We start from the raw sequence: 134,806 nt of genomic DNA on the forward strand, positions 1-134,806 counted from the left end.
GATACACTATCAACCTCAGAAGGAGGGATATGCCTGAAATAAAGGGAATTTGGAGTAAGATCCTCTTTGTCTAGATGTCTTTGTAGTTCTTCTAGATTAATGTGCTGCTGTCTGGAAGTAAAGAAACTGGGAGTGTAAACCATGTGGAAAACTCTTGTTATCTTCACCCCAGATTCTTCTCTTTTAGAAATGAATGCTGTATGCAAAATTTATCATTCTTACTTTTCTAGTTGCGGCTGTTCCTGATTGGTTAAGACACTGAGCTGCATGGACAGAACAGGAATTTGTCATGTTCAAATCTGGGCAAACTTAGAATCTTTAAAATGATTTAGACTCTTAAGGCAAAGCTTCAAGGAACTAGAGTCCAAAAAAGTAACTTTGTTGCACCACATGGAGTAAACGGTGATTTAAGTAGTTATATTTATAAAAATAAAATACTTAAACTATTTGTGTGTAGACAGAGTAGAACTAAAGATGCTTTTATATAAGAATGTTCAGAAGGACCATGTTAGTATATTTAAGCTTTGCAAATCTGCTTTTTCAGAAATGTCCACTAAGCAACTTTGGATATATAATTTTTTTCCAATTAAGTGTTTGAGATCTAAGTGTCTGTAATAGCCTACAACCCTTTTTTATTTATATATATATATATATATATATATATATATATATATATATATATATATATATATATATATATATATATATATATATATATATATATATATATATATATATATATATATATATATATATATATATATATATATATATATATATATATATATATATATATATATATATATATGTATGTGTATATATAAAATTTAGAATAGGAGGTCAACAGGTCATGTGTCGATTTTCTTTGGCTCTGTTAACATCTTGTGTGGAGCAATCCTCCAAACACAAATCCTTTCATTGACTGCAATGACCACTAGAGGTCAGCACTTGCACTGTGCTTGAGCAATGCTCCACCATGGTACAATAAGTACTTTTCATCTGGTCAATGAGCCCTACTCATGACATCCAGAACTGTGGCCAAACACACTCATACGAGCCTGCATTTAACCTTTTAGGTTAATACTTGCAAATGTTTGTAACTTTTGTTTTCCAATGAGGAAGATCTGGAGGATTTCATAAAGGGCCTGGTTGTTTTTGCCGATGTCAGACCGGAGCCACCAAGAAACCACAAATCAGAGAACAACTCTTATTGTTGTTGACAAGGTATGCCTTGTGACTACTGAACTGATGATGATAATTGAAAAGGTTTGGATTGATAATCATATAATGGTTAGTTGGAACTCTTACGTCTTGTGTACATATTTCATGTTTCTGCCATGCTTTAGAAGCTATTTGGAGATCATGTGTTTTAATGTGTTGTAGATCGACTCAGCTGAATAAAGTTGCATAGATTGCTCATTATCTGAATAGCCTTTAGCAGTGTCATGCTAATAGGCCTGAGGGTATCTGTATTATTTGTGCCTTGAATACAATTTTAATAGATCACAACAGAGATGATACAGCTTTTCTTTGAAAGGAACTTTCTATAAACAGGACTTTATTTTTCTCCATAACCTCCAGCCCAAATATCCACAAAGATCTTTTCACTGTGTAGACTTTGGTTTATGTTATTGTTTGCTGCCTTTGGCAAACATTTCCTTCCTTTTGTAGGAATTAATCTTGATCAGAATTATAGCAGATTTGGCAGGAAAGCTGTTGGCAAAAACAGCACTGTGCTACGAGTAAAGAGTAATGTTTTAATTCAGTGTCAAGCAAGCAGGCTCAGATCAAAACCACAAACATTTATAAGTCCCCCTTGAGCAATATCAGGTGGCATTAGGGGGCCCGCGGAGACAAAAAGCTGATGAATTGAATTAATCTCCCCTCCTGTGATGGATGGGCCTGTTCACAGGGGGCTGGAAAATGGGAGCATTGTTCATCTGTCACTCAGATTGCCATGTCCCTCTATGATTTGTGCCCGGGTTGTGAAGGCCACAAGTAGCCAAAAGACCTCCCTCTCACTTGTCTCTCTGCTGTTTTTTTTCAGGAGTTCCCAGCCTTTCAATTGTCCCCTCCACCCCCACAACTCACTGATATCCATACAGCCAGGAGCAGAAAAACAAGCCTTTACACAGGACAAGCTAACATAAATATCTCTCAATCCTGCTGCATTTTATAGACGGTGTGTTTGTTTGTAATGTGTGCAGCTCAGATAGAATTCAAATATATTATAATACAGAGCATCGTGTTGATTTCAACTTCCAGATATTTTTTCAGACATGATAAAATTGGATTGTGATTTTTTAATTAGGAACCACACGACTTGATTAAGTGTATTGAGGTCAAACAAAACAATTAAAAGTGCAATAAAAGAAAAAATCTGGATATTTTATCAAGTCAAAAATAGATAACATGCTCCAAAACTGACCTTCATTTTTCATCCTTGTATTCCAAAAAGTTACCCTGTAATATTTTTGTCTTGGGATTTGTTTTCTGGTTTAATTTGCATTATTCTGTTAATGTTAAAATATGTCTTAAACACAGAAATAGCAATATAATTGGTTTCATTGCTTCTCTAAATGTCTGTTGTAATCCTCTCTCTCTTGCTTTACCTACACGGTCTATATTAATGCAAAGTGAATGACCTTCTAACTAGAGCTCTCATGTGAGGTGCCTTGTTCGGGTTTCCACACTCAAAAAGAAATAAATATTTTGACCCCAGCTAATATTATGTTTCAGTGACCCACTGAGTTCAGATTGGTGGATTTACATCTAAAGCTGTCAGCTCCTTGACATTTTACCAAAACAATGACATGAAATCCTGTAATGGCAACATCAACAACAGTGCACTTTGAAGACTTGCATACGCGTGTGTGTTTTGTGAGATTTTTGGCTCTGAGTCTTTAGTCCCTTGTCTTTCAAGCACCTGCCCCTTCAAGGGCACCTGAGCCGCTGAAGGAACAGGTGCTAAGAGGAGATTCAGTAGAGATAGAGAGCTCTGATTTCTGCATTGCCTTTGTGCGATGTGTGGATTACAAATTGAGATCAGATAATATCTGCAGCCTGAGAGTGCAGGGTACTGAAGAGGAGGACTATGCAGAAGCAGCGTCGGGTGAACACTGGGTAAAGTGGAAGCTTTGGTAAATAAATACTGTGACTAAGTCCTGCCACTGTAGACCCATGTGGCACAGGGTAGTAGTCTCAGCAAAGCCTCCAATGGCCTCTCCCGTCATGGTCACAGGGGGCTGAACAGACTGAACCCTGTACAGGAAAGAAGAAACGACATTATACTCGCCACTGGATTCTGACTGGCTGCAGGGTGTTAGTAAATCCCTGACAACCGGACACCTATAAAGATGTTCAGATTAAAGCTCCATATCAATGCGCTGGGCTTGTTGCATCCTGTATCAGAGTATCTTATATTGCAGTATATATAACTCGCCCAGCCAGCATTTATTAACTACAAAACATGAACTTATTTATTTATTTTGACATATTTGTAGAATATGACAACTTCATGAAAGATTTGCAGCTGAAAAATGAGAGAAAGTTAAGATTGCCTCTGCAACCTACAAAGTAGCAGGGTTGTGTCCAGACTTCTAGACTGGGGTGGCTCAACCGGGGAACGGACTCCTGCAGGGGGGGCATGGAGTATGTGCACACACACATACACACACACCCACACCCACAGATAGATAAGCATAAATTTACGTTCCATTGTCCTCTCATCCCCAGTTCCCTTGTTTACTTATTCTTTTGTTCTTTAGTCCACGTGTTCTTAATTCCCATCTTCCCTAGTTCACTATCTGTAGTTCCCTATCTGTGGGCACAAAGGAGTGCTTGAAGCGTTCAGTCTTGCACCGTGGTGGAATGATGCGCTGACTGAACGAGCTCCCCATCAGCCACAGCTTATCATGGAGAGGGTGAGAGGGGTTGTCCAGGATGGCTCGCAGTTTGTCCATCAACCTCCTCTCAGCCACTGACTCCAGACTGTCCAGTTCTAGGCCAACCACAGAGCGAGCCTTCTTTACCAGCTTGTTGAGCTTGCTGGCCTCACCCGTCTTGATACCTCCACCAGATCACTCGTTCCCTAGTTTATTTGAACACTCTTTCATCTCCTCATAACCCTCAGTCACTTTGTTCTACAGTTCACTCTTTTATCCACTTGCTCCCTTGTTCCTTTATTAACTTTTTATTTCCTCATTCACTAGTTTCCTAACCATCATCCTTGTTCTCTTTGGATCCCCTTGTTCACATATTCTTTCTTTCTTTTGTTACCTCATTCCCTCCTTGGTTTACTTTTTCCCTTGTTCACTCATTTACAGGTTTCCCCCTTTCCTCCTTCACTCATTCACTGCTTAGTTATTTTAATCTATTTTTTAATCACGTTCCCTCTTTCCCTTAAACATCCCCACTGCATTAGACTGTGAAAGCATGAAGACAAAACGTAATGCTCTGTGTTTTTGTGAGTGACTGTGGTGTTAGTGGGATAATGCCCTTGTACCATCTGTGGTGCTAGCATCCATGTCTAATTCATGAAATAGCACACCTTTAAGACAGTATTGCTTTGTGTGGTTTCTGGAGATCACCAAAGCACTTAAACAGAAAGTAAAGAAGAGTGTGTGGATATTCAATGGATGCTTAAAGCTAAAAGCTGTTCTTTGCATGCTCACAGGCTGATAACAACTTCACTAACTTCATGATTTTTATCACATTCATCCAGAAATGTAATCTTGTAAGCAGGCTAAAGTTTCCTACAGTGTAGGCTGACTGAAATGTAAGAAGTGTTGCAGATAGTTTGAAGGTACATAGTAGACTGTAAGGTCATTAGAAGGCAACACGTTTAATAGATGAGGAAATACTTGACTCAAGAGTACATGCCAGCTAGAGGCTAGAGTTAGGGTAAAAGGATTACAAAAAGTTGTTTCAATAGGATTCATCCTCTGGGAATGAAAAATGATCGATGTACCAATCCATGCTGTGGATGTTGAGATATCACAGGATGCATGAAAACTTTTAACTTCTGGTGGAGGAAAAGTTGACATCTTCTTGGCACCATGTCAGTGCAATTTCATGGCGTTTATCCAATGGTTGTTGAGATATTTCAGTCAGGACCAAAGTGTCTACTGACCAAAAGACTCACATTACCATCCCCAGAGCCACTAGCATGGGTAAAATCATTACAAGCAAACATCCAAGTATCAGCAGCCAGATATGATTTAATTTGACCTTTAACCTTTTGACTTTGTTCCTTCATTTGATACCCACATTCAGAACAGGCTGAACAGGATTCTTCCCTTTAAAGTCACAGAAATGAAAATGATCAGACAATGATTTGCGATGGGCAATGGGCCATCATTTTATTACAGTACAATAGTTGTTACTATATGCCCCTGCTACTCTCTCTCTTCCCCTCTCTCTCACTCTGTCACACACACACTGCTCTCATTGCCCCCCTTTAGTGAAGAACTGTTTGTGGAAAGGCCACTTTAAGGGCACTAACTGAAATGTTTGACGCTCACTGGTCGATTTATTGAGGTCAGCAGAAGGCTACGTTTTGAGAAACAGAGGAGCGGGCTATGTTAGGATTGATTTTCATGAATGATTTTATGCTGTGAGCAAAAGAGAAACAAAAGACAATCAGGGCACATCAAATCACGCCACAAAAGAAATGAGGGAAGGCAATGTAAAAAATGAAGGGCAAGGCCAGAGCCGTGTCACTGAGCATTACACTCATAAATATCAGTTTCTGTCTCTGAATCATGCAGACAAAAAGCATGGACAGCGCTGCCGGATTAAGCTTTTATGAGGGCGTTTTTAACTCTTGGAGTGGGCAAAAGTAACTGAAGTAACAACCTCTCTTAAAAAATGTAGCCAATTCAGAACAGCAAAGAATTGCAGTTCATCCTCCGGTGTCCGACTGGACTCAAAAAGCCAAGAAAACCCTGCTAGAACTCTTACAGCAGAATTGGTGTTGGTCTCAATTATAATGTCTTTAGTTATAATATATATATTTATATATATATATATATATATATAAAACTCATCCTTAAGCCCTCCTTAACTCCACCTCTTTGATGGTTTTTTAGATTAGCCAGAATTTCCAATATGGCGACCACCATCTTTCAGCTTCATAACGCCTCTTCAGAAACCCATGGATGACTTCCTATGTTTTAAACAGTCCACTGTATCACCACATGTTAAAGTGCTAATTACCAAAAACAAACAACAAAATGTGTTTCAGTTAAATGCAATAAAAGCTTAAAACAGTCTCTTGGTACACAGCCCAGTAAATTACTTTGAACTTTAGCGCCTTCTCAGATAGATAATCAGTAATATGCAGTATAACTGGACTGCCTGTCAGAAGTCATTGCAGGGTCCAGGCCAACCCCTGGACACATCCCTGGAAATCAGGGCCTTTATTTCAACAAAATTCTATCAGCCTTAACCCCGAGGATCATTTGTTTTTAAAATGATTTGGCAAAATAAGGGTCCCTCATGATTTAAGCCAAATAAAAACCAATATGGCAGCACATTTATTCTCAACAAAGAAACTGTTTGTGTTGAAGTGTTGGTTCCAGATTCGAGGATTGCAACACTCTCTGTGTGCTCTGTATGCTGGCAGAGCTCTCTCTCTTTGTGAAGTGAATTAGGAGAACATGAAAACTGAGCAGACCTTCAGCGATACATTATGTATGAGGAGCTCGAAGGCTCCCACTGAATTCTGTTCAGGTGGCATCAGAGGGTGCAGCCAAGTGGAAATGCTGGCTGGTCACTTAGAGCATAGTATCTGTGGTAATATTTCTACATGAAAGCGCAGCATGCAGCCTGGCTGTATTCTTCTTCTTGCAGGTTGAAATATGCAACACAACCAGGTTTCTATAATGGCCTCAGTTGAGGTTTACTGGGGCAACAGAGGATTAAAGGCCTTGCTCTAACCTTCAGGCTATCTCCCACCCTGCATAACTTTCAGCTATTTGCAATTTAAATTAAAATCTATATTTTGTCCTGACTTGCGCTTGATTTACTACTTACTGTATATCCCCTGTTATCATGCTTGTCTGCAGAAGAAAACTGTGGCACAATGTCATCTGTGAATTAGAGAGTTTGACAGCTTGACAACACTTCAAAATCAGATAACACCCCATATGATTCCTCATCTTCTGCTGTTATGAGATAACATCTAATTTCCCATCTCTTGAGTAATCTCACAAAGACATCGTCTGCTCGTCGTGAAATCAATATGCTGCGGAAACACCATTACAACAGTCTTCACAGAGCTTGACTGAATTGCTTGAGACCACAGATAAAAATGCACACATAATCACACGCACGCACACACACACACACACACCCCACACACACCCACACACACACACACACACACACACACACACACACACACCACACACACACATATACAGGAGCAGGTACACCGTGTGTGTCTCCTCCAGTGTGTCCTTTGATACAACAGGAGTAATTTAAAAGCCCTGAGAGCAAAAGAGTGCTAATTTAATTTTGTGACAGCCCGCAGAGACAAATCTTTAGTATGGTGAGAAATGTGCATAAAATCATGCAGAGCCAAAACCAGTATCAGGGTCAAGATCAGGATGAATTACAGATGTAACGGACTCACGGGAGAGAGAGGATCATGGCCGGTGGAGTGCATCATTTGCTTACTGACAGACAGAGCAAGTACAGTCGTTAGAGGCCAAGTAGAGGGGTCAGGAACATTAACATCATATAGCATAAGAGGCAAAAAACTGTAAACTGAATTATGTGATTTGTACAAAGCCCCCTGAGGGTCACGGTGGGATTTTTTTTTGAGGAAGACTTTTGCGTTCCCTCGCAATACTTTTGCGTTCCCTCGCAATAGTTTTCCCCCTTTCATTCCTCGTGAGCACCTATGTTTACTTTCACTGGAGTCGATTAGCACTGCCCATTGAGGTGCCCTGGCCTGAAGTCACGCACGTAAACTGTTGCCTACCGGCCCGTTTAAGGTACAGTTGTGCGTACCAGAAAAAACTATTACAAGGGAACACAAAACTATTGCGAAGGAACACAAAAGTCTTCCTAAAGAAAAATCTCCCCATGACCCTAAATATTATTTTAGCCGTGACCCTTACCCTTAGGGAGCTTCCTTTTATGAAAAAAATTTATATAATGTATTTTTGAGAATTAACTAATTTCATAGAAGTAAATGTTCTCTCATTTAAACTTACTATGTTAGTGTGTCTTTAAGGATTGAGGCATAGCATGGCTTTGAGCTAAATGCTGTCATTTGATATCTGATGTTTATGTGCGAACAGGAAGTGTGTACAATGATGAGCATGCACAACATCTTAGTTTAGAATGTAAGCATGCTAACAGCTAATAATTAGCACATAGCAGACAGTGCGGCGAAGACTGCCTCACATGCTTTGAGTTAAACAGGTAGATTATCTTGGTATTATTTTTTTTTAAGTTATATTGTTGGGCTTTTTGCCTTTATTTGTTAGGACAGCTGAAGAGAGGCAGGAAATATGGGGAGTAGAGAGTGGGGGAAGACATGCAGGAAATGGTCGACCGGTTGGGAACCAAACCGGCGACCCCTGCGACGAGGACTGTAGCCTCTGTACGTGGGGCGCTTAGACCGCTAGGCCACCAGCGCCCCTATCTTGGTATTATTGTATAAAGCTAAATTTGGATGATGTATGGTGGAACTTGAAAGGTCCAGAGATCAGACTCCTTACACCTCATCCTCAGGGGACATGGACTCTACTAAATGTAATGGCAATACATCCAATACTTGTCAAAATGTTTAACAGCAAGAAAAATGTAAACTTTATGATAACTGGGAAAGTGAAGGCGTCACCTAACTGGGTAAGAGTCCTCCTCAGGGAACCATGAATGCGTGAACAATACTATCATATCCCATCAAGTAATTTTCAAGACATTCCATTCAAAATAAATCGTCAGCTTGCTGTTGGCACTGTGGCACTGGAGGAGAAGGTCACAGGGTCACTTAAGTCAACAGGATTCATCCTCTGGGGACCATGCATGTCTCAAAAACTTCTAACGGCAATCCATGTAAGATTTAGTGTGGCGTTTTAGTCATATCCTACATGGTCGACCAGCTCGCTGACTGATGTACAGACATTGTGATCCAGTGAAACATGCTACTTTTATAGAGTTACAGTGGCTTTACAGTAAACTGACAGAGATACAAACAGTTTATTTTTTAAGAGGAAAACCAGGAGTGGACTGAGCAGTTAAAAACAACACCAAAGAACTGATGACAGTCTAAGAAGAGTTAGGCCAACTGTGATTTAAAGTCTCTTGCTCTCTCTCTTTCTTTCTCTGTCTCTCTCTGGCACTGCTATAATTTTCCTGGGTAGAATGATGGATGAGGCGGTGTCAGCCCATGTTCATTATAATGCACACCATCTATTCTTCTCAGCCAGACTCTCCGCGCTCCAGGAAATGCCAGAGAGGTAGTGGAGCCGCAAAGAGAGGAGAAACTCTCATCTGATTTTATGGAGAGAATTTGCTGCTAGGTGTGTGTTAACTTAGTGCATGGTGATCCATCAATCACTAATGAAGACACCGCGAGGCTACTGCTTGTTCTTAAAAAGAAACACGTTCCTCCCTGGGTATGGATGATAAACAGCCTTCGATGTCCATGCAAGCATTATCCCTTGCAATATGCTCGTTCTAAATTTATAATGAACCCTCCAACAGTTAGCTGTATGCAAAACATTAAGAAACATGCAGAGGCAGAGTTTATCACCATGGCCTATTTGTGAAGCTAACAGGCCCTGAAAACCAGTGACTGACTATGAAGTCGATTGTGTTCATGCACAAATCAGGACTGAGCCGCATTCAAATCAAAAAGCTAACCTTGATCTTCTATGTGTGTTAGCTTTTGGCGATTGTTAGCACGTCAAAAAATTTAGGATTCAGCCTACAAAAATAATTTTACAGGGGTGGATTTAAGACATGTTCTCTGCTTTTTAGAAGGCCAAACAGATACATGTGGTAGATGGCAAACATCTGTAGTTCTGTCAAATCAAGACAAACCACTATGTAAACAGATTCACAAACACAACGTAAATCACCTAAAATAACAGTTTAAGGAGTCCTATCAGTATACTATTTAACCTAGCCACCAGATCCTTGTAAATAAAGTTTTGATTTAGTTAGTGGTGAGTTTATAACTCTAAGCAACATTATATTTTTAGGTACTACTTGAATCTTCTCAGTTTACCTCCAAAGTACACAGATATCAGTCTAGAGTTGCCACCCGTCCCTTTTTCCCCAGAATTGTTCTCTTTTTCACCAGCAGTCCTGGGAAAATAAAAATCTCCCCAGACACTACTTGTCTCGTTTTGGGGGGAAATGAAAAAACAATATACTAGTTACAATCCTGACTGGGCAACACTGTCAAGTTTAATGGGTACGGCTGACCAAGGGAGAGAATTTTTCCACCACATGCATTTTGTGTCTGGTGAAAATCTCTGTAAAATATTAAGAGAAAAACGCATTGGAATCCACGCAAAACCAAAAAATCATCAAGCTGTGGTATCAAACAAACAAAAACAGGCAACCATTGCAACTTTTATGACCAAAAAAGGTTTGAGCGGCAGAGCTACCAGTGTCCTATGTCCGAATTTTATGTTCATTTGTTCGGTCTGTGTCAGGCCTGGTGTTTCTTTTGCTCTTGTCTCCTGGTTAGCCAACATTAGCATTGTCCGTTAGCTGAGCGTTAGTGGAGCCGCAAACATGGCTGCACCAGCACAGTATGTCAACAACACATATGAAGGCTGTAGGTAACACATTAAAATAATGGTACACATTTCTTTTTAGCAAATGAATGCTTACTGCATTGTATCGTTGAAGTAATGCATGACTCATAATAATTTCTGTTTGAATTGATAAAGGATGAACCATTAGCTCCTGTTACTCATCATAAACTAATAATCAAGTTCCTATAACTTCAGGTGATGACTTCGTGTTTAAGATCATGACTAAGTTTAAACACTTAGCATTACCTGAAGTCATAGTAACTTGTTTAAGTGTTACCAAGGCAGTATTTGGCTTCTTATCTCACAAATGGCAGACATTAAGACATGTCCATTCTGAATAGTCAATGATTTAATCTGTTCAAAATGAGTTTGTGTTTTGCGTACACTGGAACATTAAATACAAGAGAGAAGAATTAAAATAACTTTTATTGAAATAAAAAAATAAAAGATGAACATGTAGGAGACCAGTGTCAGGCGATAATACTTTGGTGAAAATACAGTATTCGTGACACCATATGTATTCATAACTGTACATTGTAAAGTTATATGGCTGGAAAATGATGACAGATCCTTTCATACTTCAACAGAGCCAAACAAACACACCAGAGCCTTTCACTCCACCGAGGAGAAGTCTAAACACATTGTCTAGACAACACATTATCTTTAATCAGAGCAGTAATGCATCTTTTCTCCTCACACACAGTTCAAGTCAGTGGGGGCCTGATGAGAGGAAATGTGTGCATATTGAAATAGATTTATTCAAACTGATAGCATCTCATCCATCAACTCCCCAGCACGTGTGCCGAAGTGTGTGTGAGAGTCTTTTGAAGCCTTTTAAAGGATGTATTGAACAAAGGGTGAAAAAAAACAAGTCTCCAAATGAGTTCTGGATCAGGCCAGGAGCAAAGGGATCAATAACCGCCAGGCTAAGCCCTCGCTCATCCATCTGATTCTATCTTTCCCCTCCTGCTTTCAGCTAGAAGAGGAATCACTGGACTAAAGGCTCATCTCTGTGGCAGTATGTACCAGCTGCAAGTGTTTCCTCAAGTACATAAAGCTGTACGTTTTTGATTAATGTCACAAGTGTGCTATATCATAATGGATGGAAATGTCAGTATATGGTGATGTTTGCTAGAGTTGTGAGGCAGGAAAAGAAAGACACGATTGTCTATAAATACCTCTGTTAGATTTACACTTAGAGGTAACATCTAGTTCATGGAGCAGCTCAGGCCTGGAACAGCCTATAAATTATAAAAGAGGAATCAAACAGCTGTCACTGTTCATCCGTTTATACAGTTAACATGATGGCTGCTTGATAGCTGGATGTCTCCGTGAAATAGGTGATCTCCAAATGTTGCAACAAGATAATGAGCTTATGTCATGTATTTATTTGATGACAGTGACTCTAAATCAGACGTATTTAACATGAAAAATATGGCTTTTTATTCACACTTTCACAAGATACTTATTTGGTTGAAAAAGTTTGAGTTCAGCAGGGCTGTGTAGGAGTAGGAATGAATAAGAGAAACGCTAAAAGTTAACCAAGCAATCTGACTGGACAAGAGGCATTCAAGAGTGCTGATATGTGTATAACATCACTGAACTTTTTATTGTGTTTATCACTCCACTGCAGGTGTTCTGCATATATTAAATGAAGTTACAGTAGTCAGTTTTTCTAGATTGATCACTGATCTCATAATCACATCAGCCATCGAAGCAACAGCGATTTATTCCTCTGTTAATTCAAACAACCTGTTTGCAGAAATGTGTAAATATACAATGTGAGTGTACAGGAGAGTATTTGGGTGCCCTAGAACAGTTTAAGTTACATTTGTGTTTCAGAGCTTGTTCTGTTGATGGAAATGAACACTGATATTTCACGCCCTTTGATGCCCTTATCTAAGACGCCTTTATCTTACTTCCGGTTAAAGATGCAACATTTAAGCTCCTGTAACGTCTTGTCCTCAGGATGAATGAAGAGGGGCAAGGCATCATTTTGGGACCAAATCGTCCCACCACTGTGCCGGCATTGGAAGCAGTAACAGAGGCATCACAAGAGCGAGGCAGGGCTGTGTGTGTGCATGTCTGAATGTGTGTGTATGTGAAGATCCCTCTGTGTGTTTATCTCTCAACCTCTACAATGGCAAAAGGCTATGTGAAATCACTCACTGGGATGCCAATGATACGCCATTGCGAGATCAATATGGCAGCACAAAGGCGTGATGATGGCGTAGCTTTCTTACAGCACTGTTGCAGACTCATATTACGAAAAGTGTTAAAGCAAAAACACCAAATCTGATGCTGCCTCTTTTTTTTAACAATTGTATCTCAATTTGAAACAGTATAAGCAATATTTCTCTTGAGGTTGTGGGGATGTACTGTAGAATATAGGTACGGCTGTTATCATCTGACCAAATCACAACTGTGCTTATATCAAGAATAACCGCACTCCCTACCGTACAATATTGCTTGTTTAAAAAAAAACGTAGAAAAAGCATTGTTGTTGTTGATACAAATTTTCCTAGCTTTACTGATCAGACAAACCTCTTTGCACTTCAGTAATTTTCAGAATTAGGCTCATAGAGTAGACCTGGTTTCATAAGGCTAACACATTTAGCAGGTATTTTTATAGAAGGTCAGAAGTACATCAGTCAGCTGAGAAATTAAACCAACAACATTATTAAAATAAAAGTCAAGAACAGTTTTTACTTCACGTCTTTTCTCTCCTGACTTAACTTTAGCGTCTTCCTCAGATTACACAGGTGCTCTGACACACTGGTGACACTTATCTCTGCTGCTGACGCTGCTGCTGCTTTAAAGACCTCATCTCACTCCGGGAGATAACCGTTATTATTTGTGCAGATTGTGATTGAGCTCAGTGGAAAACCTGGCAGGGAGAAGAAACCTCTCTTGTCACCGTCTGTAACTAATTCAATCTTGAACAGTGTCTCTGCTGAAACCTCATGCAGTCACACTGACGTTCAAAATAAATCCCTGGAAAGAATGCCTGATAAAGGGATAAAGGGTGCAGTAATTTGTAAAGGGGACGGGCATTTACAAAAAGCAAGTGCACATTTATGAGTCCAAATAAAAAAAAGCTCATTCAATTGGATGTGATACATTTTATTTTTCTGTGAGGGACACTCTGAGTGAGGGACAAAAAGTGTATTGACTGAATAAACTGACTATTGAACGTCTTTTGAAGACCTTGAGGAGTGCCCATGTTCAAAGGTCTGCAGTTCTGCTTTCCTCTCAGGGCTAAAACTAAATTCAACAAAGAGCAGACCACACTGCAGTATTGTTGTTTGAGAGATGTGCCCAGGTTTACTTTTGCTTTATTATATATGAAAGAGAATGAAGAACTAAAAGTAGGTAAATGTGTGGTCTGTTATACAGGAACCAACAAATTCTATCACCTTCCTCATCCCAGTGTAAAAAAATGTCCATGCGTATGTAGTGCATATATATAGCATATATAGCCTATAGATTATTCATAATGACACAAATATTTCATGCACTGGCTCCTTGATGGCCTCCAACATCTACCTCAGGAAACTGTGGATGTTTTAATAATCTTTTGTTCTTCATCCTCAAAGGGCACCACCTGCTATCTCAGAGAACAGAGACAAACAACTGGAACAGCCTTTTATAGGGAGCATAAACAAAACCTCCAACAATATGTCCATGTAAAGTAAACATGCACTACACATGGTCGGAGAGCGTCCATCAGGCTATCAAAATATGTTGATAAAGACTTTTGGAGTTCAACACTGAAACATGTTTCTGGGAATACTTTCAGGTAAATGCTTCATGATTCACTCATAAATTCCCAGAATTAATTTAAGTTCAATTGGTGAGGTTGTTACTATGGTAACATAAATTAACTTTAGAATGGGTACAATATTTTTAGTTCGTTTTTTTTTTTTTCTATTGATATTGTTGATTTAGATACGAATTAAAAGATAGACTTAAAATAAGAGGTGCACACAGCATTTTGGTGAGCCCAGTGCTGAAATGCCTTAACAAATTAGTTTATTGTTTAAATGGCTAGTTCTAGTTCTTCTTTAATACAGTATGATGTTTGTTTTATATAAAAGTGTACACTTTAAAATATAGCAGGGTATGCTACAGGCCATGGCTACCTGTGATCGACAAGTCACTACAACAAGGACTCGTCAATCCTGACGGCTATGTTTTCCAAACCTAAAAAAAACAAACAGATTAAGGCAGACTTGATGCTTTTCAGCTAGAGTTCTCAAAGCAATTGTAGCATGGTGAGTTTGTTGGCTTACAGTCTTGGTGACTTGCAATACAGATCCAGAGCATTAGCATCCATTTAAAGTTGTGTCTGTATCCACCTAACAGCCTCTGCACAATATTCACCCTCCTTTTGGCTCTGTTTGGTCTCCACCAACAGTAAAAAGTGTCCCTTTAGCTGTTAAATGCACTATACATGTTTACCAGCCAGTTTGCTAAATGTGTGTGCCTGCTGTTGTTGCTAGAAAGTTACCCCGAAAGTCCACAGGATGCGTGTGCACTGCGTTACGTCTGCGACATGGCTTTACTCTGTCCGAGGGCTTGCGCCCTGGTCCACAGGACGCGTGTTGGGAGAGTAGTGCCAGCTCACAGCAGGCGGGATCAGCTGGGTCCAGCTTAGAGAGAACCACATACAAACAACAGGTTACAGAGCCTTTCTGTGGTTAAATTTCTGTTCATTTGGATAGTAGTCCATTACTTTTGTGCTTTAATCATCACTGAGTCTGTTGCATACCTGTAAACTTTTGTTTTTGCAGGTTTAGATGAGTTTCATAATAATAATTTGGCTCTATTTTGTTTTCCTGTTATCTTCTGACACAGTTATCATCTTAAAGTCCTGTTGTAGTCTACCTGGATCACTGATATGTGGCTCTTTGTAGTAGCTTACATCCATAATCGGTGAGTTTTCTGATGTAAACGATCTTTAATCGGTTGGGAGTCCGTATATGATGTTTTTTTCAAATTGGCAGATGTTGCATGCGATCCTCGTGCCTGACTTCCCTGTGGACCCTAGAGCATTGACTAGAATGGGAACGTAACGGCTGCGCCGCTCAACGCCACACATCCTGTGGACCCTAGGCTTTAGTGTTGAGAAGGACTTCAGAGCTTGTTCTCTGAAAACAGTGGCCTCCAGTGGAGGAAAATTTAATAAATAAACAATTGCCCAAACCAGAAAAGTGAAATGTTACAAAGTTGGGTTATAATAATCACAATACATGTTTGTCCTCATTGAACAAAGTCTCCAGCTGCTGTTACAAAAATATTAATGAGAGAAACTCCAAAATCTGAAGTCTGTATCTCGGGGGACTTTCCCCCTCATAACCCTCAGTGATCTGAAAGCGTTTGCTACGGCCCTGGATATCAGCAGTTTCAATTCAACTGGAAACACTCGTGGATTAATATATGACTTAAAATTCTATAAGTCTATACAAGTCTATATTCTTTTCAATATACCACCAACTGTTCTAATGCTATGATGTCTTATATTTGGGGAGTGTAAGACTAATACGTAGACGCCTCTTATGAAACACAGTATGAGCTCAGTAAGTCATTCTGACCTCTATTCTGTCACATCCTCTGTTGTGGGAACAGTTACATTATGTAACAAATGCATCGCAGACTGAGACCACACAGCGACGAAAATAAAACTCATCATTTAAATGATTTTTCTTCAATCTTTATAACAGACAACTGAGAGGACACAACAAAGCCAAATTTAACAACAAAGACTGTCACACTAAAAAAGAAACACATATGGCAGCTGACTGTCAGCGCACGACAGGCACAGCGTCTCCAGCGTCGCATGCAGCCTCATATCAAAGATACTAAACAGTACTGTAATCCCAGACTTTGATCACGTGAGCACAAACTTGGCCAAATGGGAAGGCGAGTCTCTGTAGTACGCTTCCGACCGCCATTACATTACAATGCGTGGTGGGCTGGACGATCGTGCGCGAGAAAAAAAATGTTACAGCGGCGCGTCGCGTCAAGCAAACACACACAAGAGGGTGAGAATGACACACTCGGGCTTCACGCGCACTTATTTACCAATATAATAACACGCTGCGAGGGATAACCACAACGAGGAAGGAAGGGAGGAAGGAAGGAGTCTCTGCTGAGGAAACCATGCACATGTTTGAGGATTTAATTCAATGATCAAATCATCATTTTCTCGAGGAAGGAGGAGGAGGAGGAATCGCTTTTAAATGTCGTAAAGGAAAAATCTGCAGCAGGCAACATATTCTTTATGTCAGCGATTGGCGCCACGCGAGGGCTGTCACTTTTGCGTAAAGTGTGCATTTAAAACACAATAAACCCTGTTTTTGTGCTACATTGTGGCTGCTGTGGACGCGAGAGGACGTTTCGTAATGATATCAAACTGAAAGGAAGGAAGGATTTTTTCAAACCTCCGTCTACAGAAGCCTGCTCGCCGTTTTCCTGCTGCTGCTGCTGCTGCTGGTGGAGTGTAAGAATAGTTGTTCTTGTCTGATCGCTTTGACTCATGATTCGGGGTTATACTGGGAACCCGCCGCCCTGCCTCTGCCACACAGAGGAGCACTGGTGGGGGCTTTTTCTTTCTCTTTTCCTCAGCGACCCCTCTCTCTTTTCGTCTGCGGTCCGTTTAATACAAGAGCAACAGAGGGATTAAACATTCCTGCTCGCAGCGCCTGTTTGCGCGAGGCAGACTAGGTTACATTGTGAGAGGAACGGGTTGTGGTAAGAAAGGAGGCTATAAATAGCTCATGCAATTCTCGAAAACTATCACAAGTGGTGCATCAGCTTGTGGAGCAGACGGAATCAGATATCCTGCGTGTAATGTCTCGCTTTTAAGTTGATTGTTCTGCAAAGCGTTGGACGGGTGGTGTTTTTTGGAAGAAGTTTTGACTCATATTTTGGCATTTTTTGGGCTGTGTTTCGGCACGGAAGATAAGCTTTCCCCATGGATTATTGCTCATTTAATGATGAAACTATCAGCGGACAGACTGATATGGAAACAGGCTGATCTTCTGTGCGTTTGGATCGAAATGGATACATTTTTGTGCTCTCCGCCTTTGACAATGATCACATTTGGAACCGCCTGACCTGGATTGTAACAATGTTTTGATCCCCGGATTTACATTACAACATTATATCCGCTTGGGGCTTCATGGATGCGTTCTGCACTTCTTTCTGAAAACGCCCAATTCTTCGTCTATTATCCGGACGTCTCGTGAGGTTTTAATCCGGCTTGTTTTAAGGAAATAGATTTGTCAGCCCTACTCGGTGTTTGGTACCGATGTAGGATTTCGACATGCCCAGCGCTGACGACCCCAACGGCGGACGATTATGACTACAACAGCGAACTGGGTGGCTAACGGGGCAAGCCTTGAGGACTGCCACTCCAACCTCTTCTCTCTGGTACAGTATCATATATAAATCACGCACGTCACACTGACACGCGAGCCAGCTGTGATCGACAAGTCATGAGACCGTGGGAGGCACGCGTAAATGTGTGTCTGCTGTACAAAGGTGAACCAATTGCTGGTGTTGTTATTGGGTAATCATTAGCACGGGTTAAAAAAAGCACAATACTCACCACTGAGCCTGTTATAATAAGACATCTCAGCATATAGGTTCAAATAAACCTGATTTAAAGGAAACACTCTATTTACATATTTAATGGGAAACCGAAACATCATTACAGAATTGAAACCACAATTTTAAACGTTTCTTAAAAAAGAAAGTGACACCTTGTTTTGGCACCCTTTGCACTTCTTAGCACACAAAAAGAAACTATAAGTCTGTCTGGAAATGCAGTTTGCAACTAAAGCAGCTGTACACTCAGTTTGGTATGTTTTTGCACTTTTATCACACACACAGAAGGTGATACCCTAACATGCTCCAAAATCAAGTTTGAAATGTCACCTAAAGAACTCACCACTTATTGGGTTAATTCATAAACACATGGCATCAAGCTGAAAATACCATATTCAAATCCTAATAAAGGAAGGGTCACTCATTTTGGCATGTTTTTGCACCTTTTGTTACACTATAATGCCTTAAATTTAAATACCACATCATACCAAAAAACAATCCACCACTAATATGACACTTGAATATACCATAGACTATTGTGCTTAAGTTCAAATACAGTTTTTAAATCCTAGCAAAAAAATCTGGCTACTTATTTCAGCCAGTTTTTGCACTGTCTAGTTCACAGACAGTCACTAACATATTTAACACTCATATAATTTTCTTCAAATAATAATTTATAACCTGACCAGCTTTCTTGGCATGTTCTTGCACTTTCTAGTACATAGACAGTTCAAAAACATATCCCAAAACTCTTGAGAAACAATACGGAATAAACTGCTCTCTTATTTAAACAAGGTTTGCTTATTCCATCACTCAAACAGGACATAAACACTCATTTTACCCAGCATTCTCCTCCTCCCCTTTGAACAGTGATTTCTCAGGAAATGTTGCTGGAACTCTGTTGCATTGCCAGGCAACTAAGTTTGAAAAAAACAAAAAACAAACCTCCACTGTTTAGTATTTAAAGCCACAAATCAAAGCTTTGGCAGCTCGGCATGTTGGTCTACTTATACAAGGCTCACCTGCTATGCATTGAACGATTAAGGAAATGTTGTGAGGCAGGTTAATAAGAATTTGACTGGCAGCACACAGCAGAAACAGGCACTTTCAAAGTCTTTATCTGAAGAAAGGGGGTTTTTTGGCTCCGCAGGCAGCATCATTTCTGCAGAAGTGACTGGTTTTAAGGGTGCAGGAGACTGAGCAGTGTGTTTTCACAGTTTTCATCCTGCAATCAGCGAGTTAACTGTCCTACTACAGAAGGCAGCCGAGTGGAAAGGCATGCAGTATAGACTGAGCCCAGAACGCTGAGAAGCACACAAACATAGGGGTCCTGAGGGCTTTGTAGGTGAGCGTGCAGGTCTGTTATACACTTCAACGTATCATGTCAAACACTAAAGAAACTGATGTCTTATGGCACATATTTTCTGTGCCTCTTTGTGGATCACTGGGAAGAGAAACAAACTTTAGAGGGTCACACATGCAGCTTATCCAAATCTCTAGAAATGTCAAACAAAGCACTTGCAGCTCTTCTTCTTCTCCTCTGTGTCAGAGGAAAGGAGGACTGAAAATAATATCTTAAGCTCTTCAGAAGCATCTTGTTTAAAATTCCTGTGCACAGACGCTGAAATCCAAAGCATCACACGTCTTAAATTCACTCAGTCTGACACGTTACAGCGATTACGTCTCTGTCAGCCCTTCAGTCGAGGTTATTCCCTCGTGGAAAAAAGCTTTCATTCACTCGCCGTGGCGTTTGTTGGCCGTCGTGCTGGCCCCTGTGTGAACATCCCTTTCAAAGCGAGGGAGAGAGAGACCATCCATCAGCTGGCTTGTTGAGAATATTTATGACTGGATGGTGAACAGCGGTGGCTCTCTGGCAGGACTCCTACAGGGAAGTCTTAGACAGAAAATATAACAATAATGACACTAAGAGGGTCCTGGTTAGAGGGTATGAATGAGACAAAGAGACAGACAGCCGGATGCAGATTGCATTCTAATGTGGAGAATTAGACACTTGTGCTTTTATGCTGAAAGAGTATTGATCCAGCAAAGGAACACTTGAAAACTATCCTGCATGTACATAAACCACTCCTCACTTGGTTTGCTATTTAAACAGATAGATAGATATTGGTTTCATTTTTTTTCATACAGCATACATTTTGATAATATTACAGTTGGAGGTGTTTTTAGGAACATTAAGTGGTTCTGGTTGTCAGATTTGAGGATTTTCTTCTTCTTTGTAGTTTATGTCTGCGTTTAGCTTGTACACTATGGTATCCTGTTGTGGCTGTGGTTCTGAGGTATCATGGTTATTGACTTTCATGTAAATGCCATGATGTGGAGGAAAGGGTTTAGAATTTTACCGTGTTAGAGTTTTTTTTTTTCATCCTTATCTAAACAATCAGTGACAGAAGTTTATGTATTTTTTTAAATTACTTACTCAAGTGTCCTGGTAGTAGAGCTGACACCTTAAATATACAAATAAGCATTGAGTGTTTATATTCTTGTTGAAACCCAAAGTGTTTGAGCATGGTATTGATCTCATTTATAAAATGGTTATTGCATTTAACCTGAGACACTTTGATATTGACATCCATGAATGCATGAGTAAGACAGTACCGAGGTGCAGATTAAGACCAAATCCTGGTTTACCTGAATCTAGCTTGTCACCTAGGAGTTGCTGAACTTGCCATACAAAGGACCCACATATAGCATTAGCCTGTGATATGGACCACTCTGCACAATTTCTAGAATACCTGAAACATACCGATGGTAAATTAAAAAAATTAAACATTCAACATCTTATTTTTTCTCTCAGCTGTAGTTCATTCATTACATTTAATGACTGTCTGCTGTTATAAACAGTCTTTTTAATTCCTTCAGGAAAATATTTAACAGCAGTAGTAACAGTGAACCACTCACTCTTCACTTTTTGGGGGGGTTACATTTTCTCCCCTCTGTCCTCAAAGTTTTCACCACCCCCATAGTGCCCCCGATGACCTCCTGGGAGGTCAGGACCCCCTCTGTAAAAAAAAAAAAAAACCCAGAGCACTCAGATAGAAATTTAAAAAAGGTACCATACAAACACATGATCCAGATTTTGCTGTTTCAAATAAAGACAGTTTGTTTAGAAATCAAATCACGACTGCATACAGATATTTAAAAACCTGTGGTAGTTTTTGCAGGAAATTTTATAACGAGGCTTCACATGTTACAAGTAAAACCACATCCTTGTAAGACCCAGAACCCACAGTTTGAAATGTGAACTGACTTTTTTCCCCCTGTAATCTAAAGCTACTGTAAGAAATATTAAGTTTGTGTTTATTTTGGTGCCTCCTGTGGACAAAGCGATACCTCGCCTCTCTTTGCTGAAATTTCTTGTCAATGTTTTAGTTATTTTAGTTATTTTTCATTTTATTTTTACTGTGCCTTTTCTTAACAGTCAAATGTATGACTCAGTGGAAATCTTTTCAACTGAAAAAAAAATAAGGCTTTGTAGGCAGCATAAGTTTCATCACCTAGAATTGCATCTACCCCCTAACAGCAGTTTCAGACATATAAAATAACTACATAGAAATAGTCAGTCCTCCTAATGCTGATGTGTTTGATTCCTTTTAGAGATTATAAAGAACGCCACAGTATTAATTTCAATCTGTTTTATAACCAGCTAAAAACTCATCACAGGAGCTTTTATGAAGATGCTTTAATTCCACAAAACTTGGTAAATTAAGAATTAAAGACACTGAGTTTTCTAACCCTTTCCCTCATGCAAGCATACATAAAGGATCTGTACCTAACCTGTGGCAGCCTGTCAAACAGCATTCCAGCTTGTGCGAACCTCATCCTTAACACTGATTTACTGGCTGTTATTGCAACCTGCATCAATAAAAAAAGTACCTTTAGAAAGTAAAAGTGGCCATAGCGGGGGACTTGACGGGGGCAGGAGCAGATTACTGTCATGCTCTCTTTCTTTCTCTGCGAGGCCGGTGTCACATACTTGGGATCCCTGCAATCGCACAAACCCACAAAACAACTGTCTGGTGTGCTGGTGATCATCCATCTGTGACTGAAAGCAAACGAGACCCCTCGTATGTGGGGAGGGAAAAAAAGATTGTAGCAAAGAGGAGGGAAGGGAAAGGGTGGAGGAAGGAGAGAAGGAGAGGAGAAACAGAGGAATGTTTTCAGCTGCAGCAGAATCTGTTTTCATTTTAGGAAAGTATTATGACTGATGTGCATTTCCTGACTGCTAGCCTCAGCCTTAGTGTGTGAGAGAGAGAAACTGAGAGTGAGACAGAGCAGGGGAGAAAATTAAAGAGGGAGGAACATAATGAGAGAGAGAGAGAGAGGAGAGAGAGAAAACAGTCATCTTTTCTGTGGACTGGGCAGGTTTTTTTCTCTTCTGACACTGACTCGAGCCAGAGCCTGAATATGAAATGCGAGGAGGAGACAGTTAAGAGCTCGCCTCACGACACAGGAAGCCTCAGTGTGTGTGTGTGTGTGTGTGTGTGTGTGTGTGTCTGCCTGTATGTGTGTTTGTGTGCTGTAAACACTGTAAACCATCTCCACTCGGGAGACAAACTTCAAACACCCATCATATTATACACACAGACACAGATGCATTCACAAACACCACGGAGAAAAGGAAAAAAAAAAACACCCACATGCTCGTACAAACATATGTAGCAGAAATGCAACACACACTTAAATCTTCCACCCACACACATAAACGCGGACCATATATCCTATATCCTAAGGATGCATGCTTGTACAAACATAGGTGGTATGCATGCAGAGGCCTTAATTAGAGGACTTCCTGTGTCCCCTCGATGGTAATTAAGTGTCCTCAAGTGCAGGTCTAATGTGATCAACTAAGAGGTGCTCATTAGCCCAACTGTATTCCAATAGAGATCCTGCATGTATAATAATAATGATGGTAGTGTCTGGTGTTGAAATAAAGCACTAAGAGATGAGGCAGAGGGAGAACCATTAACAGCACAGTCCTGATTTATGGCAGGTGAGTGGCCGTGCCGTGTAAGAAGAAGGAGGTAATCAGGGATGGAGGCTTTTTAATATAGACTGTTTGCATTCCCTGGTTATTAATGATGGGAGTGTAGCAAGATGCTTAAGGATGAGGAGAGGCAGTGGTTGGATGAAGTGAGTGTCAGGATCTGCTAGGTCGGGTAATCGGTCTAATTGGAGTTCATGTAAGGACAGGTAGAGTGTGAAAACTAGTGCAGGTACGACACTTAAGTGTTGGTACTAATGACACCATAATGTCAGGTTCTAATATCAAGGGAGTTAAGTCAAGTGAGTTGATTTATGTTGGATTTTTGAGAACCCAAAAAAGGTTGACCAAAGTGCCTCAGAAAAGATAAGGAATGACCATATTTGGGAAGATTTGGAGGGAATTGTTATAAAAATATTCCATCTGACCACAACTCCTCTGTCCATTCACTTAAAACTTTTTAAATTGTGATTTATTAACTGTTTGCTATCTAAACTCTGTTTGTTTTTAATGTTGTAAGGTGACCTTGAGTGCCAAGAAAGGCGCCTATAAATAAAATGCATTATTGTTATTATTATTAAAAACAAGTCACAGCACGAACAGTGTCGCATTTATTAAACAGACTAAAATACAGTTGAATTAAAGCTAAAGCATGACAAACAACTCTTTGGGATGACAAATAAAAGGTTAAAAAAAGGGTTTTAGAAAAGTCATCAAGATGTAAATTGAGTTGGAAGATGATATCATAGGTAAACTGTTCCAACAACTGAAATAACCAATTTCCATTAATTGAAAGAAGTCAAAGATCGCAAATTTTAACATTATCTGATGTTGAAATCAGTTGTAATCTTCCAGCAAAGAAATTAACATATTACGTATTTTTTTGTTATAATACAACGTATGGGTACAAGACACTATTTCATTGAAATGTGTGGTATAATATACATTTTATATTTTTATATAATTTTTTTCAGAGACACAAGCTAACTTGACCCTGCAAGATTTTTTTGTCCTACCACAAAATATTACAATTTAAATAATAATAAAATAATATTAAAGAAGATTCTTTATTGTCAATATTCTGGCTGCATTTTTTTTTTTTTAAAAAGCCGTTTTATATGATTGGAATTTCTGATATTGAAACTAACGTCAGCAGGACTAAGTGTAGGACCCTCGGGGTAATTTGTTGTGAAAATAGGTTACCATATGAAACATTTGTATGTGTTGATCTTGTGTGTGGTGGAAGGACTCAAAATGAACAACAAAACCTGCTTGTTTCATTGTTTGAACATGTTTCTCAGGTCAATATTATGGCTCATTGATGAGTTTTTAATAGTTTCTGGTCAACAATTGAGGTCATAGACCCAGAGGAATAAGCTACACATACAGTAAGCAGTAGAAGGATCAATTTCATATTTTTTTGTTCTTAACACGGGCTTCATAGACACTAAGATAAATATATATAGATAACATTGGAATTTTCCTTAGAGCAGGAAGTCCTGATAAGAAGATCTGATAAGCTGAAATCTGACCAGGCTTTTGTTACTAGCTGCTGGTAGTAGACCCTTTTAGAGACTGTTAAAGAGTGTAAAAACTCTGAAAGTGTCGTTTATATTGAGACATTTTAGTTTGACATTGAAGCCATGGCAGCGTCCTACTCAAGAAGAGGATCAGTCCAGGTTTCTAAGGCTTCAGTCTTGTGCCCTATGGAGCCGCTCCATCTGGCTGCTTCTCACTGAACAGTCCACCCCCCCTACGCCCCAACCTGCACTTTTGGCTCCACTTGCTCACTATTTTGACAGCTAGCTCTGGCTTCACCTTGAGTCTGTGTGTGTGGAGCCTCCCACAAATCTGCCCCTGTCACTGCTGTGGGAATCCCTTGTCATCTCAGTATGACTCAAGCCGGCAGTAGCCCACCTGTGTGAACACGGCTCTCTGTATGTCACACAAAGACATAAATGTTCCTCAGATAGTTCACTGCTGTGACAAACTAGTGTGTGAAGAAGTGCTGTTACTGGATGAAAACTTACAGGAAAGGGCAGAGTCAAGTACATATTCATTCATTTCCCTTTAGATTAGGATCACAATATCAGATTTTATCCTCATAATCAAAATTCAAAATAATGATATCTCTAAATAATTATTTATATTATAGCTTATTATAGGTTAGCTAGGTTTGCAGTATTTAAAGACACAAACGGTTTAAACAGACTTCACTTTGTGAAATCAACATACATTATAACTAATTATTTTCTTCACAATAAAGAGATAATTTTAGACACCAGCCACAACAGCTAACAATATTAGACTAAGGGGCTCAAAACTAAGACCGGCTGCTGTCTAAAGGTAGTCCTTCTCGATTTTTACAATCCATTAAGTTACTTTTCTAATCAGGAAAGGGTGATGGTTTGTCTAATATTATTATATTACTCTTTTAAAACTGAACCCTGGTGACGTCAGAGGAAAATGGCTGCTGTGGAAATCTGTTGAATTGATTGGATACAGGAGGACACTTATGATTCCTTTCTACATCTCTTTACTTTAAATCCTCCTAAGTGTAGTCATGAATCTTATCTGAGCTGTATCCATGTCAGGGCTCTGTCACTGATATGAAAAGAGGGAGAGAGGGGAGAGAGAGGGAGAGAGGGAGGAGAGGGAGGGAGAGAGGGAGAGAGAGGGAGAGGAGAGAGAGAGAGAGAGAACCACCGCTGGTCCTGGAGCTGGAAATGGGCCGGGATGGTCAGGAGGAGTATTTCTGAGCACGGTGGCTTGAGTGTGAAATATGTAAGCCCTGCAGTGCCAGCTGTGTGCTATTCTCAGAGCCTGCTGGGTTTCTGTGTGTGTGCAGAGCAACACAAGGCTGAGTGGGAACAGAGGATTGGTAGGAATGAGCAATAGCTAAAGCCACCAAGTTCTTGAGTAGTTGGAAAGTAAGCTAGTTATCTGGCACACAGACAGACTGATCGATGAACTGAGGAACCGTTAGAAACAGTCTCAATACAAAAATTATATTAAAATGACAATATAATGGGACTACTTAAAAGTGATTTACAGCTTTACTATGAAAGCTTTATATCTTTATATTTAATGTTCACTGCTAATTTACAGCTCGGTCTAGATTTGTGATTTTAGTCTTTGTAATCATGGCGAATCACTGGATTTCATTAGATCATCAGGTTTTGTTGTTCTGCGGACTTGTGAGATACAGTTGCCCGCTGACATCACTCTGATAAGCTTCACCTGATATGCTCAGCTCGTGGGTGGTAGCTCTAACTTGAAGCACTTGGGGGATATTTTAATTCAGTTTGACACAAACTGCATATTACTTTTGACTTTTCAACTGAGCAGTCTGGGAGGTCTTTTTTAAAGTGAGATGTCCCATTCAAAAGCGCAGTGGTGTCGTTATTTTCCATCACAGCTGCAGCTGGAAGCAGAAAGACGCTGCAGTGACTAAACTGTATGCCAGAATGAACAAAATAACACCCAGTGAAATTGTTACGTTTTAATTTCAGACCTAAATTACATGATGATTAAGGCATTAATGCTGACAGCTCTTGTTTTTACACACCACTGTATGAGATGTGGAATGAATAGATTTTAATGACATCTGCAACCATTCATTTCTATCCCCCATACATCAAACAGGAAACGTTTTTTGTCATTCTGACACATTTTGGATAGAAATATATATTTTTGAATTTAAGAGTTGCACAAGTAGGATGATTGCAATATTGGAGACTAAGACCTTGGTACAGTTTTGAAAGACTGAATCTTAACTTAGAATATAAGAATAAGTACCTCTGAATTTTGCTTGATCATAAAACTTGCTGACTGATGTCTTATGTAGCAGAAACAGTTTGTGTGTCTCTGTTTTCCCACCAGGCTTCGACACATTTCCTCTACGAACACTCTTTGTACTCTATGGATTAACACCACTTTCCTCTCATCTATTACATTCTGGATGTGTTGCTACATCGTCGCTGGTTTGGACCCCAGTTCGTGGGCCTGCTGCCTGATTGGTCGATAAATTCCAGAAACAGATATAAATCTGTGTCCAATGATTATTCTGTGCCAACATGAGACCTTGAGCTAATTTGTTGGGTGAAAAAAAAATCACTTCACAATCTCCTCACCTGACTGCAGACCACATCACAAAGAGAATTTCTTTAAAGTGAGACGCTGCCCTGCTTGTAGCGGGGTAAATATTTTCTAGCAAGCCCGACAGCTTTGCCAATATCATGCTTGGCTGGGATTCAATTGCAGTTAGAGCACACTTAGGTTAATAGGGTGTCTTTTAGGGTGAGAGAGAGAAAACATAAACGTTGGCTGCCATCGCTGTTGCAAATCCTATTATCATGTTCCATTGAGAGATTATCTGCGACCAATCAAACGGGTGCTTGATGAGAAACAAACACATTATGTGCAGACTGTTGATTCACAGCCATTTGTGGTGCATTGATTGCTGCGCACTGCCAAACGGCGCTCTCTCTCATCCTGAATTAGACAGACACCCATGATTTTCAAATTCTAATGGAAATTTGCACAGCTCCATTTCAGACCTGGATGCCTTCATATAGATTAAGATGGACTTTTTAGAATGAAAGTCAGACAGATGGGGTTCTACATTGAAAAGATATAAACCTGCCATGTTGCTTTTGTATTTGTTGTAAAGAGTGAATGGGAAGGAAAGGAGAGGGATTATGTACGACTGTGTGTAAGCATAGGGACTTCTGGTGTATAAAATCTGATTGGCTGCCACTCCCACTCAGTAAGCAAGCAGCAAATCACAGACAGCAGACAGGTGAGTTGCAAGTTGAGACCTTTTCTGAATCTGTTGTGACCACAGTGAAATAAAGCCTTCCCTGTCCTGCACACACACACACACACACACACACACACACACCCACAACCATGCACACACAGAAACAGAAATATTTGTTTGTCTGCTTGTGTAATGGATCAAGAAAAGTCCTGCTGCGCTGTCATTTATCACAATTGGACATCCCGGTGGAAAAAAATCATGCCGGAAATTACAAGCCCTAAATGAGATATTTTTTCATACCTCTCATGCTCCATTTGCCCAATTTCAGGAACAATCACACTATTAACTACTTGTAGGCATTTCAGAAAACCTCCATGCTGTGCTAATTGTACAATTAGCGTGCCGTCAATTTTTCACTGCACTGTTGCTTGTAATCTCAGGACTTTCCTGACCCATGTATGACGTGATAGATTATATCCTCTGCTGATTTATTCCAGCTGTATGGGAACACATAGAGAGGCTTCATGCAGACCAAACACTGCAGATTGATTTCTCTGTGACATTCACAGTAAATAAGCTCCACAGAAGTGCTTGCGATGTTTTATATTTCCACCAGTAACCCTGGAGACAGAAATATCAAAAAATTGAAAATCATTGCTGAATTCCTATAAGATGTTGTAGTGTTGCCTAGGCAACTGTTTTACTTTTCTCTCTGTCCTCTAGTTTCTCTCTTGGATTCTCAGTTTTGCTGTCTTTTGTGTGTCATTTCTTTCTCCCTGTTTATGGCTTGTCACGGTTAATTACGTTACCCCAGAGACGCTCGTAAAGCAGAGCCTGGTTTATTTATTTGCACGTTAATAATTTAGGCCAAGGCAGGGCGGACCCGCTTTAGCCACGTCCCTCTTTACGCTTTTAAAAGCCATCCTGACGCTTGCAGCTTTCTGTTTGTTTTTTTATTTGCCACAACGGGCTGGGATCTTTCAGCCCTTTTAAGGACGCAGTGCATACACACTGTTCCGCTGTCACTATTGCATCCTGCCTTCCTTGTGTGTCAGGTGAGAAGTCTCACGGTTTTTGGGAGGCGTTTCTGCCGTTGTGATTGGCAGGTCTATCCGTCACTCAACCCCAGGGACTCTCGCTGCTCTAATTAGGTCGCTTGGCTTGCTCACCTCCCAGGGCTGGATGCTGCAGCAGAACACAGATCAAATGACGGTCCCTTGTTTTGCGCGGACTTGTAAAGGTGGAGGCGGAAGGCAGAGGAAAAGCATCTGTTTAGTGGCTGCAGCCCCAGAGGCCTGTTTTCCTACACCTGTTTGGTGCTTTTGTGTTGCCCTCGTTGCCTCACAAGTGCAGTAATGTGCATCGCTCTTCATTTGTGGTGTAAAGCGCCAGAGGGGGAGCGCTACTCCTTGTGGGTTAATTTGATTTCAGTGGGTTAATTGATGAAGGAGGAGTCCGTTGCCTGTTCTGATTTCTGCCACTTGTTCTTCTAACGGGTGACTTCTCACTGCTGACTGAGCAGCACAAACACCAAACCTGCAGTGTCTTTGTCTGCATTTGATTTTTCATTAAGACGTGTCTCTGTGCCAGCTCTGTTACATTAAAAAAAATGTTAGCCATTAAAGTCACATACTTAAACGACACAAGCTCGTTTAGTTTTACAATGTATTAACAGTTGATCTAACCAGATTACATGCCCAAAGACAGCGAGTTACTGTAGACTGTATAAAAAACATGACCACAGTGATGTCAGCCATTGCTTTTTTTATGAAGCCCAATGATGGCAGTCCGTCACATTGCAAAGGCTGACCCAAACTAATTTCTGACTAACGTGGAAACCTAAAGCAGTGAAGTTTAGGACCACTGCTTTACCTAACATCTTCAATGCACTCATCTGTTAGTCAAATCAGCCACGCCCCTGATTGAGCCTTATCAGAACTCACAGCTTCAAATTAAAAAAAAAAGAAGTCATCTGGGGGGGGGAGCAAGGCTGTAAACATGTTTAATTCTGCAAACAAAAATTAGCAGTTTAATATGCAACTTAATGGAGATTCCTAGGCTTTTGCAGCCAGTGTCAATTGGACACTTGAGAAACCTTGACATGGCTTAATTTTTCAACACCTGAGGCTGCTGACACAGTAACCAACCACAGCGACTGTAACATACAACATGTGGATGCAAATCTGAACAATCAGCCTTGTCTAGTGGTCTGTAAACCCTGGAACATTCAAATTAAACCTGGATTAAATATAGGTCATGACAAAGGTAAAGTGCAGTCAAAATGACCAAGGGCTGTATTTACTTTTAGCTTATTGGACTTTTCAAGTACTACATTTATACTGGTGTATGAAATTTGTGTTTTATATCAGCAGTTATATGTGGTGTGCTTTTTATATATATTTATATATATATATAACTCCTCTGTGTAAAGGCCCAACTAAAGCAAGAGCTGGAAATTTAGCAAAGGCTACAAACTCTGTGCAAGAAATTAGCTTTACCCTCTGTGTTGGAAAACGAAGAAAGGCATCATTCAAATAAAAGTAAATCAAATTAAGTCATATTCAACTGAACAACGCAAGATTTCAGTCAGTTGGTTTAGTTATGCCGGGATTGTAAAATGTAAATGTTTCACACCTGTATTGTACGGGAGGTAGAGCCTTCAGTTATTAGGCCCTCCTCCTTTTAAAAATTCTACCAGTCAGTGTCCGAGAGGCACTAAAACCCCCTCTTTAGTTTTAAGATTATGCTTAAACTGTCCTGTTTGATAAAGCTTATAGTTAGGGCTGGCACAAGCTTAGACCAGTTCGTAGTTATGCTGCTATAGGCTTACCCAGCTATAGGCTTAGACTCTGAGCTAATAGAACAAAGGGTACTGTATCGAACTGTATCTTTGAGGAGTGTCTTGGATTAACATTTGCAATAAATTGGAGCTACATAAATATTAATTGATTGATTGATTGATTGATCGATTGATTCCTGCGAGTGGAATGGCACTTGAGCATAAGAATGTCAGACTATTGAAATAAATACATTTCAAATCAAAGAAACTAAATATATAATTGAGAAAATAAAAAGTGTAAAAAAAGTTGGTTTCAATAAAATATTTGAACCTGTAATTTACAAGAATGTGTCTGCTACAACTTCAAATATGTTTATTTAGTCAATCCTCTCACAGTGTCTGTTTTCCCCTTCTTCTTTGACATTGAATAAAAGAGAGACAGATAGTGTTGTGTCTGATGAAGACACAATGCAGTCTTATCTTAAGACTCGCAGGCATCACAAGCGATCCGAACGCACCCCAAATATTGGCAGCTTGTCAAGCGTCTAAACAGATTTGACGGTGATGAGAAAGCGATGCCACTCTGACAGAATAAGTGTTCCACTTGTGCCAGAGTAGGTAAAACTGCTGATACAGGCTGTCTCTCAATTGCCTAAAGTGGCTCCTTTGTCAGACTATCAGACTGCACAGCTCTTACACTGTTGTGAGATTCCTAAAGAAGTGGCATCTCTCTTAGATGCTCTCTGTCAGCTTTGATAGAGCACTACGCACTACTCCACTTACATGTTCACATCAGCTGCAGCTCTGATAGTAAAGTGTCCTTAATAAACTCAAGCAGCTGCATACTACTAAAGTAAATGTTGTCTTTTTCCTTACTTCCTCTGTAACCACATGCATTTTTAATGACTGCTCTTGTAGAAAAGTATTAAAAGTAAAGAAATCATAAGAAGTAGAAAATACACCTTATTTAACTCTGCTATCTGTGCATGCTGCTGAAAAACTTTGAGTGGAAGAAGTTTGTAATACGTTTGAAAATCTGTGCAGCTTTCCTATAATGAGGTATCAGAGAAACACTCATGGTTACACATGCAATATCTCTATTTACTGGATGGAATTTTATTTTAGACTTAGTCTAATTACCTTATCTGTACCATTAAGGATGAAAAACTCAAATTACTCTGGTTTCTAAGGAACAACAAATAACCTTTAGAGATGCAACCTTGATACAAATGAGGTTGGAGTCTTATGAAAGCAAAGAGAATCAATAAATATATTAAATTTAGTCTTAAAGCTTCATTGAGGAGTTTTTAAGTGGTTATGAAACAGGCAGAAATAAATACTGGTGCTTCTTAATGAACTCTGAAATCAAACCAGACCGTCAGGAATAAGATCGTTTATTTCTTTCTTATCATTTGTAGTGCTTTTAACTGTGAAACTGCAGACAGCCTTTGTTGACATTTTCTACTTTGAGGATTCCCCATGAGGAGGAAATGAGAGGTACCACTGGGAACACCGAAATCAAAAATGAAAGTTCAGTACAGGAGCTTGTGCCAGAAGTGAAATAATATTAAGTTCTCACAAAAGAACATTAATGGTTATCATAACATTATCTTCTTATCTAGGTATTGAAGAAAGCTTTAAAGGAAGTTTCTAGCTTCAAAGACACTCTGAGGAACTTCTAGTTTGAGTTGATTTTGGCACCCCCTGTGAGCAAAGATGTGCATATTGTGATCTTGTTTCGTACATATCCAGGTAGTTTTTTGTAACAAAATCCCATCCTGCTGTCTTTTTGTGAATACTTGCTGTTGGAAATGTGAAGAGAGACTGTTTCTTTAAGGTGCTATCCATCATCTGGTTTGACACCTACCCCCTGGCAGCCGTTTCAGTCATCAAAAATTACAAAACAGAGGTCGTCAATCCTGCTGCTGATGGTCTTATTTGCTTTTGTAGGTCAAAGAGGCATCAATGTTAATTTTAGTGTGTTTCGTAACTGGATAAAAACTCCTTGCTGGAGCTTTAAAGAGGTATAAAACACCTGTGTTGACTCAAAAAGAAATTACCCATTAAACTCTGATTTAAAGTTAGTTAGATAAATCATTTGAGTACAATCTGCTTAGATTTGAGTTAATCTGACTGGAACAGTTAAGTCAAGTCAGCAAGATTAACGTTTACTTGAAAATTTAAGGCAACCTGGACACAAACATTTTCATGTCCAGGTTTTGGACAAGTTCATTTTTTTAAGTGCAACTTCATGAAGGGGAGTTCAAGAGCCCCAATCAAAAAGTCCCCTAGATTTTTTTAGAGAGAAAAAGAGGAGCCAAATATTTCTAGTCTGCAGAAACATTCCTGTGAAGAAGTCAAGTTTTCTCAGACTATGGTCTCTATACATTATAAAGCTCCTGTGCTTTAACAATATGCAGTATAAACTGAATGTATGTGTATGTTTAGACCACAGCATGAAAACCGCTGGAAAAGGGATCCTCTCTTCCGTTAAAATCACATGGTTTAGAGTTCATCTGGTACTTTCTTCCTGAGCAATGAATGCTGAAGATTAAAGTCCTGACTTCCATATTTTCTTTTGATTACAAGCACATGTCCGCTGCACTGAAGTTGACCTCTGGTTGGGATACAGATTATGTTTTCCGAGCCTGGGCTTAGTTCACCTTTTATACAGGAAATTATTTTTAACTCTACTTTTTAAGGTCAGGATGCTGTTTGGAAGAAATGTTCAGAAATAGAAAGAATCGAGAACACCGCAAGAATGTGTAATACAGGATTTTAATAGAATACTTCCAACTCCGAATGTATTCTGGAAACGGTTAGCTGTTATCTTCTCTGTGTTTACCAGACATAAAGAGAGGAATAACAAAAAGACAAGAGCGTGAGATCCTCCTGGTTGTATTCAATAGGCATCCATGACAGAGAGAAAGGGAGAGAGGGTGCTGAGAGATGAGAGGGAGAGCGCAGACGAGAAAGATAATAGAGGTGAGAGTGAGGTCAAAGCTTTGGTCCGTCTTTGCAATGGAAGGAAAGCTCTTGTTTTTTCGGTCCCACACTCAATCAGAAGCTGCAGCAGCTAACCTGCAGAATGTGGGGATCGGAGGAGCGCTGGCTTTATTGACAGAGAAACAAAATCCACAGTCGTTTGCACTGACCTTTTTCGGCCTGGTTACCCCTGTGGTCGTTCTTTAAAGAGACGGAGACTGCTGGCTAAAATAATCGTTGATTTGCTCTTATGCACTCTGAAGGGTGGAGAGGAAGTTGCTGAATTGGATGCATGTTTGGCCTGCTCCCTTTCCTGACCTGAAAATCATACACAAATGTCCCCAGCACCAACAATTATGTCTATAGAAAATTACACTGTATCATTATGATTCTATCAATTGTTTTTTTTAAATGTATGTGCATATTTTTACACCATCCCAAATACACACTGTGTGAAATAAAAGCAAAATTAAAGAATAACCATATTTTAAAACTACAGCTGATTAAATTTTCCACACAGTTTATAATGAAATGAAAGTCTTCCTCTTTTGACCGCTTCCTCTATGCCTTTATATATTCTGTATGCATTTCTATCATAGACTGTATAAAACGTGGACGCAGTATCCGTGACATCACCCATCTGTTTCTGAAGCGCTGTTTTGAGGCCATTCGTCGTCAGCAGCCATATTGCTGCTGTCGAGCGATTGTAACGTAAAGAGGCAGGCATTTTTTTGTGTTGATACCAATAACTAATAAAAACTGGATCCTGATAACCGATGAGATGACAGATTTTTTTGTGTATTTTAAAAAGCGTAGTTTATGCACTGAAAACAAAGAATAGTGTGGACTCTTCATTTGTCATTAATTTACATATTTTTTTAGTGAGAACCAGAGCAATCCTGCTTGCAGTAAAGTCTTTTTCACGTTAAGTAAAGTCTTCATCAAGCCACTGGGCTGTCAAACTCAACACACTCACTAGACCAACATCAGAAGTTCTTATGTCTGTGGTTAAAAGTATGTTACTGTCATTGTTGTCGATCAGACTGTGACTGTGTGTAGCAATCACATCATGCACAGCTGTTGGGGATAAGTCTACAAAGTAACAGCGACTCAGGATCCTGTTCCAAAATCCTTGGTACCTACCACCAGAAAAGATGGATTAAGCACCATGAATTGTTGTCCATTGCTTTAGCTTTGTGCTCTCTGATACAGTTTCTGCAGCTCTCTTGTTGAACTGACACTACGACACTACAACACTTGCCACTGTATTCATATTTCAGCGCGTCTTCAATGTAACAATGACTTTCGCTCGACCTAACAAATCTGTTGTATTAAAAGTTGAGAACTTCTTTCCTCTTCTCAGAATACTTAAGGCACATGTTTTGTGGGCTGCAAACGTTTCATTCTCTTATGGAACAGTGATAAACATCCAAACTTGTCACAAAAATGTTACTCTCTCGTTAACTTGCGCTTGCTCTTAGAATTTGGAGGCTTGTTAATAAGTAAATGATTGCAACTATTATCAGTAGTTTTATCAGACCAAATTGTATAATCGGAATAATAAACAACAATAATGTATTGCCTTTATCTGGCTGATAACATATCTGCTGGATATAAACTGTGCATCCCCAGTGAAGATGGATTCCCAATATTAAATGATAGTGCTTATTTTACCCCCAACAAATGCTAACAATGGTAGATACTTTCTCTTCTTCTCTTAATCTAATTCTGCACCTCAGCAACTTTTACCCAGAATTGCCTCATGACTAACAATGAAAGAATTAAAGCTAAGATGATTAAAGGTTGTTTTTATTTGCATGACAGGATTTTTCTCACAACACTGATGTGTCGCCAAAGTTGCAAAGATAATATCTCGACACGTTTGACAGGTTTTTCTCTGCTTCTATTATGCCGTACAAGTGATAATTTATTCATACAAATACAAGAATTTGCTGCTTGTGGGCTGATTTAAAGAAGGCAGAGCATGCCGAGACATTGAAGAAGCACACATACAAGCAGTTGCATGTGTGCAACTTCAAGACTGACACACCCACTTCTAAACACATATACACACATATAGGCAGCTCTTAGCTGTCAGCACTGAGAAATAACTGGACATCAGCCGGAAAATATGTCTGCCTCCTCATGCATGTCAGTGTTTTTGAGCACTTCTGGTCTGCACATCATCACAGCTGCTCTGTGTGATGTTTGTGTGTGTGTGCAGGCATGTGTTTGGATCTGCCTGGGAGCATGTGACTGGAGCTCTGTTCCTCTTCCTGCAACTGTGCCACAGCTAATCCTCCACAGGAGTTCAGCAGGGTGTTGGGTTAGTGCGTTACACACGGCCAGCACTTACACAGCTCCTGTGTTTGTGCTGCAGGAAGACACCGCGCAGCCTCCGGCCCTTTAATAATATTTCACCTGGAAATACCTGCTACCTAAAGCCATAAATTTGCACTAAAAAGTGAATGTGTCCTGCCCTTAAAGTCAGGCAGCAACAATAACACTCCACTCAGAAATTGTGTGTGGTTTTTGTTGCTGCTTTTGAAAGTTTGACCTTCACTCTGCAGGATGATTTATCTGCAGCTTGACACTACAAGGCAGAGGGTGTAGAGTCCCACAGTGCTCACCTTAAATCTCAGTTAAAGGTGAATGTATATTTTGTAACATCAAAACTAGTTTGGAAGATGATCATGGTGTGCAACTGTGGGGTCATGCGGAAGTTAAAAGCTTCAAGTGCATGCACACACTATGAAACTATTTTTTGTTAAAGTGCTTTTGAGCAAAAAAGAGAAATCTGGTGACTTCACCTGGTCAATATTTCAGTTTTGTACAAAACATTTGATTAATATTGAACACACAATTATTAGCCTCAGCTGTACTCTATGTTTAGTGCTTTTTATGACTTCAAGATGCTAGCATCATAATTCTTAGCTTGTCAGCAACAGCCTGATTAGAGCCTCAGAGAGCTGCTAGCAAAGCTGAAGACCTGCTAACGCTGTGGTTAAAAAAAGCTGAGCATATTAAAACAATCATCTCAAACAGACCATTGATCATCGATTATCCATTTTGACACAGAGTATGCGCTGCCCTTAAAAAATCACTGCTCTGTTTTCATTGCGAACACATTTTCTGACATTTTCACTCATCCCTCTCTGCTTCCTGATCCGGTCGCTGCAGACAGCAGCCGTGTCAAACAGCGTAGCAACTTTTGACATTGACTGGGAGTGACGAGGCAGCGCGAGCAGATGTCTTCTTCCTCTTTTGCTTTGGGAGAAACAGCATCCTTGACCTTGTCACGGCTAATTTTAGGGCTCGGCTTATCACAGCGCCAATGTTTATGTCTCCCATTACACACACACTGTCATTACAGGAGGGACATGCTTGTAATTATGGGTGCATTCTGCTGCTGCAGGATGTTCCTGGGGGTCGTGTGCATACCTTGGTGCACACTTGATTAGAAGATGCTTCTGTGGGTGTAGAGGATGTCGTCATAAAAGCATGGTTTTGGCTAGATTTTGCTTTAGATTTGGACACAGTGGATGAAAAAAACTCAAAATCCTTGGCCCTGCACTCAAAGCTCTAGAGCCTCCTTTTCTTCATCCACTCAAAGACACTGCAGCAGGCTTTAATTTTCTTTGAGCTGCTCCTTTCCACCTGTCTCTGTGTTAAAATGGGTCAGTATTTTTTTTCCTCCCTCAGCTGGTCTTGGACGTCTTGGTCCCCGAGCCAGCGTGTGCCAAACATGATCCTTACAGCTGGTTGAACACAAGAGAGGAGGGCAGTGAGATTTTCGCCCCCGCCTGCCAAATCTCCATCCTGTTCAACAATGCCTTTTGTGCGCCCGACTCATTCATGCGCAAATACAAACACAAGGACACACACAGACGTAAAATAAGTCTCCGAAGCGCACATGAGCATCACACCGCTACTGATGTTTTCATTAAGAAAATTAAAAACAAAAATAATGTCTTCGTGGCTCTAAAGGAGGTAAAACTTTGCATCTCTCACCGGCTCATCACTGAATTTATCTGAGTGCATCCACGCCCAGGTCTGCAACATAAACACCTATCATCCCATTACATTAAGTAGAGAAGATGTCAGCTGCGGGTCCGGGCTCCAACCCTCGACCCCGCCAGCGTTTCCCCCCTCTCATGTCTTTGTAGCTCGCTCTATATTTCAGTGCTGTCTCTCCTGTAGTAGTTCATTCAATGCATTTCACTCAAGGTCATCCTTTATGTCTCACTGCCGCTCTCCGCCTCCTCCTCTACTCGATCAACAGTATTTACACACACTTTATTGTATCTTTACAGCGAGCGGGCGAAGGTATCTGTTAAATAAGGTTATAACAACACAACAAGGGGGTGTAAAATGAATACTGCTTACACACTGACACTCAGGCATAGCTGTGTTAACAGGAAGTCAGTGAAGGTAACGTTTTCAAATGGAATCAATGCAGTTATTAATTTAATCAGCATGGTACTATTCATGCTCTGATATGAATGAAATCTGTGTGGCACAGAAAGTCTCAGTATACGTTACACTGATGTTATCAGGCTGCTTTGACATTTTAGATTTATGAACTGCTTGTTGTATTTCATTTTACTCATGTTAAAAAAGGTAAAGGATACAACAAAAACACTCAAACACTAATAATTCAAATGCTATTAGAATAACAAGAATTGATTTAAATCTAATTACGTATAACATAATGGTTGACACTTAAGATTATTTTCTCATTAAATATTCAGTGTGATTATTTTCTTCACTAATAAAAAATATTTCATGGCTTTAAAATTTCACAAAGTGGATCCTCAACACGGTTTTCCTGGGACCCAGATGATGCCTACACTGTCACATCAACAGTTCATGACATGAAGATGCAAATTATAAAGCAAAAAAGCAAAAGCAGTATAATTATTAAAGCTCATGTTTGTTGTAAATTAGACTGATGATTGAATTATTCTCATCTCTCTCTCTTCCCTTTCAGGCCGAGTTAACGGGCATTAAATGGCGCTGCTACAGTTTCCGCAGCGGGGGAGAGTACGGCCCGGTGATCTCGGCTCCGGCCCAGGACGATCCAGTCCTGCGCAGCTTCATGCACTGCGTTCAGGCCAATCTGCTGTGCGTGTGGAGACGCAAGATCAAGCCTGACGCCAAGGAGCTGTGGATCTTCTGGTGGGGTGAAGAGCCCAACCTGTCCGACGTCATTCATCAAGAGCTGGAAGGTGAGAGAAGAGAGTGAGAGGGATGAAGGATGAGGAGTGTCTGTTTCGTCTTTATTGTTTTTTCGGGCTATCTGTCTTTCTTCAGCTTTTGTTGTTGCTCTACAAATGTGGTCACAGACTTGTCAACTTGTCAGACAGTGTTACTTTTTAGCTACTTGGTTGAAAATGCTTTGATAGTACTTTTACAGATTTACTGCACTTTTTGGTGCAATTTTTGAATTATATTTGCAGATTTCTTTCATAGCTTTGCAGATTTCAATCAGAATTGACCAGCTTTGATTTGTGATTTTTTTGCATTTAATCTTTATTTTTCATTATCTTTATTATTCATTACTTTTGCACACAATTATCTTATTTTTTAAAAACGTTCTATCAGACTTTGTCATTATTTTTTGATGATTTTAAAAAACACACCATGTTTTATATTGTTTTTTACAGTTTCACTGTTCATTGTGAAATTTCACAATAGTTTTGCAGATTTAATCATGTTTCTGCAATTTTATCTTTTTTTTTGGAAAGTGTCTTCACTCCTTTTGAACATGTTCATGCTTCAGCAGCTTTTTAATCATATTTTGTAGCTATGTACTTTTTTGTACAAAATTGAAATTCTTATTTTTGATTTCACAATAGTTTAGCAGATTTAATCATGTTTCTGCAGAGTTTTTTGAAAATGTCTTCACTCCTTTTGAATTTTTTTTATGCTTCAGCAGTTTTTTCAATCATATTTTGTAGCTATGTACTTTTTTGTACAAACTTGAAATTCTTAGATTTGAATTAAAGACACATTTGCTGTTGTGTATTCTCTTAAACATTCAAAAAAGATAGATTTGAAGATGTGGCATTATGCGTGTATATGTTCTACATTAGCTGTATTGTCTGATGTAGAGTGGGGTTCAGTGTTATGCAGATTGGAGCTGTTTATTCTGCTGCAGATTCACGCTGTGTGCTGTTTGTTTAAGACGTGAAGGGCGCATTGATCTGCTATGTGTGGAGAAGTCCTATATTTGAGCCTCATATAGAACATTTCTAATGTGTGTGTTTGCTTTGAATCTCAAGTGTTTATATGCTGCTTCAGGACTATCACTATGATGAAGCACACAGCAGCCGGAGGAGATTTTTCTGCCTGTATTTACAGCCTGCGTGTGCGTGTGGTTGTGTTGCTGAAAATTACACTGAGATAACTCACTGGAGAGAGTGCTTCTGTCAGCAGTATTGTCCCTATTTATAGAAACATTTTCATTATCTCACCGCGCACGTGTGTGGAAGTCTAACATATCGACTAAGCCCGGGGAAGACGGGCAGAGCAGGAAACAGGAGAGGGATTATATTGGGTTTGGTTTAGCAGAACAACAGTCAGGAGGGGGAAAAAAACAGGAATATCGAATGAAGAGGTTGAAGCGATTGTGAGAATTTCAGTCTTCAGTTACCTTTTAAAGCTCACTTGATGTGAAAAGGCCTTTCAGGCACTGCAGCAGATATCTGACAGATGTTGTTACAGCTGCTGGAAGAGCCCTTTACTCCAACTCTGAAAGCATCTATAGACGCTGCACATCAGTCGAGCTGTCTTTGCAACAATAGCTGCGATACATTATTTGATTATTCCAAACCATGTCTTGAATCATCTGTAAGATCACCTTTTTAGATTGTAGATTCTTGAATTCCTTTTAGTCGTTTATATTCTGATAGAGTGGATACATTGAGGACAATAGTGACGAGTCAGTGGTGAAAAAAAACGGCAGGAATAAGTCATCAGGAGAAAATTGTAACACCTGAAGCAATATGACAGGTATGTAACAGTGTGAAAATTAACATCTCCCACCTATTTGCAAGTTATTAATATAACAGCCTAATAAACTGCCTGAAATGACTCTCTCTATTCCCACTGAGATGTAATAAAGTTAATAGCACTCACTTTTTTTTAGTCAAAGCTATTGATCACTTAAAATCGAGGCTGTCACAGAGATTGAAATATTTGTTATTTATTTATAGATTTAGACCTTCTGAGAATTAATACAATACTCAGCCGTTTCTGGAGGGTGGGAGGTTGGATTAAAAATGTCGACCATTTTGGACTAGCTCTATTGTTGATTTTATAGATGTGGAATATGCAATATTATTTGTATTTGAATCAGTTAATGCGATGTTAGAGATCAGTGAAAAATGCCAGGTGATTCAACAGATACCAACAGCACAAAACATGGAATGCACAATATATGTGTAGATATTGGTCCGCCAATAATGGGAATATTTGATTGTACTTAATTATTCCAATCACACCATTTTATCCGATTTAAGAAAAAAATGCTATAATTTCCAATAATTTACTTCTTATTAAGGCTACACATCCAGACACTGTGTGTGGTATTATGCGAGCCGCCATTGCATACATAGAAGAAGAACAAACACAGTCACTAGAAGCTAATAAGATAGTAAAAATGGAGACACCTATGTGGATGTTTGTCACTGTTCCAGTGGAGGATAACTTGATTACAGCTAGCCAAGCATGCTGCTGAAAGGAGTTTTCTGAAAGGAGAAAATTTCCTCATGTTTTAACAGAACAAACCTTTATCATCACCTGGAAAGTCGGCATAGCAATGAAGATTGATTCAAGAAATATGAAGCAGAGGTAGCTGCAACTAGCATTAGTGCAAGAGAGACATTGGTGTTGATGTGTCCATCAGAGTCCAGGAAACATCTGATCAAAATTCCTGTCCTCAAATGAGTCGTTTCTTAAACTTCACTGATTTTTAAATGAGGTTCTGTTGATCCTTGAAGCTCTCATTAGTGCAAAGTTTAACCAGAGAAAACACACTGGCTGAGAAAGATCAGTCATGCATCCTTAACCCCCAAACTATACCGTTTATAATATCAAGACAAAAAATCAGCGAATGCTCATGTTGAGAAAGTAGCACCACCAAATGTTGAAATTTTTCTTTAACCCAAAAAATGTAAATTCATTAGATGACTGGTGGGCGTTTCAGGCTGTTATATGTTGTGCATCTTTTTGGCATCAGTGTTAGAACTAATTTAACATCTCACTATCTGCCAGCTATGAACAGCCTGTGATAGTCTAAAGGGACTCTGGATTAGTGTATATGACAAGATATCTATTCACCCACACAACACACTTACGCCACGCATATATTTATGATAATAAGACTGAAGGACTCATTTTAAAATAAAGTATTACTATATTAACATGTTCTTAAATAGCTTTCTGTTCGCTGTGTTTGATGTCTTAAAGTTTTGACCCTACTGCTGTTTCTCTTTCTCTCCTCACCTGTGTCAGTCTCTTACTGATGTGATTCCTCCCACAGTTACTTGTCTTCAGTCTGCTCCCTTCTGGTTCTCTATCCGACCCTGTTGTCACATGAAAGAAAAATCTGTTGATGAAGTTTGTTTTTTGCAACACATCCAGAACAAAACTCAGATACTGAATACAAAAGCAACATGCAGGAAACTCAAACCTTTAGTTTAACCGCAGCATCAGTATAATGAGAAAATGTTACCTTATTTCACATATTTGTTCAATTACTGCTTGGCTAACTCAGGTGGTGATGTAATATTTAGATGAAGGTGTTTGCTAAGTGTTAATGTTTTCATTTGAATAATTTATTGTTCTTTCATTTATCATCCATTCAGAAACTGTGATTTACAGACATCTGACGCTGCCTGTCAGGCTTATTTACTGTGAGTAATCAACAAGTCAGTTATGTTTCAGCATCAGTAATATAGTATTCAATGTAGTGAATTTCTATCTGCTGGCAGCCACTGTACTGTTATTTTAGCAAGGCATTATTTGTGCAAAGTGAGGAGTGTTTGCACAGTTCTACAGGAGAGGAAGATAAGTGTCTCACCTCTTTATATTTGCAGTAACTGCTGCTGGCCTGTTCATCCTTACAGAGCCAGGACCCTGCTCCTGCTTTGCTGCCCTGCTAACTGCCCACTTTTCAGAGGCATCGTGCTGCACATCTGATCTAAGGTGACAGGGTGGATTTGGCTGACTCCCCAGAGTTAATTTTTTTCTTTGTTGGTCTTGCTGCAAGTGGAGGAACTAGAATATTCTTTCTCTAATTCAAATATCTTACATCTGCTGTGTCTATTATTGTTTGTTGTTATTGTTTATTTGGTAGTGACAGATACAGTATACACAGCCATCTGCTGCAAGTACCATAATGTTTAGTTCAGTCAGGACTACTCTGGTCAAAGGAATTTATTATTTGCATGCAGTAAGTTATATGTGGCAGTAAGGTTCTGTTCTGGGAGCTCCCTGTCCTTCCATGTGCCCACGTGGAATGCCACAAGGTGGGGAGAGCACACCTCCCCTCTCTTACATGTGCATCCCAAGGTAGGGAGAGCAGCAGCAAAGACCCCTACTGTACAGAACAGAGCATAGCAGGCAACATTGACAATACACATGACTGATAAAATCAGAAAACAACATAAAGGAGGAGCCGGGGTGGAGGTGGGTTGCAAGGCAGTTTCCAGGGGAAGCAACAAGAGTAGTTTAAATCAAACACCCATTTTGGCTGGCATACTGTGAGTAGCTGGTGTACTCTGGACCGATCTTGACTTCATGGCCTGCCTGAACTAACTCAATCGTATGCTAATTTGTATCATTTGAGACATGTGTTTGAATCCTGCAGTGTGACTGAAGAATAGAGGACTGTTAGGAAGCCAACACCGAAAGGCTGTATATCAGAAGACGGTGATAGATTGGTGATTCAGTTTGTTTGTTTAAACTTTGTGGCCGTTCGAGGGTTAACTTCTGCTTCTCTTTATCAGGACTCCAGAACTCTCTGATAATTTCCTATGGTTTAGTTACAGCCAACATGTGTTACATGTGACTGGCATTTTAAAAGTCAAATGTTATTTCCCTGTGTGTGGGTGTGTGTGTGTGTGAAATGGAAGCAAGACTACTGTTATCTCAAGATACATTTTTCTAAACCCACACAAAGGAAAACTCACCTTTAGAAGAATCACTAGATTTAGAGGAAGTCGATCAAATTGAAGCTCCTGTGGGGAACTTTTTGTTTGTGTCGATTTTGGTACGTCCTACTTTCTTTGAATAGTCATAAATATGTGAACATCTGCCATGGAACAGTGTTTCAGGGGTTAAAAAATAACTTTATAAAAAAAGTCAGTAAAAACACTGATTGTCTTTTATCTTTTGTAGCACATAAAGAGACAGCAGTATTCATTTCAGTCTGTTCCATAGCTGGCCTAACACTCCTCACAGGAGCTTTGAGTGATGCAAATTAAAACGATAACAAGAGAGTTACAAAACGACACACTCTTTGTTCACCTTTCACTTCTACTTGCATGGAGATGGATTGCATAGGATACAAGTGGGAACAACGCAGGATAGTTACAAAGTACTGAATGAGTCATAAAGACACATGCACACAAACAGAATGGTTACAGTGTGACTGAGTATAAGATCTAAAACATTGTGATTACCCAGTAGAAGCAGATTTGCATACAGAGACACACAAAGGGGTTTGTAGTACACAGCATCACTCACACAAATGCGTTTCTATTCTCTGTTGTGTGTGCTGAAGTGACGAAAAAGATGAATCACTGTGGCTGGGAACGTCATCACATCTGTGAACTGTTGAATCATGGATATGATCAATTACTTGAGGATTTGACTGAGAAATGTGATTACATTGTGACCACCCAACTCACAGCACAGACAACTTTTTATGGAAAGCATTACATTCTGCATGCTCAGGTGAAGTTACATGAAGGTTTTTAAATGAGACATTTAGCAGTAAAATATATGCAGTAAACACATCTTCTGGATGCATGCATAATTCCTCTACTGTCAGCGGTAGCACACAGCATCTGTGTCTTTATACACGCTAACATGACAGCTGCTTTGTTCAGTAGAATCATGCATTCATACTATTGACATTATCAGCAGTATTGACTCCAAAATGTTTGAATGAAAGTGTCATTCATCAGGATCCCAATACGAATGTCATATAAGAAAAGGTGCATTATTTATGAGCTTGTTAAATGAGTTGTGTAGGCCTTCACTGAATGGAGTGCATGTTACACCGCAGCTCTGGCGCTGACGCACACAAGTGGAATGCAGCCATAATTAATGTTATTCTCAACACGTGTATTTCCCGCCATGACATGTCAGAACACCTGCCAGGAAAAAAGAAATGATTAAAATGGTGTAAAGATCTATCCAATAGGTTTAAGCTGACGCATTCAAACATGGAATAAAACAATGAAACAGCTGCTTTAGGTCAGCGTGGTGTGTGTTGATGAGGTTGATGAAGCATGAACCTGAATGGAGCTCATGCAGTAGAAAGCAGTGTTTATTAAAATTAAAGGGTTTCTGGTCTGAGAGCTTAATGACTAAAAAATGTGGCTGAGTCGTGTCCGGTGTGAACAAGCTTTAGTCACAGCTGTCTGCATTACAGACACATACACACACACCAGACACATCACACCGCCCACTGACATGTACAATGAGGAAAATGATAGCCATGACAGCGGTGTTGGTGTGAGTTCACAAGGAAAAAATTTGCTACCTTAAAGGTCAGTTCACACAGATTAAAGTGAACTACTTCATGATCATGGTTCATTCTTTTACGTTTTGTATTGTTTGAAAGTTAATGTGTATTACCTCTAAATGATCATTTTCAGAAGAGCCTCTGATGCTTCAATCCCCAGCCCTCAAACATTCACTCAACTAAATAAATTACTGTAATCCACTGTAGCATCATAGACGGATATTTAGTTTAAAAGCGAAGAAAATCCCAACTAAACAGGAAAAAATCTGCAGCTTTGAAAACTTAGAAACACACATCTAACTATAATTTGTTGGCTGAATGTTTGGCTAAAGGCTCTGACTCTAACACCCAAACACAGAGGGAAAATGTGCTTCATAAAAGACGATGTGGGTGAGACGGTTTCCTCCTAAAATAAAACAAACACAAAAAGTGAATTATTCTCCATTCTCAAAAAGCTACAACTCTCTGCCATAAAACACAGTCCTCATTAATTCTCCACAGCTCTTGATACCTCTCAGATCCTCCTAGAACGTGAGCGGTCCATGATGGAGCTGTTCAGTTCACCATTCACCCAAATATGAGCATGTTCAATGAATTTTGCATTTAGCATGTTCACATGCAACACATGATCATTTATGATCATAAATTATTGATTCTGAACCTGTTGTACTAAGGATGAGCTGATTTCTAGGGTCTAAAATGTTCAGTTTTAATCTAAACTTAAAGCTCCTGTGAGGACCTTTGAATTAATCATTTGTATATATTATTCTCTCTGCTGATCTTGTGCTGTACATGTGTAAGTAGCAGTTTGTGATTAAAGAGCTCATGCAGTCAATAAAATATCATTTATCATATGAAAGCTGTACACTTACTTACTCATATACTTACTTGCTTACTTACTCACGTACGTACGTACTTACTTACTAACTTACTCACATACTTACTTACGCACTTACTTACTTACTTACCTACTTACTTACTACTTACTCATTTACTTACTTACTTACTTACTTACTTACTTGCACTTCTTCACTGGCTGGTTCTATTTATCTTCCTCACTTCCTCACTTGCTTTCTTTCTTTACTTTCTAATTTACTTATTTATTTACTCACCAACTTGATAGTTTATAAACTTGGTCTTACTTACTTGCTTACTTTCATACTTGCTAACATACTTGCTAACATGCTTACTTACTAACTCGCATCCTTACTTGAGTGCTTGATTACTTACTTGCTTACTAACTTACAAGGTTAAAAATGTATTTTTTATTTGTATAAGACAAATTAGTAAAATATGTTATAAATGGGACCACCTGTAATAGCATTTAAATAAAAGCAATTTATTTAAAAAATACATAAATAACAAAGTGGTAGGAAAAAAATTGCTTCCTGCTGAAGTTGTGTTTTCCTCATTACCTCCTGTTCTTCCTCTCCTTTGTTGTCGGAGCATCTGTTAAGTTCAGAATCATTTAGACTTGGAAGACTGCAGACAAGAGCTCTTCTGTTTTTAGTGCTCATCTCATCCACTGGAGTTCCCCAGGGCTCACCTCTGGGCCTCTTTTCTTTTCTCTCCACACTCTGGTCCTTGGCTCTTGCTTTACATCACACATCTTCTCCGGCTGCTCTGTCTTCAGCAACACTCTACCTTTACTGTCAGCTCTCTGACAGCTGGGGATATGACACATGGAGACCAGAGAAGTTTCATCTCCAGTTGAATACTTGTCCACCACCTTTAGGTCAACCTTGACAGGCTGCTGTTCCTCCTCGGCGAGAACCTGTGCAAGACCTCCCTGTCAATACTGTCAACACTGGAGTGACTTAGATAACACTGCTGTGTGAGCTCATAATCTGAGCCGACTACATCTCCCAAGTCTGACTATCGACAACCGCATCACTGCCCCTGTTCTCGCGCAAACTCTCGTGAAATTTTGAGACTTTCCTTCTATTACATCCATGAAACTGTAGCCTGAATTGTCCTTCTCAGTCACATTGCACATACACTGTGAGTATGGCTGCATATCTTGGAAACAACACTCATACTGTCAGGTCGTGATCGAGACTCCTCTCCATGCTCTTTGTTCTGGTTCACTTGTCAAAGTATTCATTCCTCTCCCTGCAGTAGTTTGAATTTTCTTTTTTGCCCCTGTGGAGGAATGACTTTCCCACCTGAGTTAGACGACCATGAGTCATTACCTCTTCTCATCACAAATTCATCTGAGTCATATCTCAATTTTTTTCATCTCCTTGTTTCCAAAATGGTCCATTTTGTTAAAAAGCTTTCACCTTACATATTCACCTTGCCCAGACGTTCTTTTTGAGGAATTGCAGATTCATATATTATGGAAATTGATAGGACACAGTGAAATGTGCTGTTATTATGTGTGGATGCTCGATAATTCTTCTGCCAGTGCTGTTATGTCATATGGAGGTATTTTTCAGTTCATTTGATGTGTGCCTTTGAATTTTTTTCCATTACTAAAATCTAATTTCTAAAAAAAGTATTTTTAACAACAAAAAAGCTCTTTTTTTTACACAAAGCTTTTATCAAGGAGGGTTTTTCAAGATCTTGACAAATCCTTCATGCCAAACTGTGCAGGAGTTTGTTTGAAGGTCTGAGTGAGAATAGTTGTCTGGAGTGTTTTCTAAGAAGAGAGTGTGTCAGAGTTTTTGGTCCTGAATTATGACTTTATAGTCACATCCAAAGACCACCTCAAACACTCCTTTCTTTGCATTTTTGAAAGCCACTTTTCACTTTGCAAATGCCCACCATCATATGAAACGACACTGTAACAAGTGTTACATGTGCTGTCCAGGCGCTGAACCCTGCAGCCTGTACACTGGGTTGGCGACTTATGAATTTCAAATTGTTCCGCTGTTGCACTCACCACAAATTACTCTGAATAAAAGCATCAGGGAAGATCACTAAAATGGAAATGTCAGTTTGGTTTGTCAGCCTACAAGTATGCTTGGTTCAGAATGAGACAAGAGTCCTGTAATGGGATTGATTATGGATGTGCTGAGGAGTGTGTGGGCGCAATGTTATCTAGTTAGGAGTTTCTACAGTGGAAAAAACTAAAGGCTGATGACTTTGATAACACCATAGGCGGTGCTCCTGTGTGCCACCAGAACAGCATGTGGTCAAGGTGAATGCAGGAGGAAGAGATAGAAGGCCGTTCAATTTAACACGGTCTAGCAGGTGTTAGCATATTTATCTATGCTGTATGATCAGAATAATTTCATCAGAGGTTGCTGAAATATTTATTCTCTGCATCTTAGTCGATCGATGTTACATTACATTTTTCTTCCCAGGGAATGTAGGATAGATGTTTTTCCTCACCTATGGACAAATCTTTCTATATATATATATATTTATACCCAGATAGTCAGCCTTCCACCCGCCTGAATTTTCCTTTTTCTTTCTTGAAACTGTACTAAAGCTGAGAGGAATACAAAGTAGGGGAAATCCAGCAGAAAAAGATTCTGACTGGAATCAATCCTAGCTGGGGGTGAATGTTGTTCCAGAGAAGGAAAGTCTTCACCACACAGTCTCCGAGAAATTATGTGCATACTTAATTCAAAAATGATCTCAAAACGACAAACTAAAAAGCCAAGCTTACAAGACGCTAGAGAGATAATTAAACATTATATCTTTGACATAATTTCTGCAGAACTGGCTAACAAACCACCTTTTAAAAGCATTTGGTCATTATCTTCCTTTTAAAATGACTTTATTTCTGCTGCTGACACAGTTGCAAGTCAAACGGAGAGCACAAGAGATAGGATAGAATTAAAAACCTGGGTCGTGCACATCCATTATCAGCCCAGCGGTTGGCTGCAGCAACAAAGATATGTGACCAACAAGTGGATTAGAGCAGCAATGCTTATGAGAAAATAATCAGAGATAATGGAATTAACAGAACAGAGAGAGGGAGTGAATTGGACATGACTTCAGGCACTGGTTGAAACAAGAAAAAAAAACTGTCTGCCAAATGTGTAGCGTCTCAGTGTGTGTGTGTGTGTGTGTGTGTTAGAAAGCTGCAGTCGGGTGCTGATGTGCCCTTCATACACAGAGCTGGCTGCCATATTTTGTGGAGCTGGAGGGGATGTGGAGTGTGCACATGTATGTACACATCATGAGAGAATTTCATATTTGTGTGTGTGTGTGTGTGTGTGTGTGTGTGTGTGTGTGTGTGTGTGTGTGTGTGTGTGTGTGTGTGTGTGTGTGTGTGTGTGGCCAGACTCTGACTGTTATCATTCCTTGCGTGTGTGTCTGTAATTGGGCAAGTGTGTACATGTGTGTGTGTGTGTGTGTTTGTGTGTGTAGGGTGTGTATGTGTGAGCGAGGGTTGGCAGAGGTCGCGAGGTAATTGTCCTGTGAAAAACTGGTTGCCAAATGTGTGTGTGTAGCAGTGCGCAGGAGGGAGGGCTAACCTCTGCCTCCATCTGTCCACGTCTGGCTGTGAACTCATAATCTGGCCTGTGGAGACGAAGCTTCTTCACCAGCAGCCACCTGCTTCAGAAATACAGGTTAGATTGAGGTTATTACTGATATGCATCTGCTGGCCAGGATGCTCATTTATTAATGAGCCGGACATGATTCTTTCTTTTTTTTTTTTTATCAAAATTTTTTTCTGTTAAAAATCCTGTAAGGAGTTTTTAACTGACAGTGATGCCTCTTTATGCCCAACAAAAGCAAACAAGACCATCAACAACGACACTGACATTTTTCAAATTATAATTTTTAACGCCTGTGTCCACTGCAAGGGGGTGTCAGACAGGACGATTTACAGCGCGATGAAGGAAAACCCTGTTACAATTTTTCCACAGCTAACATTAACAGCGAGTGATACATCTGAAAGAGTAGACTGCTAAAATAAATCAGAATAAGATTTTTTTGTCAGAAAATACGACTACTACATTAAGAGGGATAGGTCAGCAAAGGGATATAACTTTGTCCACAGGGGGCGCCAGAATCAGCAGAAATGAAAAGTTGCTCATTGAAGCTTTAACTGCATTTTATACTTGATCATAGCTTAAAACCACAATAAAGCCATGTGACGTGTTTTGAAATCGCTAATACTGATTATAAGATATTAAATCTCATTCTCAAATATCCAGGTGATAATAACTAAGCAGTATCACCATCATTGAAACATTCTCTTTTATTAAAAACTAGTACTGTTGTTCTGAATATCATGACCATATGAATGTAAATACAGCGGATATGATGTGCTGTCTCTTAATCGTACATTTCTAGTCCAGTTTTTGAGAGCAGATGTGCAGTTCAAGGACCCACACCTCTTCACCTAAAAGCACTGCCACCTCTCATAAAGCACTGCCACAATCCTCCACTTACTGCTCAGAATGATTAAGTGTTTTTCAGAAGAGCATCTCATAAACAGTTGTTTACTGAAAGGAGGCAGGTGTCCATTTCACCTCCATGATTCTGCAGCCAGGATTCAAATTTTAAGATCTGGCATGTAGGTGGGTGTTAAAGTGTGTTATGTAATCCCTCCTTCTCCTCGTTCCTCCTCTTCATGTCTTTTTGTTGATTTTCCCCTTATATTAATTTTTTTTTCTTCTCTTAACATAAAAAAGCGAGCTGGTGTAAATTTAAGAAGAGAAGTAGAGAATCCTGTGAGTTGTCATGTGATATCAGAAAAGCTGTATAGCATTTCTCTCCCCACTCAGCAGTGTGCCAGTGCTGATCCCTGCGTGCGCAGTAGAAATGATGAGCAAACACATTGAGCCGAATCCTCCCAGGATGCAACACTGTCTGAGAGAACAGGTGCCAACGAACAGAAAGGAAAAGTGTGTTTCTGACTTGATAATGCGGGGTGAAAGAGGTAGTTTCTCCCCGCACAGGTTTTGTCAGGAAACCTTTTTACGGTTATGACTTGTGGTCATAAAACGGTAAAGAGGAGTTGGATGAGAGGCGTTAAAGATTAACAAGTGGAGGAACACTGCGGGTCAATTAAGGTGAAATAAAGCTGGCAGGAAGTGGATAAAAGAGAGTGAATGAAAGCGAGAGGAAGCATGTGAGTGTGTGGTAGTTTTTATGTTCTCGCCTCAGAGGAAAAAAAAAAAACATTTTTAAGAACAGCAACCTCCTTTCAACATTTCTTTTACTACCAATTAATCAACACGCATTGTTTTTCAAAAGAACATACCTGGTCTGAATTTTTCCTCCTTATTTATCAAATTTCTGCCCTTTCTCTTAAAAAAGTTTTTTTTAGAAAGTAATAAAACCCTGTTGAAATCAATAAGATTATTTTTCAAGTCCAAACTTTGCATCAAACTATTGATTTATTCAGTAAGTATCTGTATTATGAATGTGATAATTTACAGTGAGCTGGTTGTTAAAGCAGATTATTTCACAACTTGGTTGAATATTTGAATCTGATTGGTCAGTTACAGCATTCTGAGGTTTGTTACATCTTCATATCAGACCAATGCCATGACAAACAAACCATTTGGGAAGGCAGCTCTAATGGGAGACTTAAGCCTGATTTATATATCTGTGTTGACTTTACGTCATAGTGGCATAAGATGTCATGAGCGCTACACGTGTGCATTGGAGTGTCCCCGTTATTCTGCAATACTCTGCTTAAACGCTGGCTGGCAGTGTGATTTCTACGCTAGTCATCTTGCTATTGACTAGCGTAGAAATCAAGCAGCTGTTAATGATGCCGTCATTATTGCACACTTGAAAAGAGAGGAGACATCAGAGGAGAGGGAATGTACGGTATGACTGCTGAATCAGTGTAAGCAGAGGATGATGGCGACAGTACTGGAATTGTTGTAATTGCAGAAGTACCAAGGGGACCAATCACATGACTGCATCCTGAGTTGTTTCGATGCATGTTAAATTTTTGTGGAAGTGCATGTCACGCTAAATGCCTAGGCTTCTGTGGGGGTACAGGGTTACACAAACCTAGATCTGATGCAGAAGTATTAATCAGGCATCAGAAGTACTAACTCTTATCTTAGACATTTCCAGAAACAAGATTTGTAAACTTGCTGTCGGTCCATTCATTTAAAAAACAGACAAAAGATGATGAAAAAGAAAAAAAGAAGTAAGAGAGATTGTAAGACACAGAAACCACAAGATGTGACAAACTTGAAGGGGGGAACATTGTTTGCAAAGACATTGTATCATCACTTAAATAACTTTTGAATCAAATTCTGTCACATTAACACAAATAAAACCTCTGTTGTTGTTCCATTCTGCTGTAACAGCATGCACACTGAACATTACCCCTCACTTGTTGTACAGTGTGTCACACTTTTTGTATTTCTTCAGAGTTTAAAGTGAATTAAAAGAAGAAATAACAGATTTTTACTATTTCATTGTTCAGCTGAACCCTGATGAAGACTTGTAATAGAGCTGTTCTCATAAACTGAATCAAAAAAAAGATCAAGAATCCAGAATGACTCCCAAACCCTTCTCTATGTCAACAAGTTTTCCTTGGCATCCATTCTTTCCTCTGACGCTCGCCTCTTCCAGCCCTCTCTCTCTCCCCACCCCCCTCCTCCTTCTTCTCCTGCCTGCTACTCCTCCTCCTTTCAGGCTTTGTTGTGCTTTAGTTTCTCTCTCCTCCCTTGTTTTTGGGGTTTGCTCTCTGTGATGTTAGGGGTGGCGCATGTCTGTTAGTGAGCACGCTCAGTTCCTTGGCAAATAAGAAAGGTTGGGGGTGTACGGTTGCCAATCAAGGCCTACTCCTTCTCTTTATTCCTCCAGGGTTTGTCTTATAGGAGCAGCTCTCAGAAGCAAAAACTCAAACAGAGGGAATGAATAATTAGCCTTCAATTTTTTTTTTGAATCAGGAACTAGGTCGCCGTCTGACACATGCCTCAAAAGAGAGGAAGAAAACCTATGGAGGTTATAAGAAGGAATGTTGCTTCACCTACTGAGAGGTGGAGAGAAGACGCAAACATTTGACTCTTTTATACTTTCCCGTCTGGCTTTGGCTGGTGAAAAAGTGAGTCACATGTGGAAAGGGGCGATTCCATGATAGCAAAAAAAAAAAAAGAAAACATGAGCTAGAAAAAAAAGGGGGAGGAGGAGGAGGGGCGGGAAGAAGAAGATGGAGGGCGGGAGGGGTAGGACAAGGGAGAGATACATGTAGGGGGGGTAGAAAAAGGGAGGGGAGGAGTGTGTGTGTATGACGGGAATTCATGCTTCAAAGAGAAGAAAAGAAAGTGGTTTGTTTGGAGGAAGAGGAGAACATCTGCGATTTCTCTTTGGGCAGTTAGATATGTTGTACGTTTGTCGTCCCGTGCATGTTCCTCCTTTTTTGGGTTTCTTTTTTGCCTTCCTGCCAGTGAAGAAAAAAAAACACTTATTTTGTAAAATTGGTCACTTCACACCTCCTGTTCACATCTTTCTCATCTCTAAAATCTGCGAGAAAGGATCAGTCTGTTCTTTTTCGCTCTGACAGGACGGACAGACGTACAGTAAGCTGTCGCAGACTTACTTGCAAATTCATTCTGCAAAGAAGGAAAAAAAAAGTGTTTGTAGAGGGGAAACTTTTTCGTCTGGCTTTTCCTTGACAGAAGAGGGAGAAGAATAAACACATATAGAGGAGGTGAAGTGGGTTAGGAAACAAGGAATGAAGGAAGGAGGCTGAGAAACGGAGGGAAAAAATTGCCCCAGTCATGTTTACTTGTCTGTAAATTTGTGGGGAAGGATGGGAGATTCTCTGATTTCCTTCCCGCCTCCTCCTCCTCCTCTTCTTCTTCTTCTACTCTCCACCCCTTGTGGGTTGTCAGGGCGTGGCCTGTGACCTCCTGACCCTGCAGTGTTTGTGTGTGTGTGTGTGTGTGTGTGTGTGTGTGTGTGTGTGTGTGTGTGTGTGTGTGTGTGTGTGTGTGTGTGTGTGTGTGTGTGTGTGTGTGTGTGTGTGTGTGTGTGTGTGTGTGCGCGTGCGTGAGAAAAAGAGAGAAAGACATGAGATGGCAAAGGGTGAAGTTTCCCAGCTGCACGGAGCAGGGGTGGGGGTGCATGTTTTTTTTTTTCCTTCAAATGCTTTCAGTTTTGAAAGGAAAGCCACAAAGTGAAAGAATGAGAGCTTTGTGTGTCGTAGAAAGAGAGGAGAGACGCAGAAAAAGATGGAGGAACTAGAAGTGCAGAATAAATAGAGGGAAGAGAGGGAAATGGGGAAGGAGGGAATGTAAGGGTGCAGAAGTTAGAAGTAGGAAACAGAGTGGGTGGGTGGGACACTGTGAGATGGAAGGTGGAGGGTGGGCAGGGTAAAGGAGGGAGAGTATGACATTTCTGCTTTGCTTTCAAGAGCAACAAACTAGTGCCAATATACAAAATGTGAATATGTGAACCCCTGAAAACAATCCTCTTTCTGTAGTTTTGTCAATCCGGAACAATAACGGTCATTAAAGGGATCTTCTGAAATAAAAAGAAGCAGACATGAGACACTCAACTTCTTCGGTTAGTCATGCATTAAAAATGAAATTTTAGAGCTGTTGAGGTGGAGACTCTGTGTCAACATTAATGTAGCCTGAGGTCATGCACATATACATCCCATGTTTACATTCAAAGTGCAAGTACGTTTGATTTATTAATCCAAAACTCTGTCAGCAAAATCTTCAATGCAATAAAACATGTAAGAGCATGTGATAGCTGTGAGTTCAGACAGGGTCACAGTCTCCTGATAACTGGATTAGGGAAGTGCAGTTCAATAAATAATCAAACTTCATGACCAGATTTACTAATTTGTGAATGGAATATTCAGATTTGTATTGTATTGGGCCCAGATTAACGGCCATACATTGTGTTAAAGCTTTAGTGTAGCCACCCACCACTAACCGGGACTGCAGCTCTGGGGCTTCAGTCATAAAGCCTCAGAGTACAAAAAGTTGCTCTTTGTGACAGAATTCAAAGAAAATTCTCAGAATCGGGACGTTTTCATGGAATTTTCCCTCAAAGTCAAGACTTGATCCCAATAAAGATAAATCTTATTTAGAAAGCATATTAGCCCTGAAGCAAGCTGCTAAAAACTGTGAGGAGGACTTTTAGGAGGCTTAAGAGTTTTCAAGCTGTGGAGAAAATAGTAGAGAGACGTTAAAAGAGGTGAAATGTCCCCCAAACAATGAATGACAGTGAGTAAACTAAACGCTTTACAGACTGGATCATGCAGTGATCTTGTTTGTTCACATCTCGAAGGCAATGCAACAACGCAACATCACCGAAAACAAAAGTGATCACAACATTAAGATGTTTGACAACTGGAAATATGCAACACTTTCTCGCGCCATTCCTCTTAACAGCTGAGCCCTGTGTAAAACAACAGCATTATGAGGTTCACATTCACATGACATGTCACTGCAATCAGTACATTTAAGAGGAGACAGAACAGCTGACATTTCTCTCATCATCTACAGAGGGGTGCAGAGCCAGTGCAGATCACACACTGGTTTATCACTCTTAGAAGCTAACCTAAAAAAAAGGTATAATCGGTCTTCCCACCCAGGTACAGTCTATGTGTGGGAAACACTGCTTTGACTATCAGGATATTAAGAGGCTACTGCACGGGGGGCAAGTGTTTCAAACATTTTGAAGGCTGTATACTTTAAAGGTATGGCGTACATTTTATTCAACAGAGATATTCCTTTTGTGTGTCATTAAATAGTAATAAAACACCATATTCTTCTAATGGATTAGCCAATCACATGATTTGAAAGAGTGCATCTCTGGGAGCTATTCGAGAGGATTCTCAGGATGTCTAGAACACGGGCACTGGCTAATGGTGACTGCCATAAAGCTCACCTGGATGTAAACCAGCACAGGTGACAGATGGCATGTCTTATTGTGTTGCAGTTTGTCAGTATTTTGATCTAGAAAATGGAGATATAGTCGTACATGGCTTTGTCTAGTTAAACTGGCACATAACCCCCCAACTGGTGCAAAGGAAAAATGCAGACATGTGGATGTTTACATTGAAGGAGGACCAAAGGCTGGAGGTGCTAGCTCTGCTAGTGTTAGCCACACTCAGTAACCTGTATGCTCTGTGATCCCAGAGTTAACTAAATTGTGCTCAATTCTGACTGTTTTCTGACTGTTTGACTGGCCAGGTAGTCTGAATTTAAATTTTAGTAAACAGCTTAGAAATGTGTCCTAGAGGTGTTCCCATACAATGTTTTCCCTCTACAATACCTCTGCCTGAATTTGCTCAACAGCTGATTGGAGTGTCTATCTGGTACCAGTGAGAGAATAACATATGTATTCTACTACTCAACTTGCTGTTATTTTTGTGTATCACAAGGCTCACAGAATGTAGAACAATAAACTCTCTTTATTGTAGTTTGACGAGGAGTCATGAAGGACGTAAAGAAATACATAAAATAATTCAGTACAGAGAAGATTTATGTGACACATCTTTCTCAGCTGTGTCTGCATAAAAGCATTTGTAACATTGATTTGAAATGTGAAGCTGCATTATACATTACAGTCTTCATCTTTATTGATTCAATAACTGTAAAAGCGTGGTCTTGCTAACATTGAAACTCTCATATTGTTGTTGTTTGCTAACGTCACAAGATGATTAACCAGACTCTTCTCTGCATGCTTTGAAATAATAGTCACTGTGATACATCATTGGTGGTACTGCACTGCACCTTACTATGTAAGCTCTTGTTTTGGAGCGACAAAGAAGAATTTATTTTCACCACAAGTGTTTTATTTGATTTGAGCTTATGGATAATGTTACTTTAAACAATAGGGGAGGCATTAACATGACTAATATTGGTATTTGAACAACTCGTGTGATAACACTGCAGAGCTTCTGCTGTATGAACAGGAAATCATTCTTTACTTTGGTTTGAAACATGATTTTGTGAGGTGTTCCTCCTTTCTAAATTGATTCCAAACTCTTAATTTCCTCATTATGAACTATGCGCACCATTATGAATGTAGTCATTCTCGAATATAGCTTTCAGCGGTTCGAGTGCATCCTAACACATCAAAGACAAAAGAATACTTTGAGCAAAAACCCAAGAACAAAGACAAAAACATGTTTTTTTGTTGATATAAATAAATTAGAATATAACTCCTCCACATCTTATTCCAGCCTGACTTTAAGATTTGGGTTTATTTTGCTCCAGGACAGAAGTATCATGCTGAGCAGACTGAAGCCAAATTTGTTAAAGGACAAAAAATGAAGCTATATATACATCTCTTTTTAAATAAATAATTGAGGATTAAATGGAATGAATAGTGTTGTTGTTCTCCTCCATCCTCCTTTTTGAAGACAAGCCAGCTGCCTTTGATATCTGCAGTTTGTGTGAGGCCTCTCAGCCGGCATCAAGTGACTACAACGGCAAGATTGATTTTTTCCCCCGGCGTTTTTATCACCAGCATAGAGATGCTGATTTTGTTGCAGTGCCCACACAATCAATGCCTCGCACAATGGACAGTTATTCTCCTGTAGGGACCTCTGCTGTGTGTTTAAATAATTAGCAATCATGAAAATGGAATTCTTTGACTCTAAAGCCAGCACATGTAGACCTAACTTCCACACCAGTTGTTTAGTCTGTTGTTCATTTACTCCCATTTACTCTGCTTTTATGGTTCAACGTTTGTTCTTGAGCATTTAGCAGCGCACTAGTGTTACCAGTTAAGATGGAAATCACTGCTTTGTGATGCCCCGAAATACATTCCACAATCCTTTTTATGAGGACAGTTCTTTTATCATCACTTTGTCCTTAATCTTCTTTAACCACATTCCAGGCTCAAATGACAGAGGCCTTAAGGATTTTGTAAAAAAAGAAAAAAAAAACTCGAGACCTTGTGCAGCTAAAAGCAGAAATGATCAGTCCTGAGTTTAAAAGTGAGATTCCCACACGAATCTGTGGAATCTGTATTTTTGCTTTGTTTGTTTTTTGGATGGGACACAATTTTCACTTACTGTAATACAGTTAGAATTTTCTGACAAAATCCTATTATGTAGTATATTCTGTTAGCACACCTCAGTGTTGTAGTGAGGTATACATTTTGGATTAAACCAAATCAACGGTCAATTCAAGCTCAGCTTTTTGAGTTGCTCTATTAGATTGTGTCACTCTGTGTGACGTTACATTCACGTCAATGTGGTCAACGTGCCTGGTTTAGATTATGACAACAACAGTAAGCATTTCAGCTTGTGTTGTTGACTTGTTGAATGGTTGTCTTTAGATTTCTGCAGATCCCTCATCATCCTGTGGATACCTTGAACCCTTTAAGGATGTTATCAGACCCTCCATGCGTTATCAACTTCATTGTAATGCTTCAGATTGGGCGACCTGCACATAACAGTAGCCAGAGTTATCATTATGTGCCATAATCAATACCTCTACAGTAACTTCAATAGCAACAGGCAGAAGATTACAGAACCCTTGTTGTCATAGTTACAGTACAAAGAACACGGCTAAAGTGGGGGCAGAGCCTCAAGCACTGAAACCACTTGGTCTGGTCAGGACAGAAGGCTGTGGTTTCAGTTGTACTTAAATCTATATTTACAGATTCAACATGAATTTAATATGAGAGGTGTGGCTTTCTTTTGTTGCACCGAAAGTGCAAACTATTGACCAATCACGCATCAGCTGGCTTCAGGAACAACAGTCATTACGGAGAGCTAAAGTAGGCAGGACACAAACTCAGCTTCCATTGGTGGTAATCTGACTGATTTCTTATCTTTATAAACAGATAACTGCATTCAAGTGTGGATTATTATCCATTCTAAATCAAAAACTTAACTAGAGCGACAAATCTGCTTGACACTGTATCGTGCCAGCCAATCAGTGATTAGATTTCCCAGCATACTGGAATCCATCAGAAATTATCAATCCTTCCTCCAAAAACAAGCATGGTTTCCCCCTCTTGAGGAAAGTCCAGACATCGTTTGCATTTTTACTCTGTAACATGATGTTGTTGTTATTTCACCTTCCACCCATGAAGTAAGGGTACTGATACTATAAGATTTTAAATTCAACCATTATCACCTGGTGACCCTCAGACTGAATATTGACGTTTTTAGTGTTAATCTCAGCATTTTTATTCAAGACTTTCCTGAAAAGATGTAGCCACATGCTTAAAGTGCTTCTAAAACCAGACTAGAGACTGAGACAGACATCTTAAACTGTGATGAATGAACTGTATCTTTATCATCCTGGAACAGAGAGCTCTCCATCTCTTCCCATCCTTCAGAGAGAAAGTGAGGTTAGCTTCCTTCCTCCCTCCCTCCTTCCCTCTCTCTCTCTCCCTCCCTCTCTCTCTCTCTCTCTCTCTCTCTCTCTCTCTCTCTCTCTCTCTCTCTCCCTCCCTCTCTCTCTCTCTCTCTCTCTCGCTCTCTCTCTCTCTCTCTCTCTCTCTCTCTCTCTCTCTCTCTCTCTCTCTCTCTCTCTCTCTCTCTCTCTCTCTCTCTCTCTCTCTCTCTCTCTCTCTCTCTCTCCCCCCTCTAGTGGCAGTTAGGGAAGCCCTGTGGAGTCCCTGCTAAGCCTCTCAATGGCAGCCCAGCCTCCCACCTCGAGGCCCATTCACTTCTAATGAGGTGCTCAAGTGTCTGTGGCTTAACATGAGGGTCAACAGCACAGAAACGGTCCTTTTACACACTGCTAGCTCCAGCGCTAAAGCTGTGATTAATGATATCATGCTCTCATATTGGAATCTTTACGTGTTAAAATTTTATGAACATCATTAAAATGCACGGTAAACTTTATTGTTTTATACAACAGACAATAACTTCATTGATATTAATTGTCTGTCTGTAGCTTGTTAGCAGTTTATGATGTTACACTTGAATTTTCTAAATATTTAACTTTATGTGTCACTTTGTCATCAAGGAGATAAACATTTTTACTTTACCTCAGCTCTGTCATAAACTATACACTTAGCTTCTGCATATTGCCTGTCACTTGACACATTATTTTGACATCTTCAGGTACATGCTTTATGAACAGCCATCAAGCCATCACTCCACTTTAGCTGAAGAAACACTTTAATATAAAAAATCTCAACAGGTCTTGTTCACTTTGATAGTTCTGCAGACAGCAGACAAAAAGCCTCTTGAGTTTCAGTTTCCTGTTAGTCTCTAACTTCATAAACTCTTCCTCCGAAACAGAACGATGTAATGGCCAAGGGTGGGTACAGAGTGGTGATCAGGGGTGGCCTGGGCCCCCCTTGAAATCCAGCCACCTCATAATGCTAAAGTATGATACTGCAACCTTAGTATTTAAAGTAGATATGAACAGTGGAGACAGAAAGGTAAAATAAAGACATTCATTTCAGTGTGTGTGCACGTGCATGTAAACTATATATAACTCCTGAATAAGATGGAGCCACAGTTTAGCCTGTCCAGTAAAAAAACATGACACATGACATTTGTTTTTCCTGACCTTTAAGTTACTAAATGTCTGTCTTTGATGCTCAGTTTGTCTTCTGAAGGGAGAAAGATGTTTTTGAGGACTGTATAAATCAGTCATTTGGTGAATTGGTTGCTTTTGATTCAACAATAAAACAAAAGCAAATTCATTTTTCAAGGAAGCAAAAGACCCCACATGAAATCGTGCCTTGTATCCGCTATTGCTTTGAAATGGGAGTTTAATGCACAGGGATAAATTCCGTAAATTGACTGATCGAGTGCGACTGGACTACAAAATGTCATTAGCAACATTTTGATCAACCAATTATCTGAAAAAGGTGATGTTAAGGGAGAAATATTTTTGTTCTCAATGCTCTGTAATGTTTTCAACTTGTTTTGGCACAAGTATTTTTTGGCTGCACTGACTTCTCCACCTTAGCCAGGCATTACAACCTGATCTCAATATTTTTCCTCCTTTTCCATCTTCTTTTTAACATTTACGTTGAAGGTGCAGCAAAACAAGTGGGGAGAAACAAAGTTATTACAGTTTAAGTCAAACAAGCGGAAAAGAGTTGAGCTTTAGGAGTCTCAGTGATCCCCCCACTCCTCTCCTTCAACACTTAGTGTATACCTATGATGGTCAATATACTCTGTATTTGTGTATGGCATAAATCTGGAGTAATAAGACTTTACGCAGACATATAAATGAGACCGTCATACCGACCACCACTGCAGCTGCTCACAAACATCAGCTTACATTAACATCAAGCCGTAAACACAAATAATCCTCCACCACACTCAGCTCAGTCAGAAGAAATAAACAGTTAGTGTCACTTCCTGTGTTTTCAGACAAAAAGGAGTCATTCAGGCAGACACTTTGGAGGGAAACTGAGGACATGATGATGGTTATAGATACAGCAATAAAACTCCCAATGTAGAGGGAATAAACATTATTATAGAAACACAGTCGGGGAATAATAACCCTCTTATTAGTTAAAGGTTACATGGTCGTCAAATAAACCCATGATAACTGCTTCACTTCTGAACACACAGCTCATTGAAAAAGGCACTGAGATGCTCTTTTTGCAGGAGATAGAATCGTAAATACTAAAAAAAGATAACATTGTAGTAATCATTTGGATGTAAAGCATGCTTGGTTGTCAAGTCATGAGGAAAGGTCACGAGGATGAAGCAGTGAAAGAAATCATTTGGAAAAATGTGTCTTGTTTTTTATTTGATTTGATCTTGTTTAGCAGAAAACATTATTACCTCCAGAGTTGAATCCCGTTCCTTTGATACTCTTTATTTGCTTGCATTTAAATCCAAGAGACCAGGTGTGATTCTGAGAGACCTGCAGCGACTGAATGTGTTTTCCTGACAATGTGTGCAAAACGTGCCGCTCATTTATTCATTTATTCTCAGTGACTTCTGGGAAAAAACACCGTGCACTTAGCATCCTTCCATCCACAGCATCCCAAACATCAAAGGATATGTGTGTGGCTCTGCTTTGAGTGTGTGTGTGCGATGTGTTGAATGAGCTAAGTGACTGTCAAATTATGTAAGGCTGTGGGATAATTCTGTTGGCTTTTCTCTGCACAGTTTCTTTTTTGATTGTCAGGGCTGGCGAGAGGCCAACAACACACAAACACACAAACACACAAACACACACACATACACACACACACACACACACACACACACACACACACACACACACACACACACACACACACACACACACACACTCTCCTTTAACACTTTGAGCATATCTCAGAGCTCATTTTATTTCTTTACCTTTCCTGTCATGACTTCTCATTCTGTTTCATGCTGACCTATTTTCTTACTTCTTTGTCTCTTTTCTATTTTTGTCGTTCTCTTCCCCTCCTCTCTCTCTCTCTCTCTCTCTCTCTCTCTCTCTCTCTCTCTCTCTCTCTCTCTCTCTGTCTTTCACACACAAGCAGGTTATATTAGAGAGTAATCTCATTTTGTTCCCTATGTTAGCATAATAGCCCTAGCTACATCCTTCTTTTTTTTCTAGTCCCTCTAATTACACCATTGACTGTGCAATAATACAGTAAATATCCTGTAAATTATAAATCACACTGTCAACATGCTGCTACAGTAATGACACACAGTATCACTGCAAAACAGGGCTTGAGATGCTGAATAATTTACAGCGTTTTCATGTGTCATTTTCTGTTTGCCGGATTAAAAATAAATGAAAGATCCTCAGCAAGAACCAGTAGAAAGTTTTTAACATTACAAATGGAAATTTAAGACAAAAATTTCCCTCAGTGTTCTTTTCTGCCTTTTTTTTCTGGCTTGATGAGGAAATTCTAGCAGCTGTTTTCAAGTGTTAACATTATGCTTTTGGAGATTCTTCTTTGTTGCTTTCAATTATTTATTTTCCTCTTTTATTCCCCACACACCCCACGATGATTGCTCCTCCTCTCTCTCTCCCTCTCTGAGTGTGTAAAATGTGCAGCTTTGTCTGTGAAATAGATCCCTGTTTGCACATGGAGAGGCGGCCTCCTCAGAGAATTACACCTCGTCACTGTATCCCTCCATCCTGCTGCTGCTGCTTTGTGTGTGCTGTCCTTTCAATCTGCTGTTAATCTGCCTGTTTTACACAAACACACTTCATATATTTACCTCTAATGTACAGCCCTCATTTGAATTTGCCAAACATGATAGGTTTTGTGCAACCTCAGCCAGTTCTCTGCAACATGTGCTCACAATGTTCCTGCTTTTTTGTTTTTTTTACATTCAAGACAAACCCACAAGTCGTCAGAGCGAATGCTAAAACACAAAGAGCTGTAAATTTGGTGTGCGAGAAGTAACAAGAGGAAGTTGTGCATGGAAATGTGTTGACATGGTCTGGGTGAGTGCCAGACACCCGTTCTTACCCTCCACTCTGACCTCAGCTCAGGGGAGAGGTGGAGCTTTTTTCTGGCTGCAACCTGACTCCGCTGGCCCAGATGGTGCTGTTAAAGGTGAAAAAGAGGAACAATTACTTTCAGATTGACAGAATGTTTGTATTTTCATCAAGATGTGTCGTCAAATGATTCAGGGAACAGGGTTATCATGCAGTTTCTTGGGCTGCTTGTGTTTGTGTGAGTGCATACAGTCATAGCACAACACTCACACCCTGGTCCCTTCTCCTGCCTCTCAGCCTGACTCACTCCCACAACTATGCGAGCAACTCCAGCTCAGTCACCTAATTGATTCCAGATTTTTCCCTCATCCCTTCACTCTCTCAGTGCCTCCTCCTCCTCTTTCTCGTCTTCCTCCTTCTACTCCTCCTCCCTGTCACTGCTGCTCCTCATTCTGTTCATCTTTTTATGCTTTCTGGGTCTTAATGCCTTCCATATACATCTGAGTTAGTTTAAGCATGTTTGATGATGTTATTACAATAATAAGTATAACATTTATTTATATAGCACTTTCCTGAACAAGACTACAATGTCTTACACCAAAAATACTAAATCATAACACAAGAACACTGATGAAAACTGGAAGGAGAGATAAAAAAGGAGAGATGGGAAACAATACATTATCAATACCATCAAAAAAGGGGAGAAGTCAAATAAGGAAGTGATGTTATCTGTCAGGTTGCATCAACACAGGGCTCTCTTGGCAGATTACTGGCCTTACCTGGGCACTGACTTATGCAGGGCGGCATCATGTGTGTGCACGCACAAACTAAGCTCAGCAAAACAATTAGAAAGCAAAACTGTGTTGTCTTCTTGCTCTACTATTCACAGGCTTGTGATTGAGTAAAATCAACATTTTTCATTCCTAACTTCCAAATAATAAAAATAATCTAGGGCTTTTATTTGCAGTAAATTGCGGCTAGTTAGGAAAACAAATACATTTTCGAATTTTTCAGACCACAAATAATGCCAAAATTGAATCCATACTACAAATCAATGAAATGTCAAAAAAGCTCAAGCAATCTGTTGCACAGCACAAATGTTGATTAGAACAAAACTCCTGTCCTGACCAGGTTATTAACCAATTATAGTAAGGAATTTTGAAATATTATTAAGGGTAGCCAATCAGATTTGGTGGCCTATAGGAGCCCATGCCACCCTGACCTCCATCATAGACACCCCCCTTGTTTGTTGATATATTATTGTTTGTAAACAAACAAACAAACAAAAAAAACTATTTATGGGCGCCAGTGTTTGATTGATAATAGCATAGTTTATACATCACATTTGAAAAGAAGAGTTTACAAGGTGCAGAAACAAGCAAAATCGGGATATTGCCAAGCCAACACAATAACACTCAAATAATGTCAACAACAATACAATACAAAACAAAACAAAACAATACAATACAATACAATACAATACAATTCAATACAATACAATAATATACAATACAATACAATACAATACAATACAATGCAATACAAGGTGCAGATTAGATCAAGTTAAAACATGAAAACTCAACATGTGAAAGGACAGCTCAGAGAATATAAAGGGATGGTAAAAGACAAATTGAAACAAAAACACTTGAAAAAGATGAATAAATTCACAACATCAATAAATACAAGTAGAAAGTATAGGACATTAAAGATGCAAGATGTATAGATAATACATTTTGCACATCTTGTTTGAATCCACACACCCACACTGCAAAGTGGTGATTTTGCCCAGCAGAGACTCTGTTGTGTTGATCTGACAGGTGCCACTGAAAAATGTAGGTAATGGTGTCAAACTGTAGAGCGTGAGAGTGTGTGGGTGGGTAAGTCCATGTGTCACCAAGACAAGGGTGGGAGTCTTTCATGTTTAAAGAGCGAATGAGGTGAGAAAGTCAAGCAGGAAGCTGAATAAAATGTCCTTGTCTTTGTTTTTCTTTTTGGGGGGTAAATTAAATTTGTGTTTGTAAAAATATTTTTAAAAAGCCTGAGTGTTTAATAGTTTATCTGTTTTCTGAGCAAAACACACTGTGAGGTTTTAGAAATACTGAAAACATACACTGTTAAGTTGACGATGACAAGCCTTCACATCAGAATTACGTAACATCTAAACAGCGTGTCCTATGCTGCAAGGTTATATCAATACACAGTATTTACAATAGCTGTCAGAAGTCTGATCTCTGCTCTTCTTTGTGAAGGAATCTATCCCTTCAGGCAGCTTGATTCCCTTGAAACAGAAAAAACAGGAATAATTATTAAAACCTACAGAGGCCTGCCGAGCTGTGATTCTTTTCCATTTCACATAAAAACAAACTGTTTGCAAAGAAACTTTCTGCCTCATCTCCACAGCTGCTGATCTCACTGATAAAAACAACTACCACCAGAGAGCGAGTTACTTTAACTGAGTTCAGATCTGACCACTGTTACATGAAACACCAATGCTGCTTCTTAGAAATGTACTTCTGCAGACAAACATGTTTTCTTCAACACGGATGTTAAACTCTTATTCAGTTAAGGAACTTTAATAAATTAATGTGGCCTTGCTTTGCCCCAGAAGTTGATATATAGTATGAGTGTAATCAGCAATGTAAGATGAATTGAATCCTCTTATAATTTAACCACCGTGTAATGTAACCTATCACATGGAGAGAGCATGTCTTAGAGTGCTTGGTTTGTTTCATCTTTAAACCAGAATTGGCTTCTACAGTGATGCTTTTTGTGTCTCTCAGTGTTCAGTTCATTAGTGAAACAGACAAGAATCCTCAGAAAATCCTGTCTTCAACACAGCTTGATGGAGCATAATTGGTCTTAATGCTGGAAAATTCTGTCTTAACTAAGACCCATTCATAAATTATGCTTGTCCAATTACATTTTAGGGAGGAATCTCACTTTAAAAGGAAAGGAGGATATAACCAATATTTAGTAAAGTAGCAAAAAGGAAAGACATATGAGACAAAATCAACGCAAAGCAAATTTTTTATTTAATCAGGGACTCTGAAGCTGGGAGAAGCTGGATGTTAGCTGAATCTTCTGGGCTAATTTCAATGGATTTGATGGTTGTTGTGCTGGATTGTTGCACACAAGTTGGTCTGAAAGAATGAATGAAGAAAATTATATTTACATTGTAACTTCCCATTGATTTGTTTACTAAAGGATACATTTAGAGAGATACTTTATGTGATTTAAAAATCAATCAATCAATCAATCAATCAATCAATCAATCAATCAATCAATCAATCAATCAATCAATCAATCAATCAATCAATCAATCAATCAATCAATCAATCAACCAACCAACCAACCAACCAACCAACCAACCAACCAACCAACCAACCAACCAATCAATCAATCAATCAATCTTTATTTGCATTGTTATTATTATTATTAAATTTATATTTTTATTTGTATACCTTATTCTTATGCCTTTGTACAAAGAGAGCACAGTTTACCAAGACAAATTCCTTGTGTGTTGAAGTGTTGAAGCATACCTGGCCAGTGTAGCTGATTCTGATTCTGATTCTGATTCCAAATCACAACAAATGTTATCTCAAGACCCTTTACAAACATAGCAGGTCTAGACCGTACTCTACGTTACATGATTAACAAAGAACCAACATCAAGACAGGATAAGATCCAGTCCCATCTTACAGACAGGACTCTGTCTTATCTCATCTTAATCCAGCATGAGCAGAGCACTTGTCAGCATTTAGCAAGTTACACCTGCAAGGAAAAACTTCCTTTAACAGGCAGAAACCTCAAGCAGAACTAGACTCATGTTAGACAGCCATCTGCCTCGACTGAGTTGAGGCTGGATAGAGGGAGTAAAAAGTACCCTTATAATAATTTCCTCACTGTACCTACAACTAATCCTCACAATTCTGTCAATGAATTTGGCAAATGTTGAACCTGAAAGTGACCTACAAAGATGTCACAGACTTATGTTTGCCTGCTACACCTCAAACTGGTTCTTTGGTCAAAGAACCCAAATTAAAAGCAGACTTGTTGCATAGTATTGGTGGTGGAGTTCCTGAATAACTCTGCAAGCTCTTTAGAAATGTTCTCCTCACATCCTGACTTCCAGACAAACTTCCTGCTGTGGAAAGCAGCCATACTCAGTGTGTTTTTGTTTCCTTTCTGTACATGAATGAATTGAGGTTATATCCCATTCTAATGGCTGTGAAGCTCTGCTGGCCTGGCTGCATTAACTCTGGCTCGGTGCCAGGGTAATACAGCATATTATTGCCATATTAACAGCCAGCTTAAGACAGTGGACTGCTGTTACTGTATAGGTAAAGGCTATTAGTTATCCCCTCTGGGCCCTTTGTGTCTCTATTGCACATTTCTTTTCTTCTTCCTATATCTGTGTTAAAGAAACTCTGGCTCTGTATTATCACAAATATTCCTGTCTTTGGTGGGAGTTCACCCTTTTCATAGAGTCTGTCTTTAATACTTTTATTGAGTTAAGCATTGTGAAAAACAGAATCTTGAAGGACAGAGTAAAAACTTACTGTTCAATGTCACAGATTTTTACCGGATGTGTCAATTGATAGGTGTTTAAGATCAAATAAAATAACTGCAGTGTTACACTGAATTGTCAATCAATATCAGTGACATAACAATTACTTTACATTCTGCTGATCTGCAGCTCGCTGCTCTGCCCGGCCTGCTCTCTTCTTTAGAAATAGTCAGCTCTTAAGGCCTCTTAATTTTCTTCAGTTACATCTTCATCCAGCACCCCACGGTGTTACGCTTGTGTCAGTTTTACTGTCGAGTGGTGTCATAAAAGTGCAGTGAGAGCTTTGCAGAACTCTAACTCATTTGCAAGAGGTGTGTCTAATTTTTTTCTCCCAGCATTAAGGTGACATTATAAACCTGCTTGTCTGTTATGATAGTTTAAAACGTTTTAAGTGTATGATTCTTTTTAAATAGATCAAGCAAAAGGCAGTCCATGTCACAGACCCATTGGCATTAATATCTTTCAACTATAGGGATTTCAAAAGTTTAAGTCAGTACTGGAAAATGTTGCATTTAATTAATTGTCTGATGCATAATTACAATAAACTTATTCATCAAATTTTTCAATTCGGCAGACATACAAACACAAATATGCACATGTTCTACTTAGCATCCCTCTCTAATCTGTTATTAATTCCACATTAGCCTTGTGATTCAGGGTCTTATGTACATTATAAAAAGCTTCTAAGCCTGTCTGGTACTTGGTATGAATTGTATGTGTTTAAGCTTGGGTATTTATTACATAAATTATGCATTTAATCCTGCTAACCAATCAGAAAAACAGCCACATGGTAGCTACTTGGCTGTAAGCAACCAGCGTTAGCATAGTCTGCTAATGAACAATGGCTGTCGATGCTGAGTGTCAACCACAGCTAATTTACTTTTCCTGAGTTTTTGTGGGTCATTGATGATCTATTCTGCTACACGTGTTGAGTGTCAACAGAGTTGGTTTAGCTCAAGCGGCAACCTCCGGCCTCAAACTATGAAGCCCATGCGGAAGTGTTATAAACTGCATTTCATTGAGATCCGCTTGAGGCTGGCTGCAGAAACACCGGAAACCACATAGACACCTATTCAAAAAAGACAATCTTTGCAGCATTAATAAACGTGTTTACAGTCTGGTTCAAAAAATGCCATGGCCCTACAAAGCTAATTTCTCTATCGGCACACACTGTACGGGGGGTGAATTTTTTTCTAATGTGACTGTTCAGAAGATATTAACATTATGAGTTTTTGCCCAAATAAGGACATGACTGACTTGACTCCCGGACGGGAACACATAGCTGTTGGCTAGGAGACTCAAACTCCGCCTCTTTACGTCACACTCTGCCTGGTTGAGTTCAGTATTTCCAATATGGCTGCCGCCTTCGATTGGCTTCAAATCAGCGCTCAGGAACAGATGGGTGATGTCACGGATACTACGTCCATTATTTATACAGTCTATAGTTTAGCTGTGTAGCACTAGGGAACACAGAGCTGATATTTAGCATTATTTTTAGCTCTGTCAAGGAATAGTATCGCCTTAGCTAGCATCTCGCATCTAGTATTTTGTCACTCACCATTCACTACCTAGTTAAACGTTCTATTTTTTTTTTTTATAATGCAGAGATTCTGCTTTGTTCTCTCACACTCAGACGCCTCAAACATATACAGCTAATTTATGCTAACGCTCACATCCTCACTGTTGTAATGTGCTGAACCCGGCAGATGCCAATCAAAATGTGATCGACCACACCCACACAGTCTTAAAGAACGTCTGGAAAGCAAAATGAGCTGTTTTTGATCTTTTTCTTAAAGTTCTAAACAATTATATTCACTTAGATTTTTGTAGACTCTTAATAAGACTTCAAGCCTTGATATCATTCATGTGTTTTCCGACTCAAGCTTTATTTCCAGAGGCTCTAAGGTTTTAAATATGTGCACGGACACGTTTCATCATCATTATCTTCATCTTCATCCCTCTCTGTCTCTGTTTTCCCTCTCTGTCCATCTGTGCAGACTTTTATCTCTCTTTCTCTTTCTTATTATTAGTAAAACACATCAGCATACTAAAGCATATTACCCTGCATAAGCACTACAGGCAACACACATACACACACAGCAAACAGAGACCAACCTCTGCTCAGACATGCAGCAGGGCAGCTAATTAGTAAAGTGGCAGTGGGGTTTGTGTGAAATCACATACACACAATGTTGCATACACAGGCATACACACAAGCACAAACAGGCTGCCCGGTGTGAGCTCATAGCCTGCACGCTGCAGAGACACTGCTGGACGCCAGGACTGATGGTGATATTGATCCAAGACAAATGAGAGAAAGGAGGGAGGGGTGGGGGACCAGGAAGGGAGGGTGTAGAGAAGGGTCATTGTGTGTGAGAGAGTGTTGTTACACCTCAACTCCAGCCTTCAGATCAATACCATCTTAATGTTTGTAAGCAAAGATAGCATTATTGTTGTGAATGGTCACTCCCTCTAGTGGTGTGAGACCAAAACAGCCAGGGGGAAGAGAGAAAAATGAGTGAGAGAGTAGCTGAAAGAGATGGATGTCAAATTCAGAGAGAGAAAGAGGCAAATAAGATGGGGAGACAAACTGAGAGAGATGGAAGGATGGAAACAACGGAGGAGATGAAGAGAAAGGGAGGTGAAAATATTGCGAGTGGTAGCAGGCGACCCAGTTCCATCACTGCTTGTTTGTGTTTTGGGGCAGTGCAGCAGTTAAGAGCATGAAGGCACAGGGATGGGGGGGGAAATAAACACGCATTTGTAAGGACGTCACCTCACTCACTGTACTCACATGCAGCACTCACACACATGCAAAGTGCAGGCCCAGAGCTTGCATGCACAGTCAGGCACTTTGGGACCAGTTGTCACACACACTCTGCGTCCAGTAAGATGAACCCACATGCGCACTTTCATTATGGTTCTTCAAATCTGATGTTGATGTTTAACCATAAAACCGTAAATTCTGAACAGTTTTGAATCACTAAAAATCACACATTTATTTTCTATTTCAGACCCAATTAGCTAATTTATACTGTTCACATTTGGTGTACTAAACAAATTGTCAAGTAGGTGCATACGGTAAATAGAGCTGTAACTATTAATTGATTAGTTAAGTAAGGGATAATGTGTAGTAAGGCAGTGATTATGACAAATAGAATCCAGACAGGCTGAGACATAAGGTGACATGGAGGGGTCACGTCCACCATGAAGGTGGTCAGTGGTTTCAGGTATTGGAAATAAGTATGCAAAAGTAGCCACTCTTCTCATTTATGGTCTTGTAAACTTTTTCATAGAGACATCATTATTTTTAAGATAATTAAGGGACATTATTGCTAATTAAAGTCTGTTTCAAAAGCTGCAAAAAACTCCCCCATAAGAGCTTTAAATAGAATTGTTGGCTTAAATACTGCTTCAGCTTTAAAAAATGAATTTATTAATTATTTTTAAAAAATGTAAAAAAAAGCATTTGCAGCTCAGACTGTCACATTGCGGTTTTATTATTTACAAAATTTCCCTCACTGAACTGCAGTCTGATCCAATTTAGCCTTCGGAGTTTTTTTCCCTCAAATTTTTTCGTCTCTTTTTGTTATTATTACCAAATTAATATTGAACACATCAGCTTCTTTTTAAGAAAACTGGCTTCTTATCAGGGAAAATCAGTAAACACCAAGAATGATGAGCTTTCAGTTTAATCTAATTGAGGCTGATTGGATCCACTTCTTTTAAGATCTTTCAGGCATGATGCATGATTCCCTGCAGCTCTGCCTGTGATGAATGATGGATCATGATGCTGTAAAGCCCTACTGCACTTAGCTGTGCATTTAGTGTCTACAGCGCGCTTTTCCCTCGGGCCATCTGTGTTCCTCTGCTGATTAACAGGCTGTAAAAACTCCAAACATGGTGGTTGCTGAAATGACAGTTTCATGGTGTTTCCCTGAGTATCAGCACCCCCCACACAAATCCCTACAGGACATTTCTTCTTTAATGTATCAGATCATTGTTTTATTTCACACTTCATTTTCTATATTTATAATGTGTGAGTGTGGCGTTGTACATACATGCCTGTGACCTTGTTTTCTTGCGAGAGTGATTTGTCACACCTTGTGTAGATATGGCGCAGTGAGCTGGCTCAATGACAGTGACAGTATAAACAGGAGAGTCTAGTGTGGATAGCATGTTTACCAGGAACCCAAGTACACTAGGATGAGTGAAACACACTGTACCTGCTCTCTTTGAGGCTATAAATACTCCTGCAGGAATTTGAAAAGAAAATTAGGAAAAGGTTTGATTCAGTATTGGTTGTGGTTTTGTTTTGTTGCCTTTGCGCTTATTTCTCAGATCACATATCATTCATATCTATCTGACTATATCTATACATATTTCATGATAAGTATCTCTACATTTATTTTCATACACATCAATGATAAATACATTCTTATCTCCTTGCGTATATTCCTTTATATTTCTATTCAATTTGCACTTTTATTTAAATGCATAAACCGTGCAATTATTCAGATGAACTTTTTTCATCCTGTGTGGTACTGTACAGTATCGTGTCGTATTTTACATTACAGTACTCTACCATACCTCATACACCATACACTATATTAAATGTTTGACATTATATCATGTCTGTTCTGCCATCATACCTCATTGGATGATATGGTTTTGCAGTATTATCGTTTTGTATGATATCCTGCTGTAACATATAGTATATCCTATTATATCGTAACACGCCTTTTGGGGATGAGTGTTCAGATGATGGTAGGTTAGCTGGTCCTGATGAGAATAAATGAAGACAAGAAATGGAAGAGGATTGGCAGAGTGGGGGTAAAACAAAAAAAAAGTTTGGGGATTTTTAGGTGTTGGAGAAAGAGAGGGAGGTATGGAGACAGTGAGAGCTAATGAGCTGGATTTTGCTGGAGACTTGGCATTCTGCTCATGGTGCTTGCTCTCTCTCTCTCTCTCTCTCTCTCTCTCTCTCTCTCTCTCTCTCTCTCTCTCTCTCTCTCTCTCTCTCTCCCTCTCTGCTCTGTAGAGGAGAGGAGCTGGCTAGAGTGAGCAGCTTCCTGTCTGAGCCCTGAAGCAGGAGTAAATGAGGGGTGGGGGTAGGTGGGGGGGTGAGTCGTGTTGGAAGCAATAGAACAGAGGAAGGAGGAGGAGAAGGAGGAGGAGGAGGAGGGTGAGGGGTGGAGGAGGAAGGGAGGGAGGGACCAGTGTTAGAAATTGAATGCCAGGGCGCCATGTTCTCACCGCCAGCGTTTCCATGGAGACGGGGTAATTCTGGCGAGTAAGGAAATTTCATTCACTCTGGTATGAAGAAGAAGAAGAAGAAGAAGAAGAAGAAGAAGAAGAAGAAGAAGAAGAAGAAGAAGAAGAGGAGGGAAATATCAACAAAGCAATAGAGAAAGAGGGGGAAAATAAGAGAGGAGAATGAAAAGGGAGGAGGGAGAAAACCTCAGCTGGGGTTTATGCCACCCATCCCCCAGGCGATGTGCCTCTGTCTCTCACTCCTTTTTTCTTGTGTATTTCTGTGATGCTTGGTTTGTTTGCCACCACCCTATAAGCAAACACAACACCCACCCACAAGCCTCCAGTTTCTTCCAGGAGCCCTGCAGGTATATGGCAAGAACAAAGAGAAACACTGTTAACTGACTCCTGTGTATGTGTGTGTGTGTGCATTTTTGTGTGCGTCTTCTTTTTTGGGAGGACAGAAATGGGGGGTTGGTGCCAGGGAAGGGTCGGGGGGTTAAAGAAATCAGGGGGACGGTAGACTGTGACCCATGTGCAGCAGATTTGACCACGTTTGTCTTCAGCAGCTTCAATTTCACACAGAGAAAAAAATGTTCCAGGTTGAAAGTCTGCGTATGCATGTACCAACCTGAGCATGCAAGTGTGTGTGTGTCAGCCTGCACTGACACACACAAACACACACACACACACACTCTCGCTCTGCAGCTAACTGAAGCTGACAACTGCATGGGGTTTGACTGGGTTGTCGCTGCAGCCAACCTGACAGCTGTACTGCCAAGCACCCTCCATACACACATACACATAAACACGCAGACACACACACATAACTTCATCTCCATTTGTGATATGATGTGCTGTTTCTCTAATCAGCACATGCAGCACGTTTTGACAGGGCAGGCCATAAACACATGCAGTTAAATGCTGAATCATGTGTTGTTTATTATCCACAAGCTGGTGCGTGCAGATGTTTCACTGTCACTGGAAATATTATGACTATTTGTTAAATAGAGAGACAATGAATTGTTGAGAATTATAATTTGATGAGTATTTTCTGCTTGTCTTTCAGTGGCTGAGGAGGGGCTTTGGGAGTGCGGGCTGTCCTACGAGTGCAGGACCCTCCTGTTCAAGGCCATACACAACCTGCTGGAGAGGTAAGAACCAGCATCATTACCCAGAAGCACTTCATTAGCTGCACAGTGAGCACTGCTGAATGATGCACAGGGAATATACAAACAGTTACATAACTATACTAACATAGAAGAAAACATGTCATTTCTGATGGATAAAACTTGTGATGTTAAAAAGTTTTAGTATTTTTGCACAAAACTACAAAGTGATCTAAAGTTAGAAACACAACCCAGTGTTTGGCATTTAAAAGTTGACTCCTAACATGGCAAGACGATATAGATGTATGCAATGCATTAAAAGAAGCTGGACTATATGGTCAAGTGCAATTTCAGTCATGTTGAACAAATGTCTAAATTGGAGAAGTTAAAACAGTTGTCACTACTGTACATTAATAAATGCACAATTAACGTCTTCACATCTACATTTGACGGCTAAATAAGGTGTTAAAAACAATGTTGTGCCGTTGAGTCCATGCTGTCTTTGTGAATGCTAAATATTGACATAAAAGAAAGTCATGCTGCTCAATTAATGGAAATATTTTTTTTTTTCTAATGATTTAAAGTGGATTGTAATTTTTACTTCAGGCAGTTTGATTTCGAACATTTGAAATGTTTTTTTCTTGAAGTACAAGCTTACAATTTCAAAGTGAAAATGTAGCCACAATCAGTTATACTATTAAAAATGTATCTAGCACTTCTTTTAATACATTCAAAGAGGATGTGGGAGTTTATTCCATTCACTTAAAGCTCCTGTGAGGAGCTGTTGATGGTAATGAAACCGACTGAGATTAATATTGATGCCTCTGCATGACCTACAAAAACAAACAAGATCAACAAAGGAAAGCTTATTTCCTTACAGTCATTCTAAATGCTTGACTCCCTTGTCATGGGGTAGATGTAAGTTGAGGATCTAAAGGAGGCGCCAAAATTGACACAACCTGAAGTTTCCTCACAGAAGCTTTAAGGACTTTTTTTTTAGTTTTTCTGAATGAATGAGATATTCATCGTGAATATTTTCCTCAATAAAGTCTGTTTAATCTAATCTAAAATAATCTAATCTATGGAAAAACAATTGTAATGATAAAATAAAAATGTGCTCAGTTTTTTGGAGTTAAATACATGTGGTGCTTCCAATGATCTCCATGCATATCCATTGTTTTCAGCCCATGACTAAATTTCAGTCATGATGTAGCCAGTTGATTCAGAAACACAGAAGACATATTTTCTCAAGTGAATACAATACACTTCACAGTAAAAGCTTAAACAGGAAGAACTTCTATTAGATTTTTGGTGTTTGATGTATAAGTATTATACATTCAACCTCTTCTGAACTGAAAACAGCTCAGTACATGTTAATTCTATCTTTCTTATTTGAAGAAGAGGTATGTCATTTTGAATTAAACACAAAAGTGGCTGATCAAATGGACCTGATGTCATATTGACAGACAGCTCTACTTTTTCTTCCTGCCGCCTCATCTTAATGAAATTATAATCTGAGTGCTGAATCACTTGCTCAAGTACCCAAAGCTCTCCTTTCTGAGTCAGAGCCATCTGTTAAATGAAGCAGCACATATTTGCTCTCTATTAAGTTAAGCATCAGTGATCATCATAGGGGGCAGGCTGAATTAACCTTCCTATTACCTTGAAGCTAACTCCTTTTATAGCTCACTATTTCAACACAGGAGGGATCGTTTCCACTTTCTAGTTCAGATCATACACATAGAGCCGACCTCTGCCACTGTATCATCTTCTTGCTCTTCTTATTGTTTCATACTGACATTCAGTTTAATTAAACAGGGCTTTAACAAACAGTTACAGGTGAAGCGGCAGTTATTATTTAATGAACAAATACACAAGACAACATGTTGATAACATCAGAAACTTCAACAAGGAACACTTCATTCTAAATGTTTGTCTTAGCTCCTGTGGCCACCTATAATAACCAATTTAGGCATGTTATGTTATGGTTAAGAGACTCTCGTTGAATAAGTCTTTGTCTTAATTTTTTTTAGCATTAAACTGGAGCTATAGTAAAGAAGTGAGGGGCTCTTACGCTGTGTGAAGTGTACTGTTATGTAATGTGGGAGATATGCCACTGGCCAAGGCTTTTTTTTAAGGAGCCCAGTGCTGCAGCATGCATATAATTTTATTTTACCATCCTGATAGGCATTAAATATCCTAAACATCTGAGTCCTCTATAAGGCTGGCAAGAAAGTGTTCTACCATGCTTGAGAGCCAGTAACAAAAATTGTAACATGGGTCATATGTCCTTTAACCATATACAGTTCTAAAGGATATCATAAGATTGGAGAGAAAAACCAAGAAGCTTTACTTTGCCCATTAGGTTTTAAGAGTGTTGAAAGAGAAAGGCGAGGGTGGGGTTTCCTATTTTAGCTGTCAATTAAAAACAAGCTGGGTACGTTCCTAAGCGACTGATTACTGAGTCGATTTTATTAAAATCTAAATTCCAACTAGTGTAAAGGTAAGAAAACATTTTGAAAACAATTAAAATGCAGCACAATTTATCCTCCTAGCCTCCTTGCATGTTAGCGTCTACATGCCTGTTCTTGTTATGCATTGCCCTGGTAGTAGTGAAAAAGCAAGTTTAACCAGACACAGCCTACATACAACTTCATCTCCATTTTGTAGATCAGTATACTGAGGTAGTGGCTGGTGGTTGCACTACAGCTTAGTCACAACATATGTCCGGCATTCAGACCTAAAAGACTTATTTCTTGAGCAAACTAGTAATTCTGGTGCTGATTAGCTTGGGTGACAATGTCCAATTTAGCTGACTAAATATGCACATCCCTAGTTAAACATTGCAAAGCGTACTTCTTCTTTTCAAAACTTATCCAATCAATACTTTTACATTAACAGTGTAAGTCAGATTATCAGTAGAAGATCTGTCTGTCAAGTTATCAGAAATTGAACCAGTCAAACATCTGCCTTTGCTCCACCAAGTTCATTAGTGTTGTTCGAGTCCTTGCTACTCTTTTATCTACCATGGCTTTACTAGTTTCCTCCAGTATCACCATACTCACCAGCTTCATTTTCAGACTCATGCAGCTGTTTTAATTGGAAAGGCTTTGAGAAACTCATGACAGGCAATTAGTAGCCCAGCTGCAAGCTAGGAGTTGATTGAAGCTTGAACTGAGCAAAAAAGACGAGGACACTCTGAATGGATGAATGGGGTTTTCAATGTCTTCTAGATGTGTAAACAGGGAATCCCATGCTTACAACTTCGGAATATGAGCTTTGTACACAGAGATAATATGTCAGTGTAAATGTATATATATTTCAATAGTATGTAGTTTCTTCTTAAGCATTAAAAAAAGAAAAACATTTCCTTACATAAGCACAAATTGCTGTAGATTAAACATTTGGTTTCTAATGAAGACATTTGTTGCATTAAATTTGTTACAGTGTCATCAAGAGTATTTTTATGAGCCGGCTTTATGCTGTCTTTTAAATTACAGTATCTGGGGGCTTTGAGCATGAGCTTCAGCATTTACTCTGTGGATAAAATACACTGTTAACTCCCTCACAGTATATTGTTAACAAGGGCTCCAGTGAAGTGACCCTGCTTAGAGATGCACTGATCCGATACAGTAAATTGGTATCAGGGTTAGTTCTGACCTTATTAAGTGGTTTGGGGAAACAGCCTGAAGTGACGGCATTAAATACAGTTTCTTTGGTAATGTTTTTACAAGATGAGTTGTTTCCAGGGGAGATCCGCCTTCATCAGATAAACGAAAAAGAAACAATGAAAAGAATGCCCCAAAGATGGTAGAGGACGCTGAAAGCTTTAGATAGCTCAGGAGAGGAGTCCATAAAACCATTTCATAATTCCTCAACCCCGGTCAGAGGGTCCAGCAGGGAATTCTCTGGCACCTGCTCACAGGGACGAGTCAGAGTTCTGTGAGCGCTGAGTTTTGTCAGGAAAAGGAGGCTGAAATGAGGTGAAGATGTGCACAGATGGTGGGATAGCCAAATAGGGAGCAAGATGACTGAACTGTTTGATGTGAACACATTTTGATCTGATGTAGGAAAAGGTTTTGGAACGATATGTGTTCAAGTGCTCACCACTTCAGGGAAAGCAGATTAGCAGAAAGATTACCTTTACTTTTACAGTCAGCTTGTCAAGAACTCCTTGTCTTGCTATGGTGCAGCAAGGTTATAATCCCCCTGTTGCACATTATGTGTAAGAGGCAATTTAAGAAGGTAAAAGGCTGCTTTTTTTTTTTCTTGAGATGTCCTTTAAAAATCTTATACAGTACAGTCACATACCCTGAAATACAGTACAGGCATACATAATGTGTCTTGACTGTTAGTTTCAGCACCTACGCTAATTTGTTATTATGAACAGAATAAATAAAAACATAAAAACAAATTGTATGCATGAAAGTAATTATTGCAATTTTGGAAATAACATGTTTCTGGTCACAAAAAGGAAAAAAGAAGAGAACAAATCAATAAGGACCTGTTCCCACTAACTGTGTTTTTGTGATTGCAGTGCCTGTTTTCAAAACAAAACCAATGAAGTCTAGCAATTTCAACAATGACCATCCTAAGTGCAAAAACACTACAGTGTCAGCTGTCTTTTGTCACTGCACTTTCAGTGCTCTTAGTTCAAATTAACTAACTTTTGAAACACCACTCTGCTCCTCTTTGTTGTTTCTCCATCACTGACCAATCAAAATCAAGATAGGTGGGACTTCTGATGTCTTTGTCAACAACAATAGCAGAGTTCTGTACAGTGGGGAAAGTAATCACACGTGTTTTCCAAGGTACAATTTGCTTATGTAAAGCTGCTGATTTCTTGAAAGTTATATTTTTGGGCTTTTTTGCCTTTATTGATAGTACAGCTGAAGAGAGACAGGAAATGTGGGGAATAGAAAGTTTGGGAAGAAATGCAGCAAATGGTCGAAGCTGGGAGTCCAACCGGCGACCTCTGCGATGAGGATTATAGCCTTTGTATGTTGGGCGCTTAGACCACTCGGCCACCAGTGCCCCTACAACATGATTTCTACCTTTTTTTTTTTACATTGTCCTCATAAAATAACATTGAATAAAAGAAAATATTTAGCAAAAAAGAGCATTTAAAACATACATATAGGTCACTGCCAAGGGAATTAAAAATGCTGCAGAACAAATTTTGGGACCTAGCAACAAAAAGCACCAATTAGAAGCACTCTGAGACTGAGTTTGTTGAGTGCTGCCAACTCAATAAAAATGCTGTTAGTGGACACAGGCCCTAAAAAAAAATTATAAAAGAAAATTAAAAAAAAAAAAAGATAAATAAATACAGAATGCTCATTGTTTATTTTTCAGTTTCTTTGATGATAGTCAAAATTATTGAGGACCTCTTTGCTTTTACTCTTGTTTTGCCTGAATAGTGCAAAAATATAAAGTCAAGTCAATATTCTTTCTTGCTGAAACGTGTAGCTCATTTTTGCTAAAGCTCTGGAAAAATGTGATGTAACTCATGTGAGGTCAACTAAGTGTAAAAACTCTCTACACATTCCTGCTCATATTGGCTTCAAGATTCAGAACAAGGTCAGGAACTGATATCATGGAAGCTTCCTTCTGCACCACTAAACCAACCAGAAGAAGGGGAAATCAATTAAAGACACAATAAAAGAAGGGTCATCAAACATGCAAATTGTCTTTTGCAAAATTTCCAAAGCCTCCTCCTGAAGATGAATAACCTCCATTCTGTTCTCTTTTCTTTTCTTTTTCTCTTCGTTTCTGCAGATGTTTGATGGATAAAGGCTTTGTCAGGATCGGGAAGTGGTTTTTCAAGCCTCATGAACTGGAAGAAAAGTCTCTGGGCAACAGGTGAGTCAAATTTGAACACTGCTGAAATGCACACGCCACTATGTCATTGCACTTCTTCAGCATGTTTTGTGTGTCTATCCATGTGTGTGAACGTCAGAGTGTGACAGAGCCGGACGGTGTGAAGGCTTTCATGTGATCCAGCGTTTGTCGAGTCTTCTCTCCTTGATGTTCCAGCGGCAGCTCATGGTGTGAGACTGTAAAAAAAAAAAAAAAAAGCAGGACGGTGAATGAATGGTGGTGAGAGGTGAGAGCTGAGCCGAGTCAAGCTCTCACAGCTCTGTGTGTGAGCGTGTGTGTGTGTGGTTGAGTGTCACGCTGTGTAACTGTGCAGGCAGTGTGGGAGACACACTGAAAGCGAGTAAAAAAAAAAAGGGGTGGGTGTGATGACAGTAGCTCAACTTGTTGCTTCAGTCATTATAGTTCCCTCTCACAGCTCCGTCTGCCCACTTCAGCTTCTCCTGCTGGTGATGATGCTACATTCCTCAAACCTCCAACATAGCAGCGCTCAGATGCTAATGATTCTAGTCAACGGCTCTTAGGAATTCACTTTGCTGTCATATTGGTTATTTGGAAATCATTTAGAGGGAATGCTTCCAAAAAACATGAATCGTCAGTTGAGAATACCGCAAGTCAGCTCAGTCAAGTTTCTGCAATTCTTTCTTTTTAGTTGCATCATTTTACATCAAGTAACGCCGGCGTCAATGCATTGCAGACTGTAAATTTACAAATAAGTCTTAAAATGTGGTTTTCTACATTTTATTCAGAAATCTGCTCCTCTCAAATCAGACAATAAGAACATTTTAAACACTAGTTTTGCATCAAAATCAGTGTTTCTGCAATGCTCTTCAGCAGACAGGACATCAGGAAGATCTGCAAGATGAGAGGCCTCCAGCTTGTGTCTATGAGTGTATCTGGTTTTTAGGTCAGATTTCTCCCCACTGTTCATTCTGTAAGAGGTTCTTGGTAGTTAAGTTATCATTCTCCTTCTTCCCCCCCAAAAACAGACCGGGTAATTAAAAACAGTAAAAACGCTCAATAAAGCAGTTGCTTTGGGCGCACCATGGCAGCAGGCCAAGAAGCTACCAACTAAAGCTCACTTGTTGTTTAAAATCCTTCATCCTGTTGAATGACACAGTGGAAAAAAAATGGGTCAAGGTTTAATGTCCTTCAAATCTGGTACAAATCAAGATATTATGCACTAAAAACTTGTTCTGGTGAGTGTCTGACACGCTTGCAGTCTGCTGCGGAGTACTGAAGCTAACTGTGGTTTGGTTGTTCAGAGCAGCAGGTGGAGGCCCCTCGCTGAGCCTCACTGCATGATGTCGCATGACAGAGTGTGTCTCTTGTGTTGCAAAGTGTTTCTGAGGGATACCACCAGGAATCCCAAAGAGACTGTGAAAGCTAAAATCATTTGGAAAAATGACTGCACTTTCATCTGATGAGTCGAGGTGGGAGGTAACGAGTATAAAGACTTTAAACTGCACTGAGCCAAAGTTTCAGGTATTGGAACTTGACTTGTTTGTTTATTCTGAGAGATTTTAACTTTCACTCCCAAGTTTCACTCTGATATCCATACTTTTTTTACTACTTACATTTTCAATACTGGCTCTTTAGTTTTAATACATCTGACATTAATAATTAATGATTTATGTTTAGCATCATTGTGCGCAACCCTTTTACATACTTTTTTCATTTTTACTTTTTTTTTAAGTTATATTTTTGGGGCTTTTGCACCTTTTATTTATACCACCCTTTTAAAAATCAACACCAAGTCCTCCTGAAAAAGATTGGAGGGTTGACACAGATGATTTTTTGGTGTTTATATCAGTGCAGAGAAAATTAAGCATACAGCATCAAAGATGTATCAATACAAGAAAGAAACACAGACGAATATACAGTTTGGCATAATTTAGCAAAGATGCTTTTTAAGTTTTATAGTTTCTTTTGCTCTTTTATTTGAAGTTAAGAGGATTCAAGTTCTTAATATGACATTGAGTTCAGTCAGATTTGAACAGAAACAGCTGTTAGACATACATCCATTGGAAGTCTACTTTCCTATAACATTGAGTACATTTCAAACCCTGCATTGACTTCAATTTTTACTTGAATGCAGATGATGAATTAATATGTATACTAGTATCCCTGCTCCCACTTGAGTATGACTGGATATAGCTTCCACTCTACCACCAGGCACTAATGATAGAATAAAAAGTAAAAGTATGTATGGAGAGACATAACGAATGCAAACATAACCATACTGAGAGCGAGAGGTTTGATGCAAGTTGAAAGGATGTAAATTATATCTTTAGGCCTTCTCCGTCACCAGATCTCAACCCAAATGAGCTCTTATGGGAGATTTAAAGTAGAATTAATGAAGGGGAGCTCTGAAACTGCACCAGTGCCCCTTTAAGCTGTCTAACATCTACATATATAATATACACTAAACAAGCTTGGACACTATAGCTTGACTGAATGTTTTTTTTATGTATGATTATGACGTCACTGGCCACAAATGCTGACTCCAGTTTAAATAACACTGATGACATTTGATTGCAGTGTACTATAAGGACTCTCTGTGCAGGTCTGTGAGGATAATTTGGTAAATGATCTCATCAGAGAAGCAGAAGTTGATCATTTATTATCCAGTAAAAAGCTTAAGAGTCTGTGGCCAACATTTTAAGTTGGAGAAGGTTTGCATGCATACTGTATGCATACAAACATATGCAGATATTCTGAAATCACGCTCTGTGTTTGAGTGAGTGCAGAGATTTGCATACGTGTGTGCCTCTTTAGTGCGCCGTGTAATTCCTCCACATTTTGACAGCTCTATACCAACATGTTGTCAGCTGGTACGCCCCCTGCTGAGCCAACCCTGACTTCTACTGTCTGTGAATTATTGAACATCTTGCAAGAAGAGAGAAGAAGAAAGAAAGACGGAAGAAATATTCTTGAATATGTAGACACAAAGAGAAAGAAATCTCTCTTTAACGTCTTCACTCGATGTGTGTGTGTGTGTGTGTTATGTGTGTGTGTGTTTCTCAGGCTCTGTAAGTAAACCATGACATTTTTCCTTCCACATATCTCCACTGTTTGCTTCCAGCACACATGCCAGTACACACGCATAGACACACTCACACACCATCTCTTCTTCCCAGAATAGCATTGTTGCCCCACAATTGACAGTGTGAGCAATAAGAGCCCCTGCAGATCCCTGGCCGGCAGTGTTTTCCTGCCACGAGGGAACATTGCTCAGTTAGGCATACACTGACCTCCTGCCTCAGCTGTAACCAGCTCCTTTGTCTCTTCTACGCTCACACTTTTTACCGTTTATCCCCAACAGGGGGCGCAAAAAAACATCCATGCCCCCTCCTTATACCCGTGCCAACTCCTGAGCCTTGGCGCTGCCGTCTTTGTCAGGCTTATCTGGTGTTTATCTTGTGTGTGTCCCGGGGGCACGGCGAGGATTGGCACATCCAGGACACATCCAAACCGCCCTCCTCCTCCTTCTTCTCCTCCTCCTCCACCCCCCACCGACTCCTCTCTCAGCATAATATTCGTGCTCTCTTTGTGTCTGAATGGGAGGAAGGCAGCACTCTGGGTTGGTAACGGATTGCATCAGACGCTGAGGGGAAAATGAGAGAGAAAGAGAGAGTTACAGGGATGCTGAGAGAGTGTGAGAGAAGAGGCACGAGAAGGAGAAAGAACAGGGAGGAGGGAGGGCTGAGTGTGGTGTGCGCAGAGGGGATGTAGGGAGGTGGGGATCAGAGAAGGTGGGGGGTCGTAAATTAATCATTACAATAGACGGCTGAATGGATGCATTAGAGTCTCTCTCTCTCTCATTACTTCAGTCAGCTCTATGCATGCCAAGTACAGTACACAGTATATTTGTTCGTCTACCTGCTCTCATTTGCATTAATGGCCACATACTCATGCATAAGTAATGTTCATTTTCTTACACTGTAACAGAGACACCCTCCAGGACTTCACCAGTTATAAAGTACTTTTTTTTAAAATCACAGGAATCCTCACCTGACCTCTCCTCTCCTCTCCCCTCCTCTTCTCTCTTCTCCTCTCCTCGTCTCTCCTCTCCTCTCCACTCCTCTCCCAAGGGACCAGTGACTTTGAAGTATTAGTCGTCTCCAAGGCAACAAACATTTGGTATTAGTCCACATCACAAGGTCACACAGTCTGTAGAAGTAAGACCAAAACAACAACATGAGAAAAGAAAACATTTTATCTTTTCTCACATAGGGTATCTCAATCCTTCACATTTTACCAACACTGTTAACACAGGGCACGTGTCTCCCTTTAGATCAGAGCTTTACATTCTCTAATACAGATCAATGCTTCTTTCAGTGTGTTGGTGTGAATGACTCAGTCTGGTAAAGAGATGGGTGGAAAGATAGATGCTAGAGGGGTACTGAGGTTTCCACAAGATCAAAAAATATAATAAAATAATATACGTTTTATCAAAGCAAACAAACAAATCTGATTTAACAATGCAAACTTACTTACTTTTACTATATCAGCATCTTTGGTGAAATCGTGTCCCTGGTGCTTTCAGGGGCTTGGAGAAATACTTGCACTTGCGGTTTCAAAAGTTAAATCACCGGGGTCTAAACTCATTCAGTTTTTGTTCTTCATCTTCATTCAAGATAATCTGATATGTTGTCTGCAACATGATTCTAATGTGTTGATATGGTAGATAAAAATTATACACAAAAGTACAGTTTAAGACCTTTCATGCTAACATCTTTTCATGTAAACTAAAAAGCTAGTGCTTTTTGATCTTTGGATATAACACACAGACAGCTGGCAGACTTTTTTTTTAATAGTTATCGTTAACATATACGATCCCAGATGTGATGTTTAATCTACTCTAAGTATTTTCCCACTGGTTAACTCAGAAGGAGGCTGCTTATTTGAGTGGTTACTGGTGACTGACATTGACTCCATGAGTGACTGATTGATAAACTAAACTCTACGGACTGACTGGCAGACAGATAATTAGGTTAAAGGCGTTACTGGCTAAATCAGTAATCGACTGGTTGACTAAGTTACTGTCTGACTGACTTATTAAGAGCAGTTGGGAAACTGTCTCTGCTAAGAATGTAAAGGGTTAACTGAAGAGCTCTTTGGGTTATTAATGATAATCCTTTTTTTGTATTTGTATTTTTGGGCATTTTTGCCTTTAATGGATAGGACAGCTAAAGAGAGACAGGAAATGTGGGGAACAGAGAGGAGGGAGACATGCAGCAAATGAACGAGGCCAGGAGTCGAACCTGCAACCGCTGCGTCGAGTACTACAGCATCCATATATGGGGCGCGCTTCCAATGCTAGGCCAATGGTGCCCCAATGACAATGGTCTTCTTTAAATCCTTTTGAATGAGAGACGTGGATGCAGTGTTGTCTTTAATCAGTATTTGTTGTATGCCATTGCCTAAGGACAGAGCAGTGCACAGTAGGAAACTGGGAGGAGAAGTGGGTTAAGAGACTCTGGTTGAAATTGAACCCAGGCGGTCTGCTTCGAGAACCAGCCTCTATGTAGAGAGCTTTGGATTTAACCACTGAGTTAAATAAATGCCCTTCTTATCATTACTTTACAATGTCACAATGCTACAATTTATTTTAATAGATACTTTGGTCCAAGGCAGTACACATCTGAGAGTAAGTACAACACAAGCAAGATTTAGACAGGAGGGACAAACAAAGAGGAAGTGCCACTAACTGCTCCAATCAAATGGAACACAGGTGCTGACATGCAGAGCTAGAGGCAATGCACACTACACAATGTCATCATCACCTGAAGTAACAGCAACACCTTAAGGAAGCTGGAAGGCAGGCTAATCCACGATCAGTGCCATATGATGTAATAGGATGCAATATGATTAGATTCAATGCAAAGCAACTCAATACAATACAATATAATGCAATGCAACCATATCACAGTACAGTATCGATGATTCTGCAATCATTAAAGACAATCATGATTCATCACAATATCTTATTAATTGAAGAATACAAAATGCTTCTTAAAGGTAAAGCACGCGATTAATGATTGGATGGATAATCTGTTAAGGGCACCGCTTTATTTTAAATTAAAATGTTAAAATTTGGCCAGCCAAATGAAACAATGCCATATCCATGTTCTGTCCCATCTTAGTTATCCCATTCATAGTTTCAATCATTCCTCGTTCTTCACAGTTTTGTGCTGAAATCAAACACTTAATATGCCAAAAAGCAGATATTTCCTCATTTTTTAAAATCTGGAAACGCCCTTCAACTTCAATCACATCAAACCACTATCACAATACTCCTTCATTTAAATCCTTTAGCACGATAGGAAGGTGTGATGTGTTCAGGTGGAGGTTCATGTGCGAATAGAACCCCTCATTCTTTGCTTTCTTCGAGGTTTATGAATGATGCTGAAATATGTGTGTGTCAGACAGAATAATAAAGACCTTAACACCACTTCTGCAGTCATTGATTAATTTGACTGTTACAATAATTGTATGCACAATCCATCAGTAATAAAAAGGCTTTTATTGAGAGGCCACTGGAAAGTCTATTACATTTAAATACAGCGGCTTCCGGCTGTACAGCGGTTCATTGACTGAGTACATGCACCGTGAGACATAAAAATATGAATATACTACAAGGGAATGAGACGGTGTCTGTCGTGGTAACATGTTATTCATAGCCGACAAGGATGTTTAAGTCAACTTAGTGAAAGTTTAAGATCACAAGATCACAAGTGGCATCTTTTCATTCATAAACACCCTTGTAGAATATTTAGATTACTGAATTATTTGCATTTTCTCCTTTGAAATGTGTTGTTCTGCGTGTTTCTTAGGCCTCCCCAGAGACATGAAGCATTTCTAATATTAACTACAGAGAGAGGGAGAGAGGCAGAGAGAGAGAAGGAAAGCAGGGGGATAAAATGCACAGATCAATAGAGGGGATGGTGATACATCACAGCAACAGCCAACCAACAGATCCTTTTCCTCTTTTTTTAATTAAGACTGCAGATATGAAGCCCGTGGCAGCTAACACTGATGTTCTTTTTGAGGTCTGCAACTCCGACTTTAACATTTGGCTGCACTTTTTGTGTGGGAATCTCCCACTGACCACGCAGTCTGACGTCACTCTTGGCTGTCTTTCAGTACTAACAAGAAACCTAATCTAGTTTGCAGCAGACTGACGGTTCTCCTTTATTTCCTGCGCTCATAAAAAGCCCAAAGGACGTTGTTCATCATGGATTCTTTTTACTTGATTCCATATGAGTAGTAGGAGCACAAACATGGTGATAGCAACCCTGGACAAAGCCACCCACTTGGGCCTACTGAATAATACATCAAGCTGACTGCATCCCTCTTATGCTTGTGTTAATACTGGTGTGTCATGTGTGCACACAGGAACACACACACACACACCCACACACACACACACACACACACACACATGCACTCACCTGCATGAGCCTGTAGAGCATTCTGCATGTTTGATGGATCGTCTGGATTTGCTTGTATGGAATAGAACTTTTTGTGCGAGTGCAGTAGAAGGACTTGTGTATACATGCTGCTCACAAGAGCTTACAAGAGTGTAAACATCCTCATACACCAGAGCAGCAGTGTCTACACTCTGAGTGTGTGTGTTCAGAGTGTGTAGGAGGGGTTAGGCAGCCAGAAGGATGAAGCTAAGTCATAATGCTGGAAGAGGGAGAATTTAAGGTACAGATTAAGGAGATTAATCTTGCACATTTGAAGGAATTTAAGAAAAATGCTATCATGCCTGCTAAGTGCACGTGGCTTCAGTTAATGATATAAGACTGGGATTTAGATGTTGAAGCAGTAGAAACAGAAGCCCTTTGTGTTTTTGCACACGCTTGTTTAACTGTTTATTGTTCATTATCTTCTCAAATCTAATCTTCTTTTATTCTTTTCCCGCTGGGTGAAAGCATCCCAACAACTGAGATAACGTTTTTTTGTGTGTGTTTTTGTGTGTGTGTGCTTGTGATTGTACACACAGGTGCATACGTGTCAAGTCTGCGATGCATGCCCAACATTAACGAGCTCTCCTGCTGACTGGTTTGTTGTGTCGTGATGGGATCAAGCAACATATGTTGTCATATGAGCCAAACATAGCTGTTTTGTTTTTTTGCAATCCAGACATGCACATACATGTCTCTCTCTCTGTGTGTGTGTGTGTGTGTGTGTGTGTGTGTGTGTGTGTGTGTGTGTGTGTGTGTGTGTGTGTGTCAGCCCGCTGTTAAAATCACTGTGCCTGTTTAATGTGTGTGCATCTGTGTCTCCCTGTATGCACATTTGCATACAAACGACAGCATGATGTTAATGCTGTCATATAAGCTCAGGCACAAATGAAACAGACACACACACGTTTACACACACGCTAGTACAGTGAAGTGTCCGTGTGTTCTCCGCCTCTACATTCCCTGATTGATTTCACCATAAAATTGTGCTCAGTAGCCACCCATTAAAACTCTGATCTCATCGATATGTGTGCAGCGATTGCAGTGCGTGGCTCTGAATTATTCACCTCCTCCTCTTCCTCTCACTCTCGTTTTTTGCTCTCACTCCTCATTTTTCCTGCGTCTTTCTTTCCTTGTCATCTTAATTTCCTCTCTGTCCTTCTATTTTCCATCCTTTCTTCCTGCATCTGCCTCATTCCTCTACCTCTGGTGCTCACTTTGTCTCAATCTTCTTCTGTTGCCGTCTGTTCTTTCTCCTCTGCTCTTCCTCCTCTCACTCTTCTTCTTGTTCTCATCCCCCTCACCCACCTCCCCCTTCTCCTCTTCCCCTCCTCTCCCTTCCCTTCTCTCCGCTCTCTATCTCTCTCCAGTACTGTCAGCCCTGAGGCGAGTCTCAGCCATCACTCCTCTTCATTTATTAATACCTGTACTCATGCAGCCAAGGCACACACACACACACTCACACTCACACACACAGCTGCCTAGCATCCCTGTCCACTGTTCTCACACACATACACAAACACACACACGCTCAGGCTTTGCCGACTGCACAAATGTCCCCGAGGATGCAAGAAGCCCAGTGTGTCCACACACTCACACCCGCTTACTGTGCAGAAAAATGCCCTTTGTAAAAGGACAGGGAGCATCAATCTCCCAGCTGCGTCAGGCTGCAGTTTGATGCTCTTTTTGTACTTGTGCTGTTGCCTGACTCGCATTTAATTGCACTTTATTGCAGCTGTAATTGAGCTTATATCATAACTGTTGCAAGGCATCACTGGCTAGACCTACTGCGTTTATAATTGATCAATTGTTCTTGATTTTACAGCTCCAGCTTGATTTTCTCTACAGTAGGACATGGCTAAAATATCTGTATCCGTAGCTTTTTTCAGCTTTTTTTGCATGTTTTATTTTTCATGGGTCTGGCAGAAATAGTTGAGAACCATGTCTCATCTTCTCAGATTTACTCCAGCTGAAATATAAAAAGAAAGAAGCTTCTAATTCAGCTTGATTACTGACTAAACAGAGGAATACAACAGAGAGCCAGAGTGCATGATAGCATTTCCCTGCTATTCATCCAGAGCTGCAGTTTTTACGAGCAGCCTTAAGGGAGTCGTGTTTTTGTGCACACATCAGTCCCGATCAGTGCACACACATCTCATAAAAATATACAATAACAATATAAACAGAATTATCAACACAAGAGGGAAATAAACTCTAATGGATGCTTCATTTCACAGACTTATTTAATCCATCCAGGGCTGCGAACAGAGAGCACAACACAGGGAAACACACACCAAACATCAATCAAACAGCCAATTAGTCTGTCATTATATAGGCAGATTATTTTATGAGGAATCAGTGAAGATAATGTGCTGTTCAATACACTGCTTAAATGTCCTCTGTGTAAATTATTTGTGCATATGTGCATGGCAGTTAGCTCAACTGGTGCTCTTGACTTGCAGCTGTTCTCTTGAGCTTCCCTGTGCAGCTATAAATAGCTCTTCATATGCTGTAATGATGCACCGAGGACAAAGTTGGAGGGCAGTCACATTGAAAACAATTTGACTCATGCGTTGTAGAGATGTGGATTGTGGATTTGTGCTGTGTAAACGTGTGTGAGAGTGAGTGTGCAAAGGCAATGTGTGATGTTGTTGAAAATAAGCTTACACAGCTCTGGATGGAAAGGTGATGTCAGTGCATGATAGGCCTGAGGGTAGCGATAAAATAAGATAAGATAAGATAAGGCTGCAAATATTAAGATGAAGTGACAGTAACAGGATAAAGTGACATAGGAGGCTCCCATCAGGTCTCACTTTAGCAGATTTTAAGGAGCTACATGACTTTATAAATCAAAATAGGGGGAAAAATATCTCAAAAGATCATGGAACATTTAGTATAAATAAAATAAACAAAAGTTTTAAGAGTCCAAGTAGAAAAATAAGGTCATATAACTAGATTAAGACAAAAAAAACAGTGACCTGGATAATGTGTTCGTTTTAGCTATACGAGTATTTGCGCACAGTCATTACAAAACTGTCACCACAATAGATAATCATGACAACATAGAAGAGAATGACGTAGGTGACTCATAAAAACCTCAATATTCATGTGATCTAAGTCTAATAATCTCAGTTTCCTCATGTGATCGTGCAGACGTGTGTCCCAACCACCTCTTAGGAGTGTCATGACATCAGTGGGAATATCTATGAAGTTGAAAATTTGGCCTCTCACTGTTTGGGCGCACTCAGCGCCATCTGGAGGCCATCCCGGTCAACTCCACAAAACATTAAACTCCCTTAAGACTGTGTTTAGTTCCGCCCATGAGTGACTGTGGAACTGTGGAGCTCTGCTTTATTGAATTTGATGATCCATTACAGCTCAAATGGAAGTCCAGCTCCCTCAGGGCAGAGGAGATATTGCATGGGCAGTAGGGTAATCACATGGAGATTACAGTACCTGCTGACTTTATCGCCAGTCTGATATATTTAAACCGAGGAGCTTTATAGATTAAGAATATACATCAGTGAAGCCATCTTTGTAGTTAATGATGTCCAGCCCGCCCACTGCTGTGGAGCTTACAAAAAGGCTGCAACAATTACTCCTCTGTGATTAAAAAAAAGAGCCCTGCATGATGAACTATGCCTTTGCTGTGTAATAAAGAGAGCACTGCATATGTAAACATGTAGCCGACACAATCAGTCATAAGCAAATGAGGATTTATACCTGCAATAAGGAGCCCGTGTGGGGAACGATGGAGATGATCAATGTAGGCAGAGCGATGCAAGGCTTTTAGAGAGACACAATCCGAGCGTGCTCTGTAAACTGCAGTGAGAAGAAACACACTCATCATCTATCACAGCACAGCCTGCACGTTTGTTTTTCAATAGATGCGATATATGAGTTTATTTAATCTCAAGTTTAACATAATTGAATGTAGATTTTGTCCCATTTAAATCTCAATTTAATTATGTTCATGGTTGCAAAGGTAAATGTATGTGTAATTAAAGTTGACAAAGAGACACAGACAGGAGATATGCTGTACACAACAACACACCTGAACCGTTAATGCTCTTCTGTGTTCCCATCCACTAAACCTTCCGCTTTCTATCCCTAGTGAGCACCTCTCCTGCTCCTTCTCCTTCTTCCTCCATGGGGAGAGCAACGTATGCACCAGTGTGGAGATCGCCCAGCACCAGCCTGCTTACCATGTCACAGAGCAGCACATCCGCCTTGCACAGACCTCCATCACTCCAGTACAAGGTACCAACACACCTTTTTCTGCACCTTCAGTAAGCATGTATTGCAAAAAATGCACCCAAGAAATGTGTGAAAAAATTAAAAAGTATTACTGAAAATTCTGCACTGATGTTCAAGTAACATAATTGAGTTCTATTTTCACTACTAAAGTTGAAGTATGATATATGAAAAATGTTATTGTAAGATATATTAAAGTATTCAATTATAATTAGATTTGTATAAATGAATAAGTAGAAATGTTGTGATGTTATAATCAGGAAGTCATTAAAAAAAAAAATTTACCTCTATTTTTCAAAATTAAAAGATCTGTTGTTTTTTTTTTTGTTGTTTTTTTTATGATTTGTATTTTATTTGAGTTTTTTTTACAATAACAATTACACATATACACACACATACACACAAGACCGACATCCAAATACAACCAAACAGTTTGGGTACAGCAACACACACAGAAATACACACGGCCTTGCAGGATGATAGGCAGAAAGAAGTATCATTCCTGTGTTTGTACATTCTGGCACGTCTGGATGCACACGACAGCCAAACAGCACAAAGAAGACACAAAACAAAAACAAAACAAAACAAAACAAAACAAAAAATACTAAAAAAACAACAAAAAAAACCCCCAATAAACAAAAAACAAAAACAAAACTACAACCAACAAACAGTAAGAGTACTATGCAGCCACAGAGTCTCGGAATAACAGTTTTTAATGTCAGCCTTGCCATCTGGAACCCGATGGCACCACAATCAGCACCTATCTATGAAGTCATGGTAGCATCCCCACTTCTGGTAATACTGCTCTACCCTGTTTAAGATCTGTATTTTTAACATGTGACTGAGTATGATTAAAGTGAGGTAAAAACCAATTAATTTCACTCTGATTTGTTGAGCCATAGAAATATTTATTGAATATTCAAGTAAAAAATGTTAAAATAGATGATTAAGTTAATTGTCTAATTTTATAAGCATAGTTTGAGACAATATGAAACAACACAATACAGTACATTATGTCACGTTACGATACAATACGATACAATACGATACAACGAGACAAGACACGATAAGATACGATAAGCTAGAAACAGTATGGTATGACACAATGCAATATACTACAAGAGAATATGGTATGACATGATGTGGTACAATATATAATAATATGATATGATACATTATGAAATGGTATGATACGATAAAATACAGTACAATACAATACGATATGATACAATAACATATGATAGGATACAGTACTGTAAGATAGGGTGCGATGCAATACAATAAGATATGATAAGATATCAAACGATACACTATATTGTCCTGTCAGGGAAATCTGAACACATTTCATACTCATACATACCTACGATATACTACATACCTATGATTAAAAAAAGGGAACTGGCAAATAATGAGGTTGTTGTTTAGTAAAGTCAAGATATCTCTCTACAACCTAATTTTATCTGCTCGTTTTGTCTGGGTTGTGTGGCTTTCTGGCACCACACAGTAAAATGCCATATCTGTTTAATCTGTCTGTAGTGATCCTGAGTCCATACGGTCTGAGCGGCACTCTAACAGGTCAGTCCTTCAAGATGAGTGATCCAGCTACACGGAAGCTGATGGAGGAGTGGAGCTACTTCTACCCTATGGTACTTCAGCAGAAAGAGGGAAGTGGAGAGAAAGAAAAAGGAGAAGTGGGCCAGGCCTTTGATCGCAATGGTCATGTGGCAGTGGAGGTCATTGTAGGTAAGGAAAAAGACAACATGTTTGGCCTTTCAGTGTTAGAAAAACATGTGACAGTCTACACAGAGCACTACATTATCTGTATGTCATAAGCCATCAAGGCAGTGCTCATTACCTGATGTATAGGAATTATCTTTGCTTTGATAAAGTTGAGGATTCTTGAAACAATCAAAAAGGCGTTCTTTATCATAATTACATTTTTAGCCTAACTCTAGTCTTGCTTTCAATGTCTGCAATTTAGCTCCTCAGCCATGTTTCCATTTTGATTAAGACCTCCTAATATAAAACGGATGTATGATTTTTAACCTTTTAATACTATCCCAAAGCAAATATTGAGAAGGCAGTGTTATACTGATAACTCTCGATCTTTGGAGAATCACGGAAACTGAGGGATCAGAAGATTGGGTGCTATTAACATGCACTTTGACTGCAGTGCTCCTCGCAGTCTTTTAGCACATCTCGGAGTGTAAAAAGGGGAAATGGCTGAGAGGAAGGAGAGAGATCAGGAAACACAGAAAGGAAAGATAGGGAATTGGAGGTAAAAGCCCCGGGGAGTTATTCTAATAGCTTTGTCTAATCAGTCTGATCCCACAGCGCTGGTTTGACCTGATTATAATCAAAACTCCTTTGGATAGCAGTGGCTGGAAAGGAAAGTCTGTCTAGTTGTTACTGCCTGAGAAGGTTGTGAGGAAGAGAGCGTGAAGAGAAGCAAGACTATATGTGTAATATGTCCAGAGAGCAAGAGTTCTGTGTGTAAATGCTTTAATGGATAAGAAGAAACTGTACCCCATATAGGCCTACTGTAAGGCTACTGTAGCTGTGGACTATTATATAATAAGGTATTCTGTAAGTATTGCATAGTAACACAAGCTGTCTTTTTCGAAGGCTTAAGAAAAACTCAGCCGTGTATATCCACTGTAGTTTCATAACAGTGAATTATGCCTCTCTTTGTGTCTCCTCAGGTGGAGTAAGAATGACCTACCCAGCTGCTTTGGTGCTGATCGCCCAGGGGGACCTACCAGTGGAGCAGCCTCCACCTGTTCCAGCAGCTCAGGGCCTCAACAGGGAGCCGAACCACTGCAGTGTGCCGCTCACACCGCCCACGTCCCCACAACAGCCCTGCTCAGGTAACACAGATATAATCATTTAACTTGATAAAAATCTACGTTGATCAAATGAAGAAAAAAATATATCCCGATCGAGTTATTGCTGCATTACCTGGTCAACATCTGGTCTGACTTGTATGTTGTACATAATGGTTTATAGGACCAAAATCAACAGGCGTAATGATCTTCACACATGACACTGAGGGCCTCAAAACATTAGGGAAATGGTGAACCTTACACCTACTAGTCTGTGAAGGTTCTCAGTCATCTAGGTCATGTTAATCCAAAGCTTGATCCGTAAGGCAACTGTAAAGCAACTGTAATTTCTACCAGTCTAGTTGCCATACGAATCAAGCTTTGGATTACACCTGCTTCAAATCACTTTAGTAGCACTGTCATTCTTAACCTGTTAGCATGCTCACATTAACGTTAGATCAAAGTTCAGTCATAGGCCTTTCTCAGACTGCAAGTCCCCAACAGCACTGTAACAGGGCTCTGCTGTCGTCATGCCTTTGTACTTTCCGACTGATTTCGCAACAGCGTATTATTGGTGCCCCAGTGTGTGATTTCACATCGCGTTATAGCGTTGGGAGCTTCACATACACGCACACTCCGACACACAGAGCTGTTCCGTGCTGCCTGCTACGCTGATGTTTCGGTTTAAAGAGTGACCCTGTTAACTTCAAGCTGAATGCATCTTGGGTTGTCGTAGCTACATCAGTAGTTGGAACATGGATAGAATCCTCATGAATGCATAATAATTTGGTTATCATTATAATGTCAAAGTATACCCATCAGATATGTCTGTAATGACAAACTAGAGGCCTTTATGAGAGTGTTCAACAGCTGCTGTAACTACAGCAGCCACAGATGCAGTTAACAAGGTCACTCTTGAAACACCAGCTCACAGTGATCCATTCATGCCCCTGTAACGGCTCTGTTACTATCTACTGGCATAGCAGCAGGACGACTTATTCCTACTTACACACATCTATGGAATTTACATTGGAGGTGAGATGTTACAGTGGCATAAATATCCTGCCTGAACTGGCAATATGAAAAGGGCTACCCTCATGTGTGACCTGTTTAGTGCTCCCTGTGCTCACCCCTGCCTCTGTTCCAACCTCCACCTTTTCAGCGGACAGCGGCTTTGTGACCTCCATCTCCAGCGTCCCCACGCCAGACAACAGCATGGCCGTCCCCAGCATCAGCCCAAAGCATTCTGGGAAGAAGCTCACCTGTCAAGTCGTCCACCAGGCCTGGAGGGAGTGTTATCTCAACCAGCCACAGTACGTGTAAGATTAACCAATGCTGACGTTTCTTTGCTGTGATTATTACTGAAGAGCAGCGATGTAGGTGAGCTGGCGCCCTCATGGATCGTTTATTTCTTGTCCCCGCAGACTGAATCAGCCAACCGATGCAACGCCGAAGAAAGAAGTGCCGAACGGAGTGACCACGTGGGAGTTCAACGATCTGGGAGCGAGAGCCTCCTGCAGCTGTTCCAGGTACCACAGACCTGCACGCAAGCTGTCAGCATTATGTTTGTATTTACAGCATAAGAGCCTTCTTTTTATATTAATACAGGTGGCATTTAAATCTGCAAAAGTGATGCTCAAATTAAGACCAAGCTCCAGGATGTAGATAATATATTTGAGGAATGAAAAGAAAGAAAAGAAAAACTGTTTCTTTTTTATAGAGGAATTATTGCTAAAATCCTAGGATAAATGGGAAATATAAAAACTGTGGGGAGTTTTGGCAAGTCAAAGACTCATTATTGTGAAATTAAATCAACATCACTGTTAAAACTCTCTTTTCCTAAAATAGGCTCTGTGGAGTATTCTCAATATTTATTGTTATTTATTTTTACTATTTGTTTTATTTCCAGGTTGAAGCAGCAGAAGCAAAATCTGACTACCACATCCACTGCCAACCCTCAGACCAGTGCCAACCCCCCTCAGTCCTCTGGTCCCTCATTATACCCTCCCTCCTTGCCCAAACACAAGATCAGTGACAAGACAGAAAAGGCCGACAAACAGTCCAAAAGGCCGGCCACCATCCCCTTCCATCACCGTCTCTCCATAACACAGGAGGCCCCTCTGGAGCAGGACTCACCAGGAGGGCCCCAGCTCGGAGGTCTTGTGGCCCTGGAGCCCCCCATGGAGCCTCTGACTGCTCTTCCAAGCTGCAAGTATCCCAAACCTCTTTCAAATGGCAGAAAAGCCCCCGAATCTCTACTTCATTCACCAATGTCTCCGCTTCCACCAACGCTAAGCCCGCACCCAAGGGTGCAGGACCCAGACGTGCTCGACGGGCCTGTGGATATGCCCATCTGTTCGGATGGAGGTTTAGGAATGGGGTTGCTCGCCAGTGAAACGGTGATGTATACAGCCCTGCTCAGGCAGAGGGAGAGCGGGGCTGTCTGGTGGAGAGGCTTCAGGACTCCCCAGACCGATAAGACTGACTGCATACCCCCCGAACTCCCTGCTGATAAGTTAGAGGAGGTGAAGACAGATACAGCCGCCGAGGGAGCTCCACTTAAGAGGTGAAAAAGAGACACAACAGCAGAAGAGTATAAGTTAAGAAGGAAGGATAGATGAGAAAGATTAGCCAAGAATACAGATAAAGAGATTTCAAGGCTTCTGAAAATTCACTTCTAAGTATCTGGCTTTTATTTTGTAGATATATTTGATAAAAGAAACACAGTAGGACAACACATAGAAAAGGAACAATATAGAAAGAACTAGCTCTAGCTGCTACACATTATTTGATTCTTTGTGTGTCTTTTGTCTTCTCCAGACTTTACACCCAGACTCACAAGAGATTTAAAATCTCAGAGGACAGGGTGAGGGACCACATTCATACGTTGGGCCTCTTCCAGCAGCCGGGAGTGGAGGTTCTGAGGGAGCCCGGAGACGATCCGTACGACTTTAAGGAAGGAGATATCGAGTACACTTTTTCCTCCTCCAAGAGGTTAAAGGGTCAGGGGCGAGAACCCAGCAAAAAGGTCAAGGTAGGAGGAGACAAAGTGTTAAAACATTAAGAGCAATTAATAGTCAAGATTACAAACCATGTATTAACTACAGATTCACTTCAGTTTTCTTCTACTTCATCCAGCAGGGGGAAGAAATCACCAGCAATGGAGCACTGCCTGATGGGAAAGATGCTATGTCCATTTTTAACTCAGCTCCAAAATCAGGTGCCACTTCCTCATACGCATTTTCTACTGTATTTTGGGTAATACTGCAATGATTCACGGGTAATTTGGTGCTAGTTTCTTAATGTTGTTTCTTTGTTGATTCAGATGACTCAAGTCAGAGTGACGCGGCTGCCAAAGCGAATCCTTCTCTGACCAGAGAGAAAGATCTGGTGGTGAACATCTCCGATCTGGACAACATATTTGATGAAGACGAGGAGGAGCTTGGGGTGAGGCATCATTGTTTATGTTGTTTATTTCTAATTTATGTTTTTTTATCTGAGTTTCTAAGCATTAATAATTATGTTTCATACATTCAAATTCAGAGTAATGTTGTTTGAAACAACTCTGACTATGTGTAATAATTTGTAGACTGTTTACCCCAACCAGCACTCAACCAAGCTGCAAGTATCAACAGAAGATCGACCCCTGGGGAAAGAAGGCAGAGTTCCAGTACCTTATCCATCTAGTGAGCATTTACTTCTATAATCTTCACAATTATTACAATTATTGTTGTTTCACTGACTTAATACATCCTATACACCTGTGTAAACTACATTTCTTTCCCTCCTCTCTGCACCCCTGCCTCCTTTCAGCAGTAGCAGACCTCCAGCGGATGTTTCCCACCCCTCCGTCTTTAGAGCAGCACCCGGCTTTCTCTCCCATCATGACGTACCGTGACACCCCGAGCCAGGAGCCCCCTGTGCCTAGTGGAGCAGTGGACCACATGCCGCCTCTGGCCTCCTCGCACATTACTGAATACAGGATGGAGATTGAAGAGGGCATGGTCAGTCCCAGGCAGGAAGATATCAAGGTAAGGAGATGTTTAAATTGATGTTGATTAAAAGCAAAAATAACAGAATATATAGCTGTATGCGTCATTGTAAGTTAAATGATAGTGACTTGGGTTTATTTATTATTTTCACAAACTTATTTGATCCCTGTAAAACCTAACAAGGAGAAGTCAGTATGACAGTCAGTCGGCTCCTGAGCTGTCTGCCAAGCTCACATATCACTAGATTTGTTTCACTAATACCTGTAGCTCGCTAATTAGTTATCTTAAGTCAGACATCTGCACCGACTGACTGCAGGCTCTCTAAGCTCAGGAAATGCCAGTTATAGTTGAATGCACTTAATGGCCTCTATTATGTGCATCTGCTCATTATCACAAATAACAAACACCTAAAGACAGAAGTGTGGTTAATGCAGCTCGATACTTAAAATACACCAACAGGATTAAAAGATTCAATCTGGCTATAGATTGTGTTGGAGCTAAGTCGAGTAATGACCAGAGTGTAACAGACTTTCACTAACTTCTACTTCTGCTCTATTGTATTCAGTGATAGTGAATAAGGAAATATTATCTCATAAAGGAAAGTTGCCAGAGGATCTGACTGTAAGAATGGACTCTTATAGAGTCAATTAATGTTGTAATTCTTCTTGCTGTCTTTTATTATGTGTTTTGTTAGATATAGTTTCTTTCCTCTGTAAGGTAATAAAATGAAATGTTTAAACCTATACATCTACTAAATTGCATAGCGTTGCTGTTGGGCAGAAACCTTGTATCTCCGTATTGAATTATTTAAAAAGAAAATTCAGCGCTTTAATCAGAAAGTTTTGAAATTCCTATTTATTTTTACGACGAATAAAGTACTCAAAAAGACCAAAAGACCACACCTACTTTTTTATATATTGTCACTTGCGGGCAGAAACCTTGTATCTCCATATTTAATTATTTTATATTATATTTTTCATTAATCAATAAAGTTGATCTTCCTTCATGAGATTTTCTAAAATAAAAATAATTAACGTATTTTTAAAAAGCTTGAAGTGTTTATTAATATGAGAAGTGTAGTTTTTTTTAACTCACTTAGTTTTGGAGATACAATGGATGTGGCCTTTTTGTCTTTTTGAGTAATTTGTTTGTTGTAAAATCTATGTAGGAAATTCCACACCTTCTGACCGAAGCGCTGACTTTGCTTTGTTCAAATAGTCTCAAATGTTTCAAGGTGGGCTAAAATGTTTGTTCACAATTGTAGAAGCAAAGCGGCATTAAACACCCAGTGCTCTTACTGATATAAAGTTGATATTTGATACAGTAAATTGCATCTTTTAGGGCTATCCTCTAAAATAGTGTTACTAAAGTGCTACATATCACTGCCAAATTAAGTGCCTTGGTTTCTAACAGGTAGCAAACTAGATCAATATGTCAAACTCAGAATATAATCCCAATGGAAATGTTCAGCAAATATTACGCTGCCCCTGGTTCACTTTGTAAACAACAGCAATAGAATGTGTCTGTATTAATAAAAAGTTAATTTAATTTGTCTGTGTTTTCTTTATTCAGCCACATATAGGTTCCTCCATGTTTGCTCCACTGTCCTGCCTTCCCAGCCAGACTCTACCACCGCTCAAAATCCCTGATCAATGCTACTATCGCCCATCCTGGGCCCTCATGCCAAAGATGGAGCATTTCTCCGCTATGATGCACACTCATAGTAATGCTTTCATCAGAGATGGATACACGTGAGTAGTCACCCTATGACAAACCTTTTTTAACCAAGAGATCTCTGATGATATAAAGATGATTTATAAATATTTTGATCTGTTTGGATGTAAGAAGCAGAGTAGGCATTTAGAACTGTTACGTTGTTTGTTACTGCAATCCTAATAAACTATCTGACTCAGTTTTTCCTTCCTTCAATGTGTGTTTTTCAGAAATGTCCCCAGTGTAAACGCCCTCACAGACCAGGAGTACGGCCAGATGAGCGCCACCACTGCCTCTGTGAGCACCACTGTTGGAATCCTCCCATCTCCTGCCACTCCACGTTTCTCTGTACCCACTCCACGAACTCCTCGAACACCCCGAGGGATTAACGCTGCGAGCTCTGGGCAGGGTTCGGTGAAACAGGATGGTACTGAGCTCAGCTCACCTGCCTCCACGCCCTCTACCAGCCTTCCTCTTAGCTCTGTAGATCCCCTAGCTCGGCCGGGACCCTCCCTCCCCGAGGCCCACAGTCTGTACACCGTCCTCCTGCTCTCAGACTCCGTCCTCAACGTCTTCAAGGATCGCAACTTTGACAGCTGCTGTATCTGTGCCTGCAATATGAATGTCAAAGGAGCAGATGTGGGGGTATATATTCCTGATTCCACTTGTGAGGATCAATACCGCTGTATGTGTGGCTTCAGTGCAATCGTGAACAGGCTGCTGGCTCACGGCACAGGCCTCTTTCTAGAGGACGAGCTGGATATTTTCGGTCGGTCTTCAGAGGTTGGCAGGGCAGCTGAGAGGAGGCTCGCTCTGTGCCGGAGGGACCCGACTATGGGAGACCCAAGAGCCAAGAAGCCACAGGACGCAGCCCCCGCCTCTCCTTTAGTAATGGTACTTCTGCAGGAACAGTGCTCCCAGCCTATTTCTTCCCTGGCATCACTACATCTCCCGCTCAGCTGTTCTTGCCATGGCCGCAAGGGGGCGCTGCTCCAAAGCTGGATGTCTGAGAAGCAGTGGGCTGATGGCAGCGATGCCTGTGTGGAGTGTTACAATGCCTTGGAACAGGGGCTGCAGTATGTGGATAACTCCACAGGAGGGAAAGTAGATCAAGCTGTTGTTAGAAGCACTGCTCTTCACTCCTGGCCTCACACGAATGGTGAGAAGCAAAATTACTTCTTGGTAAAACAGTGTGATAAAGTCCTTGAATCAAATCCTGCTGATCATGTTGATAGAGATTTTAGAAAAGAGTATTTTTATGCATGTCTGGCTCTGTGAAATCTAAACTACATATTGATGTGTTTCATGTGTGTTTATTTGTTTTTCTCGTTGTATAGAATCATGTTAACATGTGTGCATCTGTTCATGTATTCCTTATGTGTGTGCGTGTACCTGTGTGTGTGTACCTGTGTGTGTGTGTGTGTGTGTGTGCGTGCGTGCTTGTTTGTCTGCCAATCCCCACAGTGGTGGAGATGAGCATGTTGTCGTCCCAGGATATGGTTCGTATGCTGCTGTCTCTGCAGCCTTTCCTGCAGGATGCAATCCAGAAGAAGAGAACAGGACGGGCTTGGGAAAACATCCAGCATGTTCAGGGTCCACTCACCTGGCAGCAGTTTCATAAGATGGCTGGGAGAGGCTCTTATGGTAGGTCGTTTTTACGCAAAAAATCATACGTCTTAATGTTTTAAATGTATAATCTATGCAACAAATATCTAAAGGGATAGTGTGAAATACAAAAGAGGTGAGATCTAAAGACTATTCTCTATTTTTTGAAGGTTCTGAGGAGTCACCAGAGCCATTGCCAATCCCTACAGTATTACTTGGCTATGACCGTGAGAGGGATTTCTTAGCATTGTCACCTTTGGCGTTACCTTTCTGGGAGAAGTTGTTACTGGAGCCTTACGGGGGGCAGCGGGATGTAGCATATTTGGTGCTTTGTCCCAACAGCCCTTCTCTACTGGCTGCAGCCCGGGCCTTCTTTCAGGAGCTCAGCACTGTTTATGAGGTGAAAACTTACACCAAGCATAGTATTTAAATTGTAATATAATGTAGGAAGTGTTTGTAATGAGAGAATTATTACTCTGTTTTCAGACATGCCGCCTTGGAAAGCACCGTCCTTTGGCCAAGGTGTCCAGGGATGGCTTGGTGCGAGTTGGGGAAGAAGTGGAGCCAGAGAAGTTGGAGGAGCTGAATGTGGACAAGTGGTTGACTGGACCCTGGGCTGGACAACAACACACTGACAACCTTAGCAAACTGAAACTCTACGCCTACGCCTGCAAGCAACAGCTTGGTGAGAACATTGAAACAGTTTTATGTAATCCCTAATTTTATCCAATCTAGTTTCATTAAATTCATCAAATACAATCCAGACCATCCAACACAGCTGTCATCATCCTGTGATATCTTCCCAAGGGAGGGGATATCAATAAAATGCCTATGTTGGATGGTGCTATTCTAAGTTGGGAGTTGTGTAGGGAATTGGACAGTTTTTACAATTTCTCCTCTTGGCTTTTGATCAGCAACCATAGACTGTATAAATAATGGACGTAGTATCCGGAACGTCACCCATCTGTTCCTGAGCGCTGTTTTGAAGCCAATCGACGGCGGCAGCCATATTGGAAGTGCAGAACTCAACCAGGCATAGTGTAGGGGTTGAAGCCTCCTAGCCAACAGCTATGTGTTCCCGTCCGGGAGTCAAGTCAGTCATGTCCTTATTTGGGCAAAAACTTGTGATCTTAATATCTTCTGAACCGTCGTGTTAGAAAAACATTCACCCTCCGTACAGTGTGTGCCGATAGAGAAATTAGCTACATTGACGAAGACGATTTTTGAACCAGGCTGTAAACATGTTTATTAATGCTGTAAAGATTGTCTTTTTTGAATTGGTGTGTATGTGGTTTCCGGTGTTTCTGCAGTCAGCCTCAAGCGGATCTCTATGAATTGCAGTTTATAACACTTCCGCATGGGCTTCATATTTTGAGACCGGAGGTTGCCGCTTGAAAGCAAATGATAACGATAATAGAAAGTGAAAATCAAGAGTCATATGTAGCTGTGTCTTTCCACAACAGTTAACTTTCATATATAACCTCTTTCCCATTCTACATTTTGGAATGCATGCCCTTCTATCATATTGTATTACAACATCATCAAATGATCATGTTAGCCTTCAGATGCTCCCTAGCTAACATGACTGTTAGTCAGCTACCGTCATTGTAAGCTAGGAATTTATGCCCTTTCTTCTACATTGTGTTTCACCATCAATAATCATAACCTGGATTGTAAAACTCTTTTTAAATGCAGGTCCCCAACTATCTACCCTGCTTTTGGACAGCAGTCTTCTGGTAACTCCCAAAGTCCAGCCTCCATCAAACCCCACAGCCTCAGCCCAGCCTGCCTCTACAGGGCAGCCTCAGACTTGGGGCCCTGATGGTGAACCAGCTCCAGGGGCTACCAGTTCAGGAAATGCTCCGACCCCAACTGGGGCAGCATCAAACCAGACAGGGGAGGCAACCCAAGCAGCAACCAGCGATTCTAAAGGGTCGTCCTCTGTCACACCACCAGCCAACACACCAGCAGAAAACCCTGAACTGTGAGTCGAAGTTACAAGAGTGATGACCTCGCTCCTAATTTGGCTCTAGTGATTTAAACTAGTACAATTGGAGTACAGCTTCTTTCTTCTTTTCCCTTTCAGGACTTCTGAGCAGGCTAGAATTGGTATCCCCACTGTGCCAGACTCAGCAGACAGCCACGCAAACCCACCAGCTATTGTTATTTACATAGTGGATGCTTTTCTTGGCTCGAGTGCAACTAGAAACGAAGGGGGAGAGGAGGAAGAGAGTGATGAGGTGGATACAGGTAGCTTTTGGCTACTTGGGCTTCTACGCTGCTACACAGAGATGCTACAGACTCTACCTGAGACGATGAGACCTGCACTAGTGCTACAGGTAGGAAGTTACCCAGATAGCACACTGGCCAACTGTGAAAGGAAATTCACTCCTACCCTTTTAATCATCATCTGTTATTTGAATCTTACTAAGGTGGTGCCGTGCCAGTACCTCCTCCAGCCAGCCAGTGGGGAGAGCCATTTGTACTTGCAACATCTGCGCTCCCTGGCCTTCTCCTGTTACTCTCAATGCAGACGTCTGCTGTCCCAGCAAACACACATAAAGTCCCTGACAGGCTTTGGACCAGCGTCCATGGTGAATTCTGTCCTCAAGAGTCCAGAGGTAGGCACAGAAATTTAACGATTGATTGATTCAGAAGTTAATTTTTGTTATGATACACAGTAAATGATACTTAAGTTGCATTTATTCACTTTTCTCTGTTGAATTTCCTTCTCCAGCATCCCAGTCCACTTCAGATGTACTCCCCTCCTTTCATCCTTGGCCCAACCCGTTCCAAGCAGCCTGAACCAGGAGAGATGTGGGCAGAGCCTCCTCCAAAATATAATGTTCTCTTTGTTGGATACTGCCTATCACATGACCAGCGCTGGATCTTGGTGTCCTGCACTGACCAGCAGGGGGAGCTCCTAGAGACGAGCATCATCAACATTGATGTACCCAACAGGTGAGTCAGCAGGTTTTTTTTTTACTTTGGTCCATACAAAATCAGCCGGTTTTTTTTACCTTAAAAAGTATATATTTGTTGCATATTGTTAAGAATTATCTCTCTATTTTTTATATTTTTTTACCTCAGGGCACGAAGACCAAAGGTTTCAGCCAGGAAGATGGGACTACAAAAACTCTGGGAATGGTGTATTGGTCTCATCCAGATGACCTCACTACCATGGAGGATTGTGATTGGACGATTAGGCAGACTAGGGCATGGGGAGTTAAAAGGTAAAATGATATTTAATGCAAGATGAAGATACTGAAAATGACTTCATTTATTTCTAATAATTCAGTCTATACTTATTTAAACCACACATGATAGTACTCTTGTAATATAAAAAAGTGTGCACTCTTTTTACCCTTATGTACTCAGACCATATTTCCAGCTTAAGGCAACCACAAAGAAGTCAGACGTTTAACATACACTGTGCTTATCTCTATGATTTGATTGCTCTTGCATTGACCTGTATGCATTTTTCAGGCATACACTTGTGCATACTTGCAGCCTATCTCATGATATGCACTTATGTTCCATCATCTCTTAAAAATACTCAAATCGCTATTCTTCTTCTCCTGTTCTCTCTCACTACAACTAGACTGGAGCTCACTCCTCGGGGAGCACTCCCTGCATTCAGTGGGGCGACAGCTGAGAGAGGCCTGTCGTATTTGTGGGATCTCAGCTGCTGACTCTCCTGCTATTCTGAGTGCCTGCCTGGTTGCAATGGAGCCACAGGGCTCCTTTGTGGTCATGCCTGGTTAGTAGCCCTTCAACTTTGAAAAAGTCTGGATTTATTAAAATAATGATGGTTAACTCAGTGGTGTAGTTTCCTGCTGTGATAATATTGTATTCTGCAGTACACTGTAATTATAGTGTCTAGTTGAATCGACAAAAATCTCAGTGATACCTACAGATCTCATGTAAACAAAGCCACCTTTGCTCTGTTTCTCCATGTGTGCAGATGCAGTGACTATGGGTTCAGTGTTCGGCCGCAGCACTGCTCTGAACTTGCAGACTTCGCAGCTGAACACACCTCAGGATGCGTCCTGTACACACATCCTTGTCTTCCCAACTTCTGCAACCACCCAGCTGGCACCAAGTTCCTATCCCACAGAGGACAATAATGGTAACACATGGCACAGTTACAATCACTCACCCACGTTTTAATTGTACAAGAGATGCCTTTTTTCACCAGCAGGGAGCGTCATTGTGCTTAAAATATTTCCCTTCTTTACATTAAAAAACAGATCTTGGTCCTCTGCTACACACACATGCCCTTTTGTGTGAATATTAAAGCGTTGGTGGGAAACTTCAGAAGGTGTCATTGTTTATTCTAGAACTTTGAATCTATTTTGGCCGTGCTGACATTATTTACTCCCCCCGGCTCTTCCACAGATGACATGTTTGATCTGCCCTTTCCTGATGAACTGGAGAATGACATTGGCCATGACATGATGCTGATCACAGGGAACCTCCACCCTTCCCCTAACACCTCTCCTGTGCCCTCACCTGGCTCTCCCTCTGGAATGGGGATGGGATCACATTTCCAGCACACCAAGGTGAGTCACGAATCAGCTGAATTTCCTATGGAAATTAGAAACATGACATCCCCTACTTTAAAATATATAAACCAGACCCCTCGCTTTGTCTGTTAGACTTGCATTTCAGTAGACAGGTGTTTATTACAGGAGGGTTTTGGTGGAATTTAAACGCATACCTCTTCAGGTTTAGATTTGATTTGCACTCTGTAGCACAGGAGCTTTTTTCTTAACTGACACTCAACCCGCCATGTTATCACACAAAAATCAGAAGCTTTGCCAAGCATAATAGATGCAGAGGAATTTGTCTTTAGGGCACACGAGAGAAGATGTGTTGACAACCTATATCACAGCATGTGTCACTCAGTACTGACAAACTGTGGGAGCAGTATGTACAGCAAGTTATTCCGGCGTGCTTCATGTATGTTATTACCACTCATACCTGCAAATATGAGAGTTGCCCTTTTGCCAAACCCTTGAGAAGAAAACATTTTAACATGGGAAGGAAAAACATTTTGTTGATTAATAAAAGACACATTTTCAGAATAAAACCTAAGTAACGATATGCATGTATGAAGCAAAATATGCTGTTATTTCTCATAGTGTAAACTGAATACATTTTCATATACAGGAAAATAATTCCATGGTCAAGATCTGACATGACATGGAGTCTTTCTGAGGTTAAGCACAAATTTGAACACCAGAAACCAAATAAAAAGCACATCCTATTTAGAAATTTTCAAAATACAACAGACATTTTTTTTCCAATATGACATGAATCCAATTTAATTTCAAAGTGTATTATAAACTCAAGGTCCAGAGAAAAGACAATACATGGAACTAGAAAATAAATAAAGAGCAATATTGCTATTTTTGTAACCTGTCTAGTCTGTACTTTAATGCTTTCATGTGCTAATGTGAACATGACATGTTTACAAATTACATGCTCCTTATATGCCAGTGTAAAGGCTTCAATGGATACATTAAAGGTATCAACCATGACCCAGGATGTGTGTAGACTTCAATAAGTGTTAGTAATTGACTGCTTGCCTTCTCCTATGTGTGTGCAGAGCCAGGGAGAGCGCTTGCTGTCGAGGGACAGTCCGCCAGAGGAGCTGAAACAGCAGCCGCTGGCCCTGGGTTATTACGTCTCCACTGCACAAGCAAACGGACTCCCCCACTGGTTCTGGGCCTCCTGCCCGCAGGCTGAGAGCCAGTGTCCACTCTTCTTGAAGGTACTAAAAGGGAAGGGGGGTGAAAGAGACAAGAAGAGTTTCCTTGGAGCTTATTTTGCTTTAAAGAGAAGCACACAGAGATGAAGTGTTTGACATTGTGCCTTTGTTTCGTCACTTCAGGCCTCCCTTCACCACCACATCTCCATCGCCCAGTCAGAGGAGGTGATGTCAGACAAGATCAAGTGGACTCCTCACCCCTTAGACTCAAAGACAACCTCTGATGTGCTCAGGTAAATATAGATCACATGTTGTTCTCTTTCATCTGCCAGTGAGAGCGGATACAGGTAGGATAAGAAAAAATGGTTGTTTAATGCATCTATCTTATAAGGATATCCATCTCATGAGTAAGTGCCACAGTTTTATTAAGATGCATTAGTAACTTCTTTAACATCAAATTCTGAGAATAGATTTTAGTTTGCACTTTAATTGATTAGAGATAGTAACGTTATAGATTCTATGATACAGCAGTTAGTTCCAGGAAAGTTATTTGATTGGATAAGAGGCAGCCCATTGGTGCAGATATGGAGTATAACAGCATACTAGGAAAATACCTCTATCTGTCTCTTCTGTTGTTGTTTTTTCTTTAACAACCCAATTCATTTTTAAAGAATTGTTTTAATGAAAGCAATATCACAATCGGGACTGTAGCGTTTTACTGAATATCAACACAATTCTTATATTCTTCCTATAACCAAGAAAAAACACTGAGCTGTTATTCAGCACAAGAGCACTCCCCCCTGTGTGGTTTTACTGAATTAGTTAAAATGTGTATTTAATGTTATGATTTTTGTGATGAAATTAAAAAATCTTCTAAAAAACATATTTCTGATTTAAAAAAATATTGTAATTAGATTAACAATTGCTACCATTTGCTACAAATTGTGATCAATTATTAACTAGTCCTAAATACTCAATATTCATATTCAGCTAGCAGCACAAACTATATTCTGCTGTATTGATTGACAGGAAACAGGGAACTTTATTGGATATGCTTTTAAGATATAAATAATGTTCTAAAAGTCAGAGTTTCCTGTTTGATAAAATTGCATATTTTCGAAACACAGGTTTGTATTGGAGCAGTACAACGCCCTCTCCTGGCTGACATGCACCCCTTCAACCCAAGACCGCCAGTCCTGCCTGCCGGTCCACTTGGCTGTTCTGATCCAAATGTACAACGCCATCCTGAACATGCTCTAACTGTGGGAGACTTCAAAGGACAACTGGAGGGGTACTAATGGTTACTTTTACTCTCTCTGTGCCTACACTTCCTCCTTCTGGGCACCAGAGAGCACCAGAGCTCTTCTGTGGACTTTAAAGGCCAAATTAAGGACGGGACAAGTCTGACTCTCCCAGACCTGGAATGTAAAGAACAAGTGGGGTGAAATGCTCTGAACAATACCTTTTCACTTTTACTGGTTAACGGTGGCAGTTTGTTTTATCAAAGCAGGCTCTGCGTGCTGTCTGAGGAGGAAGACAGATGGATTTATCCGGCTATGCTCCTTTGACTCACATATCACAATTTTCTCCCAATCAAAACGGCATTATGTTTCACTCTCTGGCATCTGAAGCATATCTGGAAGAGAAGCTCTGAATGAAAACGGTTTCCTGCGCAAAAGGACATCTGTGCTGGGCCGTATCACTCCATATTGTACAACCAGCAAAAATGGCATGACAACACAAACACATGGCTTTTTTACATCAATCATGCTTTTGAATCATTTTTGTACAGAATAACTCTGTCAAGCTTCTTGGGACTTGTAGTGGGTTGAGGAGACTTTTTATTGTTATCCTGGAAGAGGGCAAACGTCCTCTTTCACCCTGATGAAGGGGAGCATTTGATGATGGCACTTTTTTCTCTCACCTTCCAAAGTGTTGTAGATATGAACACAGTGGAAACTATCAGAGCAGTCAAAACAGATGTGTTGTTTATAATGTAAGGCATACATTTGCAAAGAATTGAGACTTATTTTTAATATTTAAAGCAAGAAAATGAGAAACTAAAACAAGGCCTTTTTTCCCAATTGACTTTTAATTGTCCTGGGATCTGGAATAAAAAACAATGTTTTAATGCAATTGTAAAGATGCCATATTTATACAAATTATATCATGTCATAGAATTTGATATATATATGTATATACCTAAATATATATTACCTCTCCCATGCAGGCACTTAATGATGAAAAGTGATGGAGTTGATCATCTCTTTGGAGGTGGACACAGTATGAACATTTATCCAAAAAAATGCATTTAAGTTGTTTGTTTTTCTACAGATAATGAACATTTTAACTTTTTATTTAATGAGTTTAAATTAAACAAATTGATGCGGGAGATACAGTATACTCTATATTTATAAAGTGTTCCTCTTCTGCTTTAAAAACTTGAAATAGGCAATAGAAGATGATGGTATTTGAACATTGCAAGGTAATGAAATATTTAAGAATGGTATTTTACTTCATTGGGCTCTTTTAAATGATGTCAAGCAAACCAATAGAAAGGCCTGTCTCTTCAGCTTCACTCAGTCTGCTCTTTGTTAAGACTCCTAGCATGTTTGTATATACACTTTTAAGCTGTGTCTTTTGGAAGTTCTTAAAGCTGTACATTTCATGCTGGCTGGTTTACTTTCAAGTGATTCATATCAAAGTATTTTTTTGCTGTGAGCTTTTTTGATATATAATATACAGTACAAAACTCATTTATTTACAGCCAAGAGGTTAAATTGCCAAGTTAAGTGTACACAAATGTACAGACAAGGACAAGTTTGCAAAAATTTGTTACATCTGTCATCACTTTGAATATCAAACAGATCCTCTTCAGTGGGAGGGATCTGTAACTTTTACACTCTTTTTTAGTAAATTATTAAAACTCTTGAAAATCATGTTGTGTCCAGTCTTCTGGTTTAGTCTAAATAACTGTAAATTGTAGTCTTGTATCAGGTGTTATGCTGCCCATTTCAGTAGTCTAATACTTGAAGATGGTTTACACTGCAGCATTTCAAAGTTTATTTTAAAAATCATCTTAAAATTGTGTGCATCATATATTATAACAAAAATAAAATGCTTCAGTTCTTTAACATTTTGAATACAACAACAAAACAATAAAAGGTTAAGGGAGCAGGTGAGTACAAACATGAAATAATATGAATAACTTTCAGGAATTTCCCATAAGTCTTACATTTTTTTCCTAGGATATTCCATAAATCTTAAATAAGATTTTGAGATTTTCCTTTAAACTTTTGAGAAATTTAAGGTATTTTCATGGGAACATTCAGGAATTTTATTGATCATTTTCTTGGATTTTTTTCTTGAAACATTGAGAAAAAAAAATTAGTTGAATATGTCCAGAATTGTCAAACATACTTTCAGAAAATTTCAAAGACTCTCAGGAATTTTACATACTTTTCTCGTAGAGTTTTTTACTCTTTGAATTTTATGTGATGGGAGCCTTCAAAGTAACTTCTGGGAATGTATCTGAAAAGTTGAGTTTCAAATATGTAATTGAATTTTCCTGAATCTTCTTAATTATGTTAAGGCCCTCAGAAATCCAATTGAATTTAGAAAAACCATGGCAAAGGCATATTCTTTAGAGGATCAATAGGATCCTTAAACAAGGATCCTCACACCTTTGTGCTCAGGCCCCAATAACTAACTGTGAAGAGGAAAACAAGCCCTTCATCACACTCATGTCATTGGGTGTGAATCTTTGTTTTCCAACATAAGCCTAACATAATTCAACATCTAGTGACTAAGAGCATTACCTCTGTTGTTGAGAATAAATGTGGGGGTTATGTTGACATGATAGCCTGAAATTTGAAGAGGTGCAGTTCAATTAGCTTACTGAAGTAAATCAAAATGATGAAAGATAGTGTCTGTCATCCAGCTGCTGTCTTTCCAGTTTAACAAGAAAGTCCTGTTTTATCTGTGATGTTCAGTTCTCGTGTGTAAATATACAGCAAGAGCTGATTTAAATATTTTAGAGGCACACTATAAACAAAAGGGAATCATTTTGATATAACTTTTTTCATATGAAAGTAGTGCCTCCTCTGCACTAATCACAAAACGGACATAACTGTCGAAATATAAAAAAAAGACTGAAGAGGAGTGGCACTGAGCTACCAAACGAGGAGTGTCATATTAGTATGTTACTTTACTAAAAGTAAAGCCGACATCATGACAGAAGATTTTTGTGAGCTCGGAGTCACAGCGGCACGTTTGAAGTTTGCTGTTTGATAATGTGCCGTCTGTCTAAGCTGTTACACAATCAGTCCTATATGAGTAGCAGCATTAAATATAGGAGTGTTGTCTGTATGATATGTTTGTGTGCTTCTGCTGGGGAAGCACACATGAGGCTTGGGCATTTTAAAGTAGCAGACAAATTGTAAATCATTTGTCATATGAACATTATGGACTTTTAAGTTTGCTTATTATGTGTATGTTATGATTCTAAAGCATGTCCTCTGAAGTGGAGGCTACTTCTTTTGTGCGATATAGTGGGGGAGTTTAAATATGTGAGGATGACAGAGACAAAGAGGAAGTGAAGGAGGTTCTTTTTGACCGTCAGGGTGAGGGAAATGGTATTTTAATAGAACCCAGAAAGCAGAAAGAGAGGACATAAAAAAATTGACAAAAGTCAGTGTTGAGGGCCTCTGCAGCTCGAGGACACCATGAATAAAGAGGAGTGGGTAGCTGAAGAGTAAAAGCCACTGAAGAGTCACTTGTCATGGTGGGGCTGTCTAATGGCCATCGCAAGAGAAGACAGTGGACTCCTAATTGACTGCTATGTGTTTTACACAGGTGGCCCATAAGACCATGGCCATTTATCTGTTATCTTGCTTGGTAAGTGGATGGCCTCAGCAAAATGGCCTGTGGGCTGGACAAAAGAGGCCAGGGTCTGGCTGGACGTAGCATTAGTGCAAACACAATTAGAAGTCAGCAGCATTTTGTGTCGCTTTTCAACCAACAGTGTGTCCATATAAGAGGACAAGGTTGTTCAGAAAAGTCCTCTTATGGGAGGAAAAAAGCTTGACTTAATTCAGCCTTATTGTTGCCATGACACAGAATAATAAAACAACATCTTTTAACTCATGGTGCAATGTAATGGGAATATGTTTTAGATTTCTGCTAACTAAATTTGAGATCATGAGCTTCTGCAATCTACAATATTCACTATATTCAACTGGCAGCTTTTCTTCTATAGAGCCACACTCAGGTGGGAAGCTCAATGCTGTTAGAAAGTAATGTTTGCGAATGACTTAAACACAGGGTATCTGACCAATCGTTATCATTTCACTGCTTCTCAATTGAACAGTATCTAAGAAGACAACAACAAGTAAAGCCCCATCAGGCTAAATTACTCTAAGATAACAGCTACCTTCAGACAACTGCTAACGTAAGCATTCAACTTCTTCTTAGCTAGCATCGGAAAGCTGGATTGAGCAAAGCTTTCAAACTTCTCAGCATTACCTTGACATCAGAGGACAATAACCAATGTAAAAATGCTAAATGGTTCCCAGAACTTAAACTTATAGTAAGGTATTCGTACCTTACTTCAAATTAAGTCTGTACACCTTCTTCAACCCTGCATTTATAAGCTCCTCCTTGCAAGTGCTTTTAGTCATCATAGTGAAAGAAGATGGAAGAGGATTTCATTGCTGAGAACTTTTAAAGCACACTCTACGTGGAGAGCTAATTATGGTTACAAGCTAGTACAATATCTCAAATCATCAATCAGCGAAAAAAACATATTCATGTGGTGCATAAACCTCAGATCAGTCAATTTGCCAGGCTAGTTGCAAATTGAGCTGTTCTTCAGATCTGAATGAGCCCTCACATGAACTATTTCATGATCAGGAACTTTTTTTGGGGGGGGACTGTTTTGACTTTTTACAGTTGCTCTCACCCTTTAAGTATGAAAAAAAATATTGAATGTATTCAAAGAAACTAACATTCAAGACTGCTGCCTGATTCAAAGTCATACTAAATTATTTCACTAGGAGAGAAACACATCAAAGCTCACAAAATAGCTGTGAGGCATACTCCTAAAATCACAACAACATGTTTTGTGTGGATTAATTGCTGCTGTGGATGCCGATCTTTACAGAATTACACACCATCCTGACACGGAAACAGAGAATTTGTAGCAAAAGTGCATGGATGACCAGCTCTAACACTCACACTCTCACTCCGGGCAAGACTTGGATCGGCAAGAGCCATGCGCTGCTTTGACATGCCCTCTCTCCCTAAAGAAGAGGCAGCTGGCAGTTGTAGCCTCACACTGCTTTGTAGATGCCATTAACTCTGCTGATTTTTTTTTTACTTTTAAGAGCGAGAAGGAAAGGGACACACATGCACATACACACACTTTGAAGATACCTTGCTGTCTGCCTGTTGTCTGTCATGGCCGCCTTTAGTGGACATCGTGGTAGGTCCTGTCTCTGTCTGACCTTTGATGTGGCACATCAAAGGTCAGTGAGGGTTCAGAGCTCAGCAAGAGCTGGGGGTGGTTCAGGTCAGGGTGATTACTATCCAATGATAGAGCTGTGACTTTGGAGGTTGTGGCTTTTATTTTGGTTTGATGTGACCTTTAATGGGACAAGTTTAGACACGTTTTGTTACCAGGTCTAACTCACTAAATGGATCATTATGGCAGAACAGAAATACAGGCAAATAGTTTTGTAGCTTGAGCTTATCCTGCTCTAAGAATAACAAGAAAAATAGATTAGGAGGTGTTGAGTTGGATCTCAGATACACATTATGCTATTGAACTTGGCATTATAACTGGCATATCCATGTGTTTGCATCACCTACATCAAAGACTGTAGTGGTTTTGTGCACAGGCACAGTACACATTTTAAACTCAGAAAGTTGAGTTTTATTTATTCAATCTTTGTTTAAATAAAGATAAACAGTTTTATAAAAAAAAGTTGCAGAAACAGAAAAATCTCCAGGGGAATGTATTGTACTAGTTTGAGGGTAGTTTGTAGTTTGTTCTCTTTTAAAGGTGCATACTACCTGAAACCATATTTGCCACTGTTTATATTTTTAAATGTTAAATAAGGAATATCTAAGGTAAGACTTTCATGGTATTTCCCCCCTTATAAATAAAGTAAATCCGATAGTAAGATGTAGAGAACAATGATGAGTGCGATGTTTGTCATTTGCGATACAATTAAATGCATTGTGATACACTGGGTTAAACAGGAGATCTATTTAGAGGTTTAAATAACTGTGAGCCTTTAAACTTGGATTTGCTGAACAAACCTATGGAGGTTGATAGTCAACTACCAAAGTAACCTGACAGTGTTTATGATAAATCCTCTCTCTGGTGAGAGAAACCTAGGGTTTCAATTAACTTATCCAAAGTTTTTCCCCAAAACTCACTCTTTAGAATACACCTCAGGCCTCTCCCTTTGTGCTACATCCATAAGTGTTCAAATGTCTCTGCTTTTATGATACTTTTTGAACAAGTCTAATATGATAACCAAAACCTTTCCCTTTTACCCTTTGATGGAGACATTTTAGTTAGGTGAGATCTGTAATAATGAGTTAAAATGACTTTAAGCACATAATCTTTACAAAGAAAGTGATTGTCATACAGTGCTGTGCAGTCTGCAGAGTGACAAACCCAACCCTTTACTCTGATAGTAAAGTGTGCAAGTCCATAGTCATCAGTTCCTCCTCCAGAAGATAAAGCTGAGTCAAATTGGCTCAAATTGCTCCACGGTTAGGTCTAGACCACCCTACTGTTGAAAGCATCATTATTAGATGGAACACGTGCAAAACAGAAGGTGCAAACAGTCACAGCACATATAAAGGGTAAGGAAGAGGCAAGAGAAACAAGCTGCACTCACATTTTCCATCATACCTTCAAAGTGCACTTAAAAGTGTGAACTTATAAGTGAACACTTTAAAGTGTACCCTAACTTGTGCTATTTGAAGTGCACACCTTAAAGTTTGCACTAAAGACTGTGACCTTAAAATTGTGTTAAAGTGTGGCATTTAGAAGTGACGCTCAAAAGAGTGAGCACTTGAACACTTGTAAGTATGCTCTTTAAAGTGTGCACTTTAGGGTGCCCTTTTAAGTGCACTTAAAAGTGTGCACTCACACACTGAGTGTGCCCTTAAAATTGCACTTAAAAGTGTGAATTCACAAGTGCACATAAGGGAGTGCACTATTAAGTGGATGCCCATGTTTGGAATTAAATTTGTGGGCATCAAAGTGTGGCACTTAGAAGTTTGCCAACAGAGTGTGCAATTTAAAGTAGGCCCTTGGTAAAAGTAAAGCTTTAGGTGGTTTTGGATGAAGTGGACTTAAAAGTGAGGAGCTTGCACTTTCGAATGTGCACTTTCAAGTTTATACTCTCAAGTGCCCTAAAAAATATAATGTTTATAGTTGACTTGAAAAGTAGATCCCTTCCTTTTCTGAATTGGATGTCGGTCAAAAAAATTATTAATCAGTATAAAGACTACAAATGGCTAAACTTTAATTTATCCAGACCGCTGTGGCATCAGCAATAATTGATGAAAGAAAAGTTAGGTGTTATAATGTATTGGAACTTGAGGGACTCTATTAATCTTAAAATTACGATTTCACAAAAAATATGAGGGCTCTGGCTCTATCGACATGTTCTGATCTCTTCATCATAAATACTGTTCAACAGTTTGCATGTATATTCAATATTCAGAAGAAATGTGAGGATAGAAACATGTCTTCCCCTCATGTCAATGGAGGAAGTCCGATTCTAATTTTGGGTCATTCTCATTTATTGTACTGTAGGGCCCTCACTTTCCTTGTACTTTCATGTTGGGCCAGCTACAGCCAAGCAAATCCTGCACCATGTTCCAGATGGCTCCACGGAAGTGCAGCTCTTGTCGCAGTTTACACTTACTACAGAGAGCCATCCACAGCTTTTGTTTAAAGCATGCCTGCTGCAGCGACAGAACATCTGCCAGCTCAGCAAGGCAGCCTGTCTAGAAAGAACCCATCTGATTTTGTCTGCGAGAGCCTCTGCATTAGCATAAATAGTTTTTGTAAGAAAAGGAGGCCCCAAAAGGTTGCCATCCTCCATCCTGTAAATCTCTGATTGCAGGGTTTTAGATCTTACAAGCCAAACGAGAACACTTAACACTTTAGCCAGTGTAAATAGAGAGAGATAAAAGCTCTGTAGACTTCAAAGCGCCACTCTCTTACACACATCAAAACACAACAAGGAAAACAATCTGTCATTGAGTTGGATATGAAAGTTTGAATTACATTAATCCCTTCAATGATGTGTGAGGGAACATAGATGATGAAGAAAAGCAAGGGTGAGAGGGGGAATTTTGCTATCAGGAACACAGATATTAACCGAAGAGTCTGCTGTTCTTCAAAATACTGGATAAACTCTCTGTAATTTTATTCTTGTTACATTTAAACTCAAACATATCAAAGTTGAACTAACAATGTTTTCTTGACTTTTGCGTAAGGTTTCCTAAAAATGTTTTCGAAACAATTAACGCTCAAAGTTTTGCTTTCATAAGTTTTGAGATCAAAGGAGGATATTTTCATTACACATGATTGCATTAAGTTAAATAACTGACAAGGATGGATGCAGATGTATAGCCAACAGATGGAACAAGGAGTGGAACTGATCACCTGCAGATGATAAAGGATGTAAGTTATATGTCCAACTGCATTTGTAAAAGATGATTTGTTGAAGACACAGTACCTGGTTAAAAGAAAAAAAATGCATACTCATTATCACAAAGTTTCCAAGGTATAGTAACAACACAGGTCTGCACTCCTGAGTCTTTGCAATTATTCTGAAGTTAAACTGAAATAAAGCCAGAATTTCAGTGAGATACTGATTGAAATTTACCTGAGATACAGGTTTTTTAAGTAGGTAAGGAAGCTATTAACAAAGTAGTGTGTGTGTGTGTGTGTGTGTGTGTGTGTGTGTGTGTGTGTGTGTGTGTGTGTGTGTGTGTGTGTAGCTTTAGCTTTTTAAACTGTTTTCTTCATTGTCAGTGTCCACATAAATCTGTCAAAGACTTTAAACAGCTGTTCATTATCAGTCAGCACATTACTAACACATAAAACACTTTTGTTAATTATGAAAAATATTTATTCTCTGAAACCAAATCAGAAACAGACTCACTATTGTGAAAATATAGAAATATTGATTCATATAAGCAAAATAGGCCAACATTTACTGAACATTAAGTTGTATCTTTGGAGCACATGGAGTGTTCCCACAGATTCTCAAAACCAATAAGCCATCGGACACTTCAGCCCCTGCTCGGCATCATGATGAGGCCTATCAACGCCTCTGACATGTAAAACAGGGCCTCTCCACACTCATTGTTTTGTTAGATCATTAATTATTGGAGCTCATCTTCAAGAGGTGAAGTCCCGTCTGCTGCTGTGATTGGCCGAGACGTGTTTGAAGCAGCCAACAGCGGCACACCTGGTACTGAATCAGAGAGGATTTCGACATTGTGCACGCTGATGGAAAACTGCCACTCATACGGGTAATTATACACTCCTGTTTGTGTCGCATAGCAACTGCAGTGTTTTGTTTAGGAGCTGAATATTGCTAAACTGCATTGCTTGTGTTCAAAGCTTATTGTTGTGATCTTTAATGTTGGGGAAAAATTCAAAAGAAGATTACATTATTTTATTCAATTATTAACAGAATGATTTTAACTTTAAATATTTAATCTTAAAAAGTAAATTCCTGAGATTCAATGTGTTTAAAAACTATTTGTTGGATAAATATATTTTGTAGTGTTTAGTTAATTGTTTACTATATGTGGCTATCTGAATTACACTTAACACACTGTAGAAGAATTGTAAACAATCAAATCAACATATCCTGTTTTTTCCAGGGATGTTTCAGCGAACATTACAAAGAAAAATTACAAGGTCAAAATAAGAGAAAAACCTGTGTTAGACCTTGCATTGAAGAAAAAGCATTCAAGAACGCCATTACAAAAAAGGAACACAATTTTGAATCTGTGCTTTCACTTAGTCATGCACTATCCTCTCCGACCACAAGGGAGAGTTGTAAGTCAATAGATGAACTATGCATGTGCATAGCAAACACAAGCTTTATTTCTTACTGTAGGTTCAATCAACATTAATAAACTTGAGACCAATCAGATCACTCCAAACTTGCTTATTGGATTCTGTCATAAGGAAACATTTGGGTTACACGCAGGTTGACGCACACTGTCATAAACAAACCGAGGCAAGGAAAGAGATGGACAAGACTGTAAATAGCTGTAAGGGTAATTGGTCATGAGAGCAATGTGCACAAGAATCACAATGGAGAAAATAAAGGTCTACTGTAAGTCAAACTGAAGTGTTTGTTGAAAATGTCCATGGAGTAAATCAGCAGAATTTTGACTCTTTTTTTGGACAAGCATGCACAAACAAAATCATGATGCCATTTAAGCTGGTCAGTGTCCTCTTGTAAACATAGTGACACTGAAACTAAATCTAGCAAATATCTGTAAGCTATTCAGACAAAAGGCTGCTTTAGAAGCACTGATCTGATTGTTTTTCCACTTGAGTTTCTTTGATTCTTTTTGCATGAATGATTTCTGAAAGGAAAGGGGGAAAATATCTCCATGCAAACTACAGTTTATTTCCTTCTCATTGTTTTCTGCAGGAGGCGAATAAAGTTGTCTGCCAACCAATTTGAGTCTTACAGAAAAAAAGGAAAGGTTATGGAGTTTGGACTCATCAGCTTTAGGTTTTATGTTTTCACTAATTCATGAGTGCATTCTAGGTTAGACATATCAAACTCTGAACACCACACTAAATTTGAACTTTTGTTTTTAAGGTCCATTGCAGGAATTTTACTGCATTTACGGTTAATATTTATTCTGACCTGCATTCCTGACTATTTTTCATCCTTACAAAAACTCCCTCTCTTGCTTCGCTTCTTGCACACCCCAAACACAAGACAGATAAAGAAAGTCAAGTGCCATATAAATAAAAAGGTCTTGCCAGAGGCACTTTACTCTGAAATCTCCTGAAAATTGTGTCTTAGCTCAGCTAGTCCACTTAAGTCACATTGGAGAATGGGCCTCAAATCAAAGCGGGAATCCTGAAGCCCTGCGGTCATTAGGAAGATTGGGGGAAAAAAGAACACATAATAATGATCTGATAGCTTTCTCTTCTTGCATATTCTGGAGATCTGTCTCTTATGTTAAGATAAATCAGCTCACTGGCATGACTGAAACTGAGAATGTAAGCACACCTTTGTCTGTTTTCAGCTTCCTTTTGTTATGCACATGGAAGGTGCACAATTGCAAGAAAATCAACACTAATATGGTGGAGAAATTTGATGAAATGTTCCTAGAGCTTGTGTTGTACCTGATGATCATACGAACTGACATGCTATCAAGGAACAGCCTGCTTCGAGCCCTGCGTCTGGTGATTATCATTATAATAACAATGACAGAATTCATCTTTATGAAACAAGGCTTTATTGGCTCTCTGGATCAATTCTAGCAAAAGGTAGCAGGCCGAACTGATCATCTCTTGGCTGCTCCAGCACTTTCTCCTCTGTCTTCCTGTCTGTCTCTCTCCCACTTTGCTCTTTCTGGTTCTAATTTGGTCGTCCTAATCATAAAAGCATCAGCGAGCTGCTGTTGCAGAGGAAAAACCGAGAGTTGAAACGTGCTCCTAAAAATTCCATTTTCACTCAAGTGGACCAACACAACGAGTAACATGCAGCAGACAGAGACACAATGTTCAGCTGCCTGCAGATCAAATGGCGGAGGGGCTGATTATTGCAGACAGTCAACAAACAACCACACTGATGTGTATTTTGTTGTGGTCATCCCAGTGAGCACGCAAGGTGAGGTTTACGCGAACATGTGTAGGTTGACAGAGAAGCTTAACTTTGAAACTTTCAGCTTTACAAACACAAACAACCACAGTGCCAAATTTGATTTGATTTAGTGAATGGAGTGTAACATTTTCTTGCTTTTTGACCCCAAATATCTGTGTGTTAAAGGTCAAACTAAGTCAAGGGAAGGGAAACTTAAACATGTGGGGAAATTCTAACATCTTTTCTTTGAAACTTTCAGCTTAACAAACACAAACACTCTTATTTGCCATATTGATTTGACCTGAACAGGGGCGAGTTACATTTTGTATATTTCGCCCCCAAACATTACGGGGTACAGGTCAAACTGACTCATGAGCAGGGACACTTGGACATGCGTATTGTTTACATAACAATTTTTTTTTTACCTGAATGTAGAATCTTTGAATTTTGTACATTTTGACCCGAATTATTTCAATTGCAAGGTCAAACTCAGTTACAATAAGATACTCTTGTGTAGGTCAAATGCAGCAACTTCTCTTTTAAACTTTTACATTGACACATGAAACACCCAGCTTTCCCAGATTGTTGCAGAAAGGTTACACTTTGTGTTTTTACCCCAAACATTTTGGTGCAGGGGGTCAAAATTGAGTCACATTCAGGTGCACTTGGGCACATGTGAGGGCAATATACCAACCTCCAGAAAGAATTTCCTCTTTAACCCACACAAACACCCAGTTTCTTGAGGTTTTTGTTCCATGTATAAGGAAAAGTTACGTTTGTGCTTTTTGTCCCGAAACATTTTGGGGGCAAAGGATCAAACTTGGTCATGGCCAGGTACACTTGGACATGTGTAGTAGTAATAAAACAACTTCCCTCCCAAACCTTGAATTTCACATCAACACCCAGATGTGAGATTTTTTAAAACCTGAATAAAGAAAGGTTACATTTTGTGCATTTTGACCCCAAACACAAGGGGACAAAAGGCTAAACTTTGTTGTGGTTAAGTTGACTTATGTAGTGCAAACTTTTCAAAACCTTCTTTAACTTTCACTTTACACAAACAAACTATCAGCTGTGCAAGACTTATTGTAGAAAGGTGACTGTTTACTTTGACCCTAAACATTGTGGTGCAAGGGGTCAAACTGAGTCACAGTCAGGTTCATTTTTGTAGGTTTTTCAGCAGCCAAATTTTGGAACCTTCAGCTCCAACAAAACAAATGCCCTAATTTGAAAGATGAGTTTTACTTGATAAAAGAAAAGTTACTATGCTTGGGATCTGACCCCCCCAAAAAATTGGGGGTTTAGGGTACAAGCCATGCAACATGAGGTGTACTTAACTATATGTATGGATTGATTAAATCAGCTTTCTTTTCAAAAGTCAGCTTATCACACACAGAAAGCCTGATTTTGTCACACTCATTCTACCTGATTGAGAAAAGGTGATATTTTGTGCATTCTAACCCAAAAAATCTTTGGGCACAGGGTCAAAAGGATGTTGTCTACCCATATTCTGTCATTACATTCCCCATCAAGGCTGCTAGACCCTGTGAATGCATATGATTTGAGTCATCAGTCTCTGCAGCAGATGTTTCCCCATGTCAGCAGGCCCCCCTGACAAAGCAAGATGGAGAACCCTCCTCTTTTAAAGTGTCGCTCCTGAGTCTCCCTTCTCCCCTTTCTTTCCTTCCCTCTTCTCACACCAAGCTCCGGGATCCCATGGGATGCCCCACGGTGTCCCATCCTGAGGGTGGGAAAAAATATTTTAATCGATACTCCTGTTCCTGATCTTGGCCAAATATAAAATCACACTGAGGTGACACACGGGAACAAAAGGCAGTTAGTTATTGTATTCTTGCGGTTGGCTTGATGACTCATTTATCCTCAAACATGGAGCAGGATCCTGGAACCTCTTCTGAAAGCTCGGTAAATGACACTAATGGAAGGTGATTAATAGGCAACTGGGGTAAATGACGGCAATGATATTGGTATCATCACTGATGTAATGGGATTGAAATGGCCATGACGTATGTTCATATTCCTTTTTCTTGGATCATTTAGCGTGAGGATAAAGAGGATGTGTAAAATAGAGGGGAAACTAGTTTTTTTTCTTCAGCTGTTTTGTGTTTTGTGAAATTAACTAATGTCAAATTTGTCTGTCCATTAGTTTGATATTTTTAGCTACATCACAAACAGCAGACATGGCTTTGAAGGATTTTAAATTCAAAATGTGTTTATAACACAAAGAAAACGAAGGGTTTTCAAAAGGACTGGTGTGTGAAATTATTGAAAGACAGGAAGAAAGAAAGAAAGAAAGAAAGAAAGAAAGAAAGAAAGAAAGCGAGAAAGAAAATACTTCCAAAGACGCAGAATAAGACGCCTTGTTGTCACCTTAAATTCAAATGATCAGTGCAGAAAATGTTTTCTTTTTTTCCTAAACGTTCGTTAATTTTCTTCTATTTTTTGCTTTGCAAATCGGATTGTATAAGGACGAATATTTGACGCAATGATCCCTATTTAAATGTTTGTAAATTGATAATTCTCAGCTCATTTTCATTTTATTTAAATAGATAAATAATAGAGGTAATTTTAAAATTTCATTGGCCTTTTTAAGCCAAACAAGCCCATTATTTTTTTCAACAAATCCTGCTTATTTCAAAACCGCAAATAAATAGAATATATAAAAAGCTGAGAAAAGAAAAAAATAAAACGCGTGTTTTCACAAATGCCTGGAAATCGCACACAGAGGTTATCGTAATTTCAGTGGGTGTATTTTGCAAATAAACTTTTGTGGGACAGTTCTGTGGTGTAAACCGGACTCACTCGTGGACTGGTGTGTGATGTCTGAAGCGCTAATTAGAGCCGACATGTTTTCAGACTCCCCTCAGGAGCGACCTGCAGAAACTGTTTCAAAGAAAAACCATCCTCAGACGCTCACATGGAATATGTCCTCCCCTCACCGGCGAAATGAGACCGGCAAAAGAAAATTGCATGGGGTCATTAGACTTTAAAAAAAAAAAAGAAAAGGGAAGGAAGTGTGACAGTTTTCTTTGGGCATTCTTTGAACCGAGCGAGTGGATGTTATTGTATCAATTTTACTTGATAGACCCAATTATGCTGTTAGGCTTTTTCCTCCTGAAACGCTTCTGAGTCCTGACATCAAAGTGGACTCAAACAAAAGTTTATCCTGGCAACGACAAGACAGATATTTATTCTGTAAAGTCAGAGGATAATGCATTTGCTCTTTTTGCGCAGATAATTTTTTGTAAAAAAAATAAACAATTGTGTAAAATTGAATTGGCTGCACCATACAGCTGTATTTTCAAAGAGTTCACGGTGAGCCTTAGAATGAAGAAAGGAAATCAGATACATCGACTTGTGTTAAAAAAAGAGAAAGAAAGAAAGAAAAAAGGATCTGACAAAGTGGACACAGGGTGAGCATAAATCATTCCTGGTCAGTGTGGATGCCGAAGAGAAAATGTTTCAGCCACTGTATGGCGCTAAGGAACTGCGGGAAACACGCACGTTCATTCACAGTTCAACAGGATATTTGGTTTTCATATGGAGCAACAACAATCATTCTAATCATTAAGATCTCAATAATAATAACAATATAGAACATTTTACAGTGAAAGCCGGGCCACTAGAATTTTTTTTTTTTACTTTTAAAATACAGACTAGTTGGATACTTTCATTTTCATTAAAAAGGACGCTGACATTTTAAATCGAGCACTACACCTCGTGTCATAAAACAATGGTGCCAACGAAATAAAACTAGTAGCCTACAGGAGAGAGTCTGTTAGTTTAACTTTTTGTATTTATTTTTACAGAATAAATATGAATAAATCTGCAAAGTCAACACAAACTTTTATTTCACCTCACGCGCAACACGAGGAGTTCAAAATTACGCGAAATAGTGTTACAAATGTAAAATGCGCTTTGGCTACGTTATCATCTTCTCATTAAATAATGGCTTCCATGCATGCAAAAAATAACTTCTTTATATTGAGCCGCAGGTAAATAACTGCGTCATTTTGCGATGAGCCTAAAAGCCTAATAATAAATATAATAAATTATTAGTAAACGCTGCTGCTCTGTCCGAGACTCCTGGTGTCAAAGAGTTAAAATGATCTTACTCTATCAGATTCGGGCCTGCTGTTTCTGTCTCTGCTCCGCGGAAGCACACTGCTGTGTGTGCGTGCTGCAGCCTGATACTGCAAACTGTGCGGCTGACACACGCATGCTCCTGTCATACACAGGCTCACAAACGCTCGTGCGCTTGTAGCTCCATGCACCATGAACAAAAGTATTCAACAACATCAAACAAAATCATATCAAGAAACTGAACTCCCTCATCGGAGGACGCTGGGATCTCTCTCTCTCTCTCTCTCTGCCTCTCTCTCATTGTCTTAAGTATACAGTAGATTAGCAACAGTCACTCTGCCCCGTTGACATCACGTGAGACCCCCTCTCTCAGTTTGGCATTGGCATTGTGTGTGTGTGTGTGTGTGTGTGTGTGTGTGTGTTTGCATTATCACCTTTCCAGTATTTAGGCCTGTATGCCTGAGAGTACATGAGGTTTAGCAGCCTTTATTTGTCTCTAGTAAATAGATGAAAAATATGTGAGATGATGATAAAGAATTACATTAAGTGTGTGTATTTACTTCACTTCAATAGTTGTAAATGCAATCATGATGTTAATGCATGCAGTCAGTTTAGATACAGTCAATGTTTACATGCAGCCAAAGACCAGATGTCGATGTGGCCTCTGCAGGTTTTAGTTTTGCTCGAACATTCAGTTAAATGTTTTCTTCTACTGGCTACAAACGCAGTGACAACACTTGCAGTTACTTATTTATCATGTATATGCAGTGCAAAGCATTTAATACATAGTTTTGGTTATAAGAAATACATTTTAGCTCCAACTTTTGACACATTAAGAAGACTTGTCACGCAACTTGTAACAAAACACAGATGTAATAAATAGTGAAACATTGCTGTTTTCACTGGTGAAGTTATAATGACTTAAAGACACAACATATCCTGACGTGAAACAACTATTATTGTGTTGAACACGTTTTTCTAAATGTCACTATACCGTATAAAAATATGGTAAATAGCTAATTCAATGAATGAAAACAAATAAAAAGATACACACAAGAGGCAACCAAGTGCAAAATAGGCATGTTTTTGATGATTAGTTATTTTTGTAGGAAATTGTTTTTCATAAAGGCATTTCATGTAGGTTAGTCATACACTTTAATCTGATACTTTAACATTTGTTTCTGTGTTTTTAAAAGGTTAATATTAACATGTGAATGTAAGTAAGTATGGAGGTTTCTAATTATTTTCCTTTATGTAACACCGTTTGTGGCTGTTCATTTCTTATACAGTGGGAGGTATAGTGAGGTAATAATAATATTCTTTATATTTAGTACTTTTCTAAACTCCTGTTATAAACTGCATCACAAGAATAAAAACAAGCATTTGAAATAAACTCAAGGTACTCATGCTTTGATGAAAGAGTCCTCAGTGAGGAAACCAATACCATTACTCCTTTCATTTCAATATCTAATATTATGATACCATACTTAACTGATAAGTTCTATAACCAACCACAAGGCTCTAAATGTCTCCAGAACCCAAGCATGAAGACAGATGTGGACAGATGGGTGACCAGGGTTATCAAGTGAGCACCTCCCTTCACCGGTGTTTCATCAAGTTGGACCCACAACACCTCCAGGAGGCTCAACAGTTAGCTATAGCGTCCCAGAATTAGCCCTGGTAGTGCAGGTAAATCCTCTCAGCTCTAAAATTCATACCTGATTGAATTGAGAGAATATTATGACTGGTGTAACAAACTCTCCTGTCCAAACATGCCCCGCCTGCGACGAATAAATCATGTCCTAAACTATTACTCACTGCACTCTGCTATTCAGGAGGTCTCTCATGTTTCATTAAGTCTTTACAGATACATACATGTCATTGTTCAGTGTATGCAGAGAGTGCCCGAGTGAGGGCAGGTATGTGATAAAAGTGAAGATGTAATGACAGCCGAGGTGTTCAGCTTGAGGGAGAAGAAGCTATGTTTGTGTTGTTTTCAAGCTTTTCTGTCTGTGCCTGTGATGAATAAGGAGACGAAATACCTGCAACAGGCAACACAGATACACACATTTTTCACCACTGACAACCACAGACAGAAACTGCACATCTGAGCTGTTTTCAGGCAAAAACACAAATAGTAAAACAAAAATCAACACTATGGAAATTACTTTAATTATGCATGTAAATGAAAAACTAATAGAAGTAAACCATAAACTTGCTCTTGCTGACCTTGTGCAGAAAAACACGAGTACAGGAGCACATTAAAATGTTCCAAGACAAAAATTGCCAAGACTAATTCATCAGTCAACCTCTCAACTTTTCCACCCTTATCTGACCCTCAGATTACCCAATGCATCCTCGGTCCTCAACAGAAATGACAACTCTCCTCCCCTGTGTTTTGTTTCCTCCCTCAGACCCTGTACCAACCCTCCCCTGCACTCTCAGAAAACAACCCTGTTAGGGACCGTCTGTCAGTCAGGAGAAAAAAGCAGCTCCTTATTCTGTCCGTTCTGCTCATATCATCACCCAACACTCCCACTTGCCCCCTTAAAAACTTCCACTCCTCATACTCCACCCTCCCAAAAAAAACGTCTCCAAATCTGATTATTCTTGTGTTTCATCAGGTTGAGAGATTTGGCCGATGGCGTATTGGCATTTGACTTCTGATTTATCCTCGCTGCCTCTCCCTCAGCTGCAAACAGCACTGCAGCTGGCAGCAATCGCATGAGTAGTATCCGTTTCATTAAATCCTATGTTGAGTAGATTGAAGTTTGCTCCATGTTGCCAATTTGTTGAGGCGCCACCCATAAATTTCAGCACTCTTCATTTCTGCTGTCATTCAACCACATAGTTTGTTTGTTTCACCGGAGTACAGATATATTGTTGATACGTCTGCTTCCTCACTAACAAACACTGACATGATGGGAAACCTGTCCTGTAGCGGCCTCTCATTCCACACTCAAACTTCATGGTTTTGTACTCGTCTAAATAACTTTGCCACATTGGGAACTAAATGGCTATAGCTGACCTTATTCCACTCATTTTCTTCTCCCTCTCTTACCTTCCCTTTTTCCACCTGTGACACTAAGAGCCACCATTTCTGATACTACAGTCTGATTTCATGCCATCTTAGTGGCACACCTCCACACCACTTCCATTAGCTGCCAACAGGGGTAGATGAGTTCTTAGAAGATAAGAGGCAAATTAAAAGTGACAGCCAAATGGAAAGTCTTAGACACACTTAAGGCTCAGACTGCAGTGGAAGAAGAGACAGAAAAACAAAAGAAAAGAAGTCCTTTCACTCTATGTGGGTGGCAGTGAGTATTTTTTCAACAGTGTCTTTGTATGTCTGGGTGGACGATAAAGAATTTAAATGTAGAAGAAGTGAAAACACTGCATTCAAAATAAGTTTTCCAGACATATACTGCTGCTCATGTAACCTGGCAACAACAAATTATACTTACAATATGATTGTTATACTTGTTATTTATGGTGCCCCTGAAGTCCCATAATCTTATAACTCTTATCTTGAGCGCACAGGATGTTTATCTCATGTGCCTAAGTTAATTACTTCATGCACAAAAATTAATAATCTTGTGCGCTCAAGTCAGGCCTCTGAAAATGCTGCAGTGAATGATTCAACTTGCCATTATTTGCCACTAAATGCTAGTTATTTGCCTTTTTAATTGTCTGAATACTATGTTTAATGTATTTGTATAAGCATTACAGTGGAGTGGTCTTAACTGTGCAGTATAAGTGCCCTCTGCTGGGAAGAATTGAGTGTTGTAATATGTTATTATGTTCTATGTAATTAGCTCTACTTAATTCATTGAATTGAATCAGTTTTCTTGGTGAAATAGATAATTCTTCATGTGGTCTGTTTAAGAGAACCTCCTAAAATTGATACAAAACACTTGTGATGATATGGACTTGCTGCAGAGTAATTGCAGCTCACTACTTTATGCCTTACTAGCTAGATAGTTTCATAATTAATCCCTGTGGTGTAGCAAAGCTGCGACTCATTATATCGAGCGCATAGGTTAATATCTTACAATACAACAACTTGTGCACACAAGATACCCATGTGGTACTCCAGGGGCCCTGCAGTCATTGCTAATATTTGTCCTCTTGGTTATTAATATTGGAATTTGCAACCATCACTTTGTTTATTTGTGTAGCTGCCTGTACATCTATCAGTCTGTCCCTCCTTCTCAATGTCTGTACCTTCCTTCTAACCATGCAGCCCATCATTGCTCTACTTACAGGATTGGAGAAAATTGTGAGCAGAATAAGCAACATTTAATTTCCCTCCAAAATCTATCAAGCAAGAAAAATGTGAGATAAAACCACAAATTTGGTCATTGAGAAAGGTGATTGTGTTTAACCTACCCACTGCTGGTTCCTGTTTGTAAAAAGTGTGACATGGTGTGCTTGTATCTGTGCTGTATCTTGTCTGCCTTATGCTTTGCCCCGAGATGATCTTCCCCTCCTCATTACTTCACACTTCAACATTCACTCCCTCCTGTCTGCTTTCCCAGCCAAGCAAGCAATCTTTCATGTGACACTGTTTGTCTCCTCTTGTTCCTCTCAGTCTTTTATGAAAGCACACTCTGACTTTGCCTCCATCAGCAGCTCCACTGATCAAAGACACTGAAAACAACTACATTTACGACAAGCACCTGCCGCTACTGCTGTGAGAGTGGGTGCAGTGTGTGTATGAGTGTTATTTTTACTTATTGCTACACACAGAGCCCACACAGGCACAAAGGCATTGTGTTTTCTGTGCAGCCTAAATTGCATCTTAATACTGTCACAACAGCTGCTCCTTGACTGGAATTTGTGCAACATTTCCTATTTCATATGACCTTAGTGCTTCTTCTACCTGTTCCGGTATATTTGAAGGTTGTAGACCATCAAAGATTGCTGTGGGAAAGAGATTTATAATTTGCAGCAATGTTCCAATATGTCAGGTGTATTAAAGCCACAAAAATGATCAGAGATGCTACTATGGGGGCCTAAGCATGTCAATCAAACGTAGTTGCATGTTCGTTTTACAAATATTGTAGTAATACTGACAGGGTGAGCAAGATTCTGACATGAAGCAGGAGAGTCCTGTCTCATCCTAAATGGATTAGAAATTGACTTAAACATTGATTTATAGATGATTTAATGTTTTAAAGGGTTCCAGTGCTTCAATGCAACAGACTCTGATCAGCCTACTTGTGGGAGGAATTAACAAACTTATCAATTCAATTCAAACGCTGCTTATTATTGACCTAAAATTAATCCACATAGGCTTGATAGGCCCACTGTATCTCCTAGTTGGCTCTGCGCTGGCCATCGCCTCCCTCATCAGCCTGCGTGCCAAAGCCAGCATGTCTTTTTCAGTTATCCCCAAAAGCAGAAGCTGTTATAGCCACACTGGGCTCTGCCACGAACGAGCACAGACAGATTGACTTTATCTGCTTTTGTAAAGTTCAGGGGTCTGACAGGCAGACAGACACACACAGATGGGGAAGAATATCTCTGAGCATCTGTATGTCACGAAGTCACGAGGCATCTCGTGGGGCATGTTTAGGGAGTACGGAGCAGGGTCGAGGGGCGGTGGAGGGGTTAGCGTAAGCGACTGTAGAGGGGGGGGGGGGGGGGGCAGGTCACTGTGCCTTCAGGCAGGTGGGGGTGGGCTCAGGAGTTAATTGGTAGTTTGGGGGTTTGATGGTGAGCAGTGGTGACAAGTCTGTGTGGCCAGACCCAGTGAGTCCCTGCTGCATATTCACTGTGTCGCAGGGCATCGCGGCAACTGTCACAGCTCGCCAAACCAGGGGGATAGAAAAAGAAGGAGGGAGGGAGGAATAAAGAAGTAAAGGGAACACCAAGAGAGTAATGATAGATTCATTTTTCTTTATGCCTGATCTTTTTCATTTTGTAAGCCTCTTCAAAACTAGCTCAACATATCTTTTTTCACTGTATACACTTTTTTTGAGTGAAAAAAGGGAAGCTAAATCTTCTTTTAAAATGAGCCTTGATGCTTATTCCAGTGTTGATATGGATACCTGTATTATTTATATTGTTACAGGAATCTGTAACAAGAACAGAATCAGTGTTGATATCTGTATCATTATCACTGTCAGAGATACGGAATTGGGCATCGATGCGTAACCCAGTCAGTTCCCTGATCCTGTCTCACAATTCATCAGCCCCAACCACCAAAACAGTCCCCAAAACATCAACTGGTTTCAAATACATCTTTGTAGTTTCTTTTAAACATGAACTCATGTCATTTCATTGATCATTTCAAGAAAACCATGCCCCAACATTTCAGGAACTTGCCGTTAACACATGCTCCTCACAGTGGGAGTTATTTTGTCTCATCCCCTCTCATAATGTGGTATACTCTGTTAATTTTAAGTTGGGGGGCAACCTGGTAGTGCATAAAAGAAAAGGAGTCTTCTGTAATAGTGACTGTTTCTGTGATTATATAACTACATCATGTATGAAGATGCTTCTGTAATAAAAACACCTTATAATATTAATGACTGAGAAACTCTTTGAAAAACATTATCGCAGGGAGAAAAATTAAAATGTTTTAGCGTGTTTTCAATGTGTCTTTTTTTTTTTTTAAACGTATGCACTGACGAGCAGGTGACAAACAATACTTTGTTTCACGATGTATACAAATACTAGTCGAAATGACAATAAAGAGAAATCTTGAATCTTGACTCAAATCACGCACTGATTTCAGAGGGGTACATCATGATTGTACCATATCTTGTTAGATCATGGTTTATCATAGTATTGTGTCTTGTCGTGTCTTGTCGTGTCTTGTCATATCGTCTCTCGTTGTGTTGTGTTGTGTCCTCTCATGTGTCATTGTGTCGTATCATGTTGTATCATATTGTACCATATTGTATTGTGTCGTATCGTATTGTATCTCGTCATATCCTACCCTATCATATGGTGTTGTGTTGTGTTTTCTTGTATTATCCTGTTGTATCATGTCTTGTTGTGTTGTGTCTTGTTGAATTGTATCGTGTCGTGTTGTACCTTGTTGTGTTGTAATGTCACTTATCAAAGTATATGCCTGCATTAGATTTGGTACAAATACTAACAGTTGACACACTTCTTTCCTGATGAGAAGGGAGAGCTGTGACTCTTTTCAAAGCCTACTAGTAAGTAGGAAGAGGGGGAGTGTTGTGACTCCATGGAAGCATGACGCTGGGGTGACTCATTGAAGCCCTGCTCCTAATTGTGGCCCAGGGAAACGATTGTAGCCAGGGTGCGGGTCACTCCGGGCCCCAGGAAGGTTACACTGGCCCTCTTAAACCTGTTGTTGCCTGGCGCTCACATAAAAATTACACCTCGTAAATATGTACAGCTAGGGAGTGTGTGAGGCAGGACGGGGTCACTTACTTTTTTGAACCCTGCCCTTTAAACTTTCAGTCACCTTGGGCCTGCCGCCGCCGACTAACTGTTTGGTTTTTGTCTCGCACAGCCTGCTCGGAGGAATGGGAAACAAGGGGCAGTGTGTTTACAGGCTTGTGTTTTGCACAGTAGTCTGTTTCTTGAGCGCCTCGTGTTAGCTGAGTGAAATTAAAATACACTGATTTTAATATAGTCTCATAATCTACTGCAATTCGTTGTTTTTGGTAGCATAAATATTTAAAACTGTCTTCTTAAACAAAAAGAAAGGATCGCATGAGTCGCTCCAGCAAATGCCTTAAAACAACATTTGTTTTCCTTCATTCTACAAAGAGGGAATAAAGGAGGAATCAGGGTGGAAAGGTGGGCAAACAAACCATGGGACAACACCAAAGGAGGCAGCTGTTCATTTCTCTTTTCCAACTGACAGCAAGTGTTGGTTTCTTTTTGCCAGCTTCACTTCTTCCCTAAACCTCGCTGAGTGTTTATTACAGTAACCATGACAAAGATTGTTAATGAAGAAGTAATTTGATCCCAAACTAAGATTTTCAGTGTTTATAACACACGCCATCCTGTGACTAAAATCCCAACCAAGTTGTCTTGTTGGCCAAACCGTATCAAAGCTTTGCAACTAAAGATCATAAAACAGATTTCTTTTTTTCAACAGAGTGCTGGATGTGGTTTTGGAGGGCAATGATGACAAATGGCATTGTCCTGCCAATACAGGGAATCAGATCAGAAAAAGCTGTCATAATGGACGACTGTATTTTGTCATTTATTTTGGAGGACTTGGTGTATGTTCTCAGATTTTTCAAACTGTTTAAAATGTTTGAATGCCCAAGCATGTATTATTTCATTTTTAAGGCAGGCATTCATTGTCAGGCCATGGTAACATTAAAGGATCACTCCATCAACTTAGTCTTTTTTTTTATTTTTTTATTTTTTTTACTTGAATGGATTATCAAAAAAAAAGTTCAAAATGAATGCAGCCAATACAGGGATATAATGTTGTTTTTTTTTTTATCTCATAGCAATTCCTTGTCAAAACCTTGCGCTGTGTTACAAACAATGCTCCTTTACAGATGGCAGTTCTCTCAGAGATTCAAGTGGGCTACGCTAGCTTCAAGACTGAGAAACACTTTTTTACAAACTCTCTGATAATGTTCAAATTCAAATATGTAGTCCTTCTGTCTACCCTTTAAGTGACTGAATGACTTCACTCTATGTAGTGGCACAGAGCTCCTGAAGTCCCTAAAGTGATCATTTTTATTTTGTGCGGACAAGTTTATTATCAAGTGTGCAGGGGCGTGCCCAGAGTTTTTGACTGGGGTGGCCCAGCCGGAGCACTGGCTTATGCAGGGGTGGCATGAAGTATACGTGTAAACACACAAACACACAAATATCATACAGATACATATAACTTGTGTGCACAAGTTAGAAATAAGCACCTTAGTGAGACTTCAAGTGCTGCGTATAACTTTGGGAATATTTGGAATAAAATTTATACAAGAGAGAAAATTAACACAAAGACACACTTTATTCAAACTGTTGGGAGGTCTTACCGTATGCAACAGTTAAACTGGATGTGAAAGTTTGTCAGAACACCCCTGTATTGATAAGGACCCTTTTGTAACTAAGGGGAGAAATGGGTATACAGAAGCACTGCAAAGCTCAGGGAGAGGCATCCAAACCTCTGCCTGTCAGATAATGTTTTAGAACGTATTTATTTAGCTCCAGCCTCATTACTCTCTCTCTATCTCTTTCTCTCCCTTTCTCTCTGCCAATTTCCTCCTCCTTCTGGTTCCCAGAGACCTATGCAGGAACAATAGTTGTACAATTAACGTGGGCCAGGCACAGGAGGGTGAACGTTTGATGTTCCTGTTGAGTGGCCTCCTTGCTGAGGGTAGAAAAGCATTGCTTGGCTGTGCTCAGGCTTCACTGTGTTTCCCTATTTTCTCAAGCATATTAGCTCCTGGATTATTAAAATTCAGGCCATAAATAAGCTGATGGCAGCTGCAATATGCCAGAAATAATGTTTACAAAGCCAAGGCCCTCATTATCTCCCCAAGGCCTCAAGTAGAAAGACAAGGAGCGGGGGCAAAAAAAAGAAAATGCTTTTA

At 39.8% G+C, this 134,806-nt stretch overlaps 1 protein-coding gene across 3 annotated transcripts; it reads left to right on the forward strand.

The window, feature by feature from the left end:
• Positions 1–16,724: 16,724 nt before the first annotated feature.
• LOC117831615 (mediator of RNA polymerase II transcription subunit 13-like) lies at positions 16,725–111,224 on the forward strand. 3 transcript variants are annotated; one of them, XM_034710381.1, is made up of 31 exons: positions 16,725–18,218; positions 38,914–39,151; positions 74,795–74,879; positions 80,613–80,696; positions 92,301–92,446; positions 93,977–94,183; positions 95,143–95,307; positions 96,425–96,581; positions 96,687–96,791; positions 97,172–97,828; positions 98,083–98,296; positions 98,401–98,482; positions 98,588–98,709; positions 98,852–98,948; positions 99,076–99,293; positions 100,827–101,005; positions 101,198–102,126; positions 102,432–102,611; positions 102,743–102,972; positions 103,059–103,257; positions 104,268–104,556; positions 104,659–104,911; positions 105,005–105,193; positions 105,310–105,533; positions 105,663–105,805; positions 106,174–106,332; positions 106,537–106,701; positions 106,971–107,134; positions 108,184–108,348; positions 108,469–108,578; positions 109,413–111,224. In XM_034710381.1, exons 1-31 carry the CDS (start codon positions 18,147–18,149, stop codon positions 109,543–109,545), a joined length of 6,360 nt encoding a protein of 2,119 aa, XP_034566272.1. In that variant the 5' UTR covers positions 16,725–18,146; the 3' UTR covers positions 109,546–111,224. The 3 variants fall into 3 exon arrangements, with proteins under 3 accessions (XP_034566272.1, XP_034566274.1, XP_034566275.1); XM_034710383.1 differs by having other exon boundaries at positions 98,404–98,482; XM_034710384.1 differs by having other exon boundaries at positions 96,425–96,575; positions 98,870–98,948.
• Positions 111,225–134,806: the final 23,582 nt, after the last annotated feature.

This window comes from Notolabrus celidotus, chromosome 19, assembly GCF_009762535.1.
Source record: "Notolabrus celidotus isolate fNotCel1 chromosome 19, fNotCel1.pri, whole genome shotgun sequence".
NCBI lineage: Eukaryota > Metazoa > Chordata > Actinopteri > Labriformes > Labridae > Notolabrus > Notolabrus celidotus.

Bases quoted from the DNA above. Each gene is read 5' to 3' on its own strand.
- LOC117831615 (XM_034710381.1), top strand. From the start codon at position 18,147: ATGACTACAACAGCGAACTGGGTGGCTAACGGGGCAAGCCTTGAGGAC. The intron at 74,880-80,612 runs GTAAGAACCAGC...TCGTTTCTGCAG, and splicing joins ATACACAACCTGCTGGAGAG to ATGTTTGATGGATAAAGGCT. The intron at 98,710-98,851 runs GTGAGGCATCAT...AATAATTTGTAG, and splicing joins AAGACGAGGAGGAGCTTGGG to ACTGTTTACCCCAACCAGCA.